General features: G+C 48.8%; 5 protein-coding genes and 1 long non-coding RNA gene across 8 annotated transcripts in view; 3 read left to right on the forward strand and 3 right to left on the reverse strand.

Annotated features, from left to right (window-relative positions):
- Positions 1–13,052, reverse strand: part of CLDN7 (claudin 7) — a 16,254-nt gene extending 3,202 nt beyond the window's left edge. The window contains exons 1-2 of the mRNA XM_063138667.1: positions 12,729–13,052; positions 2,898–3,062 (exon numbers count right to left, since the gene is read on the reverse strand). Of these exons, the coding sequence (XP_062994737.1) occupies positions 2,898–3,062; positions 12,729–12,951 (388 nt within the window). The 5' untranslated portion in view covers positions 12,952–13,052. The remainder of the gene's footprint in view (positions 1–2,897; positions 3,063–12,728) is intronic.
- Positions 13,053–46,311: 33,259 nt separating this feature from the next.
- On the forward strand, positions 46,312–65,875 carry SLC2A4 (solute carrier family 2 member 4). Its single transcript, XM_063138647.1, has 11 exons — positions 46,312–46,354; positions 48,997–49,116; positions 50,751–50,911; positions 52,719–52,843; positions 54,381–54,496; positions 55,961–56,123; positions 56,904–57,091; positions 57,244–57,348; positions 60,819–60,920; positions 62,188–62,391; positions 63,992–65,875. Exons 1-11 carry the CDS (start codon positions 46,334–46,336, stop codon positions 64,193–64,195), a joined length of 1,509 nt encoding a protein of 502 aa, XP_062994717.1. The 5' UTR covers positions 46,312–46,333; the 3' UTR covers positions 64,196–65,875.
- Positions 65,876–65,884: 9 nt separating this feature from the next.
- On the forward strand, positions 65,885–67,218 carry LOC134406973 (uncharacterized). Its single transcript, XR_010025996.1, has 2 exons — positions 65,885–65,949; positions 66,085–67,218. It is a non-coding gene; the product is annotated as an uncharacterized LOC134406973 (long non-coding RNA).
- A 1,860-nt stretch (positions 67,219–69,078) lies between these two features.
- On the reverse strand, positions 69,079–83,524 carry YBX2 (Y-box binding protein 2). Its single transcript, XM_063138652.1, has 10 exons — positions 83,380–83,524; positions 81,132–81,195; positions 78,872–78,905; positions 76,540–76,629; positions 76,158–76,448; positions 75,816–75,928; positions 74,777–74,951; positions 70,530–70,709; positions 70,059–70,151; positions 69,079–69,191 (listed from the first exon to the last, which is right to left on the reverse strand). Exons 1-9 carry the CDS (start codon positions 83,522–83,524, stop codon positions 70,101–70,103), a joined length of 1,143 nt encoding a protein of 380 aa, XP_062994722.1. The 3' UTR covers positions 69,079–69,191; positions 70,059–70,100.
- A 7,226-nt stretch (positions 83,525–90,750) lies between these two features.
- On the forward strand, positions 90,751–104,238 carry EIF5A (eukaryotic translation initiation factor 5A). Of its 2 annotated transcripts, none has more exons than XM_063136501.1 (6): positions 90,751–90,856; positions 96,406–96,592; positions 101,060–101,164; positions 101,878–102,009; positions 102,506–102,579; positions 102,984–104,238. In XM_063136501.1, exons 2-5 carry the CDS (start codon positions 96,428–96,430, stop codon positions 102,566–102,568), a joined length of 465 nt encoding a protein of 154 aa, XP_062992571.1. In that variant the 5' UTR covers positions 90,751–90,856; positions 96,406–96,427; the 3' UTR covers positions 102,569–102,579; positions 102,984–104,238. The 2 variants fall into 2 exon arrangements, with proteins under 2 accessions (XP_062992571.1, XP_062992572.1); XM_063136502.1 differs by having other exon boundaries at positions 90,759–90,856; positions 96,403–96,592.
- A 1,781-nt stretch (positions 104,239–106,019) lies between these two features.
- On the reverse strand, positions 106,020–121,600 carry GPS2 (G protein pathway suppressor 2). Of its 2 annotated transcripts, XM_063138653.1 has the most exons (12): positions 121,427–121,600; positions 119,074–119,127; positions 116,922–117,031; positions 116,696–116,808; positions 114,703–114,776; positions 113,078–113,160; positions 111,143–111,293; positions 110,944–111,030; positions 109,213–109,292; positions 107,845–107,940; positions 107,449–107,532; positions 106,020–106,294 (listed from the first exon to the last, which is right to left on the reverse strand). In XM_063138653.1, the coding sequence occupies exons 1-12, from the start codon at positions 121,518–121,520 to the stop codon at positions 106,211–106,213; spliced, it is 1,110 nt and encodes a 369-aa protein (XP_062994723.1). In that variant the 5' UTR covers positions 121,521–121,600; the 3' UTR covers positions 106,020–106,210. The 2 variants fall into 2 exon arrangements, with proteins under 2 accessions (XP_062994723.1, XP_062994724.1); XM_063138654.1 differs by lacking the exon at positions 119,074–119,127 and having other exon boundaries at positions 121,427–121,597.
- Positions 121,601–124,687: the final 3,087 nt, after the last annotated feature.

Genomic DNA, 124,687 nt, shown 5'->3' on the forward strand with positions numbered 1-124,687 from the left:
GGCGATGAATTGCGGCCAGTACAATTTCAGGATCCTTACCAGGGGATCACTTTGGCTTTGCAGTGTGAGACAGTATGGCACAGGGGTTAGAGTGCTGCACTGGGATTCAGCAGACCTGAGTTCTAGTTGCCACTCAGGCAATGAAACTTGCTGGATTCTCAGCCTAACCTGCCTTGCAAGGTTGTTGTGATGAAAAACGGAAATGAAGAGAACCATGCAAGCTGCCTTGGAAAAAAGCCGGATGTTCGTAGCTTGGGGGTTATCCTAGAACCATCTCTGTCACTTGAGACTCAGGTGGCCTCGGTGGCACGGAGTGCTTTCTACCAACTCCAGTTGGTGGCCCAGCTACGCCCCTATCTGGACAGGGATAACCTGGCTTCAGTCGTCCATACTCTGGTAACCTCCAAATTAGATTACTGCAATGCCCTCTACATGGGGCAGCCTTTGAAGACGGTTCGGAAGCTGCAGCTTGTGCAAAATGCGGCAGCCAGATTGATAGCTGGAACAGGGAGGTTTGAGCATATGACACGGATTCTGGCCCGCTTGCATTGGCTACCTATACGTTTCCGAGCCCAATTCAAGGTGCTGGTTTTAACCTATAAAGCCCTACATGGCTTGGGACCGCAATACCTGACGGAGCGCCTCTCCCGACATGAACCTACCCCTACACTGCGCTCAACATCTAAGGTCCTCCTCTGAGTGCCTCCTCCGAGGGAAGCACGGAGGATGGCAACAAGGGAGGGGGCCTTCTCGGTGGTGGCCCCCCAATTATGGAATGATCTCCCCGATGAGACTCACCTGGCACCAACATTGTTATCTTTTCGGCGCCAGGTCAAGACTTTTCTCTTCTCCCAGGCATTTTAACAATTTAACAGCATTTAACAAGTTTGTTTTTAATGGACCCCAGAATTGTTGTTTTTAAATGGATACTGTTGTTGTTTTTTGTTTCTGATGGTTTTTAAATTTTGTATACTTTTTAATGTTTACCATTTTTAACTGTTTTTAAATGGATACTGTTGTAAACCGCCCAGAGAGCTTCAGCTATGGGGCAGTACATAAATGTAATAAATAAATGATGTCGAATTCACCAGGTATCATAGGCGGGCGCAGCACATTAGGGTGTGCACCCGGGGATTTAAAAAAATTTTTTTTTAAAGGCATACATTTATTGAATACTCAGTCATAAAGGATATTATTTTTATTCATTTATTTATTAAACACTGCACATGGATGCCCTGCGTTCGGCTTGCCTGACCGTGGTAGGGCTGTTGCAGCTGCTCAAGCAGAGGCCTAGCGGCTGAGGGAACATGGCTCCCAGCAGAGCAATTCTTTTTCATTCCTGCTGTCGGAAGCAATTGCGCTCTCTTGGAGGCAGCGGTTCTTCGGCGGAGCAGTCGGAGGGCAGCCGGGAGGTGGGACATTCCTGCTGCATCTGGATCCCTACTCAGTGGCCCCCTTAATTCGGCACTTATTGTTTCAGACATTAGGGTGTGCCTGGACACACCCGGCACACCCCTTGCGCACGCCTATGCCAGGTATAAATGTTTGGAAATTTAGCTCTGTGTGGTATCCAGGCCTTGCCTCCAATCTACAAGCTCTCCTTCTGGACTGAAGGACAAGAACGAGAGGAACCCATCCTGCATCCACCAAAGTGGGTTCAGTGCCACCACAGGGTGCCCTGGCTATACATCTGTTAGTCCTTTTAGTGCTGCAAGTTTCTGCTTAGATCAGGGGAGAGGGTGACGTTCCCCCCCCCCCAGATATTACCAGACTACAACTCCCATGAGTGAAGCCCAGCCTTCCACAATCCGGTGCCTCGGAGTGCAACCCCCATCATAGTTTGGGGGTGCTCTTGGATCCAGAATTGTCACTTGAGGCACAGGTGAACTCAGTGGCAAAGAGCACCTTTTATCAGCTTAGGCTGATATACCAACTGCGCCCTTATCTGAACAGAGATAGCCTCGCTACAGTTATCCATGCTCTGATAACCTCGCGTTTGGATTACTGCAATGCGTTATATGTGGGGCTGCCTTTGAAAACAGTCCGGAAGCTTCAGCTGGTACAAAACAGGGCAGCCCGTTTACTAACAGGGACTGGCTGACGAGACCACATCACGACAGTCCTTTTCCAGCTTCATTGGCTGCCAGTCCAGGTCCGGCCCCGATTCAAAGTGCTGGTATTAACATTTAAAGCCCTAAACGGTTTGGGGCCAGGCTATCTGAAGGAACACCTCCTCCCGTATGTACCTGCCCGGACCTTAAGGTCATCCTCAAGGGTCCTTCTTCGCAAGCCCCTGCCCAAGGAAGTGAGGCAGGTGGCTACCAGGAGGAGAGCCTTCTCTGCTGTGGCACCCCGGCTGTGGAATGAGCTCCCTAAGGAGGTTCGCTTGGCACCTACATTATATGCTTTTAGACGCCAGGTGAAGACCTTTTTATTCTCCCAGCATTTTAACAGTCTATAAATAAATTTTAACTTGGTGTTTTAAATTTGTAATTTTGCATTGCTGCTGTTTTTATCTGGTTGAGCTTTTATATTGTATTTTATATTATGGTTTTATACTGTGGTTTTATACTTTGAATGTTTTTAATTTTTGTGAACCGCCCAGAGAGCTCCGGCTATTGGGCGGTATAGAAATGTAATAAATAAATAAATAAATAAATAAATAAATAAATTCTCAGACCAATGATGAGAGTTGCAGTCCTGCATTTCCAGAGAGCACATCCAGACTGGGGAAGGCTGTTCTAGCCTGTGCAGAGGGCACAGCGAAAGAGGGGCGTTTGGTTTACAACACACCCCACGGTCTTTCCAGAGGGAATATCTGGGCAACATTTCCAGCCTGCAAAGCAGCCAGTAGGTCCAAGAATGACAGCCAAAGGCGGGCTTTGCGACCGACTCACCTGCGACCAGAAAGATGATGCCCCCCGTCATGGCAATCCGAGCCTTCTGCGTCTTGTCCTCAGATCCGCAGCGGGTGCACTTCATCCCCATGATGGCGATACACATGGCCACCAGCCCCACAATGATGGACACCACCATCAGCGCCCGCGTAGCTTGTAGAGAGGCTGGAAAGAGAGAGGAACAGGCGTGAGGGGGCGGGAAGCAAAGCCAGTGCAGACATGATAGCACTCTTCAAATACTTAAAAGATTGTCACACAGAGGAGGGCTGGGATCTCTTCTTGATCCTCTCAGAGTACAGGACATGGAATAACGGGCTCAATTTAAAAGAAGCCAGATTCCGGCTGGACATCAGAAAAAACTTCCTGACTGTTAGAGCAGTATGACAATGGAACCAGTGACCTAGGGAGGTGGTGGGCTCTCCCATACTAGAGGCCTTCAAGAGGCAGCTGGACAACCATCTGTCAGGGATGCTTTAGGGTGGATTCCTGCATTGAGCAGGGGGTTGGACTCGATGGCCTTGTAGGCCCCTTCCAGCTCTGCTGTTCTATGATTCTATGATCCAAGAGCTCAGGACTCCTTGCATCTTCTGCTCAAACACACCAGATTTATTATGTTTCTTTTGGGAACCCAACTATCCTGGCTCACAGCCTTCTCCTGCTTCAACTCCAGGCTTTGGCTTCCCTCCCAGAGAACCCAGGAGTCCTAGTTCCCAGCCAGGGCCAGTGTCAAGGACAGGTGTAGTGGGACACCTGGAGAAGGGGCCCTCCGACCACAGCCCTTGAAGTTATTCCTCCTCTTCACCTGTGCAACCTGCTTGTTCACCTGCCTCTCGCTCTGGCCCAGGCAACGGTGGAGGTGAGAAGGAGAGGCCGTGGCCTCCTTGCTCCCTGCTGTCTGCCTGCTGAGCAAGCAAGGGGCAGCCATGATGAGGAAGAGGAGGAGGAGTCATAGCAGCTGGTGCCCATGGCAGTGGGAAGGTAGACTTTTTGAGGACATATTGGCCAAGGGAACTAAACGTAATTGTTTTATTGTGTTTTTATTAGAATGTAAGCCTATGTGGCAGGGTCTTGCTAGTTTATTGTTTTACTAGGTACAGCACCATGTACACTGATGGTGTTAAATAATAATAACAACAACAATACCCACAACCCCCAAAAAATCCCTGGAGCTCTCTGCTCCGACAAGTGTATAAATTTATGTTCCTCTAATCCAGCCTTCCTCAACCTGGGGCGCTCCAGATGTGTTGGACTGCATCTCCCAGAATGCCCCAGCCAGCGGAGCTGGCTGGGGCATTCTGGGAGTTTTAGTCCAACACATCTGGAGCGCCCCAGGTTGAGGAAGGCTTTGTCTAATCCCTGCTAGTGATATGGAAGGCCAGAAAAATATCCACAAAGGCAGCATGTTTGGGGTTGTGCATGTGTGTTTTAAAACAATGTTTATTTTGAGCTAAAACACAATTAAGCGCTACGGCACGCATTTTAACAATTTTAAAAATATATAGGTAAAAAGGCACCAATAAAAGATGGATGGAAAGAGAAGCCTGAAATGGCGCCAGCCGGAAAGGTGAAGGGAAGAGACCAACCTGGCGCCATCCATGGGCCAGAGAAGGAACAGCTGCAGGGCACGTCTTTTGCCCTTCCGTGCCAGAAAGAACACCCATAAGAACATTGGAACTAAGAACGGGTGCTTGAGTTTTGCTCTTTTCCTCCTCCCTCCCAATCCCCTTTCCTTTTGTGTCGTGTCTGTTAGATTTTAAGCCAGAGGGCAGGGGCTGTCTCTTTATTCATCTTTGCAAGCTGCTCTGGGAAATCGCTGTACATATCGAACCCATGCCTCTTCCTATAAAGACAGAACGAGAGCACAAAGGTGATCTACACCTGGCAAGATTGCACGAGTGTTCTCCCCCACCCCCAAGGTAGATTTTCTGTCATCCAAAAAAAACCTGGAAGTACAAAGAAAGCACAGCAGCAGAGGGGAAGGGGAATGACCGTGGAGGTGACTCCAATGTCAGTGGAGCAGTGAATCCATTCCGGGTTTTAGTCAGCAGCTCTCCAAGGTGTGGAGCTATCCGGTTCTGACTGAAACCTGGAGCGGATTCACCACCCCACTGACACCGGAGCCACCAGTGGAGAAAGACACACAATTATTTGGTGACTATTCCACGGTAAACGCCTAGTGTGGAAGCACCCAAAGAACAGGGTGGGGGTAAAAGACATGGTAAGATGTTTACAGAACGATGAATGGAGCAGACAGAATAAATAGAAATTAATCACCATCTCGAAACACCAGAAACTCAAGTGCCTCTGTGTGTGTGTGTGTGTGTGTCCGTCCATCCGGTTTCACCCAACACACAAATTTAACCTACAGCACTCATTGCCACTACCTGCTGCAATTTCTCCGTTCACCTGGAGGTCAGACAAATTCAAGAGGACAAGACCTTCAATTACTACTAGCCAGGACAGCTTCTTTAGAGCCATTAGATACACAGGCCCCGTTCAGAAGACACCTTAAACCATGGCTTTAACCACGGTGGTTAAGCCAGAAAGCCGGGCCGTGTTCAGAAGACACCTTAAAACCACAGCTTTAACCACGGTGACAAGGCAAAAAGCCTTATTCACTGTGCTTAAAGCCATGGTTTATGGTGTCTTCTGAATGGGGCCATACTCTTTTCATGTTGATTTGAGAAGTAGGGGATGAGTCTTACCATCAAGCCCAGTGGCTGACCACTACTGGAAGCACAGCACTGGGTTCAACAAGCCTCCAGTCTGATCCAACAATGCCCCATTGATCCTACAGTGTCCTCCCTGCTTCTACAACAGTTTGGAACCTGTCCGTTTAGTACCAATTCATTGTTTTTGCTCCGGGTAAATACAGCAGCTGTAAGTTTTAGTTGCAGAATCACAGCGATTAAGGTTGCGATCCTATGCCTACTTACCTGGGAGAAAACCCCATTGAAATCAATGGGTTTTACTTCTAAGTAGGCATGTATAGGATTGTACTTGGAAAGGTGCAATCCCATGCACATTTAGACAGAAAAAAGTGCCAGCCAGCCTGGCTGGGGAATGTTAGGAGTTGGGACTTTTTTCTGTCTAAACCTACGTAGAATTGCACCCTAAACATTTTTGGCACATTGCTGCTTTTTTTAAGCACACCCTTCCTGCCTTATCTTTTGAATTCCTTCCCATGTACCTCCCAGCATGAGGTTTTCATTTTGCGCAGAGGTTTCACGAAAAAAAATTTTGTTGCACGCGAGACTGATTTGGGATCGGAAGGTCGGCTCCCAGGTTCCTTGAAATTCCTAAGAAAAAAAGTGGAGTCAGCTTTCCATCACCTGGCTAAGTCCAGATGTGCCAGACTACAACTCCTATCATCCCCAGTTGGCTAGGACAGATGGCAGTCCATCGTATTTGGACAGCGGCAGATTGGAGAAGGCGAGGATTGAGCCAGGCACTGAGAGATTTGAGAATTCCTTTTCAGGGTTAAACAGCGGGTAAAGCTCTTGAGTTTTGCACAGTGGAGCCAAAGCACTAGGAAGGGTGTATGTGTGTGGGGGGGGGGGTGTCTAGGGAGACACCACTGTACAGTTTCCACCTTTGGCCCCATGCCAAAGCAAAACCTAGCCCAGTGAGAAGAATACAAAGTCTAAAGGAGCTATTTGCTAACACAGACCTATAAAACCACACCTGATTTAAACTCTTTCTGGATTTCATGAACAGATCAAATCATCCCTGGGCTCCTTTGGAGCTGGGAGTCAGGACTCCTGGGTCCTAGGCCACTGTGGGTGCGTGTCTAAGTGAAGGAGACAAGATTCTGGGAGGGGCGTGTGTCTTGCATGTAAGCAGAAAAGAATCTTGGCCTCCAGGACTCCTGGGTTCAAACCGACTCAGGGTGGGAAACCCCGGCAGTGACTGAGGGTTCTGTTTCCCACACATAATTCTTCCTCATGGCCTGAAATCTATGTAGCCCTCCCCAACCTGGTGCCCTCCGGAAATGTTGGACTACAGTTCCCATAATGCCCAGCCAGCATAGGGATGGCTAGAGTTGTAGTCCAAAAACATCTGGAGGACACCAGCTTGAAGGAAGAATGATCTATAGAGTCCTTCGGATCAGGCCTCCTACCTACTCGTCACTATTTTGGGACACTAAGCGTTGTCCAGCTTCTTTTCAAATATCTTGCCTCAGGCTGCACAGGATGGGGGGTGGCAGGACCAGGCTGCACAGGGAATTCTTTAGTAAATGCAGCAGCCAGAGAAAAGCTTGGACCCAAACCCCACCTCCGTGCTTCAAGTTTTGGTGTCTTTGGCGCTAGGAAAAAACAAGGCAGGTGGCATCGTAGCCGGACTGTGTTTGCTCTGTCTACCATTCTGAAATAAAATGTCTCTTTAAAGCCAATTCTATTTTTTTAATCGCATTTATATCCTGCCTTTTTCCCTGCAAAGAACCCAAGGTGGCAAACATAATCCTCCTCCTCTCCACTTTATCCTTACAACAACCCTGTGAGGTGGGTTGGGCTGAGAGTCTGTGACTGGCCCAAAGTCACCCAGTGGGTTTCCATGGCCGAGTGGGGACTAGAACCCGGATCTCCCAACTCCCAGTCTGACACTCTAGCCACTACACCACACTACAAGTTCAGGGGAGTTTTGCACAGTTTGGGGGTCTAAACACCTTCACAGAATGGTAACAGGAGTCTTTCCCCCAACCTGGTGCCCTCCAGATATGGCCAAACACCATGCTGGCTGGGAATGATAGAAGCTGGAGTCCAACATATCCAAAGGGCACCCGGTTGGGGAAGGCTGAGTTACAGCTAAGCATTCTGGGGGATTTTCCATGCACTGGAACATTCTACGGAAATTATTATTACCAGCAGTGAGCAATCTACAGGCAAAGGACAGGACCGTAAACCAACCTTTGTTTTTTGTTTGCTTTAAAAGTCACCAAATAGAATGGCCAGGTTCCGTGCTTTTTTTTCCCTGGAGGAAAAGGCACCAGAATGCTTGGGTTACATTTCCTCGGGAGAAATAAATGTCCCAGGGGTACAGCTCCTTGCATAATCTTGGTTTAAATCCAGTCCTTAAAGTAAGGTTGTAGACCAGGCAGTATAATAATAAAACATATCTTTCTTAAGACTTAAAACCAGAAAAAGGTGCTGGAACTCAATTCCGGCAAGCAATCAATAGAAGAAAAGGTGCCGGAGCTCAGTTCCGGTGAGTTCCACCAGAAAAAAAAAAGAGCACTGGCCATGTACGTCCTACCCTCGGGGGCCTGGGATAGAAGTCTCTGAGAACTCAGGGTTTTGAAACAAACGTTTCCCAACTCCCACCTTCAAAGCAAAGCTGATCTCAGCCTCTGATCGGAATTCACCGCTCTTTCCTCTTTCTCTCCCCATAGACAGGGTGGTGAGGTGACATCACCCCTCCCCTAGGACAGGTGTGCAGGCGAGCGCGCCGAGGCACAACGGACACCACCAACCAACCAGTGCAGAACAAAGAGTTTCGCTGAAACCGATGCGGGCAGACAGCGTTCAGAGACCGAGGGAGGGGAGCAGGGCCTAGAGCTGGAGGCGGTGGGTGGGTGGGGATGTTGAAGGCTGAACTCCCGATTTCTACCATAAAGCTGGGTGGGGGAGGGGAGAAGCAGGACTCCTGGGTCTCAAGCCCCTACCTGCCTTCTCAGGGAATCCAAGAGTTTGAACTCCCAGCTCTTCCGTCAAGCAAACAATATGGCATTCTGCATCACGGAACCCTGCAGTCCTACGAGGAAACTTCACCCAGCACCAGACTTCCTCCCTGCTTTCCCCAAGCTGTTCCCTGTGACCCCTGCGGTTGCACTTACGGCACTAGCAAAGCAAGAATGTTTTCTCAAATAATGAAGCCCGATAAGGTATCGCGCACCTTTGCTGCCGGGCTGTGGCTTTATAAACAGAGGCGGGCGGGATTCAGGAACGCGGAGAGGAGAGAAGGCGGAGAAGCGCCGTGACCCACCTAACCCAGAGCTCCAGGGACCCTGGGTAGAAGATCCGCCCTGCAAACTCTCGGAGAAAGCCATCCCCAACCTGGTGGCCTCCAGATGTCTTGGGTTGGAATTCCCATCACTGATGGGAGTTGCAACCGAACACATCTGGAGGCCTCCAGGATGGGCCAGGCAGCTCTAAGACAACCAAGGCATCGTGTTCCGACCCATGCCATAACTGGGCACAAAAACTTGGTGAGACGTGACCCATCGGCTGCTCCATACAGAGAAGACTTAAACGCTCCCCTTTCCTATTGGGGTGCAAGCATTTAAAAAGCGAGGGAGGACCGCAACAACCCGGCATGAACAAGACACATTTTGTTTTCCTTGATTCAGACATTCCCTGATCTGCCGCTCTCCACCCTTCTGAAAGCAAGGCAGGCCCCACCCAGCGCCTTCCTGTGATGAACCCAGAGCCTTCGAGAAAGAAAAGATGAGCAGAACCCATCTGGACTGGGCAGGAGCAAAGAGAGCAGTACCCACCCTCCCTAATTGCCATTCATCAATCTTCAAGGAAAGCTGCACTGACGTGGTGAAAGAGGCCCAAAGGATGCCTCACGGGTGCCGTGCCCAGCCCAGACTCATGACCCAGGGCTTCAGCGAGTATTTGGAGTCCGCGTCTTGCTCCCCGGACCATCCCAACCAGTCCCCTCCTCCGTGGCCCCACGCACTGCAGTTACTTGGGAGTAACGAGATGGTGGTCCTAGCTCAGATTTCTCCAAAAGGGATGCCTCCCCCATGTGTTGGATTACAGTTCCCATCATCGCCAACCTGGCTTGAGATGATGGAACCTGTAGTGCAACTCATTTGGGGGGGCATCAGTTCCCCCCCCCCGGTCCTTTTCAGAAAGCATAGGAACAGGTAAGTTACTGGCAGGAGCAGAGCCCTAATGACTTAGGTAGCTACTGTTACAGCAAGCATATTTGTTTCTTTCTCCCCCACTGTGTCACTATCCCTTCTCTGGCATCAGCTGTTGAGCCCCAGGAGGTATTTCTCTGGCTATGCAATTTAACCCATCTTCAATATCTGCTTATAAATAGGTGTTCCCACCCACGGTCCCTCAAAAGATTGGGCTTGAAACTCTGGCTCTGGTTTGAGTAGCGCCATCGGCATGGAAGGCAAGGCGCTCGAGGGAAACCCTCCCTCTGCTTTCCCCCACCCCCACAGACTGTTTTAGATTGTAAGCGCCTTGGAGGCAGAGACCTGTCTGGTTTTGCCTGTGAGATGCTATAAGGGGCCCCCATGGCTCTATGAACTCAGTGCCATGCCACTTCCTGTCTCCCTCTCCTCCCCCATCTCTGCCTCTTTCTAAAGAGGCCAGAAATTCTCTGGAAATAATCCATCACCAAAGGCCCTTTGTCATTCTTGCCTGAAGGCGTGGCCCCAGAGAAGGTGGGGGGAGAGAAAAAGACCAAAGGAACTGACCCAACCGGCCTAGTCAGTTTCAGGGAGGGAAATTCTACCAAAGAAGGAGGAAATAGGAGAAAAGACAAATGAAAGTTTTGTGGGCTTCTCTTTGAAAAAGAGAAAGAAAAAAGGAAAGGAAAAGGTGATAGCAACAGCCAGGCAGGAAGAGAAATCCCAGAGAGAAAGAAGGAAAGAAAAGTCCTTTAGAGCTGGCGTTCCCAGCCAAGTTTAAAAATATATATATCAGATGTGTTGATGTAAGGCAGGGAAGGTGCACGCTCTGCCTTCCTGGTCTTGTGTTTGGAGAAGGAGGGGCCGGCGCGTTCTTTGCAGCTCAGTTGTCTAAACAACCAGGGCCCTTACCTGACTCCCGCCCTCTAAGCCCCACAAATCCCAATTTAAGACACTGTCAAGTTGGGCTGTGGGGCAGGAGCCGTGGCTTCCTCCAAAAAGCCAGGGGGAGGCAGATTAAGGCCTTTAAGGAGGGGAAGAGATAAAGCCCAGAGCCTTTTACTAGGAGGAGGAAAACAAAAAAGGGATCCCTACAAACGGCTTTATGGCGGCCTTCCCCAGCACGCTGTCTGGAGGGCACCGGGTCAGCAAAGATGGGCTTACACAGGGCTGGGGAAGGCAAAATTCAGACCTTCTGAAGGTCTGCTGCTCAGCCTTAGTGATCCCAAGGTTTCATTGGCCTTTTGCTAATTTCGTTACATACTGCAAACACACACACACACAGAGCAACTTAAAAGGAAAGTGCACTGTGTTTTAAGCACAGCCTTACTGGGTAGATCAGTGGTTAAAGGCAGGACGGGGTGAATTCAGACCAGGGCTTGGCCCTAGAAGCAGTTTTGAATATCAAAGGAAGGAGAAAAGGAGAGGGCCCCTGGGCATGCTTGAAGGTTTCCTCGCCTTGATTAAGCACAACTAACCTTCCCGGAGCCAGCTTTATTTTAATTATTATTATTATTATTATTATTATTTCAGATGAGGGGACCTCCTCTGTGCGTCCTTGACCTTTGACCCAGCACTTCACTTTCCAAAGAAAGCAGTAAGGAGGGGGGGATTCTTGGTCCTGCCTGAATCGAAGCCCCACCCCACCCCCTTGTTACAAAGACATTTTATTATTTATTACATTTCTGTGCTGCCCAACAGCTGAAGGGTGGTTCACAAGAACTTAAGGGATTCTCAAAGCACTAAAAAATAAATAAATGCCCTTTGGTTTGCAGCACAGCCACATTTAAGGAGGGGAGGTAGAAAAGTCTGGGGGGTGTTGTTGTTTTGGGGGGGCATTCCTGCTCTCCCCCGCCTACCCGCACCCCAAATATCGCTCCCACGAAATCCCTGGCCAGCAAAGGCGCACCAGGGTTTGCATTTCTGGGTGGGGCCGGTTGCTGGGGTAGGAAGCAAAGACATTCCGGAGCGGAAAGTGACCCGTTTTTTCGCTCCTCCGCGCAAGGCGGTTTGCGGAACCCGGAGTCCATTTGAAAAGGTCGGCGAGAACGCGCTGCGAGGGCGGGGAGGGTGGCGGCGGGCCCGGGAGCAGCCGGCTGCGGGCCGCGAGAGGTTAATCAGTAGCCAAGGGGGGGCAAAGGGCGGCAGGCAGCGCCTCTGCCAGAAGGAGCCGGGGCGCCCCCCACCCCAACTTCTGCCAGGTTTGGGGGTGGGGGCGCCCTTCGCACCCCGCCTCAACCTTCCTGCCCTCCAAGTCTCCCGTATTACCCCCATGGGGGGGTGCCCCACTGCACCCCCCCCTTTCCAGCCCCAGGCCAAACACCACCACTTCCTCCCCTCCAGGCTCCACTGATCTATGGGGCCCACCTCCCCCCCTTACTCCCCAGCTCAACCACCATCCCCAAAGCGCATTCCCCCTTTCCTCCGCCCCCACAAGTGACCTTCCCCGGCCACTCCTTCGAGGTCAAAGAGCCCCCCCCCCAAGCCTGGGACTTCTCACACACACACCCCATGCTCCACACCTGTCCCGGCCACGCCTTCTTTGCTGCTGCCCCCCCTTTTCCACCGCCGCCTCCCAAACAGGCAACGCCATTGTGGGGGGTGTACAGCCCCCCCTGTTTTCATCAACTTCCCTCCCCCTTGATCCTCCAGAGAGGCCATTGAAGCCCCCCCACCTCCTTTTCTACCTCCAGCTTTCTGCTGCCCCCCCATCCCCATCTAGTCCTCTTCTCTCCTCCCAATCCCCCCCAGAGTCTTAGCCCCCCAAGATCTTTCCAGAGCCCCCCTGGCTACCCACTTTCACCACAGTCCCCCCAAACTCTCCTTGCCCCCCTCTTTTCTCACGACCCCCAGAAGGTGCCCCTCTAAGTATCCCCCCTCGGGCCCAGCCTCCCACACCTGTACCTGGGGGCGATCCCGAAGGGCCCCCCACCCCACCCCACCCCGCTCGCCCCGGGACTCACGTGAGAGGCTGAGCATGCTGTCGTAGGCTTTGCACTGAATCTGCCCGGTGCTCTGCCAGGCGCATTCCATCCAGAGGCCCCTGTAGATGGCCTGGGCGGTGATGATGGTGCCGCTGGAGTAGGAAGACATTTGCCACTGCGGCAGGATCGTGGCCACGATGGTGGCGGCCCAGCCCAGCAGGGCCAGCCCAAAGCCCAGGAGTTGCAAGCCCGCGTTGGCCATGGAGGAGCGAGGCGGGGAGAGAGAGAGAGAGAGAGAAAGATATCCAAAGGCGCCCGATCAGCAAGCGGACCGAGTGGAGACTGGCTCGTACCTGCGCGCCAGGTGAGCGCACCTGTATTTATGCCCTAGCCCGGAGGGGGCAGGGAGCGTGACATCAGGGCCGGAGGGGAGGGGGGGAAGGAGTGTCAACAGAAACCGACACCCAAGGCCACCGCCGTGGCTTCCTGGGAAGCTACTCCTCCCTTTCCCCCTTTCTCTGTTGCCTTGAATCACAGGCAGAAATCCAGCAGGTGAACCTTTGCTGTTGTCTTTTGGGACATCCAGAAATACAGTGCAAATATCTAAAGACATACGACGACACTACAGCGCAATCTCAGGCACGTCTACTCACAAGCAGGTCCGATGGGGTTTACTCCCAAGTAGAGGGTGGGAGCCTTACCCAGTGGTTACTGCTGAATATAATATGTGAAAGTTTGTTCTTGTGGAAGGCTATGAGTTTTGCATCCTTCCGTATCTTTCTTGCAGTTCTACCAAAACCCAGAGGTGGTAAAAGGTTGGCCAGGACCCATCTCTGGATGTTTTTCAGTTAATCACACCCAGGGCTTCTGACGCTCAATTATTTAACAATAGCAACGACAACATGGCACACACAACCCACGCACACCCTTGCGCAGCTTTCTCCAATTTGGTGCCCTTTAGAGGTGTTGGGACTACAACTCCCATCAGCCCCAGGCCACATAGCTCCCAACGATAGGAGTTGTAATCCAGCACCTCTGCAGGGCACCAGACCGGAGAAGGCTGCCTGAACTTATATTGCTGAAATGCAGAAAGCGGGTGAGGCTAACCAGGAACGGATTTTTGTGTAGAAGGGCGGTGAGCTCCATTTGAAATCCCAGGGCTCGATATTCTTTCATTTTAAACTGACGCCTTTGCACCTGGTCCCAGTTGGTGGATCTCAGCAGGTTGGGGTGGGAGAGGGTGGATTAGTAAAATAACAACAACAATGATAATAGATCCTGCAAGTCTGAATTCTGCCCACCTCTGCCCTAAAACATCTGCAAATCCCTTAATGTTGCCTTTTCCTTGCTTAACCCAAAGAGATGGAGTTATTTCGTGGAGACACATCAACAAGTCCCAAAGCTTTATATGTCATTTGTCTCTCATCCTCTCTATTTGCCTGGATTTCCAGTACTTCGCCGACACTAATTGCTACCCATCCTAAGGCACAAGAGAACACCTTGAGCCAAGAGTGGCATAGAGAGGCAGTGTGGTGTAGTGGTCAGAGTGCTGTACTGGGACTCAGGAGGCCAGGTCCTAGTCCCGGCTCAGGCCATGAAACTCTCTGAATCTCAACCTAACCTGCCTCAGGGGGTTGCTATGGGGATAAATTGAAGAGGAGGAGGAGGAGGAGGATCATGTGAGTCACCTTGAGTTCCTTGCAAGAGGAAGAAAGGTGGGATGTCAATGTAATAAACAAACAAACAAATAAATAAATAAATAAATAAAATTAACAGTTCTGCTCCTTCTTCCCCACTGCACCACCATGGCAGAGAAAGTTTCACCTGTTGGATGCCTTAAGCCAGGCTTCCCCAACTTGCCGCCCTCCAGAAGTGTTGGGACTACAACTCCCATCTTCTGTAGCTGGGTAGGGATGATGGGAGTTGTAGTCTGACACCTCTGGAGGGTGCCTGGTTGGGGAAAGCTAACTGATGCTATAAAGTTCATTGGCTTCCGATGCCACATCAATGGCCAATCAATGGCCACATAGCTTTAAGGTGGGGGGAGGCTGGTGGCTCTGATGTCTGTGGGGTGGTGATTCCGCTCCAGGTTTCAGTCAGAACCAGTTAGAAGTCTAAAAGACTTCTAACTGGTTCTGATTGAAACCTGGAGCGGAATCACCACCTCAACATCTTCCACTGGGGTGAAGCAGTTTCAGGGCGGCTTATCAATGGCCGCATGGAAGCCAAATGGAACCTCCCTATCTAGAGGCAGTGTAGCTCTGAATACCAGGGGCAAACAGAAGTCAAAAGCCATACAAACAGGAGCAGAGGACTAGAGCAATGGTCTCTCTAGTCCAGCGTTGTCTTCTCACAGTGGCCAAACACATGCTCCAATGAGAAGCCCACAAGCAGAACATGAGCACAGAACAGTCATGTTCCTCAACAACTGATGGTGAAGGTAATACGTCGCCATCACGACTAATCACCATGGCTAGCCCTCTCCTCCATGAAGGGATCTCATCCCCTTTTAAAACCGTCTAAGTTGGCCACCATCACTACTCCTTGTGATAGCTAATTCCATAGTTTAATTCTGTGCTGTGTGGAAGAAGACTGCTTTTCATCTGGCCTGGATCCCCCAATGCTCAGTTTCTTTGGATGACTTCCAAGGTATTGTGAGAGAGGGTCTCTTTTTCCTGTTCTGTTTCCAGGCATCCAGCTGTCCACTGTTGGAGACAAGGCACTAAGTGAGCTGAGCCGACCTGGCAGTTGCTCTTCTAAAGACATGTAAAAACTGAAAAGACTGAAAGAACTGGGCATGTTGAGCCTGGAGAAGAGAAGATGGAGGGGAGACATGAGAGCACTCTTCAAATACTTAAAAGGTTGTCCCACAGAGGAGGGCCAGGATCTCTTCTCGGTCCTCCCAGAGTGCAGGACACGGAATAACGGGCTCAAGTTAAAGGAAGCCAGATTCCAGCTGGACATCAGGAAAAACTTCCTGACTGTTAGAGCAGTACGACAGTGGAACCAGTTGCCCTGTGAGGTTGTGGCCTCTCCCACACTAGAGGCTTTCAAGAGGCAGCTGGACAACCCTCTGTCAGGGATGTTTTAGGGTGGATTCCTGCATTGAGCAGGGGGTTGGACTAGATGGCCTTGTAGGCCCCTTCCAACTCTGCTATTCTATGATTCTATGACTTTTTAACAAAGCCTTTGATGGTTAAACTCACTGGCACTTTGTTTTAACTGTTTTAACTGCATCTATTGCTTTTAAATTATATATTGTTTTAACTTGGATTATGGTTTAATTTGTTTTTAACTGTGTATATTTATTGTTTTATACTGTATGTTTTTATCTGTACGCCGCCCTGAGAGCTTAGTGATACAGGGTGGGATATAAATATTTTAAATAAATAAATAAATAAATAAATAAACTTCTGAGAAGGTGGCCTTCCAGGCAGCCTCGGATTCCGGCTTCTTTCTGTTTTAGAAGTTAAACCTTTGCCCACTTTCATGTTAGTCATCAGTGCTGAAACCAGTGGAAGCTGGTGGCTGCGATTTCAGTGGGGCTTTGAATGCATTCTGGGTTTCAGTCAGAACCAGCCAGAAGACAATAGGAGCTCTTCAAGATGCTTAACTCTGTCCCGAAAATAGGTAAGGACGTAGGTCCTTACACCCCACTGAAATCAGAGCCACCGGGCCCTACTGGCTAAAGCAGAATGTAAATTCATGGGGATAAAGTGTGTCTCTGGGCATGCACAGAGTACATTTCCCTATGGCTGTGGCTGGTTTATTTAGACTCGCACTTCTTGCTTTTCAATGGGCACGGTCTTGTTTTTCTTCTCGCAAGAACCATGTGAAAAAGTACTTTGTGCAACTCGTCCAATGAGGCAGTGAGTCACATACCGAAGGACATCCTGTCAAAGGACTGGATCTGAAACCAGCAGGCCAGCCCAACTCTCGGTTTCTTTACAGTTACACCATATAGCCCAGCGAGGCAGTGAGTCACCCAACACCAAAACCAGGCTCTAGGTTGAGTGCTGGTGACTGCACACTCTGCACATGCTCAGAGTTGCTGTCATTTAGTATTTTTAAAAGATTGCAGGCTGGGGAGCCCCCGTGGTTTCACTTCCCCAACAAGAATGCCCCCTCCCAGGACGAAAGCGCTTAGGTCCCGACACGCGCGCACGCATGCGCTGTATCTTTCCACAATCACACCCAAGTAGCTGTGCTGTCTCAGCTAGGTCACGCCAGTTCCCATCACCCATCAGTCTTTGCACCTTGTCTCAGCCATGCACACAGAAGCACCTGCCCGTTCAACACCCGGCCATGTCCATATAAGGGCACAGGTTCCTGCCACTCCTTGTGGCACGGATCCAGGCCAGGAGAAGCGCTCGGGGCATCACCTCCTGTCCTGCCCGGGTGGCGTGACGTGCCCTCGAGTGCTCTGCTCTGTTACTAGGCGCTCCCAGTCATCCAAACCCACTTTATGGGCTTCTTCTTCTAGGGGTGAAACCGAGAGAATAACATGCCCGGCCCCTTGGCCCTTGATCGCTCCTGATTTCAGAGGAGGGAGATGAACACGGTGAAAACAAACCAGGAAATTGAACTAAACCAAACCACATATAGTCCCCCTCCCGGCTCTCCCATTCTGCCTCCACTCGCCTCCGGTTCTCTGTTCTTTTTCCCTGCGTCAAAGTTTAGACTGTAAGGGCCTCTTCTGCTGGAACCTGTCCTCTTCCGCTGTGTAATGTGTCAATGCATGCTTCATTTATTTCATAGAATCCTAGAATAGTAGATTTGGAAGGGGCCCATAAGGCCATGGAGTCCAACCCCCTGCTCCATGCAGGAGTCCACCTCAAAACATCCTTGACAGATGGTTGTCCAGCTGCCTCTTGAAGGCCTCTAGGGTGGGAGAGCCCACCAGCTCCCTAGGGAACTTATTCCATTGTCGTACTGCTCTAACAGTCAGGAAGTTTTTCCTGATGTCCAGCTGGAATCTGGCTTCCTGTAGCTTGAGCCCATGATTCTGTGTCCTGCACTCTGGGAGGATCAAGAAGAGTTCCTGGCTTTCCTCTGTGAGACAACCTTTCAAGTATCATGCTATCATATCTCCCCTCAATATTCTCTTCTCAAGGCTAAACAGGCCCAGTTCTTTCAGTCTCTCTTCATAGGGCTTTGTTTCCAGACCCCTGATCATCCTCGTCACCCTCCTTTGAACACGCTCCAGCTTGTCTGCATCCTTCTTGAAGTGTGGAGCCCAGAACTGGACGCAATACTCTAGATGAGGCCTAACCAGGGCCGAATAGAGGGGAACCAGTATTTCACACGATTTGGAAGTTATGCTTCTATTAATGCAGCCCAAAATAGCATTTGCTTTTTTTGCAGCCACATCACACTGTTGGCTCATATTCAGCCTGTGATCTACAGCAATTCCAAGATCCTTCTCGCTTGTAGCCCCACTGAAATCGGAGCCACCAGCTTCAACTGGTTGGCCCTGCTCACCCTCCCTTTCTTCTCATTTTTGAAAACACTTTATAGCCAGGAGGCGGCTGCCCCACAGGCATGTACACGGTGGCAGATGTGTTCAGTGCCAGAGCAGCAGAAGCAAACTCCAGTTTATTCTTGGAATCAGGATGTGCAGTGAATAAAATGAGTTTAAAATGCAAGATTGCACATGCTCAGAGTTTGTTTATTTGAATCAGGATTACTAAGCAGTATTTGCTTTTGGGTTTTGCTGAAACTCCAGGAATGTAGAAGCAGATCTCAATAATGGAGTGGGGCGGGGAAAAGAAGAGGAATGTTAGTTTTGGACTTCACAATTTATAGAATAGTAGAGTTAGAAGGGGCCTATAAGGCCATCAGGTCCAAGCCCCTGTTCCATGCAGAAATCCACCTTAAAGCATCCTTGACAGGTGGCTGTCCAGCTGCTTCCTGTAGGCCTCCAATGTGGGAGAGCCCACCACCTCCCTAGGGAATTGATTCCATTGTCATACTGCTCTAACAGTCAGGATATTTTTCCTGATGTCCAGCCAGAATCTGGCTTCCTGTCACTTGAGCCCGTTATTCCGTGTCCTGCACTCTGGGATGATCAAGAAGAGGTCCTGGCCCTCCTCTGTGTGGCAACCTTTCAAGTATTTGAAGTGCTATCATGTCTCCCCTCAGTCTTCTCTTCTCCAGGCTAAACATTGGAGTATTCCACATGGCCATCTAAAGCTGCGGTTAAGGGCCCTTAAGTCCTGGGTCTAAAATTCCCTAGCTGCACCACTGAAGGTTACAATCTAATATTCAATGAAGGGAAGGGGAAGGAACTTGAGTCAGGGGTAAACAGGGAAGGAACAGCTGTTTCATTTGCACAGCATAGGCTGTAGATATATGGATGCTCATTGAGGTTGAGGAAGGGTCCTGTGTAACTCAAAAGTTTGCACAGCACTTCTAAACTACCATGGGTCCAATAAATGGCACCACCCCTCTTGCATCTACTTTTCAGTTTCTGTGGACCTGATGGCCATCTACTTTAGCAAGGTGACCCTATGGAAAGGAGGACAGGACTCCTGTATTTTTAACAATTGTATAGCAAAGGGAATTTCAGCAGGTGTCATTTATATGCATGAGTGATCAGATACAAAAGAGGGCAGGACTCCTGCAGCTTTAACTGTTGTGATGATGAGGGAATTTCACTAAGTACTGCTTGCATACAAATTACACTTTCTGAAATGTCCTTTTCAATACAACTGTTAAAGATACAGGAGCCCTGTTCTCCTTTCCATAGGTTCACCCTAACTTTAGGATCCACTAATTCAGTGAAGCCAGTGTGGTGTAGTGGTTAGACGCAGCCTTCCTCAACCTGGGGCGCTCCAGATGTGTTGGACTACAACTCCCAGAATGCCTCAGCAAGCTCTGGCTGGGGCATTCTGGGAGATGCAGTCCAACACATCTGGAGCGCCCCAGGTTGAGGAAGGCTGGGTTAGAGTGTTGGACTGGGAGTCAGGAGATCTGGGTTCTAGTTCCCACTTGGCCATGGAAACCCACTGGGTGACTTTGGGCCAGACACTCAGCCCAACCTAACTCACAGGGTTGTTGTTGTGAGGATAGAAAATGGAGAAAAAGAGGGAGATCATTACATTTATATTTCAAGCAAAAGTTGAAATATAAATGTAATAAATTATAAAATAAACAGACATACTTATTCTGAATAATTTCAATCAGGGCTGAGCCCCAGGGTCTATCTCCAATTCAAGAGCCCTGTCCTACAATGTAATAATGTAAACAGAGAGAGTTGGTTCCAAACATATGCAGAGTGTGTTTCCAGGTCCGGGGTTGGAATGTTGCATTTTCTTAGCACTCAGGCTCCAACATTTTGTTCATGGGAAAACACAATTCCACCCCCAGGTTTTGCTTTGTCAGGTCTTCCTTCTTTACTGCTAAGTGCAGTCTAAGCTGTGGGAAGTAATCCAGTCCAGGGTTTCCTGGCGATCCACTCACCTGTGCCCGTGGCGCCCCTTTCACAAGGGTGGAGCAGCATCGAAGAAAACCCGGGTTGGATTTCGGCTATCACTGCTGGAATAGATTGAGAGACGGGTACCTGATAGGCGCAATTTTCCAAATGGCCACTAGATGACGCCCTTACCGCAGTCAAGCGCTGGGCGGCAGACGGGCACTTTTACCTTTGATATTTGAATGTTATGAAAATATTTGGATCACCCCGCAGAGAGAGCACTTCTGTGCTTTTGGACAAGATGCAGCAACGGATTGGGTGTATTTTTTTGTTTCATTGTCCGCTTTACAAAGAACTGAGAGAGACATGTATTAATGGTGTCTTGACCAATACTGCAAGCCGATGCATGTCTACCCGGAAGCCTGCCCCTCTGTATTCAACAAAGCTTACTCCCAGGAAAAGTGTACTGTGGACTGGGATCCTAACAGCACCATGTCTCCTCTGAAGTAAGGCCCGCTGAGCTCAATGGGACATGCGACTGCTTGGAGCCCTCCAGAAATTTTTGTACTACAATTCCTATCATCCCTGCCCACTTGGCAATGCTGTCTGGAGCTGGTGGCAGTTGAAGTCCAACAATATCTGGATTTTCCACACCTGGATTATGGCCTTAACTACCAGATTTTATAAAGGGTGAGATATTTTGCAAACTCCTTACCAAAACCTGCAGAGAATTTTTGAAGTCTAATTATTAATTTCATTTACTGCCCAATAACCGAGGCTCTTTGGGCAGTTCACAATTAAAATGCATGAAATATAACAGGTCAAATATATAAAACTTTAAAACTTTAAAAATACCGCATAAAACCAAAATAAACCCAGCAGCAATTACAGACCAGGGAACGCCTGTGTGAAAAGATGTGTTTTCAGGAGGCGTTTAAAGGATGTTACATTTCCCGCCTCCGGAATTGCACAAGGGAGGATTTTCCAGATGGTGGGGGCTGCTGCAGATAAGGCCCCCACAATATGGGAGACAATTTTTCCTTGATGTGTGTGTGTGTGTGTGTGTGTGTAGATCATTGTATATAATTCTGGTCCTTTTCAAAGTGTCTGAATTTAGGTTGTTATTTCCAGATCTTATTTCAACCTTTGTCCTTGGAAGTTAATTTGTGATTACCTCTGGACCATGCAGTAAAATCTTTGGTGGGCGGATGGTACGGATCTTTGTTTATTAGATGTATTCCATGTTTTTCTTATTTATTTATTTATTGATTTATTCATTACATTTTTAGCCGAAGCTCTCTGGGCGGTTCACAAAAATTAAAACCACGAAGAGCATAAAAACAACCAACAAATTTAAAACACACATACAAAATACAATATAAAAAGCACAACCAGAACAAAACCACACAGCAAAAATTAATATAGGTTAAAATATGAGATTAAAACAGCAAAGTTTAAATTTAAGTTAAATTAGGTGTTATAATACTGAGAAAATAAAAAGGTCTTCAGCTGGCGGTGGAAAGAAAACAATGTATTGAGCTCTTTTTAAGCTAGAAGGGTTGCGTAGTCTTAAGGTACCTTTTCCCAGGTGGATGCCCTCCACGTGGGGCTGGACTACCACTCCCATCATCCTCAGCCAACGTAGCTATTGGGTGTTCTAAGTGGGGTTAGTGGTTGTTGTAGTCCAACACAGCTGGAGGTAGCCTGGCTGGCGAAGGCTCATCTAAGGGACAGGAAAGAAAAATGAGTGTTAAAAATTATATTCTTTCCAGCGTGGAGATATAAAACCGGGGGGAATTTTGAAGGTAAGGGTGATAATTTAGGGAGGAAGTGAGAGGTAAGAGTGGGGCCAATCCTAAGAACATAAGAAGAGCCATGCTGGACCAGACCAAGGGTCCGTCTGTTTTATTTATTTATTGCCTTTCTATACCGCCCAATAGCCGGAGCTCTCTGGGCAGTTCAAAAAAATTTAAACCATTCAAAGTATAAAACAAACAGTATAAAAACATAATATAAAATAAAATATAATATCTAGTCCAGCACTCTGTCCGCACAGTGGCCAACCAGCCATTGGCCAGGGACCAACAAAGCAGGACATGGTGCAACAGCACCCTCCCACCCATGTTCCCCAGCAACTGGTGCACACAGGCTTACTGCCTCGGATCCCAGAGATAGCACACAACCATCAGAGCTAGTAGCCATGGATAGCCGTCTCCTCCAGGAATTTATCCAACCCCCTTTTAAAGCCATCCAAATGGGTGGCCATCACTACATCTTGTGGTAGTGAGTTCCATAATTTAACTCTGCGCTGTGTGAAGAAGTCCTTCCTTTTATTTGTCCTGAATCTCCCACCCATCAGCTTCATGGGATAATGACCCCTTTGGGTTCTAGTATTTTGATAGAGGGAGGAAAATGTCTCCCTGATCCCATTCTCCACACCAGGCATCATTTTGTCCACCTCTGTCATGTCTCCCCTCAGCCTCCTTTTTTCCATAGCTAAACCATCCTCGTCCTTCTTGGTTTTCCATCCCCCCCCCCCAACACCCAGTCAATGTTCTGAGGGGCACTGAGCACACATCAAACTTAATTGGGCTGTTTTGGGGGTGCCCCCTAGAGTTCCTGCCCCCTATACTTTTGTACTTCTTCCTCTTGTGTCTGGATGGTGCCTATTTGACCACATGTACGGGTAGGTTCATGTCGGGAGAGGCGTTCCGTCAGGTACTGTGGTCCCAAGCCATGTAGGGCTTCATAGGTTAAAACCAGCACCTTGAATTGGGCTCAGAAGCATATAGGCAGCCAATGTAAGCGGGCCAGAATCGGTGTTATGTGTTTGAACCTTCTGGTTCCAGTTATCAATCTGGCCGCTGCACTTTGCACAAGCTGCAGCTTCCGAACCGTCTTCAAAGACAGCCCCACGTAGAGCGCATTGCAGTAATCTAATTTGGAGGTTACCAGAGCATGGACAACTGAAGCTAGGTTATCCCTGTCCAGATAGGGGCGTAGCTGGGCCACCGAACGGAGTTGGTAGAAGGCACTCCGTGCCACCGAGGCCACCTGGGCCTCAAGTGACAGAGATGGTTCTAGGAGAACCCCCAAGCTACGCACCTGCTCCTTCAGGGGGAGTGCAACCCCATCCAGAACAGGTTGAACACCCCCCATCCGATCAGAGGAACCACCCACCAGCAGCATCTCAGTCTTGTCTGGATTGAGTTTCAGTTTATTAGCCCTCATCCAGTCCATTGTCACAGCCAGGCACCGGTTCAGCACACCCACAGCCTCACCTGATGAAGATGAAAAGGAGAAGTAGAGCTGCATGCCATCGGCGTGCTGATGGCAATGCACTCCAAAACTCCGGAAGACTGCACCCAACAGTTTCATGTACATGTTAAACAGCATGGGGGTCAAGACTGACCCCTGCGGAACCCCATACTGGAGAGTCCACGGGGCCGAGCGATGGAGAATCCACAGGGCCGTTGCAGTTGCTTGTTGGTAAGGGGAGAAAACGCTTCGCACGTGCTCAGAGGGCCTTCTCTATTCTAGTACTTCACACGTTCCGCGGGTGAGATGTGGCTTTTGAAATACTATCCTGGGATCTGCCGCGTTCCCAAATGACCCTTTAGAAAAAGTGCCGCGCAAACCTTGGCGTATGCGGTCCTGTCTCGCCTTTGCCTGACAGCTCCTCTCTTTGGGTGCTGAAAGTTCAGAACAGGTGCTTCTCCGGGGGGGAGGGGGGCACGGCGCCTCCGCAAAGGGATGGGATTCCACAACCCTCGCGTGTCCCGTGTGTAACAGAACCACCCCCGCCACTCACGTGCCCCGGCCAACGCTCTGGTCACGCGGGAAAGGGTTCAAAATATACACTCTGCCAAAGTGCCCCCGTTCAGGGCATGTGAAACAGAGGCTTTTCCATGCTCCAACAAAGAAGAAAGCCGGCCCGGTGAAGCTCTGGCGTTAGATAGCACCCTGTTGCATTGGCCGTTCTGGCTGGGGATACTGGGGCTTGTAGTCCAACACAATTTGAGAGCATCGGATTGGACAAGGCTGAACTAAGTTGTACATTTCCATGTGAGCCTTGGTTCTCACCGTAACTCACTGACCAGAGTCTAGTCATTAAACCCACCACAGCTTAATTTTCTACTATGACATGAGTCAGAGCTAATGCTGCCTGCAGGGACACTGGAAGGCACTCTGCACATGCTCAGAGGCACACCGGCAGCTGTATTATTTCGTAATCAGACCTTCAGACCTTTAGCACTTGCAGTGGCGGACAGGTTGTTCTGTAGCTCAGATTTAGCTGGGGGTTTCCCTGCCCCCCCTCCCTTGTTTTCTTTCTGGAGATCCAAGGAGTCCTCGTCGTCCGTCCGTCCCCCGTGCACTCATTTGACCCCCCACAGAAATGCTTCCCAAGGGATTTGTGCCAAAGGAAGGGGCAAGCGCAATCCCCCCAAAAGGAAAAGGGCTGGCTGACCCTTAAAACGCTCTGCGCCAGACCTGCCTCCCCAGAGGCCCTGAGATCCCACGAATCTCGCACTGGATGCCTGACATTTGACGGGTCTGATGGACGCTCACAGTCTAAAAATACGCTGCTGGGCACCGCTGCAGCCTCGTGCAGGCGAGATCCCTTTCTCCCTCACTGGCATCTGAGGCCCTTTTGCTACGTCCTTCCTCCCTCCAAAACGTGGAACAGACGTATTGGACTACAACTCCTAGCATCCCCCAGCCAGCTATGGGTGTTGTAGTCCAACACAGCTGGGAGGCACCATGTTGGGGAAGGTTGCTTTACTTGTTCCTCGCTGATTAACCCTTCCCTCCCCTACACAAATGTTTTCTAAACCAAGGCCTGAAAAATGTGTCTCTGAGCATGTACAGATGACCAATTAAGATTTGGCATCCTCTGAATTTGAGACCCAGAGCTTTAGTTATTTATTTTGCATGCTAAAACAAAAAGTTCTGAGGGCGGCTCACATAATAAAACAGGTTAGAAACTAGTAAAAACAACAACCCAATACAGCGATAATACAAAACAACTAAAACATCTAAAGTGACTTTTAAAAATGGTTGATCCTCCCTTCACCAGCAGAGGGTGCTGAAGAAGAGGCCAAGGGCAGAAACCACCCATTGATCAGGGGTAGGTGGTACTCCCTGCCACCCTGCCTGATTTTTCTGCGCTAGGTGCTGTACAGATCACAGAGAGAAACTGTTCCTACCCAGGACGCAGGCTGGCAATTGCATCCCAAGGTCCTCCTGGTTCCATCTTCTGTCCCAGGGATGTCTATACGGCTTCTTTACCCTGACGTAAATGCGCAGATTCGCGTTTCAGGACACATGACGCAGCCGTCCATTTGCCGTAGCGCCGAGTTTTTAACGTGATAATGTGCATATTCGTAGTTGCGATTACCACGACTCTTGGATCAACGTCGGAGTTTGCAACGCGTTAGAGTTATGTGTCCGTAGGGAGTTAAATGGCATTTTGACATGTGGGCGTAACTTTGAGGGCAGGACAAAGTGATTGGCCGATTCCCCGCCTTCCCAACTATCGCGTCCTCTGTCTTCCTCGCTCCTTCCCGCCATTTTCATGTTGAATTATATGAATCTGCAGAGGTCCACAAATGGAGGAAATTAAAACAAAGAGGGAGGAACAGGCAGAAAGAGAGAGGAGACGTGTTCAGTCCCCCCGCTCACATCCTCCTCTACTGCATCGTTCCTTTCCCCACTCGCTTTTCCTCCTATATGGGGAATGGGCACATGCAGCTTCTAAAATAAAACAAAGAGGGAGGAACAGGCAGCAAGAGAGAGGAGACGTGTTCAGTCCCCCACTCACATCCTCTTCTGCTGCCTCGTTCCTTTCCCCACTCACTTTTCCTCCTATATGGGGAATGGGCAGATGCAGCTTCTAAAATTAAAACAAAGAGGGGAGAATGGGCAGAAAGAGAGAGGAGACATGTTCAGTCCCCCGCTCACATCCTCCTCTGCTGCCTCGTTCCTTTCCCCACTCGCTTTTCCTCCTATATGGGGAATGGGCAGATGCAGCTTCTAAAATAAAACAAGAGGGAGGAACAGGCAGCAAGAGAGAGGAGACGTGTTCAGTCCCCCGCTCGCATCCTCCTCTGCTGCCTCATTCCTTTCCCCACTCACTTTTCCTCCTATATGGGAATGGGCAGATGCAGCTTCTAAAATTAAAACAAAGAGGGGAGAATGGGCAGCAAGAGAGAGGAGACGTTCCTTTCCACCCTCGGTTGTCCTCTTCTTATTTAAAATGGATACTGTATACTGTTGTTTTTATATTTCTTGATGGTTTTAAATTTGTAAACTTTTTAATGTCCACTGTTTTTTAACTTCTGTAAACCACCCAGAGAGCTTTGGCTATGGGGCGGTATATAAATTTAATAAATAAATAAATAAATAAATAAATAAATAAATTTAATTTAAATTAAATTAGTAAATAAATTCTATTAATATGCGGAGCTCCGCAGATAAAATTTATAGCTTCACTGGTCTATGCTCCATAGCATTGTATGTGTGCAGGTGCGCATTAATAACTGCACTACAAAAATAATATATTCAGGGGATAAATTGCTGCTGCTGCTGCTGTGGTGTGACGCTCGTTGCCTAGATTCGAATTGACAAAAATCCGGGTTTATATTCAATGAGGAGCAATCCCGTCGTCGTATAGACGGCGGCCGAGTCCTTACCCATTTGAACCCATTGCCTTACCAGGGGAGTATGACCAGGAAAAGAAGTGACCAGTCTTTTCCTTTCAAGAGAGGTGCTGGGGCTTAGCTAGGGTGACCCTATGAAAAGGAGGACCGGGCTCCTGTATCTTTAACAGTTGCATAGGAAAGGGAGTTTCAGCAGGTATCATTTGTATATCTGGAGAACCTGGTGAAATTCCTTCTTCATCACAATAGCTAAAGTGCAGGAGCTATATTAGAGTGACCAGATTTAAAAGAGGGCAGGGCTCCAGCAGCTTTAACTGTTGTGATGAAGAGGGAATTTCACCAGGTTCTCCATATATACAAATGACCCCTGCTGAAATTCCCTTTTCTATGCAACTGTTAAAGATACAGGAGCCCTGTCCTCCTTTCCATGGGGTCACCCTAGTTGGCAGAGCAAATACTGGGAGAGCAGTAGTAGGGTGACCATATGAAAAGGAGGACAGGGCTCCTGTATCTTTAACAGTTGCATAGAAAAGGGAATTTCACCAGGTTCTCCATATGTACAAATGACACCTGCTGAAATTCCCTTTTCTATGCAACTGTTAAAGATACAGGATCCCTGTCCTCCTTCCATAGGGTCACCCTAGCTTAGCCCGCAGTCAGTCTTTGGAGGTGGACTCTTAGGGTGCAATCCTATGGATGATTAGACAGAGAAAAATCCTTGAGCTCCATAGGATTATGCCCTTAATCTTGGAAGCCTCTTTAACAGTCCCAGGTGTAAAATGGCCACGCACAGACTAACATGGCAGAAAGGATTCAAATCCCATTACCTTCCCTCCAACCACTAGGTAACACTACTCAATTTTGATTTCTACAGCCTTTTTTTCTTTTAATCTAGTGCAACATTAAGTCCCATCTTTCCTAATATAAAGCTCCATTCCCTTTTACTTTTACTAGGGTGACCATATGAAAAGGAGGACAGGGCTCATGTACCTTTAACAGTTGCATAGAAAAGGGAATTTCAGCAAGTGTCATTTGTATATATGGAGAACCTGGGGAAATTCCCTCTTCATCACAACCGTTAAAGCTGCAAGAGCTATACTAGAGTGACCAGATTCAAAAGAGGGCAGGGCACCTGCAGCTTTAACTGTGGTGATGAAGAGGAAATTTCACCAGGTTCTCCATATATACAAATGACACCTGCTGAAATTCCCTTTTCAATACAACTGTTAAAGATACAGGAGCCCTGTCCTCCTTTTCATATGGTCACCCTACTTTTACTGCTTCCCAAGGAACCTGCGTGTTTTGTCTAAGGTTGGAGACAAATTAGAGTAACAATGGGATTTTACATTTTAAAAAAGTGGTGATGGGGGAATAATTTCCCATTACATGTCTGTTTTCTCCCAACAGTCCTAGGTTTAACTTGAATGACATCTGGTTCAGCCTTCCTCAATCTGGTGACACCCAGATATGTTGGACTGCAACTCCCATCATGCCCAGCTAGTAGGGTGACCCTATGAAAAGGAGGACAGGGCTCCTGTATCTTTAACAGTTGTATTGAAAAGGAAATTTCAGCAGGTGTCATTTGTATATATGGGGAACCTGGGGAAATTTCCTCGGGCGCTAAAGTTCTATGGGCTCTCCAGTCTCCCCATTCCTTACAAGTTAGAGTGTTTGGCAACCCCAAGAACAACAACAACAACTCTGAGCATGTGCAGTTTTGTATTTTAATCTCATTTAAATCACAGCGCCACCTACAGGAACAAAATGGACTTTTCTTCTGCTGCCTTCATTGCCTGCTGCTCTGGGGGGGGGGCTATTTGGGGGGGATGCCCCACTGGCTGGAGGGTCCCTGAGGAAGGAGTATGTGAAGGGCCGGGTCCACCCCGCCCCACATTAGGCAGAGAGAGGCTCCTTCGGGCACTTTATTTTAGATACGCTGAAGGGGCAGCAAAATGCTAGGAATCTCATTTATTCTAGTTGTCTTTTTGTTTGCAGGGAAGGAGAGGCGGTGACTCAGCACTTTGGCTTGGGCCAGTGGGGCGGCTTCATTTGGTGCTGTGCCTCCGACCAGCCCTGTGAAGGGCACACAGGTGGCCTGGATAGGCCCCCCAAGGGGGCAGCTGACACGAGACTGGGGGGGAGCAATGGCCTTTCTTCCCTTCCCTCTTCTGGCCACCGGCTCAAGTTGCAGGCTCTGTCCCAGGAGAGCAGCCCATGGTGGGGAGCATGAATCATCCTCAGCAGGCCTCTGGATGGCCAGGTCCTTATGCGGAGGACCAAGGCTGAAATATCACAATGTCCGGCCGGCCCTGTCCGGCTCTTCAAGGCTCTGCATCAGACTGGATTGGAGGTGTGGAAGTGGGGTGTGGGGAGAGGAAAAAACTGGGGTGGGGGGGAGTTGCGGGACAGGAAAAAAGGACAAATAAGGGGAAAGAGGTGGGACAGGAGAACCCTGGGTTGGATCAAGACTTGGTCATACGTAGAGTAGACCTACTGAAATCAATGGGATGTCTGTTAGTCACGAGTAAGTAAAATCCCACTCGTTTCAATGGGTCTGCTTTAAAGATTACTAAACGTTTTATCCAATGTTAGTCTAACTTAGATTAACTAAGCCTCTCTAAACTACCTTACAGGGTTGTTGTTGTGAGAATAGAATCGTAGAGTTGGAAGGGGCCCATAAGGCCATCGAGTCCAACCCTCTGCTCAATGCAGGAATTCACCTTAATGCATCCCTGACAGGTGGTTGTCCAGCTGCCTCTTGAAGGCCTCTAGTGTGGGAGAGCCCACAGCCTCCCTAGGTCACTGGTTTATTTCTTTATTTCTTTATTTATTACATTTTTATACCGCCCAATAGACGAAGCTCTCTGGGCGGTTCACAAAAATTAAAACCATCATAAAACAACCAACAAGTTAAAAACACAAATACAAAATACAATATAAAAAGCACAACCAGGATAAAACCACGCAGCAAAATTGATATAAGGTTAAAATACAGAGTTAAAACAGTATAATTTAAATTTAAGTTAAAATTAAATGTTAAAATACTGAGTGAATAAAAAGGTCTTCAGCTGGCGACGAAAGGAGTACAGTGTAGGCGCCAGGCGGACCTCTCTGGGGAGCTCATTCCACAACCGGGGTGCCACAGCGGAGAAAGCCCTGCTCCTAGTAGCCACCTGCCTCACTTCCTTTGGCAGGGGCTCACGGAGAAGGGCCCCTGTAGATGATCTTAAGGCCCGGGTGGGTACATATGGGAGGAGGCGTTCCTTCAAATAACCTGGCCCCAAACCGTTTAGGGCTTTAAATGTCAATACCAGCACTTTGAATCGGGCCCGGACCTGGACTGGCAGCCAATGAAGTTGTAAAAGGACTGGCGTGATGTGATCTCGCCGGCCAGTCCCTGTTAGTAAACAGGCTCCATTGGTTCCATTGTCGTACTGCTCTAACAGTCAGGAAGGTTTCCCTGATGTCCAGCTGGAATCTGGCTTCCTGTAACTTGAGCCCTTTAGTCCATGTCCTGAACAATGGAACCAGTTCCCTAGGGTGGTGGTGGGCTCTCCCACACTAGAGGCCTTCAAGAGGCAGCTGGACAACCATCTGCCAGGGATGCTGTAGGGTGGATTCCTGCATTGAGCAGGGGGTTGGACTCGATGGCCTTGTGGGCCCCTTCCAACTCTGCTGTTCTATGATTCTCTGAACTCTGGGAAGATCGAGAAGAGATCCTGGCCCTCCTCTGTGTGACAGCTTTTCAAGTCCTTGAAGAGTGCCATCATCATGTACTTGAATGGAGAGGAGGAGGATCATGTATAACACCTTGCAAGAGGAAGAAAAAGCCGGCACAAACACGTAACCAAGAAATAAGCAATTAAAGGACTTCTGTCCCATTCAGTTCAATGGGTCAAGCTCACACTTCTGCAAGGAAGAAAACAAGAGTGCGCCCTGCGCGTCCCCCTGGCCACCGTGGAGAATCTGCGCGGTGGTCTCTTGCCCGGGCGCCCAGGGGTGGACCCCCCTCTGTCTGGCTTCCAAGACAGTCTTCTTCGGGGCAGCCCCCCGCCCCCCCCCCCAGCTCCAGGGAGGGCAGGGGGAGCGCCTCCTGTGCGGATGAGACCGGGAGGAGCCAATGGGAGCGCACGGGGCGGGCGGGGGGGGGTGTTCTGCTCGTCCTCCCCTGCCCAGCCCAGCCCTGTCCAGAGCCCTACAGGCAGCTGCCGCTGCAGTGTCTCCCGGCCCTCGGCTCGGCCACCACGTCCTTCTCCGTGTTCCTCCTCTCTACCTCTGCCCTCTTCTTTCCTTTTTTCTCTAGTCTACCAGATCTTCAACTTACTTTTCTTTCTTTCCTTCCTTCCTTCTTCGTCTCTTTCTTTCTTTCTTTCTTTCTTTCTTTCTTCCTCGTTCTTTCTTTCCTTCCTTCTTTCTTTCCTTTCTTTCCTTCCTTCCTTCCTTCCTTCCTTCCTTCCTTCTTTCCTTCCTTCCTTCTTTCTTTCCTTTCTTCCTCTTTCTTTCTTTCTTTCCTTCTTTCTTTCTTTCTTCCTCGTTCTTTCTTTCCTTCCTTCTTTCTTTCCTTTCTTTCTTTCCTTCTTTCCTTCCTTCCTTCTTTCTTTCTTTCTTTCCTTCTTTCTTTCTTTCTTCCTCGTTCTTTCTTTCCTTCCTTCCTTCTTTCCTTCCTTCTTTCTTTCCTTCCTTCCTTCTTTCCTTCCTTCCTTCTTTCTTTCCTTTCTTTCTTTCTTTCTTTCTTTCCTTCTTTCCTTCTTCTTTCTCTTCCTTTCTTTCCTTCCTTCCTTTCCGCCACCTGCCTGTGCACCTCCCCCCTTGCTCCTCCACCTGTTCTCCGCCTCCTTTTCCTCTTTCCCCATTCCCTCCCTCATCCTCCCCTTCCCAGCACTTCGCTTCTTCCAATCCCACCATTTCTTCTCTCTTCGCCTTCTTTCTTCCTTCCCACAGGAGATCCTCACCCTCCCACCACCACCACCCCACCCCACCCCGTTTCTTTGACCGCCCTCCAACCTTGATTTGGGATTTAAAACTGATTTCCTAGAAGAAGAGGAAGGGCCAAGACTGACCGCTGACCGTCCATCCTCAGGTGTCTTCAGCATCACAAGCAGGATTTGAACTCGCCACTGCCCTGCCAGAGAGATGCCGGTTGGGTTCCAGCAGATACGGAGAGAGGAGGATGAGGAGGACGAGGTAATGGGGGGCTGGAGGTGAGGAGGAAGATCTGGGTGGGGGTGGCGGATGTCGGTGCCCAAAGGTCTATGAGGTCAATAGATTTGGGAGCATATTTTTGGACTCCCGCCTTCTGTGGCTCCAATCTTAAATGATTCCATTGCTGACACATGGCTGATATTTAAATGCCCCCAAGTTGTTACTGGGTTTTAAGACTTGGCTTTCATGTTGGGTCATGCACGCACCTATTTATACTCTACCATGGCTCAGTGTGTCCCAGCTATTGTGTCATGTTGAAACGGGGACCGTGTGACCCATGACGACGAGTCTCCGTTGAGCGTTCTGGCTGTGCTGCAGGTGCAATTCTTCTCTATGCATAACCAGCAACATACAAGGCACGCTGAACAGGCGTGTACTGTGCAACCCTGTGCGTGTTTACTCAGAACTAAGTGCCCTTCTAATACATTGTACATTGATGGTGCTATATAAATAAATAATAATAATAATAATAAAGTGGGGCTTACTCCCAAGTCGCCACGCATGGGGCTGCAGTCGTAGTGGGGCCTGTATTACATAGAACCCATAAAGGGGGAATTCACCACTATTGGTCTGCATAACTTTTACTAGTACTTTTAGGGTGCGCTCTTCTCCATGTTTAGACAGAAAAGTCCTACAGCTGGCTGAAGCATAGTTGCAGGACTTTTTCTCGGTCTAAACACACATAAGGTTGCGTTCCTAATTTGCAAAGAGTTTTTTCTTCTGCCCATTAACCTTGCGAGGCGGGTCTCTATGGTTTCCCTTTTACAGATGGGAAAAGACATGGGCTGTGGTTTGAATTTGAGCCCCCCTGATTTCAATGCCAGGCCCCCTATCGTCCATATCCCTATGTTTGCAGTCTGGTTGTTGAGAAGATTGCCTCTGAGCATCTGGAAAGGGCCTTTCCACCTCCTCCACCCTCCACACACCCAGTTCACACATATTGAAGGATACAGGTTAGGGCTTCCAGGTCAGATGCTGTGTGAGCCCCGCCTGCCTATAATCCGGGTCTCCTGTGAGGAATCTGATGTCTGGGAAATGTAGTTTTCATGTTTTTGAAATAGCATGTTTCTAGACCTCATGGAAGTTCAGACGTAAATGCAGGTTGCTTGCCTGTAACTGGAGTTCTCCGAGTGGTTATCTGTGCATTCACACATACAGGACCACTGTCCTATTCCGCATGCTCAGCGCGGTTCCTGCGTTCCCCTCTGTTCCCTTTCGACCACTGCCTCGGTAGCTTCGTCGGAAGCTCAGTCTGTAAAGAAACAAATAGATTGTGTTGTTAGCTGAGGTTTCTATCTCTTCATTCCCGTTCTACTAGTTTCTCCTGGATTTTTTCATTCTTTAAAAATAGTAATTGCTATATTCTCTTTCTGCCTTTGTGTCCTCAAGCCAGCTTATGAAATAGAATGTTTCTAGACCTCATGGAAGTTCAGGCGTAACACTTGGAACTACTGGACCCGTGTGTACAAATCGGTGGACACGCCGAATGCTTTTCTGAGAGATATGAAGGATGCTCTTGTTTGTGGCATATCAATTGTGACACCGTGTGGTCTGGAATTTCCACACCACCACCCTGAAAAATAATAATAAATCTTGGCTTTGACCCCCTTTGACTGGGGCAGAACTGGATGCAGGACTCTGGGCTCCAAGACGCAGCACCCATTTCAATTTCTTTTGAGCTGATTTTGTGAATGGAGTTCAGTTTATGCTCAAACAACAGAATGAAATTTAATAGGGATAAATGCCAAGTTCTACATCTAGGGAAGAGAAACCAAAGGCACAGTTACAAGACGGGGGATACTTGGCTCAGCAATACTACAAACGAGAAGGATCTTGGAATTGTTGTAGATCGCAAGCTGAATATGAGCCAACAGTGCGATATGGTTGCAAGAAAGGCAAATGCTATTTTGGGCTGCATTAATAGAAGTATAGCTTCCAAATTGCGTGAGGTACTGGTTCCTCTCTATTCGGCCCTGGTTAGGCCTCATCTAGAGTATTGCGTCCAGTTCTGGGCTCCACAATTCAAGAAGGACGCAGACAAGCTGGAGCGTGTTCAGAGGAGGGCAACCAGGATGATCAGGGGTCTGGAAACAAAGCCCTATGAAGAGAGACTGAAAGAACTGGGCATGTTTAGCCTGGAGAAGAGAAGATGGAGGGGAGACATGAGAGCACTCCTCAAATACTTAAAAGGTTGTCACACAGAGGAGGGCCAGGATCTCTTCTCGATCCTCCCAGAGTGCAGGACACGGAATAACGGGCTCAAGTTAAAGGAAGCCAGATTCCAGCTGGACATCAGGAAAAACTTCCTGACACTTAGAGCAGTGCGACAGTGGAATCAGTTACCTAGGGAGGTTATGGGCTCTCCCACACTAGAGGCATTCAAGAGGCAGCTGGGTAGCCATATGTCAGAGATGCTTTCGGGTGGATTCCTGCACTGAGCAGGGATTTGGACTGGATGGCCTTGTAGGCCCCTTCCAACTCTGCTATTCTATGATTCTATGATTCTATGGTCAGGGGCTGAGTGAAGGTAATGTGGGGTTGGTGCCTGGCTCCATCTGGATTGCTCCACCTTGCCCATTGTGGGCTATTATTAGCCATGGCTCTCCAAGCAGAGAGAGCGTTCCCTGATCTGGAGATGCTGCAGGAATCGAACCTGGGACTTTCTGCAAGAAAAGCAAGGGCTAAGGCGCTTCCCCGCCAGAAGTGTGTAGCTTGGCTTGCTTACATGAAGAAATACGGAGCTCAGTGTTCCACGGCGCATCCACTCCCTCCTTGAGGTCTGGATTACGTGGCCTCATTGGTTAGGGAACAGAGGAGGGAAAACAGCCACAACTAACCAATCTCACCATAGGGGGGGCTTTCAGTGTGAGTTTCCCTCAATATCCCCCATTTTAGGAACTGCTCCTTTTAACGTTCCCATTTTGCAGATGGGCAACTGAGGCTGAGAGATGGCATTAGAAGGCCTTCTGGTCCTTTCTATGATTCACCATGAACCAGTTCCTTTCTCTCACCGTTACACACTGTTCCCCTTCCTCCTCCCCACACATTGTCCCATCTATGCAGGCACCCACAAACACACGCACACACTTTTCCTCCTATCCACCAGCCTTGCAAAGTTAGTTAGTTAGTTATGGGCCTTCAAGTCGGCTTCAACTTATGGCGACCCTATGAATCAGTGACCTCCAATCACATCTGTTTTTAAACCACCTTATTCAGACCTTGTAAACTACATGTAGGTATCTTCACGGAGTCAATCCCATCTATTGTTTTATCTCGTTCTTTCCCTTCTACCTTCTACTTTCCCTAGAATCATTGTTATTCTTCTTCTAAGCAGCCTTCCTCAACCTGGGGCGCTCCAGATGTGTTGGACTGCACCTCCCAGAATGCCCCAGCCAGCTGGCTGGGGCATTCTGGGAGTTGTAGTCCAACACATCTGGAGTGCCCCAGATTGAGGAAGGCTGTATCTAATGAGTCATTTCTTTTCATTATATGTCCAAAGTAGGATAGTCTCAATTTCAGCATTTCCGCTTCTAGCGAGAATTCTGGCTTAGTTTGTTCTAGAACCCACTTAATTGTCTTTTTCGTGGTCCGTGGTATCTGCAAAACTCTCCTCCGACACCACATTTCAAAGCTAGTTGAGCTTCCTCCTATTTGGAAAGTACTACATCGAAATTAGCCACTGTTATATGCAAGTTAATTGCATTTCTGCATGTATGCAAATGTACCCTGATTTACAACGCAAAATCAGTTCAAAGATGGCTGTTTTCTGGAGTCTTCCCCAACCACCGATATGATCTCATCATAATCCCTCAGTGTGTAAGGTTAGGTTAAGTATTTATAATTATAGTGGGCATTTTATGGGAGGGAGCCTGACAGAACCTGTCCATAACCAGCTGTGACATAAAAGATACACATTTGTTCTGAAATTCCTTCAAATCATGCTGTACCACACTCCTTGTATGTGCATTAATAACATGCAAAAGGATTTTTAATTGTGGTGGACCTTTGAATAACCTTGTACAGAAGGATCTTTGTGCCCACTTTACAGATACGAGAGTTGAGGCTCAGAGAAAGCTAACAGCCAAGGCCAAATGGAAGAGAGGAAACATGAACCCACATGTCCGAGCCCTTGAGACCAGCCTCCCCAAATTTAGCATCCTCTAACTGTGTTGGGCTACAATTCCCACCAGCCCCAACCAGAGATGGCTGTGGGTGTTGGGAGTTGTAGTCCAACAATGCTGGAAGGTGCCCCGTTAGGGAAGACCGGAGCATCCTGGAGACTTGAGAACATTTGATCATCTGAACAGATAGTGACTCGCCTGTAATCCCATGTTCATTGTCTGGATTGGGCCCATGTTGGGTGAGGTACTCCTGTCTGCCGCTCTGAAAGGCATCAACCACCTACCTTACCCCATGCTAGGGTTGCTTCTTGACGGTCTTTAGAAGTGCACATGTAAAGTGTCTTCCACAGAACATCCATAAGGCCTACTGAATCATTGTCCTGTGTTCTGTTCTGAAACCCAGGCAGAAATGCATGCCTGGTGCGCTACGAGTGTGAGCAGCAACTACAGGTGTGTTGAGACTCGCCTAGCTAGCTTATGTAATGCAGTAACGTGCTCGCAGCATTAAATCTAAATAGTCCATCACAGATTGGCACTCTGGTTACCTGGCGCACGGTGAGGATCACACCTGTTTAGTCCCTGTGATTTAGCGCCTCGTGTGGCGCAGAGTGGTAAAGCAGCAGTTTCTGCAGCTGAAACTCTCCCCACGGCCTGAGTTCGATCCCAGCGGAAGCTGGTTTCAGGCAGCCGACTCAGCCTTCCATCCTCCCGAGGTCGGTAAAATGAGTACCCAGTTAGCTGGGGGAAAGGTAATAACGGCTGGGGAAGGCAACGGCAAACCACCCCGCTATAAGGCCTGCCAAGAAAACATCAGCGAAAGCTGGTGTCCCTCCAAGAGTCAGTAATGACTCGGTGCTTGCACGAGAGGTTCCTTTCCTTTTCCTTCCTGTATAGGCGTGCATCATTCCTATATTTCATGCAGTTTCCCACGGGATGGCTCTGTCTGTCAGTCCCACATTACGTAGGACATGGGTGCTTTGCCCACGTCACGCTCGGAAGCTCCTTCTAATCTTCAGCTGAAGTTTTATATTAAAATCTTTTATCATGGATTGAATTTGGCTGGGGTCCGTTTCTAAAGATTAGGCACGCCAGAGCAGTAGTTTGGAAGCTGTGGTCCACCGAGCCTACTCATGTAGGGGGACACTGTGGTTTACATGCAGGTGAGGAAAGTATGCACTCTTTGCATGCTCAGAGGCACCAGCTTTTCTTTTCTTTTTTAAAAAATTGCAACTTCATGTCTTCCAGGGCTGAGCCCTCGACAGTGATGGAAATGTACTCTGCAGCTGAACTTTGTTGAACATTGGGTATCATAGAATCATAGAATAGCAGAGTTGGAAGGGGCCTACAAGGCCATCGAGTCCAACCCCCTGCTCAATGCAGGAATCCACCCTAAAGCATCCCTGACAGATGGTTGTCCAGCTGCCTCTTGAAGGCCTCTAGTGTGGGAGAGCCCACAACCTCCCTAGGTCACTGATTCCATTGTCATACTGCTCTAACAGTCAGGAAGTTTTTCCTGATGTCCTGCTGGAATCTGGCTTCCTTTAACTTGAGCCCGTTATTCCGTGTCCTGCACTCTGGGAGGATCGAGAAGAGATCCTGGCCCTCCTCTGTGTGACAACCTTTTCAGTATTTGAAGAGTGCTCTCATGTCTCCCCTCCATCTTCTCTTCTCCAGGCTAAACATGCCCAGTTCTTTCAGTCTCTCTTCATAGGGCTTTGTTTCCAGACCCCTGATCATCCTGGTTGCCCTCCTCTGAACACGCTCCAGCTTGTCTGCGTCCTTCTTGAATGTCCAGGACATGACCTTGGCACTTGGTCTATTACGGGGGGGGGGATGTGTGGTCCTCCAGATGTTGGTGGACTGCAACATGGGAGTTGCCTCCAACAACATCTGGATGACCACATCATCTCTAACGCTGGCCAAGAAACCAAGCAGGAAAGGAAAGAGCAGTCTTCTTCAACCCGATACAACTCCCACCATCCCCAGTTAGTATGGCCAACGATGGGACCTGTAGCTTGCCACATCTGGAACACACCAGGTTGGGGAAGGCTGGAAGGAGGCTACGAAGCCCTCCTGAACCCTTTGGAGCAGCCATCTAACAAACGGAGGTTGCATGTGCTCCAGGCGAATAGCGTTCCGTCTCGGTGCAGTATAGCGCCTGGCACACCATAATTAAATGTGACCTCTGGTCTAGGATCATAATCGCTAGCACACTCTACGGGGAACAGCTCCTCTTACATTGCGTGGGTTTACTCCAGAGCGGATCATTCAGGCTGGAGGCAGCAACCGTCTCCCGTAAGCCCAGCACAAATGCTACCTTATTTGGTTGGTTTTCTGACAATCGTCATAATTTCCCTTTATGCTGAGTTGCTGCTGGCCCTTTAAATGCTTTTTGGAAAACTTTCCCCCTCCCCCCCCCCCCACCACAGTGTCCAGGAGCACAGGTGCCGCAGGCTGACGGATTGATTGATGGGTGTTGAAGTTGTCAAGGCACCCACAGAAGCCGCCTGCCTGCTCCCATTTCCCCCTGGGGGCATGGGGGGCGTTTTTTGAAAAATAATATATATATATCCGGTTACACAACTTGAATTGCCGGCCATTCAAAGATGCTGCCATCATTTTGGAGAGGGGGGGGGTGAGGGAAGGAAGGAGAAGAGGGGCAGGGCTGTTTGGGGGTGGGGGGACGCAATTCTGTAAGCCGTGAAGAAGTGAGCCCTTCTCTGACACAGCAGGGACACGTCTGCCCGCCCCACCCCCCACCCCTGGCAACATGGCATGACCATCACCTGCCGTTTTTTGGCAAATGCATGGCCAGCTGCCATCGCCCTTTCGTGGCCCCCTCCCGTCAGAGAGTGAAATCCTAGCTAGCTTGGAAGCCGTCCCATCTTATAATGGCCGTTGCAGAGAAAATCTTGGCTTCTCCAGAGACTTGAGAAACAGATATAATTTGGAAAACTGGGGGTGGGCTGGGGTGTTATCACAATAGATAGGAGCCTCAGATGTAAAGACAGAGATTGTGTGTCTGTTTCTGGGTGTCCCATCAGGGAAAAGGGAATGCCCACCCCACCCCCAAAAGGTCTTCCATGTCCTTGAATGACCCCGGTTAATTACTCTAGTCCCTTGAAACAGATCACATGAGGTCATAAGAAGAGCCCTGATGCTGGATCAGACCAAAGGTCCATCCAGTCCAGGGTTCTGTTCAACTACTTGCCCATGGGAAACCCACAAGCAGAAGGTGAGTTCTACAGCACCCTCCCACCCATGTTCCCCAGTAACTGGTGTATATAGGCTTACTGCCTCTGATACTGGAAGTAGCACCTAGCCACCAGGACCAGGACCCGTGGATAGCCTTCGCCTCCAGGAATTTATCCAACCCTCCAAATTGGTGGCCATCACTACGTCTTGTGGTAGTGAGTTCCACAGTCCAACTCTGCGCTGTGTGAAGGAGCCCTTCCTTCAATTCTGTCCTGAACCTCCCACCAATCGGCTTCATGGGATTGACCCCGTTGGGTTCTAGTATTATGGGAAAGGGAGCAAAATAACCTCTTGGAGAGGTTTACCAGTTAGAGATTTGAGATCAAATCATGTACTTAATTTGAGGCAGCAGGACCAGAATGTTTTCATGGAACAGGCAATAACAGGGAAGGAGAGTACCTCTGAGCATTTGCAGAGTGTCTTTTACCTTACCAAGCCTAGGTTTGGCACTGAAATAGCCTTGATCACCCTAATTGATGAGCTCTATCAAAACAGAAATGTGTGTGGGGGGGTGCGACCCTGTTAATTTTCCTTACTCTATCCACAGCTTTTGGTACCATTCCTCACAATATCCCTGTGGACCAACTCCATGGGTTAGGATTGGGGAAGGGCCTGGAGATACAGTGGTTGTGCTCCTACCTGCAAGGTCAGTTCCAGAAGGTAGTTTTGGAGGGTTTCTGCTTGACCCCAAAGCCCTGTGAGGTTTTGCAAGGTCCCGTTTTTTCTCCCATGATTTTTAACATCTGTATGGAGCTGCTGGGTGAGGTAATCCAGGGATTTGGAGTGAGATGTCATCAACATGCTGATGATATCCGGCTCCTCCTCCCCCCCGCCCCCGTGACATCGGTCTGCAGATGTGGTAATAGGCTGGACGAGGGCCAATAAACTGAAGCTGAACCCTGACAAGGTGATGGGTTGAGGTTCCTGGAAATTGGGCTTTCTTCTGTATTGGATGGGGTTGCACTCCTCCTGAAAGGATAGGGGTGTCCTGTCTGGGGAGTCTAGATCTAGCTTTGTCACTAGAGGCCCAGGTGGTCTCGATGGCACAGAGAGCCTTTGGCCACCTTTGCCTGGTTTGCCAGCTGAGACCATTTCTGGAGAGATGGTTAGTCTAGCCACACTGATCCATGCTCTGGGGACTTCCCACTGGGATGCCTGCAATGCGTTATACAACATGGCTGACCTTGAAGGCAATTCAAATGCTTCAATTGGTGGTGCAGAATATGGCCACCAGAATTTTAACTGGTAGGGCTACATTAAGCTGAGTTGCAAAGAACTTCACTGGCTCCAGGGCACATTTCCTTGTGCTGGTATGTACCTGTACAGTTCTAAATGACTTGGAACCCAAATACCTGAAGGTGTGCCACTACCTGTATCAACCTGCCCAGCTTTTAAGATCTTCTGCAGTGGCCCTTCTCCAGGTGCCTCTTTTATTGCAGATATTTTCTGGGATAATAAGACTGTAACCTCTCCATCATTATCACATTATGACAATATTCTGTTATTTGCACGGCTTAACAGTCCGTTTTGTGGCCAGATTCAAAGTGCTAGTTTTAACCTATAAAGCCTTACACGGTTTGGGACCACAATACCTGGCGGAACGCCTCTCCCAACATGAACCTCCCCGTACACTGTGCTCAACATCTAAGGTCCTCCTCTGGGTGCCGACTCCGAGGGAAGCTCCGAGGATGGCAACAAGGGAGAGGGCCTTTTCAGTGGTGGCCCCCCAATTATGGAATGATCTCCCCGATGAGGCTCGCCTGGCACCAACACTGTTATCTTTTTGACACCAGGTCAAGACTTTTCTCTTCTCTTAGGCATTTAACAATATATGCTGAGTTTTTTCTTAATTGACCCCAGAATAGTTGTTTTAAACGGATATTGTTTGTTTTTGTGCTTTTTATGCTTTTAAATTTTGTATATTTGTTTTTAATGTTCACTGATTTTAACCTTTGTAAACCACCCAGAGAGCTTCGGCTATGGGACGGTATATAAATGTAATTAATTAATTAATAAAATTGAAACCTACACTATGGTCTTTTTGGGCACCAGGTGAAAGCTGTTTCATTCTCTCAAGTATTTTAAGAAGTTCTTTAGTATTTTTAGATTTTTGCACTTTTATTTTTTGCTGGTGGTTTTACTTTGGCTTTATTATGTGCTGCACTGCTTTTACCCCTTGCTGCTGATTTTACCGTGTGCTATTTTATTGTTGTGTTTTATCGTGATTTTTTGTATTATATTTTAAAATTTGACTTACCTGTACATCATCCAGAAAACATCGGTTATTGGGTGGCATAAAAGTGTAGTAAATAAATACATACATAAATTCCTTTGTGAAAGAAAAAATATTATTTTTCGCCCAGGCATGTCAAATTAAGTTGTTGTTGTTTTTTTAAAAAAATAAGGATTTTAACTGCTGTTTTTATTGGTTTGTGATATAGCTCATTGTACACTGTTCTGAAACCTGGATGGAATGAAGGGCGCATAGTCAATCCTATGCGTGTTAGCACAGAAAGAAAAGGGAAAAAAGGACTACAACACCCAGCAGGCCCAGCTGTTCCTTCTTAGCTTTGGTAGTCCCAGTCTGTAAAATGCAAACAGAAGCACTGAAGGGTCAATGTTGAAATGAAAGACTGCGAATTGTTTTGGGTTTAGAAGGGGGACTAGGCAAGTTTGTGGAATAGGGTATGTGTATCAACAGCAAAATGTAACCTCCATGCTTAGAAGCAGTCTATCTCTAAATAGCATTTGCAAGAGGAGGGTGCAGACAGCAAAGGACTGGGTACAGTTTTCCTAGAGACACACGGCTGGCCATGCGCAAGGCCGGGAGCCAATCGAACGAGGGCACGGGAGCGGGGGGGGCTTAGCTAGGGAGGTGGCAGGAATAAGGGGGCTGTACGAGGGGGCGGGGCATCAGAGCGCCTCTGATGACGTAGAACTGAAAGACCAATGACGGGAGGAGGCCAAAGCTGCAGAATGAGCAGCATTGCCCAGAACCTCTACATATGCTCAGAGGTACTCTTTTCCTGAAGCTCCTTTTCAGAGGGGGAAATAAAAATCCTAGCAGAGCAATATATAATATTTATTTATTTATTTAGAATATTTATATACCGCTCCCCATTGAAAAATTTCGGAGCGGTGTACAAGGTAAAATGAAAATAAAAACAGAATAAAACAGTTAAAACAAAATTTAAAAAGAAGCAAAATCAGAAATCCAAGGCTGCATGTTAAAGAAAGGCTTCTTGGAATAAAGATGTTTTCAGGAGGCGCCGAAAGGAGTACAAGGTTGGCGCCTGCCTGACCTCCAGAGGCAGGGAATTCCACAGGAGGGGGGCCACCACGCTGAAGGCTCTTCCCCTGGTGGACTCCAGTCGGAGGATGGATCTAGGTGGAACCACCAGGAGCAGGCCCTCGGATGACCTCAGTGACCGGGCAGGTTGGTAAGGGAGGAGGCGCTCTCTCAGGTATCCTGGTCCCAAGTTGTTTAGGGCTGTCCCAGCCAAAAAGCATGTGGAAGTGCTATCTCCAGTATTCGAGGCAATAAGCCTGAGTGCACCAGTTGCTGGGGAACATGGGTAGGAGGGTGCTGTTGCACTCAAGTCCTGCTTGTGGGTCCCTGGCCGATGGCTGGTTGGCCACTGTGTGAACAGAGTGCTGGACTAGATGGTCCTTGGTCTAGTCCAGTTTCAGGGCAGTTCTTATGTTCATTGCAGGAGGCAGAATTCTGGCTCCGGTGTAGCCTTTAGATGTCATATTTCTGCAAGAGCCTTTCCAGAACTGACTTCTGAAATGGAGCATGCGATTAAACTGACCACATAAAAAAGTTTCCTTTTCCTTTAAACTTTGTAAGTTTAATCCGACAACAGGTCTGGTTTTTTTAATAATAATAATAATAATAATAATAATAATAATAATAATAGTAATAATAATAATATAGAGTTCTTGGAATGCAGACTCATTCTATGTTTACTTTTTTGAGAAGCTGTTACAGAGGGAGGGGAAACGGGATGTGGTAGACCGGCCGGCATTTGGGTGCGCATGCTTTTCCGTGCACGTACACAACATGAATCTACCAGACGCACACACACCCCTCCGAGATCTGACTAATAGTGACGAACAGGCGGAAACTTAGAATATGATCGTTTATGCATGTGCACGCACAAAATGAATCTGCCAGACACACACACACCCCTCTGAGATCTGGCTAATAACGAACAGGAGGCGGAAACTTAGAATACGATTGTTCATGTGTGTGCATGTTAAATTTTGAAGGGATATTCCCAACATCTCCCAAAAAGCCGAATGGTGGACTGAGCAGGAACAGGCATTTGCTAGGTACGGGCACCGGAAAAAGATTTATTCTGTTCCTAAACACAGTTCATTTCCCTTTGTTGTTTGGAAGGAGTACCTCAAATGGCTAACAAAAGAAATATAAAATTTACATATGATAATCAACGAATAGCTAAAGCTGCAGGAAAGGATAGAAATAAAACCATCACATCAAACAGTAGACGAGTTTTAATAAAAGCCTCCAGGAGACATTCTGAGCGTCTATAGGCTGCCTGTGAGTTTCACCCTCTTGTCGCCCTGTAAGAAATACTGTGGCTGCTGAAGCTTTGGTAAAAAGTCCCCTATCCTGGCTGGAATTCTTCTGCATCCCACGTGCCTGGTTACAGTCGCTCAGATCATAAAGCAGAAGGACTTTGCATGTGCTCAGAGGCACTCTGCCGTTGCTTCACACTGGACTGGATCTTCAAAATGGGTCCAAGGGCTGAGTTGGGTTGCAGATTAACCCTCACTGTCCCTTCTCCTCCTTAAGGATCAGAAGCGTCTGCCTTCGCCTTCCTGTCCCACAGTGCCGGGGGAGGCCTTGGGAAGCACACGGGGTCAAGTCCTTGTGGCGTTTACATTTCCGAAGCTGCTCTGCTCCGGCATCATCTCCTAATATGGGCCTTTTGTGTCTGCTGCGCGTGTCGAGCAGGGCCTCCTCCTGGGATGCGGGGGAGTTCCTCCCAAAATTGCTGGAAAACAAGCAGGCGTTTGAGCCGCCCACTCACGCCAGCCGTGGCAGTAGCCGTGCTGTCGCCTCCGCCGGACCGTCTGCTGCAGCACCCCACACCCTGGCTTCCAATACAGAACCAACCTACAGCAGTTGCAACTACTACACAATTCCCTTACTCTAAGCCACCAGGCCCCAATCCCCCTGAGAAGGCTTCTTCATTAGCCACAGTCCCAAAGACCCCAGAAGTAGGGTGACCCTATGGAAAAGAGGACTGGGCTCCTGTAGCTTTAACGGTTGCGTCGGAAAGGGGATTTCGGCAGGTGACATTTGTAGGCGTGCAGCACCTGGTGAAATCCCCCCCTTCATCACAACGGTGAAAGGTGCAGGAGCCCTGCCCTCTTGACCAGATACAGAAGAGGGCAGGGCTCCTGCAGCTTTAGCTGTTGTGATGAAGAGGGAATTTCATCGGGTGCTGCATGCATAATAATAATAATAATGATAATAATAATAATAATAATAATAATTTATATAGCACCATCAGTGTACATGGTGCTGTACAGAGTAAAACAATAAAATAGCAAAAAAAATAATTATCTATTACCCGACTCTCCCTTTGGATCGAGACAGGGAACAACATTAGCACAACAATACAATATAAATCAAATACATAAAATTAATTAAAAGATCATATCAAACCAATACAATATCAAAATAACAATCGAGACAACTTAAAATTCTTGGTTTAAAATTCATCTGGTAGGCCTGCCGGAAGAGGCTAGTCTATAGCTGTTTTAAACTCAGTGAGAGAGTTAGGTTAGGGTGACCATATGAAAGGGAGGACAGGTCTCCTGTATCTTCACCAGTTGTATTGAACAGGGGATTTCAACAGGTGTCATTTGTATGCATGCAGCACCTGGTGGAATTTCTTCTTCATCACAACAGTTAAAGCTGCAGGAGCCCTGCCCTCTTTTGCATCTGGTCAAGAGGGCAGGGCTCCTGCAGCTTTAACTGTTGTGATGAAGAGGGAATTTCACCAGGTGTTGCATGCCTACAAATGACACCTGTCAAAATCCCCTTTTCTATACAACCATTAAAGATATGGGATCCCTGTCCTCCTTTTCATATGGTCACCCTAGACTTAAGTTGACGAATCTCCTCCAGCAGGCCATTCCACTGTCTGGGGGAGACAGAAGAAAAGGTCCTCTGGGTAACAGTTGTCAGTCTAGTTTTGGCTAACTGAAGTAAGTTCTCCCCAGAGGACCTGAGTGTGTGGGGCAGATTGTACGAGGGAAGGCGATCCTACAGGTAACTTGGACCCAAACCATATAGGGCTTTAAAGGTAATGACCAACACTTTGTACTTCGCCCGGAAACTAACAATGACACCGGCTGAAATTCCCTTTTCAGTGCAACTGTTAAAGATACAGAAGCCCTGTTCTCTGTTCCGTATGGTCACCCTACCCAGAAGCGCCTGTCGCTTTTGCCCCTGTGCCAAAGGACGCAAGAATCCTCGTGGTCCCAAGAACCCAGGTGCCTGAGTGCCCAACCCCTTCTATCCAAACCCATTAGTAGGGTTTTAAGCTTTAAAAAACTTACCTGTGTCTGTAAGTAGCTTAATGGCAGGCAGAAGTCCCACAGGTGAAACTCCTCTCTGTATCAGGGGAAGCTCTGCCTGTTGAATTTCCACTTTCTACAAACACTTGTTTTTTTAAAAAAAAACCAGGCCAGAAAAAAAAAAAAAAATTACCACCACCACCACCAAGACAAGGCAGCAACCTCACACCTAACCACTAGACTACACAGCCTTGTGTTGCCATAGCTCTCCTTTGTTGCTCACGTACTTCCTTCTGGCTGCCCTTCCCTTACACCCAGTTTCATGGAAGTGGCCTCACCCAATAAATACCAGAGCTAGAGGAAGAGGGAGGGACAGGACCAGGCTGCTGCATGACTCACGTTGCAAGAAGAGGACACTCTCTTTGCTAACTGTTCACGATGGCACTCAGAAGGAAAAGGGTATGTGATGTTTCTCTCGCTCCTCTTGCTTTCAGTCTTTCTTTCAGCACGCCGGAGAGGACCCGACTAAAGGTGGCTCCTCTTGCAGATCGCTTTGCTCAAGGGTGGGAACTCTCAACTCCGCCAAAGATGCGGCTAGATCTGGGGTGGAGACGTGCCCTGCTCTGGGCGTGTTTGGCAGAGGTTTAAAGGGCAGCTGGCCCTGGAGTGGTGCGGAGAAGGGGTGTCAGGCACCGGTAGGGCTCCTTCACCATTCGTTCAGGAAGAGCAGAACAGAGATTTTGGCAGCATTCTGGCCGCAAGCCAAGATGGTGCCACTCTGGACGCACCGGCTGTTCCTCCGGAAGCCATTTCAGTCCAAAGGAAGCTGAAAGCGTTTTAAAATAATCCGGAGGCCGACCAAACAAAGAGAAGCAAACAGTGTTTCCTGGACCAGAAGGAGGAACCGGGAGGGCAACGCCGCCGAGGTCTTGTGGCGTTCTTTTTCAGCATCCTGTGAAACTTGAAACTTGGAGGCAAACGTCTGCATCGTGAAAGAGTAATTGACGATGCGAGACCCAAATCGGATTGGGCACCTGGGCAGACGTTGGCCAGTGTTTGCACACCTGTGCTGAGCCGTCGTACCCTTTGCAGAAGGGTCATGCAAAGGCAGGGAGATCGCATCAGGCGCCCCCATGTCCTGGAGGCAATGTTTGACCTTGAGCCTTTTCTCCCTTGATCCTGACGTTCCCTGTAGAAGGTGGGTTTTACACGGGGAACGTCGGGTGCGTTGGTGCAACGTGGAAAAGCTGTTCCCCTCGTTGAAATGCTTTGCGCTTCCCATGGGCCTGAGATGGTTGTGTGACCTTGAGGCCTACTGTTAATGAGTGTGATCAATGCCTTTCATTGAAGAGTTTTGCACTTTCGTGCCAGGCCTCTAGTGGCTGAGTTATGTGGATTCCCCGTTTCTCCGTCCTTGTGCGGCTGAGATCTTTGGGGACCGTTCTTCCTTCTGCTCCTCTCATCTACCTGGCTGGTGTTCTGTGTGCTGGGGAGGAGGATAATAAGTGGATTTGATAGCGCTGAGATCAAATATTGACGTTTCTCCTGCCAAGCTGAGCGTAGCCTCAATTGGGGCAAGAGCCGGCGATGTGACTCCACCTGGATGTTGCCTGGGGGGGGAGGTGTCTGGCAACGTCTACTCCCTCCTCCACACATGCAGTGCTACACAAACTGGCGCTCTGGGAAGAAAACCGGGCAGACTCGTTCCCTAGTCGTGATCGGTAACAAGAAGAAATAAGTTGCATTTGGAATAGGAAATGCCCGTGGGCTATGTCAGCCTTCCACAACTTGCTGCCCTCCAGATGTGTTGGGCAGAAACATCTGGAGGGCACCAGGATGGAGAACATTGGTCTGTGTCGTACCAAAGATCACCCACTCTGAAATGCCCCCACGTCCAGGTTCCCGACAAAATACCCCTTCTGCGGAATTGTTAAATAAATATAAATATATTCGAAGTCTTTCAAAAACGTGGGAGGTCTGAGTGGCTGAGGTTGAAAAATCTAAATGGTGCGCCCTGCGTGGACCAGGAGAAATTCTTAGGAAGTTGGCTGGGTGGATAGAGGCAAATGATTTACTAGGATGTCGTCCCGGCCGCCCAAAGGAAGAAAAGAATTGCTACTGCCTGGTAAAGGGGTGGGGGAGGCTTGAGAAAGGCAGCAGGGAAACATGGGGGGGGGGGGGAGAAAGGGAGAGAATTTGTGTGTGGGGGTGTGTGATTCTGAATGAGAGAGAAAACTGAGAGTGCAAAGGGCTGCGTTCGTGTTGTGGAGCTCAGGTCTTGCCTCTGTTATTATTATTATTATTATTATTATTATTTATTTATTTATTTATTTATATAGCACCATCAATGTACATGGTGCTGTACAGAGTAAAACAGTAAATAGCAAGACTCTGCCGCATAGGCTTACAATCTAATAAAATCATAGTAAAACAAAAAGGAGGGGAAGAGAATGCAAACAGGCACAGGGTAGGGTAAAACTAACAGCCACGGACCCAGGTCCTTGGGCAAATTACTTGTCTATTACGGCACAATCCTACACGTCTTTAGACAGAAAATGTCATTCAGTGCTCAGCATTCCTCAGCCAGGCCTGCTGGCTGAGGAGTGCTGGGAACTGTAGGCCTTTTTTTTCTGTCTAAACACGCATAGGATTGTGCCCTTAGCCTTGCCTTTCTGTGAAATGGGTATTTTGTGCCCAACCGAGCAGCCATTTTGTGAATGGGCACCTCTGCCATTTTGTGACAGCGCCATTGCGGTTTCTCAACATGTCCGGTATGCCCACCATTCCAACAAAGCAGAAGACCCCCTGCTTATGCCCACATATACACTAAAATGGATGCGGGACACCGATCTTGTAGAAAGTTCTCCTGCTCGAATAAGCGGGAGCTGCACAGGAGAACGTCCCAGGAGACGCTGCCCTGGGGGCATGGGTCTCACTCTCCCTGTCACCTGCTCTGCCACTCTCAGTGGGACTCCAAATCTGCATCCCTAAAGGGCCGCCTTCTGCAAAATGCTGCCACATGCCATGCATAGATGCTCTCCTTGGCAGCTGCAGTAGTCCTGTGAGCTGAAAAGGGGAACTTGCTTGTGTGTTTTGAACAGGAAGGAGAGGACGATGCCGGTAGCAGGATAACCCCCACCTTAGTCCTGGCTGTCTTCACGGCTGTCTTGGGTTCCTTGCAGTTCGGTTACAACATCGGAGTCATCAACGCACCACAAAAGGTACAAAGTCCCATGACCAGCCTGCCTGAGGCTTAATTTGAGACCAGCCCTAGGTGAAGTCACAAACAAGAGGCAATCTGTGCATGTGCAGACAGTAGTCGTGAAAGCCCCCTAGTGTAACAATATCCCGAATTCATAAAAAGAGTCCCTGTTTTTCAAGTACCGCTAAATAGGTTTTCTCCTCTACCTTGTTTGTTTTTCTGGCCTTTTGAGACTCCTTTCTTTAAAATGTTGTTAACGTGAGTTGTTAGCGTTGTCCATCTTCGTGGTTCCTCAACCTGGTGCTCTCCAGATGCGTTGGACTACAATGGCCATGCTGGCCAGGGATGACAGGAGTTATAGTGCAAGGCATCTGGAGGACACCAGATTAGGGAAGGCTGTAAGAAGTTAACTCTCTGGGTTGGGGATGTATCCTAGATTCCAGCGTATATCCACGTTGAGCGTCTAAATGCATGAAGAGTAAAGTACTGTGTAGACTAACACACACACCAAATCTTGTAAGGAAATGATATTTTTCAAGGATGCTCTTATCACCCTCTGGGCTACTAGTGGCTATCGTGGAGGAAACCAATAAGCATTCACCATCATTTGGTAGGATCAAGAAGAATCCTAGAATCCTAGAATAGCAGAGTTGGAAGGGGCCTACAAGGCCATCGAGTCCAACCCCCTGCTCAATGCAGGAATCCACCCTAAAGCATCCCTGACAGAGGGTTGTCCAGCTGCCTCTTGAAGGCCTCTAGTGTGGGAGAGCCCACAACCTCCCTCGGTAACTGATTCCATTGTTGTACTGCTCTAACAGTCAGGAAGTTTTTCCTGATGTCCAGCTGGTTGAAGCATGTTGGGAATTGTAGGACTTTTTTTCCTGTGTAAAAATGCATAGGATTGGGCCCTTAGCATAAGCATCAGGATTTGTGGGCACTGTCCATTTGATTAGCTGCATCAATAATAACAACAATAATAAGGCTGATACTGACAGCCCCTTCTCCTAGGCTCACACTCTGATACACACAATACATGAGGATCCTTTGGATGTGAATGAGGGCATTTGAAAGGACTTTGCTGTTTTTATTTTTCACCTGTTGGAAAGTACACGCCAGTTGCAGAATGGATTGGCAGGGGGAAAGGTCTGTTGCATCCTCCCAGAGTGCAGGACACGGAATAACGGGCTCAAGTTAAAGGAAGCCAGATTCCAGCTGGACATCAGGAAAAACTTCCTGACTGTTAGAGCAGTACGACAATGGAACCAGTTCCCTAGGGAGGCCGTGGGCTCTCCCACACTAGAGGCCTTCAAGAGGCAGCTGGACAACCATCTGTCAGGGATGCTTTAGGGTGGATTCCTGCATTGAGCAGGGGGTTGGACTCGATGGCCTTGTAGGCCCCTTCCAACTCTGCTATTCTAGGATTCTATGATATGATTCGATCTGTCCCCAACCTGGTGCTCTCCAGATGTGTTGGAGTACAATTCCCACAACCCCCAGTCTGCATTGCCGTTGGCCATGCTGACTGAGGATTGTTGGAGTTGGAGTCAAGCACATCTGTAGGGCACCAGGTTGGGGAAGACTGATCCGTTTCTTGGGACTGAGAAGAGGGCTTTCTTACTGACCCTGTTTACTCATCATCCTGCACTTTCTCAGATCATTGAAGAGAATTACAATATCACATGGAAGAATCGCACCGGTGAATTCATCGACTCCGACACCCTTGAAAGACTATGGTCCCTCTCTGTTTCCATCTTCTCCATTGGAGGCATGATCGCCTCCTTCATGGTGGGCGTCGTCTCAGAACGGCTTGGCAGGTAAGCCCACTCTGTGTGAAAAAGAAGAGGTGTCTCCAAACATGTGCAGAGTTCCTCAACTACGGCCAGTTGCTCCAGTTGCTGGATTGCCAATATTTCCCCCCACAGGGTACCTATGCTTCTGATAACAGGTAGCAAATCCGTAGGGGATGCTTGCATCACTGCTACATCCCTATATCAGAAGCGACAGCCCCTGTTGAACTAGCATCTGCCATGTAGCACAAAAGCTGGAGCAGAGGGGAAAAAGGCAGGAGCCCTAAAGGCTCTCCTCATAGAATTATAGAATAGTAGAGTTGGAAGGGGCCTCTAAGGCCATTGATTCCCTGCTCAGTGCAGGAATCCACCTTAAAGCATCCCTGACAGATGGTTGTCCAGCTGCCTCTTGAAGGCCTCTAGAGCCCACAACCTCCCTAGGTAACTGGTTCCATTGTCATACTGCTCTAACAGTCAGGAAGTTTTTCCTGATGTCCAGCCGGAATCTGGCTTCCTGTAACTTCAGTCCGTTATTCCGTGTCCTGCACTCTGGGGATGATTGAGAAGAGATCCTGGCCCTCCTCTGTGTGACAACGTTTTAAGTATTTGAAGAGTATTTAAGGCTCCCCTCCAAGAAACCCACCTTAAAAGGAGATTTGAGTCTCCTTGTCTGCTTGATGTAAAATCAAACTAGGGCCTCATCTACACCAAGCAGGATATTCCACTATGAAAGCGGCATGAAAGAGGTATATAAAAGGCAGGAGCCACACGACTGCTTTATAGCGGTATTAAAGTGCACTGACAACTGTGGGGCCCATGACACATCTGCACCAAGCAGGATATAACACTATGAAAGTGGTATGAAAGTGGTGTATGGTATGTGTCAGAGGGCCACAACAGTTGTCAGTGCACTTCAATACCTCTATAAACGAGTTGTGTGTCTCCTTCCTTTTATATACCGCTTTCATACCGCTTTCATAGTGCAATATCCTGCTTGGTGTAGATGAGGCCTAGGTTTAGACAGGCCTTTTCTTCACTGCTTTTGCAGTGTACGACCTGGGTGTTGAATGTATCTAATTCTTAGGGCATGCCTACCCCAGCCCTATATCCTGGGATGGTTCCTGTGCATCCAAATGCCACACAAGGGATCCCGAGAGCAGTCAGGGATGATCCCTCCATTTTCCTGGGATAACCCTTAGGTGTAGAAACGGCCATAGATTCTGATAATGCACAATTATTTTGTCGGGTAGGCGTGAAACTTTGAGTCAGGATTTATTTGGACATAGCTCCTGGAGAATCTGTTTGGAATTCCATGGTTTAGGCAGGTTGCTGTGAAGTACAGGCAACATTCCTCTGAGCATCTGCAGAACGCTTCATTCCCTCACCACTGAGGCCGTTTCTACACCTGCCTTTTTTCCAGGGATCGTCCCGGGATCATCCCAGCGCATCCAAATGACACACAGGGGATTCCGGGAGCAGGCAGGGACAACCCCTCCATTTTCCTGGGATAATCCTTAGGTGTAGGAAGGGCCTGAGTCATGACGACCAAAGTCCTACAGTTCAAGGGAGAAAGAGATTCAAGGGCAAATGGCACAACCTCTAGGCATACTTGAGCCATTAGACAGTCTTCAACAGACTGAGACCTTCCGGAGGTGTTGGACTACAACTCCCAGAATCCCCCCAGCTTGGAGTTGTAGTCCAACACCTCTGGAAGGCCCTAGGTTGGAGAAGACTGCTTTACAGTTGAAAGTTTAGAAACTATTTGAAACTTTTCAAAACTAGGTAAACTTCTCTCCCTCTCTCTGACACACTTCTATTTTCTCTTCCGTTTTAGGAAGAGGGCCATGGTTATGAATAATATTCTGGCCATTCTCGGTGGTGGATTGATGGCCCTAGCGAAGCTGGGCAAATCCTACGAAATGATGATTATTGGACGGTTTATTATTGGGGGTTTCTCAGGTAAGAAAGGACCTGTTGTTGTTTTTTGGGGTGGGAAAAGGCAGAGAGGGCGGCCCACCTCTGGCTGAACCTGTGGGGCAATGGGAAAATTAGCGGGAGAAGGAACACAGCGATGTGGCCAGAGAGCCTATTTAGAAGTCCAAAGTGCAGCCTGAGAACGTGCAAGGTTGCCTGGAAGAAGGGAGGGTCATGGAGCATGTGCAGATGGCCTGTGTCTCACTACGGTGTGCCAGAACCAACACCCTCCTTCTCAACGCACGCCTGGGATTGGATATAATGTGACAAAGAATTCTCAAAAGGGAGAGACATACCTGGGTGGTCACTGTCGAAGGAGGGTGGCCACCTGTGCGTTGCCAGCAAAGAGGAAACACATCACTCCAGAAGATGAAAGACAGATTTGAATAAGCTAATTTGATATGTATAAACGCTAAGGTGACCATATGAAAAGGAGGACAGGGCTCCTGGATCTTTAACAGTTGCATAGAAAAGGGAATTTCTGCAGGTGTCATTTGTATATATGGAGGACCTGGTGGAATTCCCTCTTCATCACCACAGTTAAAGCTGCAGGTGCCCTGCCCTCTTTTGTGTCTGGTCACTCTAGTATTTATTTGCTTATTTATTTATTTATTACATTTCTATACCGCCCAATAGCCAGAGCTCTCTGGGCAGTTCACAAGTATAGCTCCTGCACTTTAACTGTTGTGATGAAGAGGGAATGTCACCAGGTGCTGCGTGCATACAAATGACACCTGCTGAAATTCCCTTTTCTATGCAACTTTTAAAGATACAGGAGCCCTGTCCTCCTTTTCATAGGGTCACCCTAATAAACGCAAACTGAGAAATATTTATTATAATTTAAATAGAAATAAGAGTCCATCTCACCCATAGGCGTAAGACCGTGACCAGGTCAGCTGTGAGCCTGCTCTGCCTGCTGTGCAGGTACTACCTGACTTCACGGCCCCTGCTCTAAGTTTTTCTGGTTCCTTGTTTTTCAACCAGACAAGAGAGTTATTATTATTAATAATTATTATTTACATTTCTATACCGCCCCATAGCCAAAGCTCTCCAGGCGGTTTACATAAGATTAAAACACTTAAAAACAATACACAAAATTTAAAACCGCAAAAACATGCAACATACACCAAAACATGCATCTAAAAACAACTATAAACAACTCTAAGCCATGAACCTAAAAACAGATCCAGGGTCAGTGAAGCCCATCACATAGTGCTAAATGCCAGGGAGAAGAGAAAAGTCTTGACCTGGTGCCAAAAAGATAGCAATGTTGGCTCCAGGCAGGCCTTTAAAGAGAGGAGAATCCTCTGTAAAGGAAGACATCTGGTCACCCTAAGAGAGGAGCCCTGGTTTGAGTGTACCTTTGGGACCTATCCTTCACGCAGGTGGCAATTGTGAGATCTCCCGCGTTTCCTGAATTCATTCATCTGAGTGAGACCCGGGGCGCGTTGCCAAATTAATTCGGCTGCCTTCTTATTCATCCTTTGTTTTCTCCCCCCGCCCCTCTTTCCCACCACTTCAGGGTTTGCCTCAGGTCTTGTCCCCATGTACGTAGGGGAAATCTCCCCCACCAAACTGCGGGGGGCATTGGGAACGGTGAATCAACTGGCCATTGTCATTGGAATCCTAATCGCACAGGTAATGAACCAACCACAACCCCCCACCCTGCCCGACACATACCATCCTCGGCCACCACTTCCTAGAAAGATTTTTGGGTGGGCTCTGATTTACCATGAGTTGTTGTTGGGGAGCTCTCTTTGACATGGAGCAGGTATAGGCCTGGAGGCCTGGCATTTACGCCAGCGTCATGACACCACGGTTAATTTTATATATATATATATATATATATATATATATATATATATGTGTGTGTGTGTGTGTGTGTGTGTGTGTGTGTGTGTGTGTGTGTGTACAGTCCTGTAGCCTGGCCCTACCTGGTGCCCTCCAGATGTGCTGGACTGCAATTCCCATCATTCCCAGCCAGCATTCAGAGAGCACAAGGTTAGGGAGGAAGGGTGCAAGTACTCCATCAGGAAAGGACATCTTCTTTCATTCTGTTGGCTGCACTGAGCGTTGTAATCCATAGAATCATAGAATAGCAGAGTTGGAAGGGGCCTACAAGGCCATCGAGTCCAACCCCCTGCTAATTGTAGGAATCCACCCTAAAGCATCCCTGACAGATGGCTGTCCAGCTGCCTCTTGAAGGCCTCTAGTGTGGGAGAGCCCACCACCTCCCTAGGTCACTGGTTCCATTGTCGTACTGCTCTAACAGTCAGGAAGTTTTTCCTGATGTCCAGCTGGAATCTGGCTTCCTTTAACTTGAGCCCGTTATTCCGTGTCCTACACTCTGGGAGGATCGAGAAGACATCCTAACCCTCCTCTGTGTGACAACCTTTGAAGTATTTGAAGAGTGCTATCATGTCTCCCCTCCATCTTCTCTTCTCCAGGCTAAACATGCCCAGTTCGTTCAGTCTCTCTTCATAGGGCTTTGTTTCCAGACCCCTGATCATCCTGGTTGCCCTCCTCTGATCACGCTCCAGCTTGTCTGCGTCCTTCTTGAATTGTGGAGCCCAGAACTGGACGCAATACTCTAGATGAGGCCTAACCAGGGCCGAATAGAGAGGAACCAGTACCTCACGCAATTTGGAAGCGATACTTCTATTAATGCAGCCCAAAATAGCATTTGCCTTTCTTGCAACCATATCGCACTGTTGGCTCATATTCAGCTTGCGATCTACAACAATTCCCAGATCCTTCTCGTTTGTAGTATTGCTGAGCCAAGTATCCCCCATCCTGTAACTGTGCATTTGGTTCCTATTTCCTAAATGTAGAACTTGGCATTTATCCCTATTAAATTTCATCCGGTTGTTTTCAGCCCAGCACTCCAGCCTATCAAGATCACTTTGAAGTTTGTTTCTGTCTTCCAGGGTATTCGCTATCCCACCCAATTTTGTGTCACCTGCAAATTTGATCAGCGTTCCCTGCACCTCCTTGTCCAAATCGTTAATAAAAATGTTGAAGAGCCCTGGGCCCAGGACTGAGCCTTTGGAACCGGATGAGTTTGGAGCTGACTAAACACATTCCATCTCTCTCCCACAACAGGTGCTTGGGCTGGAAAGCCTTCTGGGCACAGACACGCTGTGGCCCGCCCTGTTGGGTATCACCATGGTCCCCTCTTTCCTCCAAATCCTGCTGCTCCATTTCTGCCCCGAGAGCCCTCGGTACCTGTACATCATCCTCAACAAGGAATCCAAGGCAAAAGAAAGTGAGTCTACCCTTTCTGTATTCATCCGTGCCAATGTCAAGGGTTGGCACAGTGGGGCAAATGGCGAGGGCCCACCCCACCGCAGGGGCCCGCTGACAAGAGACCTCTGGAGGTGCTGCTCCTCTTCACCATTGCATCCTGCTTGTTCACCTGCCTCTCGCTCCGGCCCAGACAACGGTGGCTGGCTGGCTGGCAAGCAAGCAGGTGGAGGCAGCAGTGAGGAGGAGGAGGAGCAAAAGCACCTGGTGACAACAGTAGTGAGAAGGTAGATTCACTGAGAGAAAGGGGGGCATTGTGCATGTCATGCCCAAAGGCCCTCAAAAAAACAGGATTCAGCATTACTCCAGATAGAATCATAGAACAGCAGAGTTGGAAGGAGCCTCCAAGGCCATCGAGTCCAGCCCCCTGCTCCATGCAGGAATCCACCCTACAGCATCCCTGACAGAGGGTTGTCCACCTGCCTCTTGAAGGCCTCTAGTGTGGATGATTCTTTCCATTCTAGATGATTCTTTCCATTCATGTCCCTACAAACAATCCTTCCTTCCTTCCTTCCTTCCTTTCCTTCTATCCACCAGTTCGTTTTTTCCAGTTCCATCCCACCCCACCCATCACAACATCTGGACATCCCTCCGTTTTCCTTTCTCCCCATTGCCCCACCTGCCTCCCATTTCAACTTACCTGTAACTCCCCAACCGTTCCCGACATCATGACACCCATCAGCTTCCACCTGCAACACAGGCACGCACACCTCTGAAACAGCCCTTCTCCTGTCCTCGCCAGGCCTCAGGCGGCTGACGGGTCTTGCGGACGTGACCGTGGGTCTCAACGAGATGAAAGAAGAGAAGCGCCGCATGGATCTGGAGCACAAGGTCTCCATTCTCCAGCTCTTCCGCTTCCGCATCTACCGCCAGCCCCTGCTGATCGCGGTGGTCCTGCAGCTGTCCCAGCAGCTGTCCGGCATCAATGCGGTGAGTTGATGCCAGCATTCTGGGAGTTGTAGTCCAATACATCTGGAGGGCCCCAGGTTGGTGAGGGCTGAGTGAAAATGGGGTGGGTGGGGGGAGACGGTCTTGGGGGGAGCCTTCACCTGACCTCTCTTGTTCATCTTTGACCCTCTTAGATCTTCTATTACTCAACCAGTATCTTTGAAGACATTGGGCTGAAGCATCCCATCTACGCCACTATTGGAGCTGGTGCGGTCAACGTGCTGTCCACCGTCATTTCGGTAAGAACCACCAGCCCTGCCGCCAGGGCTGGTGCCGGACTATTTTGCACCCGAGGCAGGTGAGCTGCTTTCACCCACCCACCCCAGCGTATCCGGGCGCAGGGCGCCATCTCGCCCACCCAGCCGAAGCCAGGACGCTGGGGTGGGGGGGCAGCTTCGGAACAGCGCGCCCAGCCGGGAGCCGCTCTGGGAGAGCAACTTCCAGGCGTGCCATTCCGAAGCCACCGGCCTGTCCCCCCACCCCAGCGTTCTGGCTTCACTTCGGCTGGGTGCCCACCCAGCTGAAATGAACCCAAGACGTTGGGGGCGGGGGGACAGGCATGTCTTAACTTCAGCTAAGTGGGCACCCAGCCAAAACGAAGCCAGGACGCTGGGGGTGGGGGGGGTGGCGGCTTCGGAACAGTGTGCCCAGAAGCCGCCTTCTCAGAGACGCTTTGGAAGAGCAGCTTCCGGGTGCAGCGTTCAGCACCCCCCTTACCTTGGCGCTCTAGGTGGCCACCAGAGTGGCCTCTATGGTAGCACCGGCCCTGCCTGCCGCCTGCATCCCCCGTCACGGAAGCCACATTTGCAGAAGCTGTCGCTTCAGTCCACCAATCCTCGGATGCGTTGGGATGCCCATTGCATTCTCTCATTGAGGGCTGCTGCACAGGTTGTTCAATGGATCGTGCTCTCAAGAGAAGTCCGTCCCCCGTTCTCTGGCTCACTTTGTCCATGGGAACATTTTAAGGGTAGGAATTGTGTAAAAGGCCAGCTGCTCAGAGTAGGGGACCCGTGGGCCGTCCCCTTATGCTTTTCAAGGAGCTCCCCAACATTCTGCTTTCTAGACAAGAATTATTAGTATTTTATTTTATTTATTTATTTATTTATTGCATTTCTATACCGCCCAATAGCCCAAGCTCTCTGGACGGTTTATAAAATTAAGACAATTCAAAACAACAGTATAAAACCATAATATAAAATACAATATAAAAGCACAACCAAGGTAAAAACAGCAGCAATGCAAAAATACAAATTTAAAATTATTATTATTAGTATTAGTATTTATTATTATCTCTTTCTCGCTCATGGTGGTTTTTCTAGATGAACGTGACGGGCTTTGCCAAGTCATGCTGCCTTTTACAGATTCAGGAATTTCCTGACAATTGAGCATGTTTTAATTATGACTGCTTTCTGGATGGTGGTGTGGATTTATTTATATTATTATTATTATTATTATTATTATTATTATTATTATTATTATTATTATTATTATAATATCCCGCCTTTTCCCCCAATACTGGGACTCAAGGCAGCTTTACAAATTAAAACATGTACAGTTAAAACAGATATATACAAATATTAAAAATAATAATTAAACATGCTACAATATTAAAGCATTTAAAAACATTTAAAATACAATTAAAAAAAAATCCAGTATATAAGCAATGCATAAATAGCGGTCCAGACTACTCCCCAAAGGCCTGCTGGACCGAAAAAGTTTTTGCCTGCCTCTGGAAGCACACCTGGGATGGAACCAGACAGCTTCCATGGGAAGGGAGTTCCAAAGCCCCAGGACAGCCAATGACATTTTATGATCCCCCATCGCACGGGCCAAATGTGACCCTCCAGGTCGACCCATTAGGTGAGGCCCCACCCCTTAGAGGGAAGATGGAGTGGGAGAGGATTCACTGCTCCATCACTTTCCTTTTACGGAGAAGGCACCTCGGTGGGCTGATCTCCGTCTGGTCTTTCCCTCTCTGGGGGTCATTCGCAGTATTGACTTAAGCAACCTGAAACTCTTGAAAACACTCCATGCATCTGATGAAGAGGGTTGTAAGCCATGAAAGCTTTTGTTATTTATTCGTTCAGTCACTTCCGACTCTTCGTGACTTCATGGACCAGCCCACGCCAGAACTTTCTGTCGGCTGTCGCCACCCCTAGCTACCCCAAGGTCGAGTCCGTCACCTCCAGAATATCATCCCTCCATCTTGCCCTTGGTCGGCCCCTCTTCCTTTTGCCTTCCACTTTCCCTAGCATCAGCATCTTCTCCAGGGTGTCCTGTCTTCTCATTATGTGGCCAAAGTACTTCAGTTTTGCCTTTAATACCATTCCCTCAAGTGAGCAGTCTGGCTTTATTTCCTGGAGTATGGACTGGTTTGATCTTCTTGCAGTCCACGGCACTCTCAGAATTTTCCTCCAACACCACAGTCCAAAAGCATCTATCTTCCTTCGCTCAGCCTTCCTTATGGTCCAGCTCTCGCAGCCATAGGTTACTTCAGGGAATACCATTGCTTTAACTATGCGGACCTTTGTTGTCAGTGTGGTGTCTCTGCTCTTAACTATTACGCCAGCATAAATTTGTTAGTCATTAAGGCGTGCCCACAAGGCTCTGTGTTGTTTTCCCTTTGTGAGATGCGTTAAGTGTTACTTTCCTTGGCAGATAAGACTAGATGAGATGAGAGATTAAATAACGCGCCAATGTGTGTAACGCTTAATGCATCTGACAAAGGGAAAACGACAAAAGGCCTTGGGCCACCTTAATGACTAGCAAATTTGCTCTGGCGTAGGCTTCCATGGAGCGTGTACAGTTCTAGAACAGGGGTGCCCTCCCCTCGCTAAATAGCCATCCCTACTGGCTCTCCATTTCCCCCCCAGTCAGAACAGTACATTCAGGGGGTGGTTAAACTGCATGAGCAGGTGTCCATTCATAGGCTGCTCCGTTTTCATATCACTACGCACATTTTTTAATGAAAAACAGACACACGCGCAAAAGTTTCCATTGAATTGCTTAGGGAAATGTGCATATATATATATATATATATATATATATATATATATATATATTGTATGTGTTTTATCCTATAAATACGCATTTTGGACATGTTCTGGTACTTTTTTTGAGCCAATAAGTGTATTGCAAAATCCGGAGTGGTGCATAATCTGAAAGATATCTATAAGCTGCAAATCAAATCTATTTGCTTCAAAATTATTAGATTGTAAGCCTATGCGGCAGGGTCTTGCTATTTACTGTTTTACTCTGTACAGCACCATGTACATTGATGGTGCTATATAAATAAATAATAATAATAATAAAATGGGAATCAAATGAAGCCCTTCAGCACATCCAACTTGGGTGTCTTTGCAGGGCATCTGGTATGATCCCAGCAAGACTGGGGCGGGGGGTCCCTTTCCCCACTATTACAGAGTTACTCACCATAGCGCCCTCCAGATGTATTGGACTACAACGCCATCATTCCCCAGTCAGCATGGTGGCTGGGAATGATGGGGCTTGTAGTCCAACACATATGGAGGGTGCTGGGTTGGGGAAGGCTGCCGTATAAGGTCTTGGAGAGGTCTCCCTGGATCAAAGCTCTAATCACCGCCTGCCCCATTCTCCTTCCTTTTCTACTGTTTTCGTATATCCTCTTCTCTGTATCACTTTCTGACTTCATCTTTGCTACTCCTTCTTCTCTGTATTTCCTCTAATCCAGGTGTTCCTGGTGGAGCGGGCAGGAAGGCGAACCTTACATCTCCTAGGCCTGCTTGGTATGTGCTTGTGTGCCCTCCTTATGATGACATCTAAACTCTTGGTGGTAAGTAGTTCTGGAGACCACACTTCAAGAATGGTGCAGACAAGCTGGAGGGGGTTCAGAGGTGGGCAACAGGGATGATTGGGGGTCTGGAAACAAAGCCCTGTGATGAGAGACTGAAAGAACTGGGCATGTTTAGCCTGGAGAAGAGAAGGCCGAGGGGAGACATGATAGCACTCTTCAAATACTGAAAAGGTTGTCACACAGAGGAGGGCCAGGATCTCTTCTCGATCCTCCCAGAGTGCAGGACACAGAATAACGGGCTCAAGTGACAGAAAGCCAGATACCAGCTGGACATCAGGAAAAACTTCCTGACTGTTAGAGCAGTACGACAATGGAACCAGTGGCCTAGGGAGGTGGTGGGCTCTCCCACACTAGAGGCCTTCAAGAGGCAGCTGGACAGCCATCTGTCAGGGATGCTTTAAGGTGGATTCCTGCATTGAGCAGGGGGTTGGACTCAATGACCTCAGAGGCCCCTTCCAACTCTACTATTCTGTGATTCTATGAAATAATGCAGCCAGTGATAGAGCTAGATGGTTACATCCTCTGTTGATTTGCGTAGTCTTCTCTTAAAGCTGTTTCACCTATTGGCCATCATCATCCCTTCTTGTGGCAATGAGTTCTGCTGAATGAAGCCGTGGTCCATTCAGAATGAACTGGCCCTTGGTTTCCATGGATGACCCTGGAGTTCTGGCATTTTAAAGGAGAGAAGATACTTCCTCACAACTCCACCTTCTCTCCCCACATGCTCCAGGCTGCCCCAAACACTCAAAGTTTGCTCCGGACCCCAACACTCACAGGTACAGTAGGTTTTGGCCTACTGCACACATCACATGAAGTTGGGCTGTACATCAGCTTCATTTGAAATGATGCTGGGCAGAACACAACTTAAGTATTTGTGCTTGTCCCCAAATAACTGAGCCAGGGATATTTGATTTAATTGATTGATTCATTAATTGAATGATTAATTTCATAAGAACAGAAGAAGAACCCTGATGCTGGATCGGACCAAGGGCACACCAGCTGTACAAGCAGGACATGGTGCAATAAGATTCCTTGTAAGGTTTAAGGGTGGTTTACAGAATTAAAAGCAATACAATACAATTACGTAGAAGAAAAACTCCATCATAAAACTGTTGAAACGAGCAGTAGAACCGGACCCATTTAAAAGTTCAATGAATTAAATGGACTGATGCATGTGGTGCCTTAGCGCTGACCCTTTTTTCCCCTACGGAATTCACACAGCGACTCCTATTCCTTCCCACAACAGGAAAGGGTGCATGAAATGGGCTACCTCGGCATGGTTGCCATCTATGGCTTTGTGGCATTCTTTGAGATTGGGCCAGGGCCCATCCCGTGGTTCATCGTGGCAGAGCTGTTCAGCCAGGGGCCCCGCCCAGCCGCCATGGCCGTGGCCGGCTTTGCCAATTGGACCTGCAATTTCATCATTGGCATGAGCTTCCCGCCAATTGAGGTGAGTTTCAGTCAGTCATTGATCTCAATTGCTGGGGGTAGAGATAAGAACATCAGAAGTGCCCTGATGCTGGATCAGACCAAGGGTCCATCTAGTCCAGTGCTCTGTTCACACAGTGGCCGACCATCCATCGGCCAGGGATGAACAAGCAGGACAGGGTTGAAAGCAACACGCTCCCTACGCTGACGTAGGGAAGTTTCAGGGGTGAAAGGGGCGGACTCAGTGGGGGCTGGGGGCTCCGATATTCGGTGGGACAGAGAATCCGCTCCGGGTTTCCCACGGACATTGGAGTCAACAGCCTCTCCTGGGGGGGACCCATCGTTTTCCTCCTGATCCTCTTCCACTGGGTGGGAGGCTGGAAATTTCTGGGCCTGCACGAGTGGAACCCTTCATCTGGATAAAGGATTTTTGGGGTTCCCTTTCAATTCCGTCACATCCCACTTTTGCCTTTGTTGCTGTAGCTGACAAGCCTGGAATTTTTCGAGGATTGCTAATGTTCGCCATTTCACATAAGAACATCAGAAGAGCCCTGATGCTGGATCAGACCAAGGGTCCGTCTAGTCCAACACTCTGTTCACACAGTGGACAACCAGCCATCAGGCAGGGATGAACAAGCAGGACATGGTGCAACAGCACTCTCCCACCCATGTTCCCCAGCAACTGGTGCACCCAGGCTTACTGCCTTGAATACTGGAGATAGCACACAACCATCAGGGCTAGTAGCCATGGATAGCCTTCTCCTCCAGGAATTTATCCAACCCCCTTTTAAAGCCATCCAAATGGGTGGCCTTCACTGCATCTTGTGGCAGTGAGTTCCATAATTTAACTCTGCGCTGTGTGAAGAAGTCCTTCCTTTTATCTGTCCTGGATCTCCCACCCATCAGCTTCATGGGATAATGACCCCATTGGGTTCTAGTATTTTGAGAGAGGGAGTAAAGTGTCTCCCTAGCCACGTTCTCCACACCAGGCATAATTTTGTACACCTCTAGATGTGAAAGACTGGAAAGAACCTGGAAAAATTCAAAGAAAAAATGTTCCCATTTTTTTCTGAAGCCTTTTCTGTTCTTCAAAAAATTAGGAAACTTGAAAAAAAATGGAAGAAAAAATAGATTATGGAATGTTTTATTTTAACATGATGAATAAACTATTTAAGACATAAATACTTTTCTTTGTTACTAGTGTTGATGGTTTCTCCTGTTAGTTTTTAATTTTTTTTTTGCCTGCTCCTCATAAACTGGCAAAACCAAAGAGATCCCTTACAGTTCAGGAGCTTGTAGCTCCCCCCCTCCAAAAATATAAAAAAAGTAAATTAAATTTGTAATATTTGGTTGAATACACTGTACTTTTAATATACTAAATGTGATAATTTTATGCCCAACCAACTTGTACATAATTACATTTTATGTTCCTAATGTGTATTTCAATGTGTAAAAAGTGCTAATACCCCAATTTTTTTTCAAATTTCCCCAAAATTTCTAATTTTTTCCGGGGGGGGGGGGAATGGTGCTCCATGGATCTCTTACGCTGCCTTCCTTCGTGGTGTGTAAGAGGCTACCTCTGGAGATGTGGCACTCACTCACCTTCTCCTCCCTTCTTGCAGAAAGTGCTCGGGGCCTACGTCTTCCTCGTCTTTGCCGCACTCCTCCTGGCATTCACGATCTTCACTTATCTCAAGGTGCCGGAGACTCGAGGGCGCACCTTCGATCAGATAGCGGCTACATTTCGACGCACCCCATCTTTGTTAGACCACGAGGTCAAACCGCAAACAGAATTGGATGAACTAAACCAAGACCTCTACGAATAAGAATGCAAGATGGCGGGGTGGTGCAGGAAAAAACCCCAAATGGAAAACGTGGTTGGGGGTGGAGGGCGAAGATACCAGGGTCTGTCTAGCACTTTAATGATATCAGGCTTTTTTGGTCTGGTGTGTGGTCAGAGTTGAACCTATTTTTTTTTTAGGTCTCTTTTTAGTCTGGATGCATTTTATTTTTTCTTTCTTTTTTAAAAATGGTAATTTAATAAAACAGGACAGGCAGGTATATTGGGTGGGCGTAGGAACATACATGAGGTCCTCCATTATGGGTTTGGAGGACAAAAAAGCTCGTGGCATAGAAGACACATGAGGAGCCACAAGTTTCGTTGCTGTAAATAGAGGATTCTGGGGCATTTGTGCAGAGAGCGGATGCCATTTCACTGGCAGAACTCAGAAACGTCTTTGCCTTGAAAGCAAAGACTAACCCCCAAAAGGAAGATGCTTAAACCAACTCCAAACATGGTAGTCTCCCTGAGATTTCAGTTATTTATATGTTTGTTTGGTTTTAATTTGAGCTAGGGCTGAGCCCTGCTTTAGGGGGTTTAACTCCTCAATACATATATTTTTAATCACGAAGAGAGTGCCCCAGAGTTTATTTCCCCTTAGATGTGAGAGACTACACCCAGCTTCTCTCCCAATCACAGACCCCTGGGTTTGGGGATCAGGGCTTTGACACACTTACACCCCTTCTTAAAAATGAAGCACTGGATGGAGTGACTAGAATATCCCATTCAAGTCCCTAATGAGGGTAACTTGTCGGCATACCACTCTAACTTCACTCCCCATCACGTACCCCACTATTTGGTCCTCAGTGTGGTTGCCTAGCAACTGTAGAGAAGGCTTCCCTTGGTTCAGTGGCAGCCATCTTGCCAGAACATGGAGTGGTTGCTTAGCAGCCACCAAGTGCATTCCCTCAATGGTTCTAGGCTGAGTAGTAAAGAAGGCCCGTTGGGGCAATGCGAAAAATCGAGAAATTTGGGGTGTGGGCAGGATATCGCCTTCGTCCCAAACTCAAGCGCCTTCTAAAAGCTGGAAATTTTGGAACAGCTTTCCCCAGCCTGGTGTCCTCTAGATGTGGTCTAGCACATCTGAAGGGCACCAGGTTGAGGAAAGCTGATTGATTTTGCCTTTGTGGGACTTCCTTCCATTCAACTATAAACCACTAAGAGGGCTGGTTGACTGCTGTAGCTTCCTCTCAGAGAACCCTGGGGATTAGTTCTCTGATGACGTTGAGTTTTCTTTGGCAGAGTAGTCTAATCTCGTTATTATTGGCTTATAAATGTAGCAGTACAAAAAGATGCTGCCCAGCATACAACAAACCAAGAAGCCTCACAAACTGCAATCCAAAGAGCTCCTTCGCAGGAAGTCATGGCAGTTCAAAGCACGCTTCCTCTCTGTGAAGGAACCCTGTGGCACTGCAGGGCGGATTTGCCCTTTTTCTTTAATTCAAGGATGTTTCATTTCAAGTTAAGGGTTGCAAACGAAAGCTCCGTCTTAAGTGATCCAAATGGCGTTGCAGGGAGGGGGCTTATTTTGGGGCATCATGGACTGGTGTTGACTGAACATGACTAGCTCTGGTCTAAACCTATACTGCTGGTCTTCTGAAAGGTAAAGAGGCATATGTGGATGAAGAAAGGGCTTTAGGTCCACATCCTAGGATGCCTTCATGGTGTACTATCATGATATCTTTTGTACTTCCATATTTCTCTTGGGTAGACAGGTCCCTTTGCCTTTTGATAGCTTAGGTCAGCCTTCCTCAACCTGGGGCGCTCCAGATGTGTTGGACTGCAACTCCCAGAATGCCCCAGCCAGGCTGGGGCATTCTTGGAGTTGCAGTCCAACACATCTGGAGCGCCCCAGGTTGAGGAAGGCTGGCTTAGGTAGAAGGAATGCCTTGGCCACAGCAGTACATGACCAGCCTTACCATTAAGCAGGACGAGGCCTCCACTGCAGGCAGCCGATGCTGAGTGGTGTGGAATGGACGGAGATGAATGCGCTATGGGACCTGCTCTGCACCCCCTAAGCTACCCTGTTGCCCTCAGGTGCCATGGAGGGCCCTGTCCTGTTGCCGGTGTTTAAATCAGTTTCAACTGCCAGCCCGGTTAGCTTTCGTACATGGAATCTGGCAGTCGGCACCACGTTGTCCTTTGCCTCAGGCAGCAAAACGCTTGGGACCGTACCTGCAGCAGTGACATTGCACATCAGTGCGTGTTTTCCACCTCACATGCACACAAGCCCCTGCAACTACAAGACCAGCCAAATCTCAGCACCAACTTCACGGAAAATTAAAATAGCAGAAATGTTCTTTTCTACATGAAACAGAAGAAACGTAGTTTATCTTTTACTATTCTAAATGACACCTGAGTGAACTTGGCTAACTTGCTAGTTGTTTTCAGATGTCTCCACTTCCAGCGTGAGCTGGCATAAAGCCATTTTTAACTATCATAGTTTCCCCACCCTCCGAAGGACCACAAGAAATTCAAGCTTTGTCAAGATGCCAAGAGTTCCCAGGGGGCTTCAACTGGGAACCATGGATGTTGAACAAGTTTAATTTCATAGCAGGGGTCCACAATCTCATGGCACATATGTCTAGATCTTATACTTTGTCAGAATCCGGACTTAAACAATGTAATAACTTCACATTGCTTTACAGTTCAATTCCTTTTTATTGATTCTTCAGCACTTTTTACTATGGCAATTTATCCGGCATTTATCCGCACGCAGGCGGGTTAGGCATTTGCATGTGGAACTTTTAAAACACCGCATGAGCTGCATCGCTCCATCGGTTATGTTAGCCACCCATAACTCCAAATATGAAATGAAAAGCTGCAAGAAGGAAATTGAACATTAAATTTAAAGTTTTCCCCTGAGAGTTTTGGACTACGCAAAGGGGTACAATTTTGTTTGTTTAACGCAGGAAGATACGGTCTTAAGATTGTGAACGTGTTTGTGTGTGTGCATGTTAATTTTTGTATTTTTAGAAAGAGTATTTGTATATAAAGAAAAGGCTACTATATGATTGTTGTGTTGCCTGCTTAGCATACATTTCCTCCAATTCTCAATGGTTAAAACAAGAGAAATCCATCCGAAAGCAAAGACCGCAGGATGCTTCAAAATATTATGGGAGGCAAATCTGTTCCAACCAAGCAGCTGTTTGTTAGCAATTTTCTATCCAAAGCTCTACAAACTGAAACAGGAGAAGACATGAGGATTTTATTTAAAGCAAGTTTAGCAGTTGTTACTACTATATATACAGAAGCAATTCTATGGCCCCCTTGAACGTCTGGGGATCACATAGGTTACTGCTCGGTTACCAAATGTGCGAAGCAAAGAGCAGCCGAACCTGCCTGACACACTGGTAGCATTTTGCAGTATATGAACATATGGAGGCCTGTTACCTCAAGTCAAGATATGGGTGCATTGAGGCCTTTTTGCACACCTTCTATGGGAAACCTTCTAACCTAGGACCCTCTACTCGCAAGCAATGTGCTCAGAACAACTGAGCCATGGTCCCTCCCCAGCCTAAGGGCTGTGGAGCCCTCTTCAAGCTGGCTCAGCTGTCATGACTTCTTCCTTTCCTCCCCTATAGTTAGGTATAGATCTGCAACAGGGCGAGAATTCCGACGTCTTCACGACTACAGTTCTTATGAGTTTGTATCTGGGGAAAAGCTTTATGAAAGTGACAGTAGTTAATAACACTGGACCTGGATTCCATTCTGGAGAAACAAATGCAAATCATTATTTGAGGTAACAAAGGGTAACTCAGGCCACAGCTAGACCTAAGGTTTATCCTGGGCTCATCCAGGGTTCGCCCCTGCCTGAGCACTGGATCCCCTGTGTGTCATCTAGATGAACAGGTTTGACCCCTGGACGATCCAGGGATAAACCTTAGGTCTAGCTATGGCCTCAGTCTAACGCCTACCAGCTACTGCATCGAAAGGCACGCCGAGCTCAGTGACCTTCCTTCCTGCAGACTCGCACCCATGGAAAGCAGTGCCAATTTCTTGACGAGGAGGCTCTTGTGCATAAGACTTAATCGGCGTTGTAACATTATGCCTGAACAGCTGCACACCTTGAGATGGTTAAGTGCACTTTTCTACTCATTGAGCAGCATCTTTCAAATAGATGACCTGGACACAGCACACAAGCTAATACTTGTCACATCTGACTATATAGTGGGGATGGTGTTTCTTATAGCATTCCGCCTACTTGTGTAGAATGTTTCTACCCCCAACCCTGTCCTTCTTTAGTATCAGTATGGACTCCTCTGGGGCAGAAATTGTTGGTATTGTGTGCTGAATCGCAGGTAAGGCAGAATAGCCCTGATCTACTTTGTTTTTTTTACCAGAACCGAGATCCACCAGCTGGAGATTGATGCAAGAGACATAAATTGGTCCCTGGAATTTATGTTGAATTGAATACCAGAACTGAATGGCGCGCACAGTCTTTCCACACAAACATTCATTCCTGCTTACCCCAAGCTTTCTTCACTTCAGCAGCATAATTTCATGTTGTCACTCTTTCAAACATTCAGGAATCAAACCCTTGCCAAATCCCTGCAAATCAACCAGGGGCCTACCAATAGAGCCAGGCCTACCTTTAAAACCCTGGTTTAAAATACTACGTATTTCTCAACAGAACACACACAGGAGACACAGGTCTGTGCAATTTTTTTTTGTTTACTGACGCCCAAACTGCACACAATGGTTCACACAGGGTGTTCTTCAACAATGGGGGGAGAAAAAATTAACTGAAGATTCAACAGCCAGTTTCTTTTTCTCAAACTGGCAAAGCTGTGGGAGGGGAAAGACAAACCCCTCAGAAGGTTTTTGAAGCAAAGTGACTTTTCCGGTCAAGTTCCCCCCTCAGGTTTATTTTTATTTTTTACATTCAGGGCTTCAACAGCAGCAAAGGGGGTACTGGTGAAGTTTGGGGTCTCTTCAAGTGCAGGATGAGGTAACTTGGGTTGTAGGCACATTGTGGACACCTGCAAGAGGGGAAATGCATAGTCAGACGTCGAAGGGGAGGCTGGAAACAGCGGTTACACCTAACTGCAGTGCTTGCCAAGACAACATCTGCAGAATAGAGCTTGAGGTGAAGTGCTAGCCCCACAAAGTCTACACCGCTCTAGTAAATTGAGGTACAAGCACATTTACGCTGCAGGAGTACAAGTACCACAGTTTCCCATCCTCAGAGCAATTCTGAAAACTGCTTTATAAGTGAGAGAAGGAAAAAGGAATTCAATGTGAATTTTCAGCACTCCTCCTTCTCCAAGGTAGATTCCTTGCCATGCAAGGAAAGCTAGAATTGTTACTCATTATCAGGTCTCAAGGATCCTTTTACGACAGTTTTGCAGTAAGAAGTTCGGCAGGTTTGACTTCTCATGCCTTCGCCATGCAGCTATTAAAGGCCACCAGGCTCCCTTCAGAGGAGGCTGACAACCTGAAACAGGAGCCAGCAGAAATTCCAAGCATTCTTTTCTTACATTTCACTTCTGGATCACCTGACCCATGAGGCGCTGTAGGATAACAGCATCAGAGCCATAAGGAGAGGAAGCACGCTATCCTACTGCAGAGATTCAACAAACAAGTCTGGAAAGTTTAGCAAAGCCTGAAGAGCACCCGGGAAATCCAGGACACTTCTACCCAGACAGGATTTAAAGGTCCTGTCGGACATAGTTGCAGATTTTAAGTATTTTAGCTGACCTTGGGCCAGTTTCAGACTCTCTTGGCCTAACCTCACAGGGCTGAGGGGAGGATACTTCATAGATGCTGTCATGAACTCCTTAGGCAAAAAAGCAGCATATAAATAAAACAAACAAATCTACTGATTTGCTGCACAGGCCTGTCTTTACCAGATCACAGCTCTTGGTATCCCCTCGCCGTGTGCAGATTCATTATGCCAGTAGGGCTGGGGCAAGCTCTCCCCCAGGCTCAGGTGTCGAAATCTGCAAAGGAAACCACAGTTTTGCTAACCAAACACAGGAAGGCAACGTTCCAACCAGTCGGTCTGTCCGGAGCCGGCCTGAGGAGCTGTCGCTGAGCTCAACTTCTCTGAGCCTAACTCGAGACAGACCTCTTGCGGCAAGTCGAGAGACAACAGGGCTCCAGAAAGAGATGAACGGCTCCCTAGCCATTTACAGCACTGGGCACTCTGTGTAGCGTCAAGAAAGCAGCCTGTGCGATACAATCATGCAACTTGGTTAAGAATATTACCCAAGACGCGGACTTGCTTCTGTGGATTTGGGCTGAAGATGCAAGATTCTAAAAGTCGGGCTGCTGAGGGCCACCCGGGGAGAGGCTTTTGACCGTCAGCCTCCACTTACATCCACAAGCTGTTGCTGGATCTCCGGCAGGGGCTGGGAGGGGCTCTCCTGGGCTGGGGAAGCAGGCTTGCCGGCTTCCACCACTGCTTCTTGAGCCATTGCCGGAGTGCTAGTGGCCGGGGTGTCTCCGCCAGCAGCAGCCGAGCTTGGAGCAGGCTGCTCTTTGGTAGCTGTAGTCGCCTGAGCCAGAACAGAAGGTGGTTAGTTTTCCAAATGGAGGTCTACATTGAGCAGTGCGTGGTTTTATGCGCACGTACGTATGAACTCCTGCACCGTTCCTTCGGATCTTTCACAAACGAGTCCCATTTATTTATGGGCACTCCTGGTCTATAGCAGTGGTTCCCAAAGGGGGCGGTGGGATTACATAGGGGGGCGTTAAGAGGCAAGAGGGCAGCAGGGGGGCGCTCGAGGTGGTCTTTTCCGTACCAGGAGTTTTGGTTACAGAAGGCAATTTCTGATCGCTATCCTGCACTATGGAGAGTGGTTCATTTATTTATTTTATTTATTTAATTACATTTCTATACTGCCCAATAGCTGGAGCTCTCTGGGCGGTTCACAAAAATTAAAAACATTTAAAGTATAAAACAACAATATAAAACCATAATATAAAATACAGTATAAAAGCTCAACCAGATAAAAACAGCAGCAATGCAAAATTACGAATTTAAAACACCAAGTTAAAATTTATTTATAGACTGTTAAATGATGTTGCATCTCCAACATCATATTTGGTGGAATGTGGTTTTAACGTGGTCTGCCTACTTCACTCCAAGCAAAGAAATCGACTCCAGATTACTAAACGTGGTGATTTAAGACTCATGTTAAGTGACTTTAAACCAGACATTGGGAAACTGGTTATCACTTCATCAAGCCCATCCATCACATTAAGAATTTACTGACTAGTGAGGTACTCTACCCTAGTTACTAAGTGTGATATCTAATATTCTTGCTAAATGACTATCGGACTTTGAAAAGCTGATATCACTGGATCAAGTTCATCAATTATGTTTAATTGAATAAACTAAAAAAAAGGTAATTGGATTTTGAATATTCAATTAATTGTTACTGTTTTTAATTTTATTGTTATTATCTTCCTTAGCGGGTCGTTGAAAACCGCTATTCTGAATAATGATTTTTATAGTGTAGGGTAAGGGGGTGCTGGGCATGAGTTTGTGGAACCAAGGGGGAAGTTACCTGAAAAAGTTTGGGAACCACTGGTCTATAGCAAAGGAAGACCTTCCCCGTCATACACACCTCAGCTCTGCTGTGTCAGTTCACAGGCAGAGAGATTTATTTCTGGAGCAAATCACTGTGTACATTTCTTGCAAGGCGGAAGCATAAAAGGCATGGCAGAGGTGACAGAGGGGTGGCCTCACACCCCTCCAAAAAGACTTGAAGTGAAAAAGAGAATTAGCTCCATCCCTCTTCTTGAAGGCTTAAGCACAACAACCTTTGTGAACCGCCCAAAGAGCTTCCAGCTATTGGCAGTATAGAAATGCAATAAATAAACCTTTGGAAGAAAGTACTGGCACTATCAGCAAACTCTTCCACTTAAATCAGCCTTCCTCAACCTGGGGCGCTCCAGATGTGTTGGACTGCACCTCCCAGAATGCCCCAGCCTGGCTGGGGCATTCTGGGAGTTGTAGTCCAACACATCTGGAGCGCCCCAGGTTGAGGAAGGCTGACTTAAATAGAGGTCTTTGAGAGAGTAGAGACGGACCCCAGATCTATACCCCAGTGCTCCCAAAGGAAGCATTTTTGGGGAGGGGTTGCTTTGTTTAATTGCTGTGCAGAAAGTGATTTTCAAGGGGGAATTGCAGCTGGGGATGGAAGGTTTCTCTCTCTCTCTCTCTCTCTCTCTCTCTCTCTCACACACACACACACACACACACACACACACACTCACTCACTCACTCACTCACTCACTCACTGCATGGCAATTAAGCTTAGAAAAAAAAACTTTCCACGGGTTTAGGATGATCCAGGACAAGATGAAAATTAACTAAAGAATTCATTTTACTTGAAATCATTTTGATGAGACATGGGCTGGCTTTGGCTCCTGTGAAATTTAAATAAATCCTAGTTATTGTTTCTTCATTTGCATATATAGATATAAAACATCTGCAAGTTTTAGGCAGATTTTTGTCCTATGGGCCTAGATCCCAAAACTTTCAAGTGCCTAGCTATGCCGCCCAACAGCCAGCCACATTTAAATTCCACTGCTCTAAGAACTTTTAACCCATGTTTACAGAACCCGTTGGTCTGAACATCATGTTTCAACATCAATTCTTCCAAGGTATACAGGAGCTTTTGCGGGAGGATCCCCCTATTTTATTTATTTATTACTTTTTATACCACCCAACAGCCGAAGCTCTCTGGGCGGTTCACAAAAATTAAAACCATAATAAAACAACCAACAGGTTAAAAGCACAAATACAAAATACAGTATAAAAAGCACAACCAGGATAAAACCACGCAGCAAAATTGATATAAGATTAGAACAGTAAAATTTAAATTTAAGTTAAAATTAAGTGTTAAAATACTGAGAGAATAAAAAGGTCTTCAGCTGGCGACGAAAGGAGTACAGTGTAGGCGCCAGGTGGACCTCTCTGGGGAGCTCATTCCACAACCGGGGTGCCACAGTGGAGAAGGCCCTCCTCCTAGTAGCCACCTGCCTCACTTCCTTTGGCAGGGGCTCACGGAGAAGGGCCCCTGTAGATGATCTTAAGGTCCGGGTAGGTACATATGGGAGGAGGCGTTCCTTCAAATAACCTGGCCCCAAACCGTTTAGGGCTTTAAATGTCAATACCAGCACTTTGAATCGGGCCCAGACCTGGACTGGCAGCCAATGAAGTTGTAAAAGGACTGGCGTAATGTGATCTCGCCGGCCAGTCCCTGTTAGTAAACGGGCTGCCCTGTTTTGTACCAGCTGAAGCTTCCGGACAGTTTTCAAAGGCAGCCCCACGTATAACGCATTGCAGTAATCCAAATGAGAGGTTATCAGAGCATGGATCACTGTAGCTAGGCTATCTCTGTCCAGATAAGGGCGTAGCTGGTATATCAACCTAAGCTGATAAAAGGTGCTCTTTGCCACTGAGTTCACCTGTGCCTCAAGTGACAGTTCTGGATCCAAGAGCACCCCCAAACTACAGACCCGATCCTTTAGGGAGAGGTCAACCCCGTCCAGGACAGGGCAAACATCACCTTGCCGGACAGATGAACCACCCGCTAACAGTACCTCCGTCTTGTCTGGATTGAGTCTCAGTTTGTTAGCCCTCATCCAGTCCATTACCGTGCCCAGGCACTGGTTCAGAACAGCCACTGCCTCACCTGGGTTTGATGAAAAGAAACCCAGAGCTTCTATTTAAAACTGTAGCTGGTTAAGATGTGGAACCAGCTGTCCTTCTCTTTAGATTACGTTATACATGTTTAGACGGGCTACTATGTTGTAAGACATCCTCATAGAATCATAGAATAGCAGAGTTGGAAGGGACCTACAAGGCCATCGAGTCCAACCCCCTGCTCAGTGCAGGAATCCACCCTACAGGATCCCTGACAGGTGGTTGTCCAGCTGCCTCTTGAAGGCCTCCAGTGTGGGAGAGCCCACAACCTCCCTAGGTAACTGGTTCCATTGTCGTACTGCTCTAACAGTCAGGAAGTTTTTCCTGATGTCCAGCCGGAATCTGGCTTCCTTTAACTTGAGCCCGTTATTCCGTGTCCTGCACTCTGGGAGGATCGAGAAGAGATCCTGGCCCTCCTCTGTGTGACAACCTTTTAAGTATTTGAAGAGTGCTATCATGTCTCCCCTCCATCTTCTCTTCTCCAGGCTAAACATGCCCAGTTCTTTCAGTCTCTCTTCATAGGGCTTTGTTTCAGACCCCTGATCATCCTGGTTGCCCTCCTCTGGACACGCTCCAGCTTGTCTGCGTCCTTCTTGAATTGTGCAGCCCAGAACTGGACGCAATACTCTAGATGAGGCCTAACCAGGGCTGAATAGAGAGGAACCAGGACCTCACGTGATTTGGAAGCTCTACTTCCATTGATCCTGTCCAACTCAACCCTGGAAACCCACCAGAACATTTAGTATGAGCGCTGAACACAAAGTTTTAAAGCTTCCAAGGCGATAGAGGTAAGAAAATTCAGGTTTTCGTGTAAGTAGGCAATAAAGTGAATTGCCCAAGTTCCAACCTGATCGAGTGCCCATCCCTGACAGACTGCGCTGTCAGCTAGCCCACCTCGGATCTTACCTCAGCTGCAGTCTGGCGGGCTGCAGCTGTTTGCTGGCGCCTGCGTTGGAAGTAAGGACGATTGCGCTGGCGCTGGGGCTCAGGACGGATGCCATCCGCTGGGGCTTGTGCCGCTTTCGTCTCGCCATCTCCTCCTTCAGTGGTGGGCTGCTGAGGTGGGCGGGGGCGGAAAGGTCTGGACAGGGAGAAGTCTGGGAGTTACCTCTCAGCCCTTTTTCAAGACAAAGGGGGTGGGGGTCGAAGCTCTCCATCTTCCATGACAGAGTTAAGCTTGGACCATGGTCTTGGTGGCTGCTTCCCAGCTTCGCAACTACCACAACAGTTTGAAGTCTAAATACCTTCCAAAACTGATTTTATTATAGAAAAAGATTTAGTGGCTGGAGGTAAGCCGCACCATGGATTAGAAACATAAATGGAAAATTCAGTCTGCAGATTTATAAGCAGCGGCCACAAATTGCTGTGGGTAAGGGAGCGAAGGAAGAACAGGGACACACTGGGATCGTTGCATTGAAGGTCACTTGAGGAAGAGGCGGGACGCAGCTCTTCCAAGTACATAATGCCACAGCTGACTGCCTTTCCATGCAGAGCAAGTAGAAGGAGAGGAAGGCACTGGAGGAGGGGCTCCTTTTTAAAAGGGGAGGTAACTTCTACTTTTGAAATGTTTGTGAGATATTAGAGGAGACGTTCCTCCCTTTTTTTCATGGGTGGCTCTACCCACCATGAAGAGAACTGGAAAGCAGAAGAACTGCAATATAGTCCCCATGTTCCGTTAAACACGATCTTCCTCTTTACAGGAAGAGTGGGGAATGCACTCCTGGCGACCAAGCGTGCGAACTTTACAAAGCGAGCACCCACCCGTGAACAGCCCCACTCGCTTCACTTCGATTGCCTGCATTCAGCTTCGGCTATCGGGCAGCATAAAAATGCAAGAAATGAATCAATGCCCCCAAAGCGGACTGCTGTGAAGGGGAAGAAAACTGGTCACTTAAACATCTTCCGAGATGTTATCGGGCGGGAAAGGTGCTGCCTGAAGCTTTACCTGCGGTATCTGGGGCGGAAGCGAGGCGCCGGGGCTCTCTCACCAGCCTGGATCTGCTGTTGCTGGTCTCCCTCAGGCTGGGTGGCCTCTTTGGGTTCTGTGCTTTCAGAGCCCTGGGGGAGGAGATCACACTGCTCAAGATCCCTAAGAATGGCCCCCAAGCTGCCTTTGGCTCGAGCCAAAAGAGACGCGTCCAAGGGTATGACGCATCAACAGCAAGGAATGCAATGCAATGATCCAAAACAACAGCAAAACTCCCACAGTGGCTGGCAAGAGACCAGACACGTGGCTTCTCCCAACCATAAGACAGGCTCTCTAGACGATTCCCCAGAGGGAACTCACTTCTGCCGGCTGGACCTGCTGTGGGGGCGGACCCCGAGGACCCCGCACAAATCTCCGGCGAAAGAAAAAAGGCGGGGGGCGCCTCCGCCGAGGGCGCTGCTGCACAGCGTCATCAGCTCTCTCCCCCTCGCTGACCGTCTCTGCGCCCCCTTCTGTCCGGGTGGCATCCTGTGGCTGTTGAGCCTGCCGGGGCCTGGGGATGAACCTGCGAAAGCGGCGGCGGTTGGGAGCATAGCGGCTGCCTTTCACGGGAACGCCGCCGGGGCCAGTGACATTCGCTGCCTCGGCACCCTGCAGAAGACAATTTAGGGGCAGAGATCAGCTGGGAGGTTTCCGCCAGAGCTCTCCAAGGGCTGCTAGTCCAATGCCACATCTAAGCTACCTTCTCTCCTTCCACAACATCGAACTCCACTGTTTCCCCGTCTCCAACGCTGCGGAGGAATTTACGGGGATTGTTTCTCTTGATTGCCGTCTAGTAAAGAGCAGAGAGAAGACAGAATGAGCTCTGCAGCAAGAGGATGACATTCATGCAATAGCTCACGTTTCTACCAATGCCCCATGAAAGTGAGTGCCAGCTCATTTCACAAATTCCGCCAGCATTTGGGCTGCGCTACATTTCACGCAATGTAGAATGTCTTGTTTTCCTCGAGAAATGGGGGGCAAGGGGAGGAGAAGTCCCTGTACCCACGAGATAATCCCAGGAACCAGGACATGCCATCTGAGCAAAGCAAATTCACAAACCATCGGAAATTGATTTTTAAAATGTTCTTTTGCAGCGCCAGCCATTAGGAATGGACAGACTTCTTCACATAGCACAGCCTTCCTCAACCTGGAGCGCTCCAGATGTGTTGGACTACATCTCCCAGAATGCCCCAGCCAGCTGGCTGGGGCATTCTGGGAGGTGCAGTCCAACACATCTGGAGCGCCCCAGGCTGAGGAAGGCTGACATAGCACATAAACTATGGAATTCCGTACCACAAGATATGGTGATGGCCACCAAGGCAAGACATCTCTAAAAGTTAATTAAACAAATCCATGGAAGACATGGCTATCAATGGCTGCTAGTCCTGATGGCCATAGGCTTCTTCTGAATGCCAGTTACTGTGGAACCTCAACCGGGGAAGGCTATCGCCCTCATGTCTTGGCTGTGGGCTTCCCAGAGGCATCTCGTTGGCCACCATGGGACGCAGGATGCCAAACTAGAAAGACCTGATCCAGTGGGAGTTTTATGTTTTATCCTTATTTGATCTGAGTTTTAAAAATAGAAGACTTTGGAACACATTCCGGGCTTTACAGTGGTTCAGGCTTTACAGCTACAATGGAACATAGTAATTGATGTTCTCACTCTGCCTTAGAAGATTTTAGCTTGGGCTTCTAATTTAAGGAAGTGTTCAGAAGGAGCTTCACATCCATTTAACAAGTTATTCCTCTAGTTATTCCCGTACAATCTGCCCCGCACACTCGGGTCCTCTGGGAAGAATCCACTTCAGCTAGCAAAAACTAGATTAACAACTGTTACCCAGAGGACCTTCTCTTCTGCTGCTCCCAGAGTGTGGAATGGCCTGCCAGAGGAGATTCGTCAACTTGACAGTCTTTCAGAGTTTAAAAAAGCAATAAAGACTGATCTATTCCGGCAGGCCTATCCAGTGAAATTTCAGGATGTTTTAATCATGTATGGTATGTTTTAATCCGTTTTAACGTGTATTTTATATCATGTTTTTATACTGTTTGTTTTATACTTTGAATGGTTTTAGTTTTTGTGAACCGCCCAGGGAGCTTTATTTTATTTTATTTATTACATTTTTATACCGCCCAATAGCCAAAGCTCTCTGGGCGGTTCACAAAAATTAAAACCATAATAAAACAACCAACAGGTTAAAAGCACAAATACAAAATACAATATAAAAAGCACAACCAGGATAAAACCACGCAGCAAAATTGATATAAGGTTAAAATACAGAGTTAAAACAGTATAATTTAAATTTAAGTTAAAATTAAATGTTAAAATACTGAGTGAATAAAAAGGTCTTCAGCTGGCGACGAAAGGAGTACAGTGTAGGCGCCAGGCGGACCTCTCTGGGGAGCTCATTCCACAACCGGGGTGCCACAGCGGAGAAAGGCCTCCTCCTAGTAGCCACCTGCCTCACTTCCTTTGGCAGGGGCTCATGAAGAAGGGCCCCTGTAGATGGTCTTAAGGTCCGGGCAGGTACATATGGGAGAAGGCGTTCCTTCAAATAACCTGGCCTCAAACCGTTTAGGGCTTTGAATGTCAATACCAGCACTTTGAATCGGGCCCGGACCTGGACTGGCAGCCAATGAAGTTGTAAAAGGACTGGCGTGATGTGATCTTGCCGGCCAATAGCTTTGGCTATTGGGTGGAATAAAAATGCAATAAATAATAATAATAATATTAATAATAATAGTTAAATATTACAGTTTCACATCCTTAAAGCTAAGTGGTTATCTGGCGGGTACCTGATTTCCTCCTCACTGTAAACAGAAAGATTTAGGAGTCCAGTATTGAATAATGCTGCTGGAGATACAGATGGAATTCCAACAGAGTGTAGCACCCCAGTAATTCCGACATGGAAAAGAAATACAACCCAACTTGCTGCTTGCCAACTTTAGTTTACCAGTGAATGATGTTGTGGCGGTTGAGGTACAGGCCTAGGGCATAAAACGGAGAAGGCGCTTCCTCACAGTGTGGCTCTTACCTGGTGAACAAACACATCCTCCTTGGTATCATTCCTGTGGGAAGGGGCAGGGAGAAACGAAGAAGAAGATATAAAGCTTAGAATACTTCCAGTTTGTGTCGAGCATGCAGTTTTTTCACACGAATAAGGGCTCAAATTATTGGGCGGTGGGGGGCGAGATGAAGGAGACTTAATGAAATCCACAAGATGGATTCTCATTCCCCTGAGTTTTCACAAATCATGCCCCCTTTAAAACGATTGCTGGTGGGGCAGTCACAATTGTTAAGGGGGTTTGCACCCCTCTTGTGATTTGAGCACTGTCTGAACACCTACACACCAAATTCGATTTACACAATTTTAGGTAAACCTCATTCAGCTGAGGGAATGTCACCATACATACTTTGTACCTCTTCAACTGGGACAGACATCCACCTAATCTAGGCGCAAAGAGTAATTTGAGGGGAAAGTGGGAAAAACTGATAAAGGCATGTTTTCCACAAGCCTAGATCTAGGATATTTATTGATCAGGTGATTACGCACCTGATAGCGATATAAACTTCAATTGTACATTATGAGTTTAGCATTAGTAAGAGCCAGAAATTCTAATTTTTTAAGAAGTTCATTCAAAATAAATCAGAATCAAGTCTCTTAATTCTCAACTTGAGAACAACAACAATTTGTACAAAAGATATGCCAGATATGCTTAAGTTTAGAATAATAGAATAGCAGAGTTGGAAGGGGCCTACAAGGCCATCGAGTCCAACCCCCTGCTCAATGCAGGAATCCACCCTAAAGCATCCCTGACAGATGGTTGTCCAGCTGCCTCTTGAAGGCCTCTAGTGTGGGAGAGCCCACAACCTCCCTAGGTCAAGGGTTCCATTGCTGTACTGCTCTAACAGTCAGGAAGTTTTTCCTGATGTCCAGCTGGAATCTGGCTTCCTTTAACTTGAGCCCGTTATTCCGTGTCTTGCACTCTGGGAGGATCGAGCAGAGATCCTGGCCCTCCTCTGTGAGACAACCTCTTAAGTATTTGAAGAGTGCTCTCATGTCTCCCCTCCATCTTCTCTTCTCCAGGCTAAACATGCCCAGTTGTTTCAGTCTCTCGTCATAGGGCTTTGTTTCCAGACCCTTGATCATCCTGGTGGCCCTCCTCTGAACACGCTCCAGCTTGTCTACATCCTTCTTGAATTGTGGAGCCCAGAACTACCTGACCAGAAGTTGTTCACTCCTGTGCCTTCACTAGAAACAGTGCCGCTGATGAACGCTAAGGGTGGCTTTCTACTAGCACAAAAAAATTCCTTTTACGTACAAATACCCCGAGAGAGCATCAAAGCACAAATAAGGAATCTCAAGCCCTCAGCTGGCTTGCTGGGAGTGTCCCAACTGTGCTGATTTGCATAACCAGCTGTTTGTACAGGCCATACCAACAAGCATTTATCTCTGCCAGATTACTCCAACCAACTAGCCCAGATTTCTGAAATCACATAAAGGAAACGACGACACTACATCTTGTTATATTTGCAGGAGCATCTGGTCAAATGCTTAAGGGAGTCGTGGAAGGCTCTTCTTATCATTCACACACAGACTTGATCACACAAACACTTGGGCTTCAGTGCATGAATTTACATCCAGGTGTACAGAGATGCCTGTCCAGGTTTGCTCACAGCTTTCACTGGCGTTATCTTGGGTTGGGACCAAAGTTTTTTTTTCTGAAAGAAAAAGCTGGGTGGTCAGCTGACCAGCTGCCATGGTTTCCAGGTAATCTTTGCTCTTCTGACTCAGTCACTTCTCTCTAGGAGGAAGTCAGCCATTGAGATATCTGGTTTGTGCAGCTGAGCTTCATTTGAGACTCAGCAGGGCTCAGATCCTCCTAAAGCAAATGCATTTGTATCTGACCATGTGAAGAGTAAATTTCTCCTCAGCGCTAAATTACAGCCAACACTCACACCTGAGCTTGAGGGCCCTTCACACCTCCTTTTAGACATCCACCACTTATCTGTAATCCAACAGGAATTTACTTAAGGGGACCTTCTTGTGAAAATATCTAAGATGCATCACTCAAGAAAAACAATTTTAGCAGATTAAAGTACAGGGGATTCCTGCCTTCAACTTCATCTCTAATACTCAAAGCTTCACATTTTGTTGACTACAAGCTGACAGTCTCCAACCTCCCTAGACTGACAAAATGTTGCAATCAAACGTTCAGAGATCTTAAAACACAAGGTTCGGTAGACTCATGAATCCTCCAAATCTTTTGGGAGTAAGAGAGGGGGAGGCTCACCTGTTAATAAATCCATAGCCATTGCGGACGTTGAACCATTTCACTGTGCCCTGCACCTGGGTGGCTGCAAATCATTGCCACAGAAGAAAAAAAAGCTGATGATACGTTGAGAGGTGCACACGCGTTCTCACCCCCCAGCCCCAAGAGGAAGGCTTATGCATTCTGAACAGACCTCCTAGCCTCTTCAACACCCTGCTGCAAGAGTTGAGTGTTGAGGCCAGGGACTGAATCTTTTTCAGCCAGAGAGCAGAATTCAATTTCACAGAAACTTGGAAGGAAGGGGGGAATTCCAACAGTGGAGGGGGGGGGAGGCAAAAGGGGCAGGGCCGAATGCCAGCCTGTTTTAATTTAAACTTACTGCCAGTAACTGAGCTGATGCCAGGAAACCAACAAGCGATGGGTGGGGTGGGGTGGGGTTGGGGAAGGAGGGAGGGGCCATTTGGGAAACCCCAGAGAGCCAGATTGGGACCATGGGGCTGAGGTTCTAAACCCCTGGTTTAAGCCCAGGTCAAGATATTTAAAACAGGGCAAGTCTGTTCCCAAGGCCAGCCACAACCCAGTTATGATACTGATTTTATGTTTTTGCTGTTCACTCCCCTTTTAGGTCTTTTTAAACTGAAGGCTGAGAAATATTTTAAATAAGGTCTAACTGACACAGAGACCCCCTTCCAGAGAACTCATGCCATCGCTGAAGCCTGGCAACACACCCAGCCCCTGCTTCACATCTGGCTTTCACAGAAGCAGCGTCACGGTCTCAGTCAGCCAAGGGGCTTACAGGGGACACACTTCTTTAGCATAGCTATGGTACATACTTACACCTGTTTCAACAGTCAGAACTTCCAGCCAAGGAACTTCGCAGGACTTTTAGCCCTCGACAGAAAAACCAGCGACTTCTAGCAAGTTGACACCTGTTCTCCACTCTGAAGCAAGCAGACCCAAAACCCACATTCCTCTCATCTACCCCAAGCTAAACATTTGCAACCTCTTTAGCACCCTGGCTACGGAAACCCCTACCCTGCAAAAGGCCATGCTACGCTTCATTCAAACATCTCCGGCAGCAGCACGCTGCTTGGGAACTCAAGGGAAGAGAACAGTGCAGCCGAAGCTGTGTCCAAGGCTCGAAAGAGGGTTCCCCTAAGGGCAAGGGAGAAAGCACAGCTCACGGGGCCGAGGACATGCAGACAGGAGGCTCCAGGTTCTAAACCTGGCACTTCTAAATAAAAAGACTGGGTAGCAAGTGATTGAAGAGACCTTGCTCTGCCAAAGGGGATAAAAAACTGTGCTGAGTAGACGGATGGCTGACCTGGTGGAAAGTTAGTTTCTTGTGTTCCTATGACTAACCGAAAAAGAAACCACATTGCTAGAGAAATCCGCAATCCCTACCCCCTCTCTACACCCCACCTGTCTGACACCTTGCCTCCACATCCCAGCCAAGCAGCCCTGTCCAAAAGTTCTTAGCCCACCCTTCCAAAACCTAGTGCCCCCCCCCAAGTGGTTCGTACTACTACTCCAGACACCCCTGATCATTGGCCATACTGCCTGGGGCTGATGGGACCTGCAGTCCAAGACATTTGGAGACCCCCAGGACTTTTTAATCCCCCAGATGTAGTCAGACTACATCTCCCATCCTCCCCAATATTGGCCATGCTGGCTAGGGCAACAACTCACCCCATCACAAACATTGGCCATCAGCCAATTGTACTGTTTTTGCTGCAGTTACGTTCCTTTTAAATACAGGGGCATGTTTCAAGTCTTCTAATGTATTCTACACATTATGCTCTTTTAAAACATAGTGTCACGTTTAAAGTCTATAACGTATATTCTGCACATTCGGGCAGAATTCCCCTGAAGATGAGTCCACAAGCCCTCCAAAACTCGTTAGAACTTTTGGTGAGTATGCGGAGCAAAAGTCCGCTTTTACCTACTTCCATTGCTTTTTTAGCATCCTTTCTGAGGATTCCCCTTTTTTTGGGGGGGGGGGAGAAATATTACTGCATTTATATCCTGCCTTCCCCCGCCCCCCTCCAAGGAACCCAAGCCCACCATCCTAAGCCTCCCCTACTTTTTTTCCATCTCATGCTGGGGCAGCAAGTCCCAGCATCCCCAGCATGGGGGACCACACTGGCTGGTGCGAAGAGCCCCCCAGGTTTGGAGAAGGCTACTCAGCCTGCTCGCCCCTCCCCCACCAGGCCCCTCCCCTCCCCAGAAGCCCCGCCCACGCAGAGGGCGGTTGGCCCCTCCCCCTCACCTAAGACGCGCTTGGCCGCCTGGCTCCGAGCGACGACGCCCCCCGCGGGTGCCGCGGGTTTGGCCACCCCGGCCGCGGGCTCCCCCGCGGGGCTCTCCCCGGTGCCGGTCACGGCGCCGCCGCCGCTCTCCGCTTCGCTCAGCATCCCCGCCGCCTCCGCTGTCTCCCGCCCGGCAGTCCCGTCCGTTGGTGCCGCCGCCGCCGCCGCCGCTGCTCCTGCGGCCACCGAACCCGCGCCTCGCGCCCTGGGCCACACCCTCGCTCCGCGCGGCGCCAACGCCCAATCAGCAACGGCTGCTTTTTTTTCCCCCTCCCTCGCTCGCGCGCTCCAGCCAATCAACAGCCGCCCCTGGCTACCGGCCGCTACCTGGGCTCTTATACCTTCTCGGCCACGCCCCTGAGCCGCGCCCCGCGCGCCCATTGGCCGCAGGTGCCGCTCAGGTGCGCTCCGGCCACGTGGGGGCCACCCCGAAGGCTGCGAGGCAGTGCGAGAGCCGCCGTGCAAAGGGCTCGGGGCCCGCTGCGGCGGCGGCTCAGGTGCGTGCCTTTGCACCCTGGCTGCCGCACCTGCACCTGCACCTGGCCCTCCGCTTTTTGTAGCATTGAAACGAGACCGCTCTGTGACACTGGCAGACTTGCGCGCTCTGTCTCTCTCCGAGGGAGAGGAGTCATTGGACTTGCTTCCGAGTAGACCTGGGTAGGGACACTAGACACCTAGTCCCCCCGCCCCGTAGAATTACTTCAGATGGTGCGATGCAACATTTGGGCCGTGCCCAGTTCGTTCTTTCCCCCCTAATTGGATAATAATTTATTGCACCATTAAAAAAAAACAACCCATGAACTTGACCCTGCTATGCATCACAGACATATTCCTCCTCCGAAAAGGTTAGCTGGTTGTCAATTTGTAGAGGTTCTGTGCAGCCTTACAGTCTGAATGGCTTTCTTTACTACTTCCTGTTGTTGTTGTGAATGGGGTGTGTCTGAGGTTGCAGGACCTTTTATTATTATTATTATTATTATTTATTGCATTTTTATACCGCCCAATAGCCGAAGCCCCCTGGGCAGTTCACAAAAACTAAAACAATTCAAAGTATAAAACAAACAGTATAAAAACATGATATAAAATACACATTAAAATGGATTAAAACGTATCATACATGATTAAAACATCCTGAAAACATCCTGAAATTTCACTGGATAGGCCTGCCGGAATAGATCAGTCTTTATTGCTTTTTTAAATTCTAAAAGACTGTCAAATTGACGAATCTCCTCCGGCAGGCCATTCCACAGTCTGGAAGCAGTGATTTCACAATCACCAACCAGGCAGGTATTTTCATTTAGTATAACACTTGAAGGTCCTGCTCGTGTGTGTGCAGGAATCCCCCCTCCAATCTGTTGTATGTATATGTTCTAGGTCAGCCTTCCTCAACATGGGGCGCTCCAGATGTGTTGGACTGCACCTCCCAGAATGCCACAGCCAGCTGGCTGGGGCATTCTGGGAGGTGCAGTCCAACACATCTGGAGCGCCCGAGGTTGAGGAAGGCTGTTCTAGGTGTATTCATATATTTCTTTTATGGGCATTTAGTGACGTGGTATCTATAGCCACTTTGAGACAACCATACATTATCTCTTTTCCCTGCTTTCACGTTATGTCTACCTTCATCTAGATCTTTGATTGAGTTGCATTAACATTAGCGTGATTCCCTCAAAGTCAGCGTGCAATCTACCCTTCAGCTATTTTGCACACCAGTCCTCAATTCACTATGCGTCTCCCTGATCCTACACAAGTAAGTGCCTCTGAACTCAGTGAGACTTGTCTTCCCTGTAAACATGCAGAAGTGTCAAGCAGCTTGGATGGTCTGCGTGGCTGTTTACACAAGTATTTGTGGCTGAAGTTTGGGTTCAGCCACCTCTGAGATTGACGAAGCATCTCTTTATTCACGAACTGGGGTGGGTGGATTTGTAGCTGCAGGTCCAAAGATCTCTCAACTGGCAGCTGACACTGGAGTGAGGCAGAACTGTTTTGCAGCACTCTGCCGCACCTTGAATTGGGAATTCTGGGGCCATCATAGTCTCCCCTCTCTCTCCCAGATTCAAACATTTCCCAAAAGTGGAGTACTGGGGCTTTAATGGTCCTCCTCGTTTTTAATCTTGTTTTTTCTCTCTCCATCTATCTCTGCACCCCAACCCCAATCTGTATATTCTAATCTTTTTGTTTATCCTGGCTAGGTAAAAGTCCAACTGCCTTGTTTCCCCTGTATAACCATTAACAAAAGAGGGCGTGCTGCTGCTTTGCTGGGAGCCATTGAAAACAGTAACTATGAATTGGGGACACAAATTGGTCAATTGGGGACACATCTTGAATGCGCTTCCTTATTCTCAGACATTGTTACAAAAAGTTGCTCTTTGTCTATCCCTCTACCTCCTCTCCGCTTTCTTATGGGAAGTGTTTGGTTTTACTTGGAATTTTGCCTCCTATATTTTAAGACAGCAGTGTCCTGTACTAGGGGTGAGAAACCAGGGACCCTTCAGATGGTGATGGACTACAATACCCATCAGCCCCCAGCCAGCATGGCCAATGCTTGGGATTATGGGAGTTGTAGTCCAGCAATATCTAAAGGGGCACTGGTTTTCCACCCCTGTTTTATACACTTTCCTGGGATTTGCTCAGCCCCAGTGTCCCCGTCTGTAAAATGGGAACAATAGCCAACTCTCAGCCTATGCTGTTGTGAGGCTCAGGTTTCCCTGAGTGGCACCCACCATCTGGAAAACCTTCCCTCGTGCAGTTTGGAAAAGGTGGCATTTTTTTAAACGCCTCCTTGTTCACCCAGGATTTCCCTGGGCTGTAAGTAAATAAATCAGGCCACTTCGTTTTACTGCTCCTTTATTGTAGTTGGAAGTGTTTTAATGTTGTGTTTTAATACTGTATTTTAATGTTGTGAACCGCTGAGACATTCTATTACATTCAGTGGTATATGAATGTTACAAATAAATAAATAACCCTAAACATGCATATGTGGATGTGAGTGAATTAAATGTAAAAACTAAAGTAGGATGAAGTGTAGGGAGACCTTAGACAGAGACATTCAAGTGGTAAATATTCTTAGGAGTATGAATTTAGAGGATTACATCAATGATGCGCCATAGGTTTCCCAGAAATACAAGCTCTCTAATTACACGTGCCTTGTGTCCTTTTTAACCCTGGCTGACTAAGCAATATTCGGAATAGAATCCAAGGCCAGAGGAATGAATGAGGCTAATCTCTCAATCAATCAATCTCTCTCTCTCAGACTCACACAGACACACACAGAATCCCTGAAGAATTCCATTGCTGTGCATCTTTGAAGCTCGATGCAGTTAATACAAATGGCTGAGACCAGCTGTTGCATTGCTCAGCTCCCTTGCATATGCCTGTGCACGCAGGAGGAAATCCTCAACCAAACTTTCATTTTGTCTTAAATTGAAGGAATCCTTGCTTTTATAGTCTGTTCATTGCTCCGCCTTAACCCTGCACTGTCTCCACTGACAGACACCGGCTCTTTGGTTTCTAAGGCAGGAGTTCCTTCCTAGTTGTGCTACCCAAATGCCTCTCTACTTCAACATCCTGTTTCCCATAATGGCCAGCCAGATGCTACTGGGGAAGTCCACAAATAAGTGGAGGCCGGTGGTGCCAGTGGGAAAATGAATCCACTCCGGGTTTCAGTCAGAACCCTAAAGGAGCTATCCAAGGTGCAAAGCACCTTGGATAGCTCCTTTCGAGTTCTGACTGAAACCCGGAGTGGATTCATTTTCCCACTGACATCGGAGCTCCCAGCCTCCAAGCTTCCCAGCAAGTGGGATTCAATCAAAAGCATCGTGCCTCTGATCCTGAAGATAATCTAAATCCATCAGGACTGGAAGCCAGTGGTAGCTTTAGCCGCCGCCGCCGCCGCCACCTCCTCCTCCTCCTCCTCCTCCAGGAATTTGTCTAATCCCCTTCTAAGCCATCCAGATTGGTGGCCATCACTACATCTTGTGTCAGCAAATTCCATAGTTTAACTGTGCGCTGTTGTGTGAAGAAGCCCTTGCTTTTATTTGTCCTGAATCTCCCACCACACAGGGTCACGGGATGACTCCTGTGAGTTTTAGTACAAGAGAGGGGGGGGGGAAATATCTTCCTCTCCACTTTCTCCATATTATACAAAGTTTTATGCATCTGTTACATTTCCCCACCCACCCCTAAGATAAGAAGCCCCCAATATGGTAACCTTTCCTTGTAGGGGATGTCCTCCAGCCCCTTGACCATTTCAGTCGCCCTTTTCTGGAGGATGACAGGTCCCAGCAAAGGAAAGGTCCAGGTCCGGGCCCAATTCAAAGTGTTGGTATTAACATTTAAAGCCCTAAATGGCTTGGGGCCAGGCTATCTGAATGAACGCCTCCTCCCGTATGCACCTGCCCGGACCCTAAGGTCATCCTCAGGGGTCCTTCTCCGCAAGCCCCTGCCAAAGGAAGTGAGGCAGGTGGCTACCAGGAGGAGGGCCGTCTCTGCTGTGGCACCCGGGCTGTGGAATGAGCTCCCTAAGGAGGTTCGCTTGGCACCTACGTTATATGCTTTTAGACGCCAGGTGAAGACCTTTTTATTCTCCCAGCATTTTAACAGTCTATAAATAAATTTTAACATGGTGTTTTAAATTTGTAATTTTGCATTGCTGCTGTTTTTATCTGGTTGAGCTTTTATATTGTATTTTATATTATGGTTTTATACTGTTGTTTTATACTTTGAATGTTTTTAATTTTTGTGAACCGCCCAGAGAGCTCCGGCTATTGGGCGGTATAGAAATGTAATAAATAAATAAAGGAGAAGATATCACCCTTCCTCCAACATTAGCCAATATTATTATTATTTATTTATATAGCACCATCAGTGTACATGGTGCTGTACAGAGTAAAACAATAAAATAGCAAAAACCTGCCGCATAGGCTGACATTCTAATAGAATCATAATAAAACAATAAGGGCTTCTGTAAACTGCCCAGAGAGCCCTGGCTATGGGAGCGGTATATAAGTGTAATAAATAAATAAATAAATAAATAAATAAGAAGGGGAAGAGAATGCACCAAACAGGCACAGGGTAGAGTAAAACTAACAGTATAAAAGTCAGATCAAAATCAAGTTTTAAAAGCTTTAGAAAAAAAAGTTTTTAGCTGAGCTTTAAAAACTGCGATTGAACTATTTACTTCTGGCTAGTGCATCCAGATGCAAAGGGAGACAAATCTCCTGTACTTCTGATAATTGTGTAGAAGCGAGAATATAAAAGGTGAGGAAGAACTTCATCTACTCCTCTGTATAAATACTGTACAGTATTTTCTGGTCTACACCTTGCTTAGACTGCCCTCTGACGTCTACATGGGCACCCTGCATATTTATCTATTAGAACAGAACTGTTAGTGCAAAGTTACAATAGGTAATAAGCATACTGCGTGCCCCGTTGTTTTTCTACTGTTGTTTTTATGTTCTTAATGGTTTAAATTTTTGTATACTTTTTAATGCTCAATGTTTTTAACCGTTGTAAACCGCCCAGAGAGCTTCGGCTATGGGGCGGTATATAAATGTAATAAATAAATAAATTAAATACGACTTTGATGGTGATGATGATGGCAATTTAAAAGTACTCAGAGCACTACATTAGACACCCTATAATTATCCAATAAAACAATTATGAAATCAAATATCAAGAACAATTTCAACCATGTATCCTAGAACTGTGGAGTTAAATGCATGCAGCAGGTCAAAACCTCCAGGCTTGGGTGTGTGAAGGAGTTATCCGAGCGTCCTAATCTATGCAAGACTTTGGAGAGAAGAAATGGTGCTATTGGATCAAGGAGACATTTCTCTAGGTACGCCCTTATAGGAGGGCAGGGACAGTAGCTACTACCAGACAGTGATGGAGGATACTCCCAGGATTAGGTATGGGGACTCGGGAGGCAGGTGTTTGGCCGGCAATGTTTGTTTCCTTGCCAAGTGTTGACAAGGAACAGATGTGTTGGAAAAGAAAGTGCAGACTGCAGAAATCCTAAGAGACGCCTTTCCCAATCTGGTGCCCTCTTAATGTTTTGGACTGCAATTCCCATCAGCCCCAGCTGGCATGGTCAATGGTGAGGGATCACAGTGGTTGAAGTCTTAAAATATCAGGTTGAGGAATTAGGTGAGAACTACCAGGCTCCCAGCTCGGTATGAAGAGAGTATTGACCGTGCCATAATCCTATATCTGTCTACTCAAGAGTAAGCCCCATTGAGTTCAATAGGACTTACTTCCAGGTAAATGAGCATGATTGCAGCTTGATGAACTAGTATCCGAGGCAGTAAGCCTGTGTGCACCAGTTGCTGGGGAACATGGGTGGGAGGGTGCTGTTGCACCATGTCCTGCTTGTGGATCCCTGGTCGACGGCTGGTTGGCCGCTGTGTGCACAGAGTGCCCGACTAGATGGACCCTGGGTCTGATCCAGCAGGGGAACTTAAGTTCTTAACAGCCTTCCCCAACCTGGTGCCTTCCAATGCGTTGGACTACTACAACTCCCCGCATCCTGGCTGGGGGATACTGGGAGTTGTAGTCCTTGGGGAAAGCTGAACTAGAAGGTATCATAATAGAATTAAAAGATGCTTAAATAAGTGCCAGCTGCTGGGGAGTTTTTATTACTTCTGCTTTTCGAACGGCACAGGCTTGGTTTGCGCGCATTTGAAAGGTTGCAACCCGCGGTTGCCTTGGTAACCATGGCGGCCACCACTCAGCCAAGATGGCCGGCGAGGACCGCGTGGGTGTCCGAAGGAGGAAAAAGCTCAGGGCGTGCCGCTCTACGCACCCCCTCTATGGTCTGGGCTAGGTGCGCATGCGCCTTCTGTGAGACGCGGGCGATAGGGAGGGACGGCTCATTTGAGACGGCCGACGCAACTAAGACGAGGCCCCTAGGACGGACGGCGCATGCGCGTTGGCAAACCAATGGACGCCTGAGGGGGTAGGCGGCGGCAAAAGAACGCAGTTCTGTGCGCGTGCGTGCTGCACAGGTATATCGCTCATGTGACGACGCAGGATGTTTCCTAGCTGGTCCCTACCCATGCGCACTGGACCGACATCCCGCCGAAGGGCCGCTCTGGCGAGCATGCGCGTTTCTGTGCCCCGCCCCTCGCTTGCCAGCGCGCACGCTCGGCTACGTCGCCGGCCTCTACGCAAGCGCAGTAGGGCGTCGGAGGAAGCGGCTCCTCCTCCTTCTCCCTTTCCCATTGCGGCCGCCTGGCTTTGGGTTGGGTTTCCTCGCAGTGCGCGTGCGGCGAAAGGGAACGAGAGAGCGCGCGCGAGCAGGAGAGAGAGAGAGAGAGAGAGAGAGAGAGAGAGAAGGGGGGGAGGGAGGGAAAAGGGCGAGAGGAGGCGATAAGTGCGCGTGCGCACTGCGGGCTGGGTTGCAGCAGCGGCGGCGGCGGCGGCGGTTGAGCTCGCGGGCGGGTGAGTGAGGCTGTGCGCGCGCGCGTGTGTGCGGGCGGCCGGGCGGGCGGGCCCCGGAACGAGGCCGCGTGGCTTCCCCTCCCCCCACCCCGTTCCCCTCAGCTGCCGCCGCCGCCGCGTCGGCGACGTCTCGCGGGAGGAGGGCCGTGAGGGGGGAGGGAGGGAGGGAGGGAGGCGGCGGCGGCGGATGGTGCCGCCGCCGCCGCCGCTGCTTTCCGCGTGCTGGAGCGAGGAGAGCCCGCGGCGGCGGCCTGCGCTGAGGGGAGGCCCCTGTCTCGGCTGACTCACTGAGGCGCAGGGAGGTGGGGGAGGGCGGGAAGGGAGAAGGATCACCGACTCCTGGAGGGGGGGGGCTTGGACCTGTACGGCTGAGGCCTGGCTGCGGCGGGGGGGGGGGGGCGTCCGCCGTGGTGGTACACGGTGGGGGGCAGCCATATGGAGAGGGGTGTTGGTTACTGGAGGGGAGGGCAGGATACCACGAGCATTCTCCCCCTCCCTTACCAAATATATTATAACGGGGGGGGCTCCTGCTGCTGCTGGCCCTTCTAGGGGGCTTTCAAGTGTATGAGGGGGGGCTGGCCTGCTTTTCTGATGGGCAAAGGGAGGGGGCTTGTAATTCTGGGTGGGGGGGATTTCTGTGCAAGAAAGGGTTTGCAAACTCCCTTGATTTGGGGTGGGGGAGATTTCTGGGCCAGCACCAGAAGAAAAAAAAAGGTGTGTGTGTGAAGGCACACTGGGGTTGGAGGAGGCTTTTAAATGGGGGGGGGGATGTTGAAGGTTCCCATTGCAAGAAAATGTCACTGCCTGGTTACGGTGAGGGGGTTGCTGACACTGCTGAGTCTTTAATTCCGGGAGGTTGTTTGGAAATACTTGAAGGGGGGGTGGAGGAGGAAGAGTGTGGATTAGGGAAGAAGGCTCCTTAGTTTTGGGAAAGGTTGGGGAGGCTACTCCATGCCTGGGGGTGGGGGGTGGGGGGATCCTTGCTATAGAGACTCTCCTGCGGTGAAGAAGGCTGGCTGAGGGCTGCTACATGGAAAGGCGGGTAGCTTTTTCCGTTATGGTGGAGGAGTCAGCAGCATTTGGGCGAGAGGAAAGTGTGGGGCCGAGGGGTGGAATGGGGGTGGTAGCTTGTCCTGAGCTGAACTGGAGAAGAAAGTAGGAAATGGGTGTGGGGGGGGAGAGGCAGTTTGGGGTATATAGTGCTCATATATCCCTCGAAATGCCACTCCGGGGGTGTGTGAGGTGTCAAGGACTGAGGGGTTAGGGGTCTGTGTTGCTCCAGGGGGAATTACAAGTGGCGTCTGGCTTAACTTGCTGGCTTGCCTCTGTCAGATTTGGGACTAGTGGACATCTAAATAGGGCTGGGTAGGGAGAAGGCATAGACCTGCCCCCACCCCAGGGAAAGGCTGCATGCAGAAGCAGGGTTTAAGCGGGACTTTTTAGGTTGCAAGACTGCACCGGGTTAGGAAGAGGCAGGGACTTTATTTAAGAGAGGGGGATTTTGGGGGGAGAGGGATTGAAAGTCTGGATGAATGGAACTGAGGCAGGAAGACACATGTCCGTGTCGTGAGCAGTTTTACTCTGCTGTTAACAGTAGTTCAGCTACCTGGGGTTAAAAGGGGTTAGGGCAGCCTTCCCCAAGCTGGTGCCATCTAGGTGTTTTGGACTTCAACCTGCATTAGTCCTAGCCACCCATGCTGGCTTGCCCTGCTGGAAGTCCCAAAACATCTGGAGGGCACCAGCTTGGGGAAGGCTGAATTACGGTGAGGAGTTTCAGGTGTGATTGAAGGCTGCGGTTTCCCTTTGAAGTGACAGGTGTGAGTGAAAGGAGAACTCCTAGTGCCCGCTTGTTTTAGGTCTCTGAACTGGGGAGCAGAGCACAGCAGGAATTGATGAAGAGGTGGGAAAGCCTTTGAGAAGGAAGTTTGGGGTTTTCCAGAATGGCTTAAAATGGCTCTTAAATGCTTACCCAAAGCACATAAAAACATTACTTAAGCCACAAAGGTGTAACTAATGCATATTAACCACCCCTGAATGCCATGAACTGCTGTTTCATACTTGCTGTTGCAGTAGCTTTAAGTGTTGGATTGAATAGACAAAACCCACCCCTTTCCGCCACAGAATACGTGGGCGTGGGGGGTTCATTGTGGTCCAGGTTGATCCATGCGCTTGTGCATATGTTGGTGGGGTGTCTCTCTTCACTCAGAAGGGTGCAGGACATTTTCCCTGAACACAGGCTGGTTTCAGCTTGACGTTGAGTAGAAAGCTTGCAAGAAACCAAGCTCCCCCATAAGAGAGACAGGCTTGTCTGGCACACAAGTGCAGTGAGTTTAGCTTTAGTGGACAAGGAGATGAGCCCTGAGTTGTAAGTCCCCAGTTTGTTTTGCTCCCGTGCAGAGAGAGACAAGGTGAACGGTTGCTGAGGGCTCCTTCCTCCATAGCAGTGGTTCCTTCCTTCCCGTCCTCTCCTCTCCTGATGTAGAAAGATCCCACTCAACCGTAGTCTTGCCTTCCCCCTCAGTGCGTAGCCTCTGGTCCAGGGCGGGATGACAGAGGTGGGCGGCGGTGGCTGGGCTTTCATTGCATAACGCAGACCCTGGGCTGGGCGTGAACCGGGGCTAGTGCTTGAATGATTAGCTGACAGAGGCCGTTCCTGGAGCACGCTGTGTTGCCGCTGAATCAGCGTGTTAGGATTGGGGGCCACGGGGGAAGAATCCATAGGAATTCAGGGGTGGCGTTTGAGTCTATGGAGAATGGGAACATTCAGGAACTAGGGGCCGCTACACTTTCCTAGGGCATATTTTTCACACTGCACCTAAGATGGTTCTGCAGTGGGGGGTGGGGGGTGGCTTTAGATGTGGAGCTGGAGGCTCCGCTCTGCACGTAAACGTGAAAAGGGTCTCTTCCTTCCCTCCAGATATTGCTGTCTGCCCCCCCCCCCCCGCCCAGCCACGTGGTTGAGGCTGGTTCTCTGCAGTGGCAGCTTAGCTGAATCATGCTTGGTGTTGGCCGGGAAAGGGAGTCTCCCTCCAAACATGTGGCACAGAAGCAGCTGCCTGTGAAGTGGGTTAAAACTTCCTGCCTTGCTCTGCAGCTCCCTCCCCCTTTCCCACTGCTCTTCAGCTGCAGACCAAATCGGAAGCACATGGCGGAGGGGCTCCAGGGCGCTCGGTGGCGATATGGCCGCCGTTGCCGTCTGTCATTCCGCATGAGCTATTCCGGTTAACAGTTGTTGTAATCAATTAACGGAGCGTACTGCAGGTTAGAAGGAGGAGGCGGCGGCGGCGGCGGCCGTCTGCTGAGACTAAAACGAGCTCAGGAGATCTCGGGAGAGGCTAAATGAACCGACTCTTTCCTCCTCCCGGCTCGGAGTGGCAGGCGGGGCCCGTGTAGTAGCGAGCAGCTGAAGCGTCTCGTGTCTCCGCTTTGTCTTAACGCTAGGGTGAGCCTGGAGCACCTCCTCAGGAATCCCAAGCTAGTTTTTCCAGCTCTGATGTAAGATGGGAAGGGTTCCGGACAACTTGGAAGCCATGTGCTGCCTGCACAAGATGAGGCGAGGCCTGGCCTTTGCCAGTGACCTCACAGCCCACTGAGAGCGCAAGTCAGATCAGTTGAAAGAAGGTGTGCGCGCCTTATTCGTTACTTCCCAAGTACAGGTACTAAGCAGTTGTTTTCCTTAGCAAGGATTGAATGTCTGGCACGATTCCGTTGGGATGCCAATGGTGGCTACTGAGTTACAGCTGGAGTAAATACTCAAGACTTTTTTAAGCCCCATGGTGGGTTGGGTGCCTGATAAATTTTATTACCAATTCAAATGCTCAGAACCTGAGTTCATCTGTTTCTAAATGGTAGGCAAGTTCTAGAATAACAGACTCCTTTCTCATCACAGTCCTTGGGGTATATATTCTTGATATTTGCACCAGGTTTTGAAGGTCTTTATACAGGATGAAAGCAGAAATGGGCTTATTTTTTATCAAACTAAACCCTCTTATTCCCTCACCACCACCACCACCTAAAGCACTATTGCCTTACAACCCAAGATTTTAAATTCCAGATTTTGGGACAACCTATGTTTGGCGGAAAATTCTGCTGTAGTTAGTGAGTGTCAAGTCTCATAATTGTGCTCACTTGTGCTTAAAAAGTTCATTGCGTTAGATCCCGGCCTTTGCCACCTTGAACTCATGGGTAATGATGCAGCTTGTGCATCGAACACTAACCAGGACACAGGGACCCCCGTGGAGCAGAATGCATTGCTGAAATATCGAGCTGGTGTACTTCCTAGCCTTTGGGGCTAGTGTTTACGTAGGATGAAAGTTTGGAGCCAGGCTAGCAAAGGGCTGCAGGCCAGGGAGAAGGGGATAAAAACAGTGCTGGTGCTTTGGAGGATCCTGGGTTGTGATCTTGCATTGAATAATTGTGAGGCACTTAAGCTATTGTGACCAGTGAGAATTCACTCGGTTGTGAGCCGGGGCTGAGGGGAGAATCAATTCTCTCGGAGCAGTTATTAGATTCTTAGGTTGCACAACACTGAAAATATTACAGGTCAGCTTGGCTGCTGCCAAGGCAGTTTCCTTCTCTTGCGTTGAAATTGCCGGCAAATCTGTGGAGTACAAATGCCCCCGTGTAAAGCCAAAGCGCTGGATTTCTGGGCCCTCCTGATCTGTTGCCCAGAGTTACTTGCTTTTCACACTGAAGCAAGTTGAGCATGTGTGTATGTCTACCTAATGCTGCATGCAGGTATACTGTTCGCTCCCACCCTTAAACATGGAGTCTTGTGGCTGTTCTTGCCTCTGGAGAGTGGCCATGAGCGAGCTTACAGTGTTTAAAATATGGTCGCTGCTCGGATGAATTTAATTGGCTGTTGCAGTATGGGCCAGTTGGAAGTACTTCACACAATGGCTGAATTCGGACAACACGCTAATCAACGGTTGTTTCCCATTCTGTTCCTATTACACACACACACACGGCTGATTAGTGTGTCGTCCGAACTCAGCCAATGTATAATTAACTTTTGTAAACCGCCCAGAGAGCTCCGGCTATGGGGCAGTATATAACTTTAATTAATTAATTAAATAAATAAATAAATAAAATAAAATAACCAGTGGAATTCATTGCCATGGGGTATTTTGGTGGCCACTGGCATAAATAACTCCTAAAATTTCCACTGCGGAAGATGGTCTTCTGCTGTAAGTCTTCTTAGCTCCATGCTGCTGAGTTTCCTCCCTTCCTGCCTCTGAGGCTTCAGGCGTAGTGGTGGTGTCTGCTGTCCGCAGCCAAAGGGTATAGAAACTGGATTTTATTTGTTTTAAAGAAAGATGAGGTCGTTGGGATGCTGTATACTGCATCAGATACCAAATTCTACACATGCACAGCATGATGGTGTAAATTCAGACCTATGTGTCTGCTACTAATCAGTGTTTGTCCTACTGTTGCCTTGTTCTGGACTAAAGATGATAAACTGATACAGTTCAGCCGCACCGGTGAATCCTCCTGCCAAGGCGATGCAAGCCAACGAACGCTGAGCCATATTTTTTTCTCTTTCCCAGCAGTTTTCATACCATCTGATCCACCATGGCTGATGACCTAGACTTTGAGACCGGCGATGCCGGGGCCTCCGCCACCTTCCCCATGCAGTGCTCTGCTCTCCGCAAGAACGGCTTTGTGGTGCTCAAAGGGCGTCCCTGCAAGATTGTGGAGATGTCCACCTCCAAGACCGGCAAACACGGTCATGCCAAAGTAAGCGGTGGCTTGATTGGGGCAGGTTGCCGTGCTGGGATCCCCCTTGTGACAGAGGGAGTTTGCATGCATAGCCTTCCAGCAGAGAAAGCATGGGTCTATGGAGCGTTCTTACCCTTACGGGTCCTCCAGCATAGCTTAACCTGTGCGTTGTACCTTCTGCGTCATGCACCTGGTGAAGTCAACAATGACTCGTCAGCATTCACATAGTTAGTTGGTTTGGGAAGTGGGGGGATTAAACCTTTGCTTCCTGTGTACAAAACGGTGTTCTGATCGCTGGTCCACACTGCCGCCTCTATGAGGGGAAATGGAAGTGCGCCCCCCCCCCCCCCCCCCCGTGTATAAGAAGACTGCAGCCAGCAGGCTAGTGACTTCAACTCAACGGCTAAGATTCAGCTCCTCATCTCTTCCCACATGATGGCTATTATCCTCTTACAGCTGCAGTGACGGTAGAGGCCAAAATGAGCAGGATTCCACCTAGAAGTTGTGTTCTCTTGTCCCATAGTATGCGCTCCTTCCTGGCCGTAATCACACTTTTATTTCTGGTTTATAGAACTACAGCCAAAATGGCACCACCCACGCACAAGGAGGAGGTATCAGTAGATTTTAGGTAACCCACAAGATTCTCACATGCTCAAATTAATGGTTTGGGTCTAGGTTACCTGCGGGATCGCCTTCTCCCAAATAGTCCGCCCCACACACTCAGGTCCTCTGGGGTGAACTTACTTCAGTCAGCTAAAACTAGGCTGACATCAGTTTCTCAGAGGACCTTTTCTTCTGTCGCCCCCAGATTGTGGAACGGCCTGCCGGAGGAGATTCGTAAAATTAATTCTCTGTGTGATTTTAAGGCAGCTAAAGACTAGCCTTTTCTGGCAGGCCTATCCAGATCAATGTAAAATCAAGATTTTTTTTAATATGTATTGATTCCTGTTCTAATGTTGTTCCCCGCCTCGATCCAAAGGGAGAGGCGGGTAAGAAATACTTTTTTTAATTATTATTATTATTATTATTATTATTATTTAAAAGGGAGGAACCCCCCCAAAGAGTCCCATAATTATGTATTGAGTTTATTAAATACATTGTAAACACATTTCTCTAGGCTATAACCATGCTTTAAATAAGATTGCAATAAAAGTCAACAATATAAAACTAATAAACTTGCCAATGCACACAAAATACAATATTAGATATAGGAAGTAGAGACACATTGCAGGGGACTAGGATAATAAAACACTAATATATGTCGGTATATATGGACTCGATGGCAAAAAGTATTGACGGGGCTCTGTGTGTGTGTGTATGGTAACTGGGTGGGAGGAGGATAACTGGGTGGGAGGAGGAATTTGAATGGACTGAGCGGAGAAAGAGCTTTATAGGTATAAAAAGTGTAGAATGAACTCACTTCGTTTCCTTGTGCACACTGAGAAGGTAGTTTTAAAATCTTCCCAGAGGCAGAAGGGAGAGCTGCTTGTAGACTTGACTGGAGAAATCCACCACCACCACCCCCAAAAAAATCTAGAATGAAAGGTACCCAAAATGGCCCCATGAGGCCCCGTACTCGGTGGGCTTGCAGTGTTGACTGTTGGGAAAGAGGAAAACTCTGGGAATGGAGGCACAATGGAATGGAGCCGTTAAAACCCTGAGCTGGGAGCTCCCACCGCTGGGAAATGCCCTTGCAAGTTTTCTTGTGCCAGTGCAATTGGCAATATGACATGCCTCCATCTCAAAGGCTCATAATGGGAGGTTTCTTTAGGGACTGTTCAGACAACACACTAATCATTAGTGAGAGTGTTTAACCTATGGTTTTGTAGCCACCATGGCTAGGAATGGTTCACATGACACACTAAGCTATAACGTCGCTCAAATTGCTGAGCCACCGTGGCTTAGCGTGTTGTTGGAACGGGGTCTTAGAGTCCTTTCCTGCCCCTCATCTCTTATGGTGATGTTCTTTTCCTCAGTCCACTGCCGTCTCCTCCAGTCTGTGGCCCTTGCTCTGTACCTTTCAGCCACCTCACCTCTGGGGCGTGCTGCCATTTAGCGCCTCCTGTGTTCTCCCGGCACACAGCTTGTTCTGTCCTTCAGGGTCTATGGGAGAGATGCTGCAAAAGGCCTTTGGCAGTTTTGTTCTTATAGCAGAAAGCGACGGAGTGGGGGGGAACAATGTTCACATGAACATTGTGAACCATCTCAGCCCTTCGCCCAGTTGTTGCTGGAAACTTCCCCTACCAAAAGCAGGAAGGCACCAAATGTCGGGAAGGAAGGGACGAGGAGGCATCCAGGTGCACAAAAATAATTTGTTACGCAGCCCCATAAAATGCATACATGTGTTTTGAAATGCATTCCTCTCTTAGACACAGCCAAACAAAGGGTGTGAGTTTGAAGACTGAGTTTCCCTAACCCTGAGGAAGAATTCTGTTGGGAACTCATTGGGCTCAGTAACCATTTCTGTGAATCTGGAAATGTTCTCCCTTCCCTGCCAAAATCCAAAGCGTGGTCCAGTGCAGATGTTTGATCTTTTAAACTTGTTCTGCAAAGTGGGTGTGGGTGTGTGATAAGCAAGGGGTGGGTGTGGGTGTCCCTGTCTTGCAGAGGAATAGAATTTGGTACCTTACTCCTCGCCCCTGCTGTCAGTACAGTCTGAAGAGGGTTAGTAGCGGCTTGGAATGTATCTGGCCTTGTTCATGCAAGCATTGTATTGGTGCAACAAAACCTTATTACAAGTCCATCACTTAGGTAAATAGTGTTTGTAAGCTGCTTACTGCTGTACAAAAATTGGACGCAAGAATCAGGCCCTTCTCCAAGGCCCCTTCTCCCCCATGACTTACTCTAAGAACAGCCAGGGGGACCCTCTTTACTTGGCCATGTGTACAGATAGTGGCTGGTGGCTGGCTTGCAGCCCTGGAGAGACTCACCAGGTGGCCCTGTTTCTTGTGGGATGGCTTCTTAACGGCAGGGCTAATCAGAGCATTGCGTCATTTCTTTAAACCGTGAAATGTAATCTTTGAATTGGATCACCGGAGAACTGGTGGGCAATCGAGAACAGAAGGTCCACCAGGTGGAAGTTGGCATCCTTCATTTTAAGCCAGCTGGGTATATTTCGGAAAGACTTCCAGAGCCTCAGGAGAAGCAAAGGCCTCTATTTCCCTTGCTCGGCTCCGTCCATTTTCTTCTGCTGCCCCTTACGCCTGGAACGCTCTTCCAGAACATTTGAGAACTACAACTTCAATCGCAGCTTTTAAAGCTCAACTAAAAACTTTTCTTTTTCCTAAAGCTTTTAAAACTTGATGTTGTGCGGACTTTATACTGTTAGTTTTACCCTACCCTGTGCCTGCTTACCCTACCCTGTGTCTGTTTGCATTCTCTTCCCCTCCTTATTGTTTTACTATGATTTTATTAGATTGTAAGCCTATGCGGCAGAGTCTTGCTATTTACTGTTTTACTCTGTACAGCACCATGTACATTGATGGTGCTATATAAATAATAATAATAATAATAATAATAATAATAATAATAAGAGAGGGAGCCACGAAGGGACCAGGCAGCTCTGCAAGGAGACAGGAGCGCAAGGCACAAAAAGCACCAGGCAAGAGGAGGCGGATAGCATGGCGCTGGGGCTCTCAAGGCACCGGGTCTGGAGTGTGGTCTGGCTGAGGGGCACTAAAGCAAGTTGGGCTCAGGGAGGAAGAATGCGAAGGGCCTGGAGGGATGGAGCGGTTGCCTGCCCACTACACTGTCCTGTTGGGGGAGGGGAGAGCAGGGAGGAAAGACCTCTGAATGTGCCTCTTACTTCCACCTTCCCTTGCAGGAGCACTGACAGCCTTTGGTGCGCATGTTTATAGGTAGAATCATAGAATGACAGAGTTGGAAGGGGCCTACAAGGCCATCGAGTCCAACCCCCTGCTAAGTGCAGGAATCCACCTTAAAGCATCCCTGACAGATGGTTGTCCAGCTTCCTCTTGAAGGCCTCTAGGGTGGGAGAGCCCACAACCTCCCTAGGGAACTGGGTCCATTGTCGTACTGCTCTAACAGTCAGGAAGTTTTTCCTGATGTCCAGCCGGAATCTGGCTTCCTGTCACTGGAGCCCGTTATTCCGTGTCCTGCACTCTGGGAGGATCGAGAAGAGATCCTGGCCCTCCTCTGTGTGACAACCTTTTAAGTATTTGAGGAGTGCTATCATGTCTCCCCTCGATCTTCTCTTCTCCAGGCTAAACATGCCCAGTTCTTTCGGTCTCTCTTCATAGGGCTTTGTTTCCAGACCCCTGATCATCCTCGTTGCCCTCCTCTGGACACGCTCCAGCTTGTCTGTGTCCTTCTTGAATTGTGGAGCCCAGAACTGGACGCAATACTCTAGATGAGGCCTAACCAGGGCCAAATAGAGAGGAACCAGTACCTCACGCGATTTGGAAGCTATACTTCTATTAATGCATGGGGGCAATTGTCTTTCTCTCTCCCCCCCCCCCCCAATAGGTGCATCTTGTTGGCATAGACATCTTCACTGGAAAAAAATACGAAGACATCTGCCCTTCTACCCACAATATGGATGTGCCCAACATTAAGAGAAATGACTTCCAGGTAGGTGGACGGAAGGACTCGGGGGCTCTGGCTTTTTTCAGATGAAGGGACATCAAGAGGCAGGGCCTGTGGTTTAGCTGGCCAGTGGTGTGGGGAGATACTTACTTTGGCTTGTGGGCAACAGCAATCGTGGCTTCTATAGAGGACTAGCAGCAGCCCTGCCTTGAGGCAGTTATGACTCTTCACAGTAAGATGATGCCAAGGACAGCGGTTGGCAAACCAGACAGGGTGGTACCCTTCAGGCGGCATCTTTTTAGCCGCGCTCTCTCCACCTGCATCGCTCCTGCTCCACTCCGTAGTGTTGGTGTGGGCTTCATTTTTGTACTGGATGCACCCCAAAGACTTGCAAGGTCTAGCAGTTTTTTGGTGTCAAATCTACTACTGTTACAAACTTGGGGGTAGCTTGAAAAAGTGTAGCAGCCCAAAGCTTTACGCCCTTTTCTGCCTCTGGACAGAAGCACCGTGGAGAAGTACCTTGTGTGGCCTGTGCCGAAGTGTTATTTCATCTGCCCTTTGAAACAGGTGTTGACGTAGCCCAATTTGGAAACAATTGCAGGGGCTTTCTGAAGCTTGTGTTAGCAGTCATGTGTGACCTACTCTGCAGAATTCCCAACTGCCACAAGTAGCCATCAGGTGGGGAGTAAGGCAGCTGGACTGCTCGATGATCATGGTTCTCCTCTCATTCCCCCCCCCCTACAAAAATGTTTTTCCAGCTTATTGGGATCCAGGATGGGTACCTTTCCCTGCTTCAGGACAGTGGGGAAGTCCGGGAGGATCTGCGCCTTCCTGAGGGAGACCTGGGCAAGGAGATCGAACAGAAATACGACTGTGGCGAAGAAATCCTGGTAGGAGGCATTTTCTGTGGCAGGTCCTTTTAGCCCTGGGGGGAGAAACGTGTTTGCGCTTCTGTATCTCTCTCAAATTACACACATGTGTGGTGTATACGCTCCGTTTCTCTCCAGAAACGTTGAAGGGGGCCGACGATCATTAAAGAGCAAATTAAAAACAAGTCAAAAATTAACACAAATACGAATACCACATGGCAAGACCAGGCAACATCCGTTTCCATGCGGCCCCAAAGCCTGCTGTGCTTTTGCCATCTGGTGCAAAACAGGCTGTGGTGAGGAGGGCCTCCAAAAACCCCTAGGGCCACAACTGTGAAGGGCTTCTCTAATGTGGCGACGGTTGGGTGTGTGTTCAGGGGTGGATATGAGCACATAACGGGCGAAGGCCATTCTGAAAGACCGCTGGGCCCCTGGACCTTTGAGGGGGTTCAGAGATGAGACCTGATCCTCCGAATTGAAAGCTTGTGACTCCTGGCCTTGCCCGTTTTCTCCCCAGATCACCGTACTGTCTGCAATGACCGAGGAAGCTGCTGTTGCTATCAAGGCCATGGCTAAATAAAGGAAACACAGGTGAGTCCAGGAGACCCTGGAGCAGGTTGGGCTGCCGGGAGAGGCGTCCCCTCAAGCTTGCGGTCAAGGAAAACGAGAGCCCGTGTGGCGCAGCGGCTAAAGTGTCGGACTGGGAGTCGGGAGATCCGGGTTCTAGTCCCCACACAGCCATGGAAGCCCACTGGGTGACTTTGGGCCAGTCAGACTCAGCCCAACCCACCTCACAGGGACGTTGTGAGGATAAAACAGAGAGGAGGAGGATTATGTACGCCACTTTGGGTTCCTTAGAGGAAAAAAGGTGGGATACAAATGTAATAAATGAGTGAGCACGGCTTGAGTGAGCTGTGTGAGGTGGGACAGGCCGACCAGGTGCCTTTGAAACAGAGCTAACTCTTAAACCCGGCCCTTCTTCCTACTTTTTTTAGGGCAGCAGCAGCAGCAGCAGCAACAGCTCCAACTTGTTATGAACCAGAGAAGGATCGCAAACCGCAGACTGTCAGATTTGGCTCCAAACCACCCAAATCTTTTTTTTTTTCTCTCTCTCTTCCCTTTTCCTTTAAAAAAGCAAAATCCTCCCACCCACCCTTTTGAATTAAACAAAAGAAAAGAAACTTTTTATTTTGTGGTCTTTTTAAAAGAGAAAAAAAGCTGGATGCTGACGTATTCCTTTATTATGATTTCCTCATTTGGCCCAGGCTCTCCAGTTCCCTTCCCTCTCTCGGGCGCTAGTAACACTACAGCTGTTTTCTGGCAAGAGAAGTTGAGAATTTGCACTTAAAAAGGAAAAAAAAATATTTAAACTGCTAGGCGGAGGGAAAGCATTGCAAAAGACTTGTGTTTAAAAACAATTTTTTTTTTTTTTTAGTTTTAATGCTTCTATTAAGAGGTGGCGGTGGGGTAGCTGCTCTTTTTCCGAAACAAACTGAGCGAAGTACCGTTGCGAACGGAGAAGTCGCGCTCTTCGCCCTATCCAATGCGTGTGTTCTTGTGAGCGTTTGTTGAGGGTTGGCGGGAGAGGAGGCACGGCTTTTCCCCACTGTTGGATGCTTCCATCTCCCCACCCCCACCCCCCAATTGGTGGTTGCAGCAATTCGGTCAATTCTATTGGACGGCATCCTTTCTTGCGCTTGGAGGTTATCCATTAAATGTGTTTCTTTTTGGGATCACTGCTCTGGTTGCTGACCTTGCTTAAAAAAAACCCTTCTTTAATCCCTTCTAGAGCACATGAGTGGCCCCCCCGCCTCCCAAATCTGGAAGTGTGCGCGCGGGGCCAGGCATGGAGCAGAGCACACTCTTCAAAGTGGGAGCAAAATCGCTCATGGCTGCCTGGTTAAAAAAAAAAAAACTTTTGCCCTTGTGCCACCTGGGCTCTGGTCCCTGTCAATCATGTTCGATACCCCCCCCCCTCTCAATAGTGCTGTAGCTGCCTCTGAGCCCTTCACACTTGGAGCTAGCAACTCCAGCACATCTCCCTTCATACTGGGTAACTGTATCCCTATCCAAGAGCTGTTCAAGGTAGGGATTTTCTGGGGTAACAAAACTAGCACCCCAACTGTTTCCTTGGTTCATATTTACTCTCCTCTGCTGTTCACAGGTCAGCGCTGTGGCCTCCCCTTCCCTCCCCTGTTAATCCAACACATTTGTTAATCAACCTCAATAAAAACAAGTTTAATATGAAAACCCGTCTCTGGTTTGTATCATTTGTAAGGGAGTTTTAGAGTAAGTTAACTCTAGTTCTGGGCTCCACAATTCAAGAAGGACGCAGACAAGCTGGAGGGTGTTCAGAGGAGGGCAACCAGGATGATCAGGGGTCTGGAAACAAAGCCCTATGAAGAGAGACTGAAAGAACTGGGCAGGTTTAGCCTGGAGAAGAGAAGGTTGATCTTCATGTATCTTCAAATACTTAAAAGGTTGTCACACAGAGGAGGGCCAGGATCTCTTCTCGATCCTCCCAGAGTGCAGGACACGGAATAACGGGCTCAAGTTAAAGGAAGCCAGATTCCAGCCATCAGGAAAAAGTTCCTGACTGTTAGAGCAGTACGACAATGGACCCAGTTCCCTAGGGAGGTTGTGGGCTCTCCCACCCTAGAGGCCTTCAAGAGGCAGCTGGACAGCCATCTGTCAAGGATGCTTTAGGGTGGATTCCTGCATTGAGCAGGGGGTTGGACTCGATGGCCTTGTAGGCCCCTTCCAACTTTGCTGTTCTGTGATTTTAAGTTACGTTTCAGACTCCTGGATATCTGCCCCGGGTAATTAAGTGGCTGCTTCACAGTGTGGGCAGAGGGGGTCACGTCAGTGGTGGGCTGCAGGCACGTGGCAGTGGCTGTTCACCCTATATCGCCTTCTAGCACAAGTTGACAGACGGCAGAGTAGAATTGTTCTACTAAAAGGGTAATTAAAAAAAAATGCTTTCTCTGCATTAGCTATTGCAATGTAAATCCATAAGTGTTTTGTAAGACACCAGAGATGCTAAGTGAGGTTCATGGACTTCTTTAAAATACATTCATTTGAAATGAGTCACTTCCTAAAACTGCAAAAGTTACTGTTTTGACCATGGTTAAGAACCAGGTTCAAATCTCTGTACACCAGCCTGCTATGCATAAGAAAAACTCAACTAGGGCTGGCAGGATGGATCTCTACAGCAGAGTTCATGATATAGTTAATCAAATGCACAAAGGTGATAAATCACCAGTTATCCCAAATTAAGTGGCAATACAGGGTAGTGGTCCGGTCAACTACACAACTTTGCAAGTTTTTTTTGTGTGTGTGTGTTTTTAATGACAAGTTCTCAGATCCAAGGGCAATAGGACTTAGTTGAACCTCCCAACTTGTAGTATCAGGAATGAGACTGTTCCTTTAACGCACAATGTGAGTTTTAGGCAAGCATCTACACAGCGTGACCCTATCAAAAGTTCTATTGCCACCAGAATTTTTTTTTCTAGCACCATTATAAAAACAAATAAATTTGCGTACACTGTAACCTGCAATTGAATAATAGCGGTTTCAAGCTGACCTGTTCTAATTGTCTATTTGCTTGAATGAAGCTAGGGGAGGCGAAAGGGGGGGTAGGAGGATCCTCCTCCAGAGGGGGCGTGGGGGGGGGGGGAAAGCTGTCAACATGAAGGAACTTTGAACCCTCTGCTCCAGGTAGGGTCCAACTCAGCAAACATTTAAGCCAATATCTCTTCTCGTGTCATTGTACAAAAGGCTGATTGCCTCCCTGTGCATTTTCTACAAGTAGGTGGTTTTAGTCCCTGTCCCCATCCACCCCCTCGCCCCCCGCGGCATTCGCAGGAGCCAGAACATGAATGCTATGTGCAAATGTTGGCTCGTTTTGCATAAACTTAATGTACAGTGCAGGCACAAATGTAGGTGGTGCCTGCCTCGCAAGGCATCCTTTGGCCAGTTCCGGCCTTTATCACGACGCCAAGTTGCTGGGACACACACACTGCTAACCCAACTCAAAATGAATTATGCAAAGTATATTTGGAGTGCAGTCTCTGCTTTCACAAAATTCATAGTATTTCAGCCAGGAACAGGGAAGGGAGGAATAAAGCTACACAGTCATCAAGTACAGTTTTTGTCTTTGTTCACGCTGGGAGTGGGGCAGGGCAGGTAGCTTGAAGCAAACGTTGGGGCAGAGGGCTGGTGCTCACTTGTGGTAAAAACGCTGCCCCTGCGGGTGTTGTATGAAGGGGTGTCGAGGAGCAGGCTGGGGAGACGCCTGGAACCCAGACTGCAAGAGAGAAACAGTTCAAAGGAAGGAACATCGTGAATCCCACATGTTTAGGGTGAGAAGGCCGTCCTTTTGCACATCAGGCCCAAGGGCAGGGGATACACACACACCGCATACTTAAAAGGTGGTCACACAGAGGAGGGCCAGGATCTCTTCTCGATCCTCCCAGAGTGCAGGACATGGAAGAACGGGCTCAAGTTAAAGGAAGCCAGATTCCAGCTGGACATCAGGAAAAACTTCCTGACTGTTAGAGCAGTACGACAATGGAATCCGTGACCTAGGGAGGTTGTGGGCTCTCCCACCCTAGAGGCAGCTGGACAAGCATCTGTCAGGGATGCTTTGGGGTGGATTCCTGCATTGAGCAGGGGGTTGGACTCGATGGCCTTGTGGGCCCCTTCCAACTCTGCTGTTCTATGATTTTCTGAACTCTGGGAAGATCGAGAAGAGATCCTGGCCCACGGATCTCTTCTATGTCTGTGCACGGATTCCTGGTAGCCTCTTGGGCACAACGGCGTGTGCTAGCTTTGAGCTAAATATATAAAGTTCTCCCTATGCAAGAAGTCGCCACCTCCGAGTCTGAACAAGTGTGCCTTCATGACTTTATCATCTGTGCGCTAAATCCAGCTGAGGAGGAATGCTTGGTGTCTGCCTGTGGAACTCCTGTCCCCTGGAATGTGGCCAAAATGATCAGCACTGGAAGCCCTTCTCTCCACCCACCCCATATGTCGGTTTTAATGGACGCCGTTCAAACTGGTGGAGGATGAGGGGTGGGTTTCTTTAATACTAGAAGCACACCTACGATTCTAACTTTTAATTTTCGGTGTATTGTTTTCATTCTGGTGTCTTTGTTTACTGCTTTTAACGGACAAAGTAAAGACATCCTGAAAACAGAAAAAAAGTTGAACTCCCAACACAAGGAGCCAGAATCAGAAATTATATTTCCTCTCTCCGATGTAGTGGTAAACGTCTAACGACAGGTGTGGAGGCTCAATTCCTTTTGCGTTCAACGACCCTTGACCAAAACTTCCGATTGCGGAGAGGCTGGCTGTAGTTGCTCACTAGCGAGGAAAGTCACTCTGCCCATGCTCAGAGGAACTATCGTTACATGGTTTAGATTTAAGCCCTATTCCTATCCACCCAAGGAGAGGGCTTACCGTGTGGGGCTGCTGCGGAGCAGTTCCATGGGAAAAGCTGCCGGGGGAGGCTGGCCGGGCTGGGTGGGTGTAGGCCAAAGTGGGCTGTAGTGGAGGTAAGGAGAAAGAGAGGTGAACTCCCTGCCACCCCAAAACCAACAAGCAGGAGATTGCAGGACAGGAGGAGGAACAAGAGGCGGCCGGCTACTCCACAGGCACCGAAGCAACTGTCTGCGGGGCTCCCTCGCTGCAGTAATGGGAGCAAATCTGAAGCAGACTCACACCTCATCAAGAACAGGGCAGACACTAAAAAGAAGAAAGCACAAGCCCCAGAGCTGTTTGGGCGAGGCACAGGGGAGTCTGGAAGGGGGAACAGCAGGCAGATGAACGGGCGGAGCCTTTGCACCCTGACCTTACCTTGGCCGCGGTCTGCATCTGCACAGGCATCTGGGGGGCTTGCAGAAGCCCTGGATTGGGATGCAGGGCCTGCGGGTGCATTGGGCGGAGCGGGGACTGGGGGAGGAGGCAAGAACAAGAGAGCAGAGGGATCAGTCCACATCTGGCTACTTCCCGGTTGAGTCCTGGCTGCCGAAAATATTTCCAAAGTCATGCAAGCCCCTGTGGTGGCAGCCCTCCCCAACATGGCGCCCCACCCCCCAGATGTGCCAGGCTACAAGGCCCACCCTTCCCAGACGGCACGGCCAACGGCCAGCCCCATGTAGTGGAAACAGTCCAAAAGGGAGCAACCCAGCCGCTGTGCAGAGCCGGTCCCCAAAGGCCCTCTTCCCGTGCGAGCCGAAACCCACACAAGCAGCTCACCTGCAGAGGCTGTGCTCCATCCTTCCCCCACCGTCAGAAGTACGGCGGGTGGTTAGCTAGGACGGGGCCTTTTCAGTGGCAGCACCCAGGACCATTTATCTTATTTACAGTATTTATGTACCGCTCCCCATTCAAAAATTTTGGAGCGGTGTACAGGATAAAATAAAATAAAAACAGAATAAAAAAGGTTTTTAAAAGAAGCAAAATGAAAAGTGAACTGTGAACCGTGGCTGGTCATTAAGGAAAGGCTTCCTGGAGCAATGATGTTTCAGCAGGCGCCAAAAGGAATACAAAGTTGGACCGTAGAGCTCCCTTCCTAGAGAGGCTCACTTTGCCTGTAAGCCTTCAGGGAAAAAGGAAAGGAACCTCTCGTGCCAGCACTGAGTCATTACTGACTCTTGGAGGGACGCCAGCTTTCGCTGACGTTTTCTCGGCAGGCCTTATAGCGGGGTGGTTTGCCGTTGCCTTCCCCGGCTGTGATTACCTTTCCCCCAGCTAACTGGGTATTCATTTTACTGACCTCGGGAGGATGGAAGGCTGAGTCGACCCAAGCCGGCTGCCTGAAACCAGCTTCCGCTGGGATCGAACTCAGGCCATGGGGAGAGTTTCAGCTGCAGAAACAGAGGGCAAGCAAAATTTGCTGCGTTCCAGGAGGCTTTGGGGAGGCCTGCTGAACACTACGTGCATCAGCTACAATATTTGAGTGATTGATTGCATTTCTATACCACCCAATAGCTGAAGCTCTCTGGGAGGTTCACAAAAATTAAAACCACCAATTGCAATTTTGAGAGCTACTTATTGCTTGGGTTTTGCAGTTTGATTGGTTCTCTACCAGCTGCTTAGTTGGAAGTTTGGTTATTGAGGATACTGGCTGTTAAAAAAAAACTACACTGCGAGCCGTCTGGTGAACCCCACGGGTCAAAAGGCAGAGTAGAAGTATTACAAATGCTCCAGATGTGAACTCACCGAATCAGTAAATCCCGACTGCTGGTTAGCGTGCTCCAGCTGTTTTTGTAGAGGGATGGTGGTGCTTGGAGGGATAAAACCTGGGCAGACGGAAGAGAGGGTCAAAAGGAAGAGAATAAACTGGGGAACACAGAAAACAGGTGGGCAGGAAAAAGGAGGGCCGGGATTTTCACTTTCTTTCCTTATTTTTAGGCAATGTCCAGCTTACCCTGCTGACTACAAGGCAGGGTAAGCTGGACATCAGGAAAAACTTCCTGACTGTTAGAGCAGTACGACAATGGAGTCAGTTACCTAGGGAGGTGGTGGGCTCTCCCACACTTGAGGCCTTCAAGAGGCAGCTGGACAACCATCTGTCAGGGATGCTTTAGGGTGGATTCCTGCATGGAGCAGGGGGTTGGACTCGATGGCCTTGTAGGCCCCTTCCAACTCTGCTATTCTATGATTCTATAACTACACGAATGTCCAGCTGTGGCCAAATCCATCTCTCCTGCCATCGCAGGCCAGGTCTGCCTTTGCATGGGTCAATTCTGCTATCCTGGCTAGGGGCTTATTTTTATTTATTTAAAAACATTTTTGTAGCGCCACCTCGCCATTTCCAGCATCGTGGTGCTTTACAATAAAACATAAAACAATTTCCATTAAAAACCTTCAACTTCGGAGAGTTGTAGTCCAACTCATCTGGAGGGCGCCAGGTTGGGGAAGGCTGATCTAGAGCCATTGGCAATGACAGCTAAATGTTCCCCCACGTTCTGCGACCGTCCTCCCCCGAACACCACTTGTGGGCAGGCAGCATAAGAACATCAGAAGAGCCCTGAGGCTGGGTCAGGCCAAGGGTCCATCTAGTCCAGCGCTCTGTTCACACAGTGGCCAACCAGCCGTCGGCCAGGGACACACAAGCAGGACATGGTGCAACAGCACCCTCCCACCCATGTTCCCCAGCAACTGGTGCACACAGGCTTACTGCCTCGAATACTGGAGATAGCACACAACCATCAGGGCTAGTAGCCATTGATAGCCTTTGCCTCCAGGAATTTATCCAACCCCGTTTTCGAGCCACCCAAATTGGTGGCCATCTTGTGGTAGTGAGTTCCTTATTTATTTATTTATTTATTTATTTATTTATTTATTTATTACATTTCTATACCGCCCAATAGCCGGAGCTCTCTGGGCGGTTCACAAAAATTAAAAACATTCAAAGTATAAAACAACAGTATAAAACCATAATATAAAATACAATACAAAAAGCTCAACCAGATAAGTGCATAGTTTAACTCTGCACTGTGTGAAGAAGGACTTCCTTTTATCTGTCCTGGATCTCCCACCCATCAGATGAATTCAGACCGTAACTTGCACGCTCAGATCACTGTAAGAACACAGCTATAAATAGGCGTAAGAATATACCACCCGAAGAGCCCTGACGCTGGATGAGACCCAGGGTCCATCTAGTCCAGCACTCTGTTCACACAGGGGCCGACCAGCTGTTGACCAGGAACCAACAAAGCAGGACATGGTGCAACTGCACCCTCCCACCCATGTTCCCCAGCAACTGGTGTACATAGGTATACTACCTCTGATATAGGTATACTACCTCTGAAAATCCTAGCATGCTCAATGCCCCGAGAGATACCCAGGTGGGCACTTACAGAAGGCAACGCAGCCCTAACCGGTGCTCCGTTGCACCCGCATTGCCTGTGGCGTTGGGGGGGGGGGGTGTCCCCACATTCAGCTTACCTGGCTGGGCCGTGGGGAAGTGGCTGTGAATAGTGTAACCGGGTTGTTGCTGAGACAAGTACTGCATGGTGGGGAAAGCAGAAGGACCTGGAAGGTAAAAGAGAGCATGGGGTGGGCATTTCGCCTGGTCTCCCGGCGTTGCTGACGTGACACCCACTCTCTCACCCCACCCCGCCACCACCCTGGCCGCCATCCTCACCTCTGATGGACTGGCTGCTAGCATAGCTGACGGGCACCGTGTGCTGGCTTTGGCCGACCGCGTAAGGGCTGTGTCCCGACTGGCTGCTTTGATATTGCCCGTGCTCAGGGGTGCTGGTGGGGAAGGCCTGCTGTGCAGCGAAGTGACGGGTCTGCCAGAGAGAAACAGCGACAACAACAACACACACCAGGCATTACGGTGGCGGCCCAAATTGTGGACGCTTTTTGAATGTTCACGTTTTGCAACTTTTGCCTGCTTATAGAAAACGTTCTGTTTCACGAAATTCAAATGTTTATCCATCCATTGAAAGACCTGATTCACGTAATACAGCAATCCTGCTTCTTTTCCCGGGTGTCCAATCAACTCTTTTCTTTGGTGCCATGGCTCTATTTATGATGTACGCACGTACACTTTTAATTTGAGAAACACTTCAAATGTTCACACCATCTCCAGTTGCGCTTCAGTTACAGAACAAACAGCAAAACTGACTTTCCCCAACTTGAAACATGACATATCACAGCTACTGCCATGGGATTGGCCAGTAGGGTTTGCAATTCTAATCCGCTTCTTCACTCAATCACACCCGTTTGTTTTCAGACTAAAGCAAACATGACTTTTTTTTTTTGTACTGCAGATATTTGCATTCTGTTTTCTGTACTGAATTCGGCATTGAATTCTCTTTCAATGGATATATAAACGCTTGGATTTCGTGAAGCGGAACATGCAAAGCAAAGCATGCAAAGTTGCAAAGCATGAACATTTCAAAAAGCGTCCACAATTTTGGCTACCACCGTACTGTGCGGACCTTAAAGCGCGCTCTGTGCGTTTCATTCCTTGAAAGACCAGTTTGCCCTTGCAGCTGTCCTCCCCTCCAGGAACGGGCTGCTACCCTCTCCCTGTCGGCCATTTTGCACCGGAAGCCATCTTGAGTGGGAATCTGACAGAACGAAGTTCCAGGACAAAGAACACTGCGTGGAGGCCGGGCTACGGAAGATTTGAGGGGGGGGGGGGGAGATCTTAAGACAGCCTTCCTCAACCTGGGGCGCTCCGGATGTGTTGGACTACAACTCCCAGAATGCCCCAGCCAGCTCTGCTGGCTGGGGCATTCTGGGAGATGCAGTCCAACACATCCGGAGTGCCCCAGGTTGAGGAAGGCTGTCTTAAGACAACCAGTTCTTAGAAAAACCTCTGTGTTTTGGAGCCTGTGTAAATGCATTCTCGAATCCTTTCTAAGTCTGTGGCACAGTGGCGGAACAACGGCAGACACTGCCACTGAAGTACAAACCAGGAAGAAAAATGGATCAGGTGGTCGTAACATCTCTTTGGGTTAGGGTTATTAGTCAGAATAATCCTTACAGATCAGCTCATGAACTAGCGCAACCTCCCCCAACCTGGTGCCCTCCAGATGTGTCTAACTACAACTCCCAGCACGGGCATGCTGGGAGTTGTAGTCTGACACATCTGGAGGGCACCAGATTGGGGGAGGCTGTGCTAGATTATGCTAACAGAGACACCCAGGGGGTTTTGCAGCATAGGAGGGATTTGAATCCATCTCTGACATCTAAACACCACCTTCGAGCCGTTGTAAGTGTTGGAGATTATTACTCATTTTGTTTCCATCCCTGAGAGAGGAGAGGGGAGGTTGTTACGCATTTCTAAGGGTTATCTCTGAGCTCAGAAAATTTTAAACAGTGTTACATGGTTATTTGTTTGTGGATATCTGGGGTTTATAGTTGTGAGTCATTCTTTTTTCCAATAAGATGGGCTAAAAAAGAAACCTAAATAAAAATCTAAATTAAATTAAATACCTGGGCTTCAGTTGCTTTAAAAATAATGCATATATATTATTCTTGTCATCATCTTCATCTAAACTAAATGTTTCGATGATGCTTCTCCTATCTTTTCCATTCCAGGTGGGGTGGGGGGGTTACTTACTGTGATCACTGCAGGGCCAAACATCTGCTTTGCTCGATCGGCTGAGATCAGGGTACCGGCCCTGTTGTGCCCCCCAGGACTCCCTGTGGAGAAAAGGTGGGGGATCATATTGAGATCAATCCCCCCACAAACTGCTCGGTTCGCGAAGGGGAAAGAACGCCTCCCCAAAGAGGTTGAAGACGCACACCCTTTCTTTCTTGCCCCCCGCCCTCCAGCAATCCTAAAAGGGGAAGGATCCTAGCTCAGAGACCCAGCACCTGCCATACGCAGAAGGACCCACGGTTGAAGTGCCGCCATCACCAATTAAAAGGATCTCACAGAAGGAGGGCTGGGGAAGGACTCCGGCCAAGACCCTGGAGAGCGGACAAGAGCAGACTCAAGGCTCCAGGGGGAGAATGAGTCTCGCCTTCAAACAGCATTGAAAGGTTGCGCCTTAACGACAATGTCGTTCTCCATTCCTGCCACGGGCAGGACAGACAGGCTTAAACGGCAAGCCCAAAGACTGGGGAAACCTCCTAGCCGCAAGAGCAGGGGAGCCCTGAAACAGGTCTCCTAAACGAGGGCAGGGAACCCGGCTGGAGCTTTCATTACTAGAGGTCTTCAGAAACTGGCTGGATAAACATTTCGTTAAATGGACTGGTGCGACAAGACAGCAACTCTGTTCAGACGACACGCCAAGCCATGCCTGAACAAGCCCATCTAAAGATCAATTCCAGACTTCTAGTCAAGACAGTGCACCACTTGAAGTTAAGAAAGAAAGTTCCCCCCACCCTCTCCTACTTTCTCCCTGCCTCTACCACCAGAAGTAGATCAACACTCTCACTGATCTAGTTCACATGCAACAACAGCCCATAGTTTAATTAACCTATGGCTTGTTCCCTTACTCAGAGTTAACCCATGATTTGGCTGCCAGATGAGCAAGCAAACCACACAGGTTGCTTTTTCAGTTCCTGGGTTGTTTGGTTCTTGTTTCCTTTGCTCACACCCTCCCTGTATTACACGTCTTTGCAGCACTGTCGTGCTGGCATGTAGAGCAGCAGGTTTTTCTGACCACTCTTGCCTGCTGCCTCTATAGCAGCCTTCCTCAACCTGGGGCGCTCCACATGTGTTGGACTGCATCTCCCAGAATGCCCCAGGCTGGGGCATTCTGGGAGTTGTAGTCCAACACATCTGGAGCGCCCCAGGTTGAGGAAGGCTGCTCTATAGCCTGGCAAAACAACCCACAGTTCTGGGTTCGCATGTAGGGACACCATATGGTTTAAGCAACCCAGAGTTCACAAACCAACAACAGATCATGGGTTCTCTTCATTGGTTGTTTGTGGTTCGAGATTCACACGTAATGGCTACCCACGATTCAACAACCCATAATGACATAAACCATGGTTTAGAGTTAAGTGTGAACCCAGCCATTCTCTCTTCCCGATTCTGGGTGGACAAGGGTAGAAAAAATGTGTGCACTGGAGTTTCCACAAAGGATCATTCTACTCGGTACAAGGAAAGCCACCATCTGGAGATATTGGCCTCCACCATTTGAAAGATACCTGCAGCTTTTGTCCAATTTGCCGTTTAGATCTCAGTTCAGCCATGACTGGACTCTTATCAACCCCAAATGCGGAAAAGCCCACCTTGCATGTTGAGGATGTGGGTCCCTGCATGTACAGCCTGTTGGTAAGCCGCTGCCGCCAGAGTCGTCATGTCACTGTGGTAAGGAGCAAGGAAAGAATAGGTGGGCCACAGAACTCACCAGCTGGACCAGTCAATAATAAGCTACCCATCTGGCGTGGACCTCAGGCCTCTTTCCCTGCCTTGAAGTCCACCATGTTGGAATCATGTCACAAGATAGTACTGGGCAAAGAATGTGTGAATACACACACACACACACACACACACACAACGTAAAAAGGCCCATCCGTGTTAGCCTTTCCACGCAGGAAGGGTGCAGCAGCCATCTGGCATGGTTAGCTGCTCTTCTCTGTACTTTCTACAGCTCTATGATACCCGATTTTAATTTGGAATACAAATGGGCACAGACATCTTAAGTGTGGGGGCACCAATATGGCATTAGGATACTTGATGGTTTCCAGTCCTTCTCCAGTTCATTAAATTTGCTTGACCCACGTGCTTTGGGGAGAGGGCCATGGTTCAATGGTAGAGCACCTGCCTTGTATGCAGAAGGTACCAGGTTCAAGTTCCAACATTTCCAGTTAAAAGGATCAGGTAAGAACATCAGAAGTGCCCTGATGCTGGATCAGACCCAGGGTCCCTCTAGTCCAGCACTCTGTTCACAGAGAAGCCAACCAGCCATCGGCCAGGGATGAACAAGCAGGACATGGTTCAACAGCACCCTCCCACCCATGTTCCCCAGCAACTGGGGCACACAGGCTTCCTGCCTCAAATACTGGAGATAGCACACAACCATCAGGGCTAGTAGCCATGGATAGCCTTTGCCCCCAGGAGTTTATCCAACCCCTTTTTAAAGCCATCCAGACTGGTGGCAATGGGATGGGGGAAACCCAAAGGATATCACAGAGCAGGAAAAGGCAACCCAGACTATCAAGGGTCTGGAGCAACCTCCCAACAAGGAAAGGACACAACGTCTGGAATTGTTTCGCTTCGAGTAAAGCTAAGTGAAGGGAGACATGATAGAAGTGTACCAAATCATGCCTGGCGTGGAGAATGTGGAGAGGGAGGCGTTTTTCTCCAGTAACACCAGAACCCGATGCGGTCATTGCATGAAGCTGAATGGTGGGAAATTAAAGCAGTCAAAGGGAAGCGGTCCTTCACACAGCGCAGAGTTCAGCTATGGAATTCACTGACCCGTGAGATAGAGTGACGGCCGCCAAATTGGTTGGCTTTAGAAGAGATTAGAGAAATTCCTGGAGGTTGCCATTTATTTACATACCGCTCCGTATCTCAAATAGATTCCGGAGTGGTGAACATAGGAATAAAACAGTATTTTTTTTTATTTTTTTTTAAATTAAAACAGCAAATTAAAATTGATTAATTTAAAAGGAAGCACCAATAAAAATGGTGGCTGGTCAGTTGAGGAATGCTTCCTTGAAAAGAGTTGTTTGCAGGAGGTGCCGGAAGCCGCCGAGTGTTGGCACCTGCTTGATCTCCATGGGCAGGGAGTTCCAAAGAGAAGGGGCCACCACACTCAAGGCTCTTCTCCTGGTGGACTCTGATCGGGCCATAGGTCCACGTGGGACCACCAGGAGCACCCCCATGCCTGGGGAGACTGGGAAGGAAGAAGCCGCTTCCTCCAATGTCAGAGGCAATATGCCAAGGTACACCAGTTGTTGGAGAACATGACCGGGAGGTGGCTATTCAGCTCACGTCCTGCTTGCGGGCTTCCCATGGTGGCATCTGATTGGCCAACTGTGTGAACAAATGCTGGACCAGGTGGACCCTTGGGCCTTAAAGACCCTGCTGTGCCTTGGATGACCCCAGAGAGACGCTGCTGTCAGTCAGAGCGTTACGATCCTGGGCTTGAGGGACTTGGCCTCAGACTGCTGCCTGCATTCCTTTCTGCAATGCCCTCCCCCCAGTCTCAGCCCCTCCCCGGTCCCTGGCCGCCTGCCCTCACTGTGCCTCACTGCCTCCCTTAGTCCTACCAACCTTTGTTCCTTACGACGCCGTTTCTCTTCCTCATGAAGCACCTTCTTCAGCTGCAGGAAAAGCTGGTGCTTCTCTTCTTGCAAGGCCAGGAGTTTCTCCTGCAGCTTCAGAATCTGAGGGTGGAAAAGCACAGGAAACGGGTGGTGCGGAAGGGTGAGCCTGGGCGCCCTGGCTGAGGGGCTCCTGCAATGTTGGGGAGGGTGACGTTCTGTCCATAAGTTCATACCTGCTCTTTGGTTTCCTCCAGGGACATGCGCTCCTCCATCTCTTTCTTCCTCCTCCTCTCCTGCTCCTCCCTCATCTTCTGCTCCATCATTTTGTCTACCTCTTCTTCTTCTGCAGGACAGGAACAGTCAAGTCAGGAGAAATCACTTCTCTGAAACTACAGACACAACTTGCGGGGTCTTCAAGGAGCCTCGACTTAGTTCAAGCTGGGGCGGGTGTGTGTGTGTGGATTCAGCATCACAGTGGTAATCTATGCTTGTTGTTTCTGTCTCTCTAACCAGGATCAGCAAGTGGGAGGGGGGGTGTGCACCGGGGGGGGGGGCGCCTTGGCCAATGGGATGTCTGTGGGAAGTGAACGCCTTTTGGAGGGAGAGAAAAACCTCCAAGTATCTCCCTGTGTATGTAGGGGGAGAGTTGAAAGGTGTAAATGTGTTATTGTGTAGGGCTCCCCTAATAAACCCAGGGAGAACATGGAGAGAAGAGGTCATCCAGCCAAGCGAACAAGAAAGTTACCCCAGCTCCCTAGGGAGGTGGTGGGCTCTCCCACATGAGAGGCCTTCAAGAGGCAGCTGGACAACCATCTGTCAGGGAGGTTTTAAGGTGGATTCCTGCACTGAGCAGGGGGTTGGACTTGATGGCCTTATAGGCCCCTTCCAACTCTACTATTCTATTATTCTATGAAAGGGACCATGATGGACCTTGTACATCCCACAGTTAATGTTTTCTGGGAGGTGGGTGTCCAGGCTTTTGGCAGAGGAATTTCAACATATCAGAAGGTTACTGGGGTTTTTTTTGGGGGGGGAGGGTTGGAAGAGGCTGCAGACAGTGCTCCCTGGAAGATAAGGCTGAGAAAGGAGGTGACCCTCAATGCCAAGTTCCTCTTCCTGATAAATCTGTAAATCTGGGAAGGCTGTCAGGTATTTGGAGTCATGTCCAAGCGACCTCAAGGTACCTAGAAACGCACGAGGCTGGAGGAAGGAGGCCCAAGTGTTTGTGCACACGCCTTTTAAAAGGAAGGCCCCAAGTTGCTTTGCAACTTCTGCTCCCTGTAAAAGGGACGGGGAGTTTCACCGGGTGGGATTTGTGTGTGGGTTCTTCAAGGTGCTCATCCCGTGGAGAAAACGCCAATTTATTTAAAATATGTCTAGGGTTCCTTTCAGGCCAGGAGCCCTCTCAAGGTGACTTATAATAACAAAATAGACTCATACAATTCCATAAAAACAACAATAAACACACAAACATGCATAACCAAGGGAAGGCCAGAGTAAGCAGGTAGGTTTTCACAGCCTTCCTAAAAGGCTGCAATGTTGGGGCCTGACAGATCCTCAATGGCAACCCATTTTGGAGATGTGGGGCAGCTGCAGAAAAGGCCCTCTCTTATGTCCTTGTGCTTTCAAAGTGAGAAGGGTCATCGTTGCTGTTGTTAAAGTGATCCCGAAACATTTAAAGTCTAAACCAGCACTTTAAATTGGGCTTGGAAAGACAGTGGTGACCAGTGGAGCTGGTGCAGCCTAGGCAATATGGGATCTGAGTGCCTCAGTCAGGCGGCCACATTCTGCACCAGCTGAAGTTTCTGAGCAATCTTCAAAGGCAGCCCCACGTACAATGCATTACAGTAGTCTATCCTGGACGTTCCTAAAGCATGGATAACCGCTCCAGACAGGACCACACCAGCCTCAGCGGCTAAAATACACACCTGGACACCGCAGGGACCTGAGCTTTCCACTTGGGACTTTTAGGGGGCTTGCAACCCCCATCTGAGACCCCTTGTGAAGCTCTATCCAGGGTAGTTGGTTTTCCAACCCACAATACCTCTCATCTTGTCTGGATTAAGTCTCAGCCTCATCCACCCCCAAAACAGCCAACCATTGAGAGCCAGTGTGCCGTAATAAGGGATGGGGTATTAGAACAGAACCGAGCAGGCCAAGATTCAAGTCTCTCCTCAGCCATGAAGGTCACGGGGCAATCATTTTCTCTCTTGATCTTCACTTATCTCCCTCGGGGTTGTGGAAATATAAAAGGGGGGGGGAACACCTGTACAACCACCCTGAACTCCTTGGAAGAAGGACAGGAGAGTATATAAAGGTGATCATGAATAAATATTGGGTGTGCAATAAAACATGCCATTAAAAATAAATGGAACAAAGGCAAACCTGTAATTAAAAAAGTAAACAGTGGTACGTGTGTGTATCTGCCAAGTTTGCTCCCTGTGAGAAATTGGGAGGGGGGGAGAAGAGAGAGAAAGAAAAATGCATGCACATTTAAATATAGGGCAACCCCGAGGGGATTTTATTAACTTTTATTTATTTGCTAACTTTTTATCCAGAGTTTCCCCAGAGAAGCTCAAAGGTGTGGAGGACAGCGCTCCCCACCTAGCTATTTTATCCTCACAACCACCCTGTAAGGTAGGGCCAACTAAGAGAGAGACTGACCAAGCCAGGTCCCATCAGAGAGACTCTGCTAGCTGTGGGGTGGGGAATTTGGGCCCCAGCCTCTCCCACCCACTCCAATCTGCCTTGCAGTGTTTCCTGAAGAGGTCCCTGCCCGTGAGGAACTTACACTGCAAGGCCCATGAAGGCCCACTTGTGGCCTGTGCTGAAAGTTGTAGGGCTGGGGGAAGCCTTGTCCTCATGAGGGAGGGGTGTCTCCTGCTCCTCCTAAGGAAGGGGGTTCTCCTCCTGCTTGCCCTAGGAGGGGGTCTCTTCCATGTCCTAATAAGGGTGTGTGTGTCTTTGGCTCCTCTTTGTGCTAATTGGGGGGATCTCCTAGTTAGAACATGAAAGGGGAACTCCTCCTTGTCCTACACAGTGGGGGTGGTTCTCCTTCTCCTCCCCGTAAAGAGGGGGTCACCTCCTTGTTGTAATAAGGGTGGTCTCCTCCTCTTCCTCCTACAGATGGGTGTCTCCTTCTCACCCATAATGAGGGGGGGTGTCTCCTCCTCCTTGGGCTAATGTCGGAATCTCATTCACCTCCTTCTGCAAATGAGGGGGGGAGTCTCCTCCTAGTCCTACAGATGGGGGTCTCTTTCCCTTCTTCCTTGTGCAAATGAGGGGAGTCTCTTAGTCCTATAGATGGGGGTCCCCTTCCCCTCTTCCTTATACAAATGACAGGGGGTCTCCTAGTCCTGCAGAGGGGGGGTCTCCTTCCCTTCTTCCTTGTGCAAATGACAGGGAGTCTCCTAGTCCTGCAGAGGGGGGGTCTCCTTCCCTTCTTCCTTGTGCAAATGACAAGGGGTCTCCTCCTCCTCCTGAGAGGTGGTCTGTTTCCCCCTCTCCTACAGATGGGGGTCTCCTTCCCTTCTTCCTTATGCAAATGACAGGGGGTCTCCTAGTCCTGCAGAGGGGGGGATCTCCTTCCCCTCTTGCATGTGCAAATGACAGGGGGTCTCCTCCTCCTCCTGCGAGATGGTCTCTTTCCCCCTCTCCTACAGATGGGGGTCTCCTTCCCTTCTTCCTTGTGCAAATGACAGGGGGTCTCCTCCTCCTCCTCCTCCTCCTCCTGAGAGATGGTCTCTTTCCCCCTCTCCTACAGATGGGGGTCTCCTTCCCTTCTTCCTTATGCAAATGAGGGGGGTCTCCTAGTCCTGCAGAGGGGGGGTCTCTTTCCCTTCTTCCTTGTGCAAATGAGGGGAGTCTCTTAGTCCTATAGATGGGGGTCCCCTTCCCCTCTTCCTTATACAAATGACAGGAGGTCTCCTTCCCTTCTTCCTTATGTGAATGAGGGGGGTCTCCTAGTCCTGCAGAGGGGGGGTCTCCTTCCCTTCTTCCTTGTGCAAATGACAGGGGGTGTCCTCCTCCTCCTCCTCCTGAGAGATGGTCCCTTTCCCCCTCTCCTACAGATGGGGGTCTCCTTCCCTTCTTCCTTGTGCAAATGACAGGGGGTCTTCTCCTCCTCCTCCTCCTCCTGAGAGATGGTCCCTTTCCCCCTCTCCTACAGATGGGGGTCTCCTTCCCTTCTTCCTTATGCAAATGAGGGGGTCTCCTAGTCCTGCAGAGGGGGGGTGTCTCCTTCCCCTCTTGCATGTGCAAATGACAGGGGGGGTCTCCTCCTCCTCCTCCTCCTGAGAGATGGTCCCTTTCCCCCTTCCTACAGATGGGGGTCTCCTTCCCCTCTTCCTTGTGCAAATAACAGGGGGTCTCCTAGTCCTGCAGAGGGGGGGTGTCTCCTTCCCCTCTTGCATGTGCAAATGACAGGGGGTCTCCTCCTCCTCCTCCTCCTGAGAGATGGTCCCTTTCCCCCTCTCCTACAGATGGGGGTCTCCTTCCCCTCTTCCTTGCGCAAATGAGGGGGGTCTCCTAGTCCTGCAGAGGGGGGGGGTCTCCTTCCCCTCTTGCATGTGCAAATGACAGAGGGGGGTCTCCTCCTAGTCCTGCCCGGGGGTGGGGGGAATGTCCCCTGCTCCTCGCCGTGACGGGGGGGGGGGGGTCTGGGGTCTCCCTCTCCTGGGGGTCTCCACCTCCTGGGAGTCCCCCCCCTCCCTCCCTCCCCCCCCCCCGCCCTGCTCACCCTGCCTCTTCCTCTCGCGCTCGACCATGACGTGCCGGTGCAGGGCGCGGGCCATGGCCGAGCTCAGCTTCGGCCGCTCCAGCAGCGCCGGCATCGCTGCCCAACAGCACCCGAGACCGGACCGACACAAGCAGGGGGGGAACGAGGCCCAGGCCGAAGGCGCCGCCGCCGCACAACGGGAGAGGAAAGGAAGCCGCCGCCGCCGCCCCCGACTGCTCCTGTCACGGGCCCGGCCCCCTCCGCCTCCGCTTCCGCTTCCGCTTCCGGGTCGGGCGCCGCACGGCAGCCCCTCCTCCTCCCCCTCCCGGGAGGGACCCAGGCGTCCGGGAGGACTCCTTCCTGCTCCCCACCCCCAGCTGAAGGGACCCAGGAGTCCGGGGGAGGGGGCGCTGCCGCCACCTGCTGAGGAGGGACATTTGGGGGAGGGGTCCTTAAAGTTCAAACAAATGAGGGAAGGAGACCCCCCCCAAATCAGGACTCCAACCCCGCCCCCTACTGAGAGAAGTGGGGCAGGGGGGTGGGGGGAGAGACCCCCACTTTGAGATGCCAGAAGCCTCAATACACCCCCTCCCCCAATTCGCACATGACCTTTGGGGTGGGGGCTAGACCCTAGCAGAGACCCTCCCCCTCTAGCAAGGCTTCTGCCCCCAGAGCCTCTGACCCCCCAACCCTGACCCACCAGAAGGGGGGCCCAAGAGCTGACCCCCCTCCCTCAAATGGTGGCCCACCCGGTGGCGACAAGTGACGTAGGCAGAAGGGCATTTGGCCTTGGGTGGGGGGGTCGGGGGTCTCCTGTTTCCATAGCAGCCAAGAGAGAAAGGGGCCACCCTGTGCCTCAACCTCACTCCTTTGAAATGGACCCCAGGCAGCATGGCTCAACTTGCCCTCTTTTTCGGGTTTTTAATGGTACCCAGCAAATGCCACCCACCCCCACCCCCACCCCCACCCAGAGTTGGCTTGGAAGCTCCAAATCCCACGGGCTACATTGCGGGTGAGAACATTGTGGGCTGGGAAGCGGGCGACAAAAATCCAGCCCAGAATCTGGACCCCCCCCCCTTTACAAGTTATCTATAGCTACTAGTCCTGGTGGCTATGTGCCACCCCCATAAAGCCTATATGCACCAGTTGCTGGGGAACATGGGCAGGAGGGCGCTGTTGCACTCCTGTCCTGCTTGTGGGTTTCTAGCTAACGGCTGGCTGGCCAGTGTGGGGAAATTGTGATGGACTCGATAGCGTAACCTCCCTTGTGGACCGTGGGAATGCTGTGGACGTCATATATCTTGACTTCAGCAAAGCTTTTGACAAAGTGCCCCATGATATTCTGATTAACAAACTAGCTAAAAGTGGGCTAGATGGAACAACTATTAGGTGGATTCACAGTTGGCTACAGAATCGGACTCAAAGAGTACTTATCAATGGAACCTTCTCAAACTGGGGAGAGGCAACGAGTGGGGTACCGCAGGGCTCAGTCCTGGGCCCAGTGCTCTTCAATCATTTTTATTAATGATTTGGATGAAGAGGTGCAGGGAACACTTATCAAGTTTGCAGATGACACAAAATTGGGTGGGATAGCTAATACCCTGGAAGACAGAAATAAACTTCAAAGTGATCTTGATGGGCTGAAAACAACAGAATGAAATTTAATAGGGATAAATGCCAAGTTCTACATATAGGAAATAGAAACCAAATGCACAGTTACAAGATGGGGGATACTTGGCTCAGCAGTACTACAAATGAGAAGGATCTTGGAATTGTTGTAGATCGCAAGCTGAATATGAGCCAACAGTGCGATGTGGCTGCAAGAAAGGCCAATGCTATTTTGGGCTGCATTAATAGAAGTATAGCTTCCAAATCGCGTGAGGTACTGGTTCCTCTCTATTCAGCCCTCATCTAGAGTATTGCGTCCAGTTCTGGGCTCCACAATTCAAGAAGGACGCAGGCAAGCTGGAGCGTGTTCAGAGGAGGGCAACCAGGATGATCGGGGGTCTGGAAACAACGCCCTATGAAGAGAGACTGAAAGAACTGGGCATGTTTAGCCTGAAGAAGAGAAGATGGAGGGGAGACATGATAGCACTCTTCAAGGACTTGAAAGGTTGTCACACAGAGGAGGGCCAGGATCTCTTCGCGATCCTCCCAGAGTGCAGGACACGGAATAACGGGCTCAAGTTAAAGGAAGCCAGATTCCGGCTGGACATCAGGAAAAACTTCCTGACTGTTAGAGCAGTGCGACAATGGAATCAGTGATCTAGGGAGGTGGTGGGCTCTCCCACACTAGAGGCCTTGAAGGCCTCTTGAAGGCCTCTAGTGTGGGAGAGCCCACAACCTCACCAGGTAACTGATTCCATTGTCATACTGCTCTAACAGTCAGGAAGTTTTTCCTGATGTCCAGGTGGAATCTGGCTTCCTTTAACTTGAGCCCCTTATTCTGTGTCCTGCACTCTGGGAGGATCAAGAAGAGATCCTGGCCCTCCTCTGTGTGACAACCTTTCAAGTCCTTGAAGAGTGCTATCATGTCTCCCCTCCATCTTCTCTTCTCCAGGCTCCCTCTCTGTTGATGGTTTATGCTATAGTGTTGTTCTGTTTTATGTTTTTAACCTTTACTGTCAACCACCCATTCTGGCTAGACATCAGGAAAAACTTCCTGACTGTTAGAGCAGTACAGCAATGGAACCCATGACCTAGGGAGGCTTGCGGGCTCTCCCACACTAGAGGCCTTCAAAGAGGCAGCTGGACAACCATCTGTCAGGGATGCTTTAGAGTGGATTCCTGCATTGAGCAGGGGGTTGGATTCGATGGCCTTGTGGGCCTCTTCCAACTCTACTATTCCATGTTTCTAAGATGCCACTTATATTATTATGAAGAGGGGAAAAGGACACACACAGACACAAAACCAGTTGAATTGTGGTTTATAAACCCTTGCAAGGGAGGGAGAGCGCGCTGTACAACCTTTTAACTTTTGTCCAAAAAAAACCCCAACAAACCCCAGCTTCAGACAGATGTAAAAAAGTTAATGCATGTCATTTTCCAACAAATAAAGTGAAAAAGCAGCATAAATACGATTTAAAATATAATATAAATCAAAGGGGAAGAGAATGGGCGCGCTAAGCCTCATACCCTTTTCCCCCTAAAAAATTCACATTTTTTTTTGACAACCAACACAGGTATAAATAAATAAGGGAAGGGAAGGGAGGGGGAGAAAAAAATATAGAATGAGAAAAGAAATGTGTCCGTACACACGCCTAGAAGTGGATGTAGGCATCC

Source organism: Elgaria multicarinata, chromosome 11 (genome assembly GCF_023053635.1).
Source record: "Elgaria multicarinata webbii isolate HBS135686 ecotype San Diego chromosome 11, rElgMul1.1.pri, whole genome shotgun sequence".
NCBI lineage: Eukaryota > Metazoa > Chordata > Lepidosauria > Squamata > Anguidae > Elgaria > Elgaria multicarinata.

Coding starts and splice junctions, on each gene's coding strand:
- SLC2A4 (XM_063138647.1), top strand. CDS start 46,334: ATGGCACTCAGAAGGAAAAGG. Junction 49,117..50,750: donor TCATCAACGCACCACAAAAG/GTACAAAGTCCC, acceptor GCACTTTCTCAG/ATCATTGAAGAGAATTACAA. Junction 50,912..52,718: donor GTCTCAGAACGGCTTGGCAG/GTAAGCCCACTC, acceptor CTTCCGTTTTAG/GAAGAGGGCCATGGTTATGA.
- YBX2 (XM_063138652.1), bottom strand. CDS start 83,524: ATGCTGAGCGAAGCGGAGAGCGGCGGCGGCGCCGTGACCGGCACCGGG. Junction 78,906..81,131: donor GGCTATGGATTTATTAACAG/GTGAGCCTCCCC, acceptor CCCTTCCCACAG/GAATGATACCAAGGAGGATG. Junction 75,929..76,157: donor AGCAGGTCCAGCCGGCAGAA/GTGAGTTCCCTC, acceptor CTCCTCCCCCAG/GGCTCTGAAAGCACAGAACC.
- EIF5A (XM_063136501.1), top strand. CDS start 96,428: ATGGCTGATGACCTAGACTTTGAGACCGGCGATGCCGGGGCCTCCGCC. Junction 96,593..101,059: donor GCAAACACGGTCATGCCAAA/GTAAGCGGTGGC, acceptor CCCCCCCAATAG/GTGCATCTTGTTGGCATAGA. Junction 102,010..102,505: donor ACTGTGGCGAAGAAATCCTG/GTAGGAGGCATT, acceptor TTTTCTCCCCAG/ATCACCGTACTGTCTGCAAT.
- GPS2 (XM_063138653.1), bottom strand. CDS start 121,520: ATGCCGGCGCTGCTGGAGCGGCCGAAGCTGAGCTCGGCCATGGCCCGC. Junction 109,293..110,943: donor CTTCCCCACGGCCCAGCCAG/GTAAGCTGAATG, acceptor CCGTCTGCCCAG/GTTTTATCCCTCCAAGCACC. Junction 107,533..107,844: donor AGATGCAGACCGCGGCCAAG/GTAAGGTCAGGG, acceptor CCTCCACTACAG/CCCACTTTGGCCTACACCCA.